Source organism: Hermetia illucens, chromosome 5 (assembly GCF_905115235.1).
Source record: "Hermetia illucens chromosome 5, iHerIll2.2.curated.20191125, whole genome shotgun sequence".
Lineage (NCBI taxonomy): Eukaryota > Metazoa > Arthropoda > Insecta > Diptera > Stratiomyidae > Hermetia > Hermetia illucens.
Window position 1 is genome coordinate 12,649 of NC_051853.1, and position 144,179 is coordinate 156,827.

Below are 144,179 nucleotides of genomic sequence, written 5' to 3' on the forward strand. Positions count from 1 at the left end.
TCCTCCATTTTCGTCATCATCAAATCACAGGCTATACACTTGCTCTGAGACGCTGATACCCTCAGATCTCAAGATCACAAATCAGGTTCCTTTTCATTATTTTGCAAGTACTTAACGAGAAATTAACATTTAAATCCTGGAAAAGTGATTTTTCAGCTTTTCCTCCGTTTGCGTCATCATGAAATCACAGGCTATACACTTGCTCTCAGACGCTGATACCCTCAGATCTCAAGATCACAAATCAGGTTCCTTTTCATTATTTTGCAAGTACTTAACGAGAAATTAACATTTAAATCCTGGAAAAGTGATTTTTCAGCTTTTCCTCCATTTTCGTCATCATCAAATCACAGGCTACACACTTGCTCTCAGACGCTGATACCCCCAGATCTCAAGATCACAAATCAGGTTCCTTTTCATTATTTTGCAAGTACTTAACGAGAAATTAACATTTAAATCCTTGAAAAGTGATTTTTCAGCTTTTCCTCCATTTTCGTCATCATCAAATCACAGGCTATACACTTGCTCTCAGACGCTGGTACCCTCAGATCTCAAGATCACAAATCAGGTTCCTTTTCATTATTTTGCAAGTACTTAACGAGAAATTAACATTTAAATCCTGGAAAAGTGATTTTTCAGCTTTTCCTCCATTTTCGTCATCATCAAATCACAGGCTATACACTTGCTCTCAGACGCTGGTACCCTCAGATCTCAAGATCACAAATCAGGTTCCTTTTCATTATTTTGCAAGTACTTAACGAGAAATTAACATTTAAATCCTGGAAAAGTGATTTTTCAGCGTTTCCTCCATTTTCGTCATCATCAAATCACAGGCTATACACTTGCTCTCAGACGCTGATACCCTCAGATCTCAAGATCACAAATTAGGTTCCTTTTTATTATTTTGCGAGTACTTAACGAGAAATTAACATTCAAATCCTCGAAAAGTGATTTTTCAGCTTTTCCTCCATTTTCGTCATCATCAAATCACAGGCTATACACTTGCTCTCAGACGCTGATACCCTCAGATCTCAAGATCACAAATCAGGTTCCTTTTCATTATTTTGCAAGTACTGAACGAGAAATTAATATTTAAATCCTGGAAAAGTGATTTTTCAGCTTTTCCTCCATTTTCGTCATCATCAAATCACAGGCTATACACTTGCTCTCAGACGCTGATACCCTCAGATCTCAAGATCACAAATCAGGTTCCTTTTCATTATTTTGTAAGTACTTAACGAGAAATTAACATTTAAATCCTCGAAAAGTGATTTTTCAGCTTTTGTCCCATTTTCGTCACATTCCAAACCCAGGCTATACACTTACCCTCAGACGCTGATACCCTCAGATCTCAAGATCACAAATCAGGTTCCTTTTCATTATTTTGTAAGTACTTAACGAGAAATTAACGTTTAAATCCTCGAAAAGGGATTTTTCAGCCTTTCTCCCATTTTCTTCACCTTCAAAACACTGGCTATACACTTGCCCTCAGACGCTGATACCCTCAGATCTCAAGATCACAAATCAGGTTCCTTTTCATTATTTTGCAAGTACTGAACGAGAAATTAATATTTAAATCCTCGAAAAGTGATTTTTCAGCTTTTCCTCCATTTTCGTCATCATCAAATCACAGGCTATACACTTGCTCTCAGACGCTGTTACCCTCAGATCTCAAGATGACAAATCAGGTTCCTTTTCATTATTTTGCAAGTACTGAACGAGAAATTAATATTTAAATCCTCGAAAAGTGATTTTTTGGCTTTTCCTCCACTTTCGTCATCATCAAATCACAGGCTATACACTTGCTCTCAGACGCTGATACCCTCAGATCTCAAGATGACAAATCAGGTTCCTTTTCATTATTTTGTAAATACTTAACGAGAAATTAACATTTAAATCCTGGAAAAGTGATTTTTCAGCTTTTGTCCCATTTTCGTCACATTCAAAACACAGGCTATACACTTGCCCTCAGACGCTGATACCCTCAGATCTCAAGATCACAAATCAGGTTCCTTTTCATTATTTTGTAAGTACTTAACGAGAAATTAGCGTTTAAATCCTCGAAAAGTGATTTTTCAGCTTTTGTCCCATTTTCGTCACATTCAAAACACAGGCTATACACTTGCCCTCAGACGCTGATACCCTCAGATCTCAAGATCACAAATCAAGTTCCTTTTCATTATTTTGTAAGTACTAAACGAGAAATTAACGTTTAAATCCGCGAAATGGGATTTTTCAGCTTTTCCCCCATTTTGGTCATCATCAAATCACCGGCTATACACTTGCTCTCAGACGCTGATACCCTCAGATCTCAAGATCACAAATCAGGTTCCTTTTCATTATTTTGTAAGTACTTAACGAGAAATTAACATTTAAATCCTCGAAAAGTGATTTTTCAGCTTCTCCTCCATTTTCGTCATCATCAAATCACAAGCTATACACTTGCCCTCAGACGCTAATACCCTCAGATCTCAAGATCACAAATCTGGTTCCTTTTCATTATTTTGCAAGTACTTAACGAGAAATTAACATTTAAATCCTCGAAAAGTGATTTTTCAGCTTTTCCTACATTTTCGTCATCATCAAATCACAGGCTATACACTTGCTCTCAGACGCTGATACCCTCAGATCTCAAGATCACAAATCAGGTTCCTTTTCATTATTTTGCAAGTACTTAACGAGAAATTAACATTTAAATCCTCGAAAAGTGATTTTTCAGCTTTTCCTCCATTTTCGTCATGATCAAATCACAGGCTATACACTTGCTCTCAGACGCTGATACCCTCAGATCTCAAGATCACAAATCAGGTTCCTTTTCATTATTTTGCAAGTACTTAACGAGAAATTAACATTTAAATCCTCGAAAAGTGATTTTTCAGCTTTTCCTACATTTTCGTCATCATCAAATCACAGGCTATACACTTGCTCTCAGACGCTGATACCCTCAGATCTCAAGATCACAAATCAGGTTCCTTTTCATTATTTTGCAAGTACTGAACGAGAAATTAATATTTAAATCCTCGAAAAGTGATTTTTTAGCTTTTCCTCCACTTTCGTCATCATCAAATCACAGGCTATACACTCGCTCTCAGACGCTGATACCCTCAGATCTCAAGATCACAAATCAGGTTCCTTTTCATTATTTTGTAAGTACTAAACGGGAAATTAACGTTTAAATCCTGGAAAAGGGATTTTTCAGCTTTCCCCCATTTTCGTCATCATCAAATCACAGCCTATTCACTTGCCCTCAGATCTCAAGATCGCAAATCAGGTTCCTTTTCATTATTTTGTAAGTACTAACGAGAAATTAACGTTTAAATCCTCGACAAAGGATTTTTCAGCTTTCCCCCATTTTCATCATCATCAAATCAGAGCCTATACACTTGTTCTCAGACGCTGATACCCTCAGATCTGAAGATCACAAATCGGGTTCCTTTCCATTATTTGGTAGGTAAACAATTCAAAGTTTCTGAATTTAGTGGGTACAAACTCCGTTGCTAAAATTAGTGGAATATCCAAACCTACTTACAGACAGATTACACGTAATATTCCTCAACGTACGGAAAATACTCAACTCAATGTTCAGTCAGCGAATTTTAGTGGTAATCTGTTCTCTGCACAAGAGCTTCTGGTTCTATCACGGGAGCTGCTGCAACAACTATCGAGTTGTGAAAATAAAAATGAACAATTCGATGTTTTAGTTAAATTGACTTTCAAATTCCTATACAATTAACAAATTTTCGAAATGTTTGATATGGAAGGCTAGAAGTTTAGCAAATAAGAAAACCGAATTTTTTGAGTTTTTATCGTCGAGCAATATTGATATTGCATTAGTTTCGGAAACTTGGTTAAAGAGTGACAGTGCTTTTACGGATCCAAATTTTTTTGTATATAGAAAAGATAGAAAGCAATCTAAAGGTGGTGGTGTTGCTTTTTTTATACGAAGAAATATTAAACATGAATTATTGCCTAACCTAGGAACAATAGCTATTGAATCTATTGGAGTAAGGGTTAAATTCATTGGGGCACAGAATTGAATATAATTGCAGCTTATTTTCCAGATGGTAATTCTAACGACATTAGCGAAAAATTATTTATCAGCGATATGGGGAAATTATATAACCTAAATGGAAATTTTCTAATTGGCGGTGATCTTAATTGCAGAAATACTATTTGGGGTTGCAAGAGGAACAACAAGGGGGGGAATATTCTATATGAATACATCCAAACTCGCCCCGTTTCAATGTTTTTCGCGGATGAACCAACGTATGTCCCATTTAACAAAAAAGTTTCGCCATCAAATCTAGATGTGGTACTGTGTAATGTCCAGAATATCTGTTCAGCACTAGATGTAGTTAACGAGCTGAACTCTGATCATTGGCCAGTTATCTTTAATTTATATAGTTCTGCAGAGCTATTGACCAAACAATTCTTTTATAATTTTAAGTCTGCTGACTGGTCAAGGTTTCAAAACAGTCTAAATACTGATATTGACTTCGCACAGGTTTCCAAATCAGATATTGCATCCAGCGACATAATTGACAAATGTCTCAGATCTTTTGAAAACTTGATACTTGATGGCTATAGATCGTAGTGTCCCGAAAACACCTGTTAAAAAATTCATTCACATTTCTTTTCCCCCTGAATTGAAAAAGCTCATTGCGCTCAGAAACGCCTATAGACGTGACTGGCAGAGACACAGAAAGGCCAACTCAAAATTTAGGTGGAAGCAAGTAAACTTACTGATTCAAGAGTTACTCATCATTGTTAGGAATAATCAGTGGAATAATATGCTGAGCAAACTTGAAAAAGGAGACAAACCATTTTGGAACATTGTTCGCATTTTAGAAAACAAAAATAAACATATTCCGACTTTAGAAGATTGTGGCCAAATTTATATAACTAAGAAAGAGAAGGCGAATCATTTAGCAAGTACATTTGCTAAAAATTTTGGCAAAAATGAGGAACTGCATGATGCAACAGAAGTCGAGGTTGAACGGACAATTAGAGAGTGGAACACACTTTTATCCGACCTCAAAACAACTTTATAACACATTATTGGCAATAAATTATATATATATATATATATATATAAATATTATAAATTAATTCTGTCTTTAGTTAGGAGTAAACTAAAATAATTTTTTCCAACTATTCTTCGGTTGAGTTCTAGGTATGGTAATGCTTTTAATGATTTGGCTGTACTCCAGCAGTTCGATGAGGTTGTCGTTACTTGTAAGACAATCTTAACATCGCATGTCAATCAGCTGATTGGTTGACAAGTGGCTGTAGTTCGTGATTTGTTCTGTGATGAGGAGCCTTTATTAACTTCTTATACGAAATTCATTCAGGTTTAAGCTTCTGCTAAGATGTCAGAGAAAAAGGGTGACGAGAATCCGTTTGCTGGGCTTTTCGACCAAGGAAGTGAGGTTTCAACGCATGGGGCAGCTAGTGACACTCGCTCAAACTCGCGATGTAGCTCCAACGAAGGCAATTTGGAACAGAAGATAAATTCCCTAATCGAGAAAGTATTTCTGATCACACTTAATAAAAAAGGCAATGCAAAACGGCAGCTGGTACTCATGGAAGAAATTACCAATCAAAGTGAACGCGACTGCATTGATTTGACTCTCCTGGAACAAGCGCTGTTCGAAAGGCTTCTGCTGCCAAACCCCAAGGACTTTTTAATTCCTAGCGATCGAATGGATGAGACGACACATCTGGTAACAGAAACAAAGGCAATAACCTATTTATACCGAGCATTTGAAGAAAATGAGAAGGATTTGTCTGAACACTTCGATCCTGACTTGGCCGAAGCGTATAAAAAAGTACGCGAATTAATAATATTAAATGCTAGTACAGCAATGAAGCAACCAGAATTATTTGAAGGCCAATCACTTTCCTTCCAGTGGCTTGGTATTCTACAAGAATGTCATTTAGACGTAAACTATCGAAGAGAATTCCTGTACGCTGTTACCAAAGATTTATTTGCAGACGACGCTAAATCGGCCCTGGGCTATCTGAAAATTATATTTTATCCTATGTTCAGCGAAATTCTGAAAACTGTCCGCAATGCTAACATGATAACTCTGGAGAAATGGGTGATACCAATTTTATTCCTTTTTGTAAGCGATAAATCTACACCTCAACTTGGGGAATTAGTATTGGATTTCTCCACTCCCAATCCGGATTCAGAAGGAGTTCGGTACGCTGAAACTTTGTTTGGTGAATTGTTAAGTCTATCTATTTTGCCAAAAAAGCAAAACGGTCGTTACGAATTTTATGAGAATCCGGTTGATCTGCTAAATGCAACTTTAAACGCTTCTCTCTGGGATTATTTCAAAAATCATCTGAACGCAATGTACGGGATATTTAAGGCTTTGTTGGTGCTGGACACTTCAGTGAAAAACAAAACATTGTCATGGATTGGAAACTGCTTACATGCCAACTTGCCTCGAGGGCAAATATGGAATACACACAATTTAGCGGCGCTCGGAGCCTTTACAAACGCTTCAGATGCTTTTATGATAGGCTTTTGCGGAATTTTGCTGCGATTGTGTGTGCCACTGCTCAAACCGAGTTTCAAAGTGATGCTCGTTGACCCGACATATTGCGCTGTAGATGAAGCGAGCCGCTTATCTAAAAACGTTCATATGAAAAAAGCTTCCGAGGAAACTTGCTTATTGCCAACGAACGAAAGTGAGACCAGGGTAACTGCAACCACGTATAATTTTATAACAGAGATATTTTTTATGACTCATAAGGCAATAGATTTAAGTAAGTTTCACTTTGGTAGAATTAGAGTTAATATTAATAGACGCACCTCTAGGTTATCGTGTTTGTATCGAAAAATACTTTCGAATGAGTCGTGAAATGCATCGCCTGCAAGGTGCTCTTCAAGATGCCATGTCACAAGGTCAAACAGAAGTTGCCCAAAATATGACACAAATATTGACAACGCAAACTCAACAGTTCATGTGCTTAAAAAGTACGCTTACTGAACCACATACCGACGGACTTTTACTAAATTACTACGAAGCGACGGCCATTTGGCTCACGGAAATCTCTTCAAAGTCAGCGGAAGTCTGCGAACAATTAAGTTCGTCGGGAAACTTTGCACCAAAAGAGCGATTGGATTTGCCCTTACCTCTCCCGCCGTATCTCCCAGTTTATCTTAAGTAATACTTTTCATTACACAGATTGTTTTCCATCATTTTGAATATATTTTTTTTAGATCAATTCCGGAATATATCCTAGAGAATGTCATCGGCTATCTGACTGTTATGCGACATTTCGGCCCACAAGCATTAGAATTGGATACAGACGCGCAAAGCGCTATATTTCGTATGATACTCATTTTCATGGGGTGTGTCGAACGGGTGAGAAATCCACATTTGCGAGCAAGGCTAGCTGAAGGACTCGAGTGTTTCGTTCCTAAAGAAGACAACTTTCGTTCACCGCTGAAAACTAATCTTTTCTTGCGCCACCAAGATCGCCTTCAAATAGTCCCAAACCTATTGAATGTCTTCGTAAGCATAGAAATGACGGGACAATCTGTGCAATTCGAGCAAAAGTTCAATTACAGGCGACCAATGTACTCTATCATGGAGTTCTTGTGGGACCTAGATGAACAAAAGAAATGCTTCAAGTAAATTATTCGTCTTACGTTTTTCGTGCATTTACCTGAATAACACTTTCTTTTTTTCTAGACATTTAGCTATAGAAGCACAGAAAAACATTGAAGCTGTCGATCCACCAATTTTCCTAAGATTTGTTAATTTGTTGATAAACGATGCAATTTTCTTATTGGATGAATCCCTTTCGAATTTACAGCAAATACGGACGTTACAATCGGCACAGGATAGTGGCGAGTGGAACTCATTGCCTTCGGGAGAACGCCAGCAAAATATTGCCAATTTACAGCATTTGGGAATGATGGCAAGATTTGACAACATTTTAGGACGCGATACAATTAACATCCTCAAACTCATAACAACGACAATTAAGGAAATTTTTTGTCATGTTTCGATGGTCGACCGGGTTGCTGCAATGCTTAATTACTTCCTATTAAATTTAGTAGGTCCGAAAAAAGGAAATTTCAAGGTAGCTCATGTCTACTTGTCTGTTTTAAAAATCAAACTATTTTGTTATTAGGTTAAAGATAAGAAGGAATTTGAATTCGACCCAGCACATACTGTTATGGACATTTGCCGCATTTATGTCAACTTAAGTGAGAGCGATGAGTTCTGCCTAGCTGTTTCACAAGATGGTCGCTCCTACAGTGATGAGTTATTCGACTATGCCGAGCAAGTTCTGGGTAAGATGTCATGCTTGCAAGTATCAGAATAATGCTAGGAACTTACTTATTACTCCCCGCAGCTCGTATTGGAGGAGGACAGTTAATCGCAGAAATTAATGAACTTTCCATGAAAATTAAGCGAATTGAACAACAACATAGACAAGACCAAGAAGCGCTAGCTGATGCGCCAGATATGTATTTAGATCCTATTATGTCGACCCTCATGTTAGATCCTGTAATCTTACCTAGTTCTCGTGTGACAGTGGATAGAAGTACAATTGCTCGCCATTTACTTAGCGATCAAACAGACCCCTTCAATCGGTCGCCGCTTACTATGGATCAGATTAAACCTAATGTCGAATTGAGAAAGGAAATTGGCATTTGGATGGAGAAGAAGAGGAAAGAATATGGTGAAAAACAGTTGCAATCAGAGAACTCCAGCGAATGATCACAACCAAAAATTCATTAGGGCAGTTGAGCTAGAAAATCAACTTCCCAATATCCACTCATTCCACATTACATTCATTGTATTTGCTCCCCGATTGGTGTTGTTCAGGCGAAATCCCAATAAAATCACACAAAAACCTTTTAACTAAACGCTTTACATCGACTTTTTTCTTCAAATTAACAGCTTTAAATCATTTATGGGCCATATGCGACAAATAGCTCGACTGTTTATCAAGCCCAGAGGCACTGGCCCATAATACCTAGAATCCGCACTGTTTGCAGCATTATCGCCTTCAATCCAGACATGACCTCGTGGAACAATAACTTCTCCTTTCGCTGATTGCATTACAGGAGCATTTTTCTCATGCAATGCACTCTGAACTTCTTCATCTAAAGATCGATTGGCAAATGATTTATCGGAATCCGCACCCCAAACTACGGCTGCCGGATCACTGTTTATAGGCTTAACAACTATTCGATCACCGGGTAAGCCGACGACACGCTTACAAACTTGGCTTTTCGGATCCGTGGGGCAGTGCGCAATTACAATGTCACCTCGCTGTACTTTATTCATTCTAGCCGTAATCCTTTCCGTAACTAGCACATTATTTGTATATAGGGTTGGCTCCATAGATGGCCCCGTGCACTGTTAATAGGGAAACGGGTTACTGAAATGTAAACATGGAATATAACCTACAAACTTACCACCACGAACTCGCCTAAGTATTCGAAAGTGCAATGTGTAATGCACGCATACTGAATTACATAGCCCGTGAACCCTAATGTTTTCGACAATAATCGATACATCCCGCTAGAAAATTAATCGACTTCTCTCATCCTGCACGAACCCTACAGCGCTTCAACAATCCGCCAGCTGAAGCAAAGTGTTGTCACTTTCTTGTCAAACATATCGATGTTACGTTAAATCATAGAATGCTTTCAAATGCGATGTTTATACACAACTGTGTCGATGAATATAATATATCAAGTTTATACCATGTAAATGCCATCTTTTGCTAGAAGATGAAAGTGCATAATGGAATCCTTTTAGTACATATTTGCGTGACAAACAAGGTACGTTTGAACTTAAGGAGAAGAAATTAAAGTATGGCCATGCTTGTTACGCTTTGTCTACATTTGGACTAAATATATATGGCGTCGATTGCTCTGTAGCCTTTATTAGAGGCGTTGTGTGACTTCTGTTAATATACAATTCCCAAGGGGCGGGAACATCGCTGAATTAAGTTTTTAAAAGAAGTTCACTATTGCCATTGATAATTGAAAGTCTAAAATGTGGCGGGCATTCAAGATGATCTGGAGTCGTGGAAGCCGATTTCCAAATGGTAGTTATACAGTGACATCAGTATATATAGCGAACGATTGTGCAATCAAGATGCGAATTTTATGACAGCACATCAACGGTAAGTCAGGTTTTAATTCTTCTTCTAGTCTAAGCTAATCTAAAGCGAGAATTTCTCTCTTCCACCCCCTTCCACTTTGATACTTCCAAACGCATCGGAAAGGATAGATCCCGGTCTTTACAACCAGCTCGACATTTTCGCTCAGGATCCCTTTGTTGCTCCATAAATTGGTGTCGACTTCCAGTCCCTTCCAAGCGGTGTTACTGGAAGCAGCAAATTTATGGTACCAAAAAAGACGAGGCAAAGGTACCAAATGTGCCTTATTGTAATTTTATGTGAGCGCACTTAGTTTCAAAGTAAAGCTGGCATTCATGAAAAACTCATAAAATAACTACACATCTTTTTTCGTAGTCATGTTAATACCCTCATTAGCTTTTAGCAGCACAGACATTGTATGTTAATTTATGACATCCAAAAAGTTAACAGAGAGGCACACGGCTTTATGTGGGCGTACTAAGGAATTTTATCACGACTAAATTGCCCTCGACAATAACTGAGTTTATTACCTTTGCTAACAAAAACATATTTAAGCTTCTAACCTCTTAAATCTAACACCCAATCATCTAATATTTCGCTGTATTATTCTCTTAGTAAACTATGATGAGGTTAACATCTGCAGGTTCGGACGTCGTCTATTCCCCTCTCTCCACGTAACTAATTTTAAAGAGCAATATGTTTCTTCTCACGTTTGTTTCCCCCAATCACATACGGGAAATGCCTGCTGAACCAACACCAACAGCTCTACTACCAAACCCTATCTCCACCTCCACGTGGTGACCGCTGGGAGCTCTTTCTTGACGAAAAGCTGCAGACGGAGAAGGATGAAGGCGAGTCTCCCGCGCCTAAAAACGGGACAAATTGTACCAACTGGCTCTCCAGGTTGGGGGTTGGGTAGGGCTGACAACCCTACACGGAAAACAACCTGTTACGAAGCCACAACAGGAGCCTCGGATAGGACGGATGTTAAAACGACGGACCCGGCAACGACAAAGGAACAACGATTTGCGCATTTTCTCATGGAACGTGCGCTCCCTGTACAGAGATGAAGCTGATAAGCAGCTAGCCGATACCCTGTCCCAATATAGGGCTGATGTAACAGCGTTGCAAGAGATGCGATGGACAGGGACCGGTTTCCTGGAGAAGAGCCACTACACCATATATTATAGCGGCCATCCAGTAAACCATGTGCTCGGAGTAGGTTTCTTAGTCAGCCAAAAAATGAAACCTGCTGTTATCGGCTTTGAAAGTATAAGCGAACGGCTATGCACTCTGCGCTTGCGAGGCAAGTTTAGAAATATAAGCCTCATAAACGTTCACGCCCCTACAGAGGAGACTGCAGAGTCGGAGAAGGATACCTTCTACGAGGCAGTAGAAAGAACCCTCGAAGCCTGTCCCAGATATGATATCAAAATCATACTTGGGGATTTTAACAGCCAAGTAGGGAAGGAGCCCGTATTCAGGCGATACGTTGGCTCCCATAGTTTACACGAAAAAACAAATGATAACGGACTGCGGACTATTCAATTAGCAGGGTCACACGAAATGGTTGTTGGAAGTACCTGGTTTGCGCGGAAAGCGGTCCACAAACATACGTGGGCCTCTCCAGACGGGACCACTTTCAACCAAATTGACCACGTGTTGATCGAACGCCGCCACCTCTCAGCCTTGATGAATGTCAGAACATATAGGGGGGCCAATATAGACTCGGATCACTATCTCGTTGGCATGGTGCTCCGAGCTCGAATAACAATACCACCTAGAATCCCCTCTGACAATCAGGTGAGAGTGAACACTGAAGCCATCCACAACACAACCCTCCGCGACACCTATAAGAGGGAAATGGATGCCGCAATAACCGCAGTCAATAGAGGACCTGGAGATGAAGCATCAACTAATGATCTTCACAACCACCTGAAGAACGTTATCATGGATACGGCCACAAATATACTTGGCCCCAGCCGCAAAAGGAGTCGGAACGGCTGGTTTGACGATGAATGTAAGCTAGCAACGGAACGGAAGAATGCCGCATACCGAGTAATGTTGCATTCTCAAAGAACGCGGGCACGCGCAGAGACTTATCACGAACTCCGTCGAGCGGAGAAGCGACTTCACAGACGGAAAAAGGAAGCCTGGGAGAACCAACAAGTCTGTGAACTAGAAAAGTACAGGGAGCAACCGCACCAGGCGCGGAAGTTTTACCAACAAGTCAGCAGGATGAAGCCTTATACACCTCGATGCTCATCCTGCCGAGACAAAGAGGGAAATCTGATTTCCGACAGAATGGGCATATTAGAGCGATGGGTTGAGTACTTTGATGAGCTACTGAACAACCAGAACATCGGCGAGTTGGAGGTCCCGCCAACTGAAGACGACGGACAAATACTGCCACCACCAAGTTTAGGAGAAACAGTCCGTGCAATTCATCGACTAAAAAATCATAAGTCGCCAGGAGCCGATGGAATTACAGCCGAATTGGTTAAATATGGAGGCGACCAGTTACACCAAGTGGTTCATCAACTTGTGCTCAAGGTATGGGACAGCGAATCAATGCCTGACGATTGGCAGCGAGGCATAATCTGTCTCATACATAAAAAGGGAGATATCACACAGTGCAGCAATTATAGAGGTATCACGTTGCTGAGTACCATCTATAAGATATTCTCCACTATCTTGCTAGGCCGGATAGCCCCATACGCCCAGAACATCATTGGCCCATACCAAAGAGGCTTCACTCCAGGCAAATCAGCAACAGATCAGATTTTCTCTCTGCGGCAGGCGATGGAAAAACTGTTGGAATATGGACAACAGTTGCACCATCTGTTCATCGACTTTAAAGCCGCCTATGATAGCATAGCCAGGGTAAAACTGTACACGGCCATGAGAGAATTCGGTATCCCGACGAAATTAATAAGACTGACTAGGCTGACCCTGACCAATGTGCGAGGCCAGATAAAAGCAGCAGGATCACTCTCAAGACCATTCGACATCAACAACGGTCTACGACAAGGGGATGCGCTATCATGCGTCCTCTTTAACCTGGCCCTCGAGAAAGTGATCCGTGACGCTGAGGTGAATGCAAGAGGTACGATCCTCTTCAAGTCCACCCAACTACTGGCCTATGCTGACGATATCGACATCATGGGAAGAACCACCCGAGACGTTCAAGCTGCCTTCATCCAGATCGAGCAGGCGGCGCGAGATCTTGGGCTGCACATCAATGAAGGCAAGACAAAATACATGGTGGCAACGTCAGCACCGAAGACGAATCAACCAACAACATCAAACCGCACTGGTCAAACACAAGCACGAACAAGAATAAGGATAGGGGAATACAACTTTGAGACCGTTGACAATTTCTCCTATCTAGGGTCGAAAATCACAACCGATAACAACTACGATGATGAAATCCGCGCACGGTTGTTGTCAGCCAACAGAGCCTACTTCAGCTTACAAAGACTGTTCCGCTCGAAACGTCTCACCATAGGGTCAAAGCTCTTACTGTACAAGACTATGATCTTGCCAGTCCTCATGTATTCCTCGGAAACTTGGGTTCTTAGCAAGAAAAATTGCGAACTCTTGGCCGCGTTCGAGAGAAGAATCCTCCGAGCGATACCATGACCGTCCGGTTGTGGATAAAATCCGGCTCAATAGGTTACGGTGGGCGGGTCACTTAATCCGTATGGATGAAGATGATCCCACCCGGAAAGTCTATAAGGGCAATATCTATGGTAGGAAAAGAAGACGAGGCAGACCCTGCCTAAGATGGAGCGATGGCGTGGGCCAGGACGCCAGACAGCTTTTAGGGATATCGAATTGGTGGACCTCGGCGCAAAACCGGGATGTCTGGAGTTCCTTATTAAGGCAGGCCTAGACCGGATACCGGTTGTTGCGCCGTTGATGATGATGATGATGATGAATCACATACGGGCCTGCTTCATTCAACCATTGCCAAGTTAATGTTCAACTCACAATTTTTTTTTTTTTTTGATGCATTAAGAAAATAGTAAGGACTATTGAGATTTTGCCAAATTTCGTTCACCTATTTCCCTGCTTTTTTAAATGCACTTGGAACCGCATTTAAAAGAATTGCTTATTTAATTACATTTGTATATTATTAAGCTTTTAAACAAACCGTCTGGACAGTTTAAAGAAATCGAAAACCAAAAGCTCGACCCTTCAGCTATGATTTGCATGTAACTTTTCTGAAACGCGACTAATGCCACATTTGCGATGCGCATAATGAGGAGTCACTTACCGTAAGGCGGTGCCACATAATATTTTACGTGTAGCGTTTACTACTGGCGTAAAAACCTAGAGTGCATTATGTTTGAAGCGGCGGGGAGTGAACATTTTGGTTGGGTGCCACTAAACGCAAACGTCGTGTAACGTAAAAGTTAGAACCTTACAAAGTTGTACAGTATGCAATGCGCATTGTTGTATGTTGTAAGAGTTGCCATACGCTAAACACTTAAAGTAGGCTTACATTAAGTGCAATGCGTTAAGTGACATCTTATTATGCCCATCGTAAATGCCGCATAAGAGCCCGTAATGTTCTTTGTTAAGAACCAAAGTCACCAAAAAGATTACATGAGAACTGGCAAGATCGTTGTCTGGTATACTGGGAACTCCCTGACCCTCTGGTGACGTTTCCAGTAGAACAGTTTTTGAAAACTGAAATAGGGTTTATTGATTGCCAACAACTATACGCATTATTACATTTTCCTATTTTGATGGTTTTTGTTTTGAATTAAATGCTGCTGTTTTAGTGTTCGATGCTGAGGTTGCCAGCACGGACTTGTTTTGCCTTCATTAATGTTCAGTCCAAATTGTTGGGTCTTCTTCAAAATCAAACAGGGGCCTGGATGATTGTGGTTCATTAACCTCTGCATGTTGCCGCCCTGTGAGTTGGGCTTAAGAAAACACTGAAAGTCTTCTCTGCTTCTCGTAAGAGGGACTTAAGAATACACTCAAAGTCTTCCCCGCTTCTCGTAAGAGGGGTTTAAGAATACACTCAAAGGGATAGAAATTTGTGGCCTAGCAACCTGCAAATTTTGAAATTTTTTTGCTACCGAAACTTCAACAACGCCTCGGATATGGACTAACTTCACGGCTACCACCCTTAGCTATCGAAAATGGGCCAAGATTAGTTTCTGGAATATAAGCACGCTCCTCGACAATGGTAGTACTCGCTTCCTCCAACTTGATCGGAATTTCCAACGATATAAGCTAGACATTCTGCGCTTAAGCGAAGTAAGACGGCGGGACTCTGGAGAATACTCTTCTCGTTCTTGCCACACTATTAGAACGGTGTTTTTGTACTTTGGAAAGTCAAGTGGTAGTAGACGCGAATCCGGTGTCGAGTTGCTCCTGACGCGGGCTCTATTGCCCTGAGGGCCGGTTCCTGACAGACTTCTAACTGCAAGTCCAGTTTGAGGAGCATAACAATTGTACAATGCTACGCACCAGCGGATACTTCTAATATAGTAGAGAAGGAGCATTGTGACATTGTGATCGGGATGGGTGCTCTGAATGCCAAGGTGGGATCTGATAACACCTTGTTCGGACATATGATGGGGAAACATGGGCTTGGCGACCGTAATTATAATGTTGACAGGTTCGTTGATTTCTGTAACTTCCACCGCCTCGTCATTGGTGGCACATTGTTCGAACACAGAGCCTGCCATAAGGTCAATTGGGTTTCAACTGATCGACACCGTACGAGCAACCAGATCGACCACTTCGCGATCAACAGTGGATTTAGGAGTTGTCTCCCGGATGTGCGCTGACATCGGTCGGGAAAGGAACCATTTGATGGTCCCTTATGTTAACTTGCGTGTTGCGTCCGCCACTTCACACAGTGTTGGAGAGCTGCGACTCACTAAGTTCAAAATCGCCGGCTTGTATGATCTAATTGTCGCTCGAGAGTGGGAGAGCTATCTTGTTAATAGGGTGGCAGATATACTGAGCAACTCGCCTGAAAATATCAGTGAGTATTAGGCCGCCATCACAAATGCTCTTTTGTCGAGTGCTACACAGATAGCCGGCCAAGTCCCGGAGGGACGTCATAAGATCTGGTTGACTGCGGAATTGTGGAAGCGGAGGGGGTTAAAGTCGTTTCGAGCGATGGCGGGCGTGACGCGCTCGCACTCTGATGCCGAGCGAAAGCCTGAGAAGTTCAGTGTAGTGTACGCCGTGACAAGAGAGAATTTGCTTTGATTTCACAAATGTATAACGCATCACGAAAGAGCTTGCATGTGGTGGGAAATATGTATTTCGATAGTCCTGTAAAAGACATTAGCGGTTGACTTCTCCTGAACTGAAGAGGTGGAAAGAATACTTCCCCATGGTTCTTAACCGTATCACATCCGGCAAGGTTCCCCTAAGCAGAAGAGAAATCATTTCGGCCATCAATGCACTCAAACGGAGTAAAGCTGCTGGGTTTGACGGTCTCACGGCAAAGTTATTTATCGCTGCATCTGCAATTACTGCAGACTTTCTGCTTCTACTCGTACGGAAATCTTGGGAATCCGAAAGCTTTTCCAGAGAGTGGAAGAAGGGGATGATTATTAAGATTCGAAAGAAGGGTGACAATTGGAAGGATATCTGCTTGCTTCCTGCCATCGCAAAGATAATAGGTAAACTAATTCTGGAACGCATCAAAGAACATCCGGAAGTTTGACCCACAGAGAGCAGGCTGATTTCCGCTCCTCTCCGATCAGGTCCTACTGCATTGATCACGGGTCAGTGCCCGGCGTTTAGATCTTCGCTAGACTTGCTCTTTATCGATTTCGAGAAAGCTTTTGATAACGTGAACAGGGAGTGTATCTGGAGTATTCTACGCAGGAGGGGCATTTCGGCGAAACTGGTAGCCATGATCAAAGCGAAATGCTACGTGCTGGAGAATGTCCAACTTATATCACTGGAATTCCCTTTCAAGTAAGCGCAAGCGGGCATTCTGGGAATCCTCGCCACCGTTATCGAGGAGCGTGCGCCTATTCTAGAAATCAATCGTAGTTCGATAACCAAAGGTCGTCGCTGTGAAGTCAGTCCCTATTCGAGGCGTTATTGACATTTCGGTGGCGGTAAAGTTCTCTTACGACAAGCAGGGAAGACTTGAAGGGTATTCTTAAGCCCCAACTCACATGACCTATACATAATCTGTGATATTAAATAAATGCCTGAGCTTAATATACTTACATAAAAATACTGTCTAAAGTACACTCATGACTATACGGATGAAAACTCCCTCTAAGTAAATTCTAGGAAGTTGATCTGCGAAACTGAATAAATAATAAATTTCTAATTTCTACGTTTAATCATTTGCTTTCCCTTTTATTTTGTAGAAAAGTCATATTCTGATTTCTTGAAGCAATTCAATATTTATCGAAGTTTGAGAAATAATTTCGGAGCTACAAATACACATATATGTATATTGAAATCGAATAATTTCTGTTAGAAAATTATATTATATCATCCTTCATGTTACTATATTAGGACTATTCGAAAATTAATTGAAACAACATGTATTTAGAATTTGTTACGACTTACCCGAAAACTTTACTTATGCCCGAAACGCATAACTTCCGGTTGCCCGGATGATTTTAACTGGAGAAGAGCACACTGGGCCTAATCCTGCGCACTGGCAGTTTAGCAATGAAAAAGAGAAACTCATGATTAAGAATAACTTAATTGACTTATGCTTGCGTTTCATCTAGTTCTTTACGACGTCAGATTAATAATCATTTAAGAAGTCAATGTTCGACTGGTTGGTCTGCTACGCACGAAGGTTCGTGGATTTGCCAGCCGCCGACGAAAGATATCGAAGCATAAGTGCAGTTTAGTGTACATTCAGTACTCGAGGCGTGTGGAACGAGTGTTGGGGGTGTTTATGCGGTTTCTTTTGTGATGGCAACTATACAATCAAACATATTCTGGGATAGGGAGGATTTGTGAATGATCTGAAATGATCGAAAAGTGGGCACGCGTGATCAGTTTGAAAATGAATGTATTATCGATTAGTAAAATACTGTCTTGCTGTGCGCACTTCCTCTTTGTTATAAATTTTATTCACTTGAATTCGATGCCAGATTAGAGACAATTTCATGCGGGTTGATCATCAGTTTGCTTAAAGTTGGACTGCTAACGAATTACAAATCGAATACATCTTGTGCAGTACAGACTCTTACTGAGACCACGGAACTGCAATGCAATATGCCCTGGTATTGTTTTCGATCGTCAAAGAAAAAAAAGAAATGTGAAAATAATCGAAATGTAAGTTAAATTTTCGTGATTCCTAGTGAATTGAAATCTCCAATTTTTCATTTATAAAGGATGGTAGCTTCTATCATCTTAACTGCTAACATATATGTTAAAATAATAGTGTCAGTGAAAACAATTTTGGGGGAAATGTTTACTTTGCTTTGAGTGCGCAATATAATAATTTAAGCAATATATTAATGGAACAAGTAATTTCTGCTCTCATCTAGTGGGTTCCGAAAAGAATCGATTGCGTAATACTAACAGTTCAGTTTTATTACTTACCAAACTGGATTAATAGTTATTATCAATCTCCTTTTGGCTTTGCAGCCCGTTAATAAAACTAAGGTAGAATGTGGTTCCACAATTGACACACCTTTCTTGTGGTTTTCGAAATATTCGAAATAGTTAATTTGAAAAAAAAATATATTTTGTATATCCTCGTACTCCGTCTGGAATGGAGTGTAGTCTTCTTCGCACACCCTGACAACGTAATCCGTTGGCATTTTATGCGATTCGTTCATAATTATGGTTTTTAGTTAATCGCTGTTGTTTGGATGTCTTTCAGCTACCTATTTTTTCAAATTAGCCCATAAATTTGATATGGAGTTCTGGAATCTGAATTTTGAGCAGGAGTGTCCAATACCTTGATACAATTATGAAGAAGCCACATCTTCGCCATATGCATTTCATGCTTTAGGCCGTTGCCCTGATAAAACTTAAATTTTAATTTATTATCACTTACGAACGCGAATTTCTTGGCATTATTTTGCAATTATTGATTTGTATCCGTGGTGTTTTCAATAAACGCCAACTCTTCTACATCTTTGCTAGGAATGCAACCCTACGTCACTAAAGAGAGTTTAAATAATTTCACGGTTGGAATAATGTTATGAATTTCCAGTGGTTTCAACGGCTTCCTTCATATTTTGCTTGGCCCAACGTTGTAGTACAGCATGATTTCATTTTCGTCACAATATGACGTCATCCCAAAATTAATTTGATGCAGAAATATGCATGGAAGCAAAAGATAGTTGTCTTTGAATATGCAACGCTGAAAGAAGTGTTTAGAGCAATTCTCGGTATGTATTTGTTCTTTTTTTAGTGCTTGTAATATTGACTGGTCTGGATGGCTCAAGTGGTTAGAGCCTTAGGCTGCCGTAAAGAAAGGTCGCGGTTCAAATCTCTCTGGTGGCAGAAGAAATTGTTATCGTGACTGGACGTCGGATACCAGTCGATTCAGGTTTGAATGAGTACCTGAGACAATTCAGGGTAATAATCTATAGTAGTAGTGTACCGTTACGGTGTTGAATGAAGTGCTCTAAGACACTTCAAGGCCCTGATTCAATATGGATTGTTACGCCATCGATTATTATTATTATTTCCGAGTTATCAGAATCTCGGCAGATGTCGGATTTGACCTAATACTAGCACAAAGTGTCAATCATTTAGGCTCGGGCGATCCTACCTAATTAAAAACTAAAGGGGCGCTGGTGGTGGCCGGTGGTAGTTCAATGGGGGAATCCGTCGAGAACTCCCCGCAACATCGAGCACGTCTGCAGAATGGGGTACTTCTGCATGGTTTGAACCAGACTGTGCGAAACTCCCAGGAGGGATTTAGGTACAATACCTGTAGCTGGTGATATTATGGGAACTACAACCACCCGCTCGAGACGCCAAATTTCTTTCATTTCCCGAGCCAGTGGCTCATAATTCACCTTCTCCTCTAGGCATTTCCGTTCGATATTGCAACATCAATTATATACGCGGAGCGACCCGTCTTGTCAACTGACAGTATGTCAGGCTTGGTATGTAGAGTATGGCGATCAGTCAGAACTTTCCGGTCTCAATACATGCCGCAAGCAGAACTACCAAGTACTGCTTGCGGCTCATATCGGTAAACCGGACATGTTCCCGTGATCAGCCCATGCTTGTATGCAAGGTTTTGATGGATAACCTTACAAACAACATTATGCGTGGTGATGTATTGCCCCGGTGCCATAATAGTACAGCCAGAAATGGGATGGTCCAACGTCTCTAACGCCGAACCACATATTCTGCACTGATCGTTCCCCACCCGTTCTTTCATGATGAGCTTTTTATAAGCTCGTGTGGCGAACACGCCGTCCTGAATGGCAAACATGAACTCCTCCGTCTCAGCAAAGAGCTCCCCAACACACAGTCATCTGTTCGACAAATGACTGCCAAAGACATTTCACGTGTTTACCGTGCATTGCCTTCGATTTCAATTCATCGATCCGCTCTTGGTTCGACTTCACCCCACTTAGAGGATTGAAAGATTGATCCTTCAAGTTAAGTGGAGTGAGCCCATAGTCTGCATGCAAGGGACTCGCCTGTTCTTTACTGTAGAAGTAAGCGCGCAGCGAGTCGACTTGGCGATGATGTTGTGCCGCCACGTCAACGACGCCCCCTGGTTCATCTGCTCCACGGCAGAATTTGGATGATGCCCTCGGAATTTGGAGATAGTTGTCCGTATTCGCCGCTGGACGTTGTTCAGTTCGGTCTTCGTCCACGGCAATATACCGAATGCATAAGCCAGTGAAAGGATAGCATATACATTCAATGCGTTTATTTTATTCTTCCCCCGAGAGATGAGATTTCAGTACCAGCTTTACACATCGCAGGAATTCGGACGGCAGAGCATCCTTCAGATCACCAACTCGAGCATGGGTTCCTTGCAGAATTCCCAGGTACTTGTAGAAGTCTGTCTCGGTCACAGTTTCGATATTGAGGTCACCAATGCTGTATCCGAGATGCGGCTCGTGATGACCTTTGCAGATGGCTTGGATTCGACACTTGTATAATCCAAACTCCATCCGAATATCACCGCTGAATATGTCTATTATTCGTAGCAGACTTCTAAGATGGCCGCCAGTACCAACATACAGCTTGATGCCATCCAAGTACATCAAGTGTTTCAGTTCGCACTTAGCACGTAGGCCATATTTTATTACAAAACCAATATTCAAAAGCAAAAATGAAAAATACTATATACTTGAGGTAGCACCATAAAAATGCATTATTCGCATCATCATAATGTCGACTTTTACAAGGTGAAGATATTTTTACAATTTCATCAGAAATGAAGTGTAAATTTGGTTAGCAGTTAATAATTCCATCTTATATGCTATGAGAACGGAAAGTGTTATATTTTTAGGCGCAGAAAGTTTAACCATTTTCATTAAAGTGCTGTCTGTGCTATATCATTAATATCAAAAACTAAAATCGATCCTTAACCTCTAGATGTACAACCCACTCCCGCTTCGATGTTTTCCGATTTTTTTTAGAATGATTAAATGAGCGAAAGGGGTGTCCTCGATGGTAATCATATTATAAGATTGAACATCTCGGGCCAACCTTATACCCCACGAACCCGATTTAAATGAGCTGACCCCGCTACCAAACTTAGCAGAAGCGAAAGAAAAAAGAGAAGATAAGCTGGTGTATAGCGAACTCGTTGGCTAGTATTTTATATTATTTTAAATGCAAATGCATTTACATCTTGATTCCTATGGCTATGAATGCTGATTAAGCTTCCTAGCAAGCATTCTAGCAGTTTAGTCGCACCACAGTACACATACTCATTTATGAATTATCCAGTCAGAAAAAATACGAATTTGATAACGAAAAAGATCCTTAATAAATTATTTCCATTCCACTTGAAGAAATATTTTGTGGAATGTACAAGTAGAAGTGGATTTCCTTTTATTTGCAGTGGTGCGCGTTTGTACTTTCTACGTGCGTATCTACTTCAATGGCAATAATTTCATATATACATTAGACAGTTCTTAAATACAGCAACAAAGCGCTTTCAATACGAAATCCAATTCTAACTGACGATCTTCCGACAAAAAACATATTGCCTGAACCATATGAAAGTATTCTATCTATAGAGAATACTCGAATTAGGTTAATGACCTTGCTACTTAATGTAATGGAGAAGATTTTGAATTTTGGTTCGATTTAGTTCAATAGTTTGAAATTATCGTTTGTTGGTCAGATAAATTTGAAAGTGCTTGATATAGGAAAACGGGAAGAGATGTTGTGTTAAATAGTATTTCAGTGCGATCATGATCAGAAAGCAGTATCATATCCGACAACATGCATATTTGCTGAAATTTTTCTTTCATCATATTTAGTCTTAAGAACCTATACAAATTCGTTCTAAAAATGTATAGTGAATTTTTATTTTCCCAATAAGGTTATATTTCAATCGTGTAAATCAGTGTAAATTTAAAACAATTTAGAATTTTCCTTTTAATTGAAAACGGCTTTCTTTTTCTCATCCCAAATATTCTTTTAATTAATATTTCGTCAACTGAGGATCTATTAGATATTGAGTAACAAAATCAGTCAGCTCATTAGTTCCAGTGGAAAGCACTTAAAAATGGATTGTGAATTTTTTCGATAAGGATTGAATAAATATTACTTAAAAAATTACTGCCTACTCATTGAATACAAAAGCTTCAGGGTAAAGATGGAATTGTTGGCAGGGGAGTTTGCGAACCACTAATTGATGTACAAATAATTGCGGTTAAAATGATGTACGAATGATAGGCGGGAATCCAAGGAAAGCGGGGGTTAATAATGGTATATTACCATATTTTAGAAATTTTCCAAAACTCCCACTTCATCCTAGAAGTACAGATCTTGACGTCAATATAACCGATAATACATAGATAATTCTGGAATGCTTGAAGGGAATCCAACCATTTTTACCAAAGTTATAGAAGTTTCGTATTTGATATGAATTGATTGCATTCTAAGTTGTGTATGATATCTTCATAAATTAATACATCAATACTACAATAAAGTGGGTTCATATGAACGGAGACCGCATTTATTTTTCCTATTTTTGTTTTTTTTTTGTTGTTGTTTGTACATCAGCATCAATTACTTGAAATCAACATATAGTATATGCATATATGTATATGCTATTGAGATTTGCGAGTAGTATCCAATTCAGATGGATATAACGTATTTATATGTACGTTATTTCAGCGGTATTCAATTTAGGAAGAAATGATACCATGCGAACTGGTTGCTAGCTTATACTACTGCGATGTTTAAACGCATTCTCGACAAACGTATTGACGACATCGTTGAAGTAATAGTAAATTAAACCGGAATTCCCAAGAACTGCGGAACTACTGATGCAATGCACGCTGCTACACGGTTACACGGGAGAGGCGATCTCGAGCAAGTTGTTCAAAAATGGAATGATCGCCTCATGTAACATGGTCTTAAACTGATGCCATTTTTTATGATCACGTCGATCAACGAACATCTCAAATTGAAAATCTACCCCCTGTCTCCCTCTATGGTTGTGAATGTTGGCCAACTGTAGAAAGGAATGAATGGCCTTTGCCAGAGAGAGTCGTCTTCATGTATTTCGCACTGACGAGAACATTGACTTGCCAAGATTGGTCTGAACATCAAAGAAGATGGGAAGCTACCAAAAGGCAGGGGGAAAAACGATGACTTGATAGACTGGATTGTCATATGAGAACTTCGCCACTCTATCCAGATCAGGCGTTTGACCAAGCAAAATGTCGAAACTGCTGAAAACAAACCGATTCTGCATCTGAACAGGACAAGGCCGAAGAAAAAGACCTTAACGGTCGCTATTTTTTCAGATGGTATGCTTAGTTTTCCATTTGCTAATTGAGAGATTGACCGTCTGTGTACTAGACAGTTCTGGCTCTGTACTCCTCATGTCGTGGTAAATAACATCCCTTACCATCATTTTCACCAACTTGTTTGTCTAAAAAGTTCAGTTTGGTAAGCTTCCTACAATTTTGGAGGGAATCAAAACTATAATTCTCATAGGTGGAGTACGCTCGATCGTGTAAGGTTTCTACTGCGACTGACTAAAGCCTTATATTATAATTGAAACTGCAGCCTACATAATCAGTATGGAGGAGTTTTTTATGAAAGCCTAGATACACTCCCAATATCATTGTATTACCTTGTATTAACTATGACGTTTCGCAATTACTCCACCCTATACAGCTTGGCTTCATGCCCGATTCGCTCACCAAAAATCGTGCATCCCGAAGGTACGTTTGGAATTGGCCGATACAAGATAAGCTGCCATGCAAAAATCGATGTTATTATGGCAATAAACCCAAATCTATAGGTTAACGAGTGCCCAAGGTATTATACAAACTGGCTGGTAAGAAGTGCGTGTTATAACGTAAACAAATTCCCGATGCCTATGATATCATACGTTGGCACAAGTGACTCACTATTCCCCACATTAAAGTTTTTAATTATTATGTTATAAATTCAGTCTCTAAAACAATACTATTTAAAAACTGAATACATGTAAATATAACGCTCATATATCTAAGTGCGATGTGCACAGATCGATTGTTTGTAAATGAATTGATCGCCGTTAAGAACTAGTTTTTGTCATTATCATTAATTTTAGCTTGTGGTGCGGCTTTAGTGGTTTCTCAACTGAGGTACAAAGATACCTTATAACTTCTCAGCGCTATTGATTTTCATTATTTGCCTTGGCTTGAGAAAATATTGTGCTCCTTGAGTGTTTTATGAAATTCTTCACTCACTCAACTGCTCCAATTTTAAGAGTAATTTAGTACAGACTTATCGCTACCTTACCAAGTTACCTTAGCAATGTGAAAAATAAAGGCGACAAGATATTGTCTATTATTAAATTTTAAGCCGAAATATCTTAATAATTGCCAATAAAAATGTTCAATCAGTTAGGATGATAATTTTAATTTGTGATAATATACTTTAACCAGATGTATTTATGTTTTTTTTTCAGCTGGATCACCAGGAGCATAATTCTCTATTATGTGCTGGACAAAATAATGACGTGACTGCAAACGAGGAAACATCAAGAAAAGGAGAACCTGTTCAAAGTATTCTGGTCAAGAATGGAAAAAGTAAAAAGCCTTTTTCTTGCTCATTTGAACGAACAAGGAAATATATCAGTGGAAAAACTATTTCGGGACTATCGACTTCAACTCTTCTCGAACAGTCAAACAACCAGGAGTTACTTAGCGAAAGTAATGAGAATAATGAAATTTTATCCCAACGGAATTATAAGGGTAAAATATGCTCCCAAAAATTAGACACGTCCAATATCCCTGCAATTGATGGCAATTCGAAGAAAAGAGTAATTGCTTCACATTCAAATAATGTGAGAAAAGAGGACAATTTACCGAGAAACTGTCGACAAGGGAGGTCTGACGAAACAAACAATTCGCTTAATAATCGAGAAGAAAATCCTAGCAACTATGATGAAATTCTTTTCAACGATTTTTCGGGAACTCTTCGAGCTAGTGAAAATGATGAAAATAGAAGCAAATTCACTTGTAACAACGACTTAGAATTAGAATCGATTGTATCTTCGCTTGGTCAAAACACTTCTTCCATCAATTCCCGTAGAACACGTAATGAAACATGGGCAGGAAACAATGAAAATTGTTTGAATTTTAACGAAAAAATGAAAGAAAGTAATTTCCGCAATGGTGAACCTCCAGAAAGGCGTTTCAAATTAACGGAACACAAATTCCGTCCGCAGCTGTTTTACGACGGAAAACGATGCCAATTATGTCACGATATACTTACTAAAGAAATCTCTGCATTCAAATGTCTGGATTGTGAGCTGACCTGCCATGGAATATGCTTGGAATTGCTGGTGAGTTTTTGTACTTTGGCTTTTTTATGATATTACATGTTGAGATAGACTATTTTACATAAAGTATTTTAGAAATACATTGAAATATGAAGCAAACTTCATCAAAGGATTATTGTATCAAAAGTAGAAAGTGCAATGGAGTATTAACATATATTAATCAAAAGTAAAGATAACTGAAAAACATATTTCTTGGACTACAAGTAAAAGTATGCACTGTGATTCAGAAATCGAATTTTGTTGTAAAAATTCGGCAATAAAGGAATACTTTCATTTCAATACGATTACTCTCAATCTTTTAGGAGAAATCTCCTGACTTTTCTTGAATGAAGTCGATTTATTGTGGTTCTATTACCACATCTGCCGTATCTAATTTCCTTAGAAACGTCTGAAAATTTTGCCGTAAAAGTATGAAGCACCAAGCATGGGGTGAACGATGCATGCACAAAATTAATATTGGCATTTTCTTTGAAGCACTTTGTATTATTACTTCGAATATCTGTTGAAGGGCGGCAAGTGACAGCTCTTCTTGCTGAAAGGCTTATGCACCGATATGTTGCTTTCAACAAGTGTTAGTCTGAATGTCAGTTTGTTCCTCGATAGAATCCTACATTCAGTACAATGGACGCCTATATTTTACCAATGAGGACGTGGTCAATTTGGTTGACGGTATATGCGTCTGGTGATTTCCGGCTCTCTACTGCTGGCGAAGTCAATTAATCGTTAGTTGTTATGATTGCACCCCTCATGAAGGCTGTGTCTTCCAGTAGTTTACCGATGCCAGCTCTCGTTTCCGATTTTCACATTCATATCCTCCAGTATATTGACATCGTTTGTTGGGAGTGAGTCAAATAGTGTCTTCGGGCGTGCATAGAACTCGTCCCTCTCTGCATCTTCCTTGGCTTCAGTCGGGGCGTGCACGGTGATGCGCCAGAGGTTGAAAAAACGATGCCTGATGCAAATCGTACATAGCCTTTCGTTGATAGGTTTGAAGTTGATGACGTGCGGTTTGAACTGTTTACTCACTATAAATGTAACTCCTAACTCCTTTTGACCCGATGGTTTGCCACTTTTGAAAATTGTGTGTGAATTCATATCACTTATTTCGTTACCAATCGAATCTGTTTTCTGGACTGCAATCATGCTCAATTTGTAAATCTCAATCTGTTGAAGGATGGTTTTCGCGGCCCCCTGGTTTGTTCAGGGAGCGTACATTCCACGTTTGCTTGGTCGTCGTCGTCTATCCGTCCAATTCCGAGGCAAATGTTCCAGGTTTCTTGACATGGAGTGGATGGGTTGCCAGACCATCGCAGTACCCGGTAAAAAATTGTGGAAATACACATGAATTGCTAGCTTAAGTATACTTACAATTAAATTAGGTTGTGGGAAGCTGCTAATTTCATCGAAATTGATATCGTAGATTTCATTGAATTTTTTCGTCTATGCTCCTTTTGATTGAAAAAAATTAATATTGTCCTATTATAATTTTTTTTTATTTGCCGCCCACAAAACTATGTACCGTATGTACTCGTAACTTTGTTTCCTTCGTACATTGACCAAAAAATTAGCTACAACTAAGATTGTGCAGATTGGCTTTTCCACAACTCGTACTAAAGTTCTGAAGATATCGAAATGCATATTGAATAATACACATATGTATGGGCCTAAATCAATTCTCTAATTTCCTCCAAAATGAGAAAGTATTTCATTCCACTCGTTCCCTTAAAAAACACATTCCGGTTCCGTCCCCATATTGACTTGGAATCGCGCTGATATCTATGATACTTGAGTATCCAAATCTGAACTCATTTATCGTCCACAGTTGATACCCAACTCTGTAATTGTTCTGCTTTTCCCGGGGTTCCTAACTTCAACCAGCGACGCCAGCCAACTTTCATATCGGTTTAAGCGTTAGTTTAGTTCATATTGACATGGTTTAAGTCGGTTTCAATTTCGACCGTGCCACCACAATTACCTGCTGTGAACGTATGTGATAGTGCTGTTAATAAAAAAGTGTAATGTGCTGTCGAAGAACCATCTATTATTGTTAACCAATCTTGCCGACAATCTTTTTTAATATGCAAAACTGTATCTAAGCTTTAGTAAAACATGGGGATCATTAATGCGTTCGCCTATGTATGGATTTACAGTTAAGAAATGGCAGTGATATAGGCTTTTGCTGTAATTTAGTTGACATTGCTAACATTACCATATGATGAAGTAGTATTGACATGCTTCATATATCGATGTACTCATTTAGATATGGCGTTGAACAATATCTATGTACATTTGCGATTGCGCTCTGAGTAAAAATAGAATCAGATAACCTGTCAGTTCTTAGCGCATGCGCGTAGGCTATAACAATGTATACATTTCTATATCCGCATCGTATTATATCTTTGCGTTTCAATTAATGGGAGCGTGTGACTATGTAAATGAGATATGTATGTATATGCAGTTGAAATTCTAGTGAATCCAAAAAATATAGACAAAGCATACTTTTTGCTTTATCCTGACGTTTTCACTTCAAAACAATCTACTATCCAATTGATTAGAATAAGCTATCTTGTTTGGAATTTGGAAAGCTTTCGAAGCGAAGAGTCTCGGCGAGTAATCGCAATGGTTTTTAAGCAGAGAAAATTAGCGTTAATGATTTTAGTAGAGTCAAGATCTAGATGAGCAATGCTCTATATTTTCACATCATTATTTCCCAATCGTGAAGCAAACACGAAGCACACTTCTATTCATGTAAAATATAGAAAGCAATAACTTGTCTGGTTGTTTGCTTACTTTAAGACATCTTCCATTTTTTTCATAAACAAACAAGAAAAGCCCTCTAGGCCCGCATTCCCCCAACTTCCGATTTCCAATTTGTTCTACCCACTTTAATTCACTTTATAGATATGTTGCAGCTCTTACATCACCAAGCTAATACATTTTAGCCCTTCTTTATTTAACATAATAAGGTGCCTGAATTGTTCTGCCCCTAAGAAAGCCTAAAGGATCAGATTTGTTAAAATCGACTAAATGAAGTCCTAAATTTGATCTATATCAGAGCCCCATAGCACGGGTCGATTCAGACGGGTTAAGATATTGGTGTGTTTACATTAAGTGACACGACATGGGAGGGAAATTTCGATAACGTAAAGTATTTTTCTCGAAAATTTTGTGATGACCGCCTACGCCGCTGTGAGAATAATTACCTTGCCCGAAGTGTTCCGTCAGGCAGCGGCTGGAGCAAAATATTCTCCTTGAAAATGTAATATCTTAAACACACATCGTGTCTGTCATGCTACGGCATACATAGGTAAGGTACATCCGCACATGCCGCCTACACAATGAAAACATCTGGGATAGTTATTCTTTCGGCTGATTGTAGGCAATTGCACCATCTTTATCTTTTATAAAATAATCCCTTATCCATGCGATGCGCGATGATATTCAAGATACCTGAGGAAATTGTTTGGCATGTATTGTGTCGAGACTGTGTCTATAATTTATCAAGGTCGGTTTAAGTTTCGTTGCTGAAAGGCCAGTTATGCAGCCTCAATATAAATATTATCGGACCAATGTATATATATATATATATATATTAGGTTGTTGCAAATGAAATGTCGGATATTTGAGTAAAATTTCAAAAAACTATAACTTTTATGAAAATTAATTTTATTAGTCAAAATAAGAACCAGCAGCTTCAATGCACTTCTCCCAACGAGATACAAGGGCATTTATTCCAGTTCCGTACAAGTCTGGGTTTCTAGAGCTAAGAAATTCTTCAAAGGCACTTTTGACAGCTACTTCATTGCTGAATTGTTTCCCCGCCAAAAAGTGATCCAAATGCTTAAAAAAGTGGTAGTCGGTTGGCGAGAGGTCGGGTGAATATGGTGGATGAGGAAGAGTCTCATATCGTAATTCATTTAATTTTTGGACCGTCATTCTGGAAACATGAGGTCGGGCGTTATCATTGAGCAGTATCACTCCATCTCTGTTGACCAATCTAGGCCGCTGAACACGTAATTTCTCGTGCATTTCATCAAGTTGGGCACAATATTTCTCTGCATTAATTGTTTCACCACGCTCCAAAAACGAATAATGAATAATTCCAGATGCAGACCACCAAACAGTTACCATTACCTTCTTCGGGTGAAGGCTCGGTTTTGGCATGTGTTGTGGAGGCTGATCGGCATCTAGCCATTGCGCTGATCTGCGACGGTTGTCGTACAATATCCACTTTTCATCGCATGTCACTATTCTGCGCAAAAAGGGATTGTTCCTGTTGCGGTTGAGTAGAGAACTGGATATTTCCATTCGCAGCGCCATGTTTTGCTCGTTGAGTTCATGCGGAACCCACTTAAGCTTCTTCACCTTTCCAAGCTGCTGTAAGTGCCGAGATACTGTCGAATAGTGTACGCCTATTTTCTCTGCAATGTCACGAATCGATGATCGGGGATCAGATTCCACTATCAAACGCAACTCGTCGTTGTCGATCGATGGTCCTGGGTGTCCACGAAGTTCACTTTGGAGGGTCATGTCGCCTGATCGGAATTTTTCGAACCACCGCTGTGTCGTTCGTTCGTTTGCTGCGTCAGCTCCAAATGCTCTGCAAATGTTTCTGGTTGCCTCCGCTGCGTTGTGACCAAGTTTAAATTCATATAGAAAAAGTAGACGTTTTTGACTCCCTTTCATGCTTTTTTCTTTGAGTTTTACTTGGAACTTCAATGACGATTGAAACTGAAATGACTCCTTGATCGAACAAACGACTATTTATACTCAATTATCCCATACCACCAGAGTCACCTTGCGGCAGTTTTAAACATTAAAATCATAACTAACTTCACTTCATTGAAAAATCCGACATTTCATTTGCAACAACCTAATATAACGCAGGTTTGAGGAGAGGGGAATAGAAAAGAAGTTTGACTAAAAAAAAGGATAATAGTCGAGCCGGCATAACATTCTCCTCAGACTCGTCCACCCCGGAATGGGGAAGAATACTGGCAGGAATAGCAAGAATACTCGTGATACAATACTATTGATAAGACCGCGAGTGAGAAGAAATCAGATGCAATAAACATGAATTAATTTTAGCAACTACACATTTGTTGACTTCATCTGTCAATTGACTGGCTTTGCTCAATATCCTGAAATATTATAGAAGGAATTTATATGCACTACTTACCACCATTTGTGTATGAGAAGAAAATTTTAAAAGGAGGATTCGAATCTAATCTTTAGCCTCGTATTATATTTGTTGAGCCAACTTATTTTTAGCTATACATTGCTAATCCGCAGGATGATGATCCGGTTCAACCTTCCTATTCAATGAAAGAAAAAATTGTTAGCGGTGCAATGGAAAAAATTGCTAGCGGTGTAATGGAAAAAATTCCTAGCAGCCATGATGGTTATGTTGTTTTCGCCTTTGTGCTTGTCTCCACTACTGAAGGCTTATCACTTGCACAACATCATGTGTGATGATAATGAAACTGAAGCGCACTCTCATTAAAAATAAAAAAATGTGGGCAAACCAGTAGTGTTGATGTGGTCCTGGATCCATTATATGGATGGTCTATACTGTAAAAAGAGGTGAACACTGACTGTGGACTGATTTCACTGCAGTTATAGTGACGAACTTATTGTGGTCGGCCGATAGAAACTCTATTTTATTCAGATTTAACCGCAGGTTGTGTTACTTGAGACAATCATTGCAAATTTAAACCAATTGTCAGAGAAATATTGTTGTACGAGGGTAGGAAAACATCTGCACAGAACACTGTGTAAAACGCTTAGCGTAGAATGCCACCCGTGAGAATAGCCCATGACGCGAAAGAAGAGGAGTGGCAGAAGGGCACTTCCAGGAGTCAGTGCCATATACCGCCATTTCGACCGTCGCGTTTATCCCGGAGGAAACCGGCTTCAAGGTTAGTTTCATTAAAGCTAATGGGTAATATCACACGTAGCAATTCACTTCGCCTGTTGGTTTTGGAATGTCAACAATGGGTAAGTCAGATGACTTGCCTCGTTGGTTTCGAAAGTGGCTGTTGTTGCTTATTTCTGAGCCTTACCATTCGATATACTATATCGTATTTCGAGCACAAAATGCGGTAGATGTCTTGGTCGATAAAGATGACATAGATGGGGACGATGCTTCTCCACAAGCAACGGTAGCGGCGTTGGTTGAGGTTTTTGGTTAGTCAATACATACCTTACCATTACAAGTGCCTAGTTTTTCGTAGAACTTCTTGTAGGGCGCAGCTCGACTAAAAGCGATTGCTTTCTTTACGTTCCACTTAGTATTCTTGCATATTTACCACTGGGCAGCGCTTTATCGGCGAAGCACTTATAATAGAGAGAATCCTTCCGAGGGCCTTTCTTTGGACATCGTTGTTCTACAGCCAAGCTTATAGTTGCATAGATGGTGATCTTGGCTCGATTCGATGTTTCTACAACACTCGTAATAGTCGGCAAGCGCTTGGACAAGTTCATTTCGTCTGTTTAATGAACTTGTAACGAGCTGGTGCGCATCTCAGGTTGTTTCACTGGGCAGCAATCGACGGTCGATGTTAAGGTGCATAGCGTACAATCTTTCTGTCGGTAGCGATGAGGAATGAGAGAAAGCAAGAGTTGAGTCGATCTGTGTCTTCTGTAGCAGCTATAAAATTTTGAATGCGGGGAACACATAATTGTTGGATCTGTTGACAAAAGTGGCGGAACATCAGTTAGAACACCAGACAGATTTCCTAATGAGTTTCCAATTTAATGCATTTCTCACATCTAGGGCAATTACAACTGCTGATACCACATCATTCGTGAGATGCATTTCCGGCTAGTTAGTGCAGTACGTTCTTAAATGCGAGCAGTAATAAAATTTTCGTTAATTTTATGATTCAGTTAAAAAACTCTCTCAAATGGCCTTTACGGATCGAATCATATGTACAATTGTGAAACTTTTCACGAATTTCAATGAGAAATTGTTTCACTCTAAAATAACATAGTATGAAAGGATTGTGCTGAAGTGGACGAAATATCGTACCAGGAGATTGTATACGAGTAGAATAAATATAACCAGTTTTGTGCATGTCTGGAGAAGATTTGCATGAACCGCCGCTTTATTTTCATTCTTGTTATGAAGGGTTACATATTGCATTCTTTCATAATACTAAGTTTAGGAGCGATAAATATTTAGTACCGAATTTGATGTGATTTGACTACTTTTATTAATTACCTCAACTATTGCTACCAATTCTTATCAAATTATCTTTCTGATCCCCCGCCTCCTCCTGGTCGCGATTGAGGTCAGGGAATTCTCAAAAACTGAATTTGTCATACTGAATAGACTATCAGCGGAACTGCTGCGGGTTATATTTTCAGACACGTGTAAAAGGCACAACCAACACCTGGCTTTCAACACCATGTGTGCAAATAGCACTAAAGATTTTATTCAAGAATGTAAAATTTTTGACCTATTCTAGAATAAATTGGGGACTTTCATGATAAATCTTTTATTGTATAAGTAATGTTTCACGATCGTCGCCAACGCCAAGATTTCTCCCCAGGAAAATCTTGCTGAATGAACAAACCAGTGATCATGATCAATAAATAAGTCACATACGTACGCTTTGTTGTGGGCGAGAGGCGCGCAGTTACTTGCATCCATGGTTGTATATTCCTAAAGTCTAAACAGATGCAGATGAGAAGCGATGCTGCTATGTGTTTTGTCAATTGTGTAGTTGTGTGTTAGATCATCGGCGGTGCGCGGGATGGCTGGAACTAATTTACAAGTTGTCGAGATAGTGTGATTGCTAATATTCTGTACAGTGTTTAAAGCTCAGCGACGTAACTACTAATTTGTAAGCCTCGCGAGATCTTTTTGCAAATTTTGTGTTTATATATGTATAAGCGTGAGTGTGGTCATATTGAGTTTACGCTTCGTTGCCAAATAACTCACGGTTGAATGTTAAATAAAATAATAGCTCACTCGCGAACCAACATTTACGCTTTATTTCCTGCTCACCGATGTTTTAAAAAAAGGGAAAACGGGTAAAGTGGAGTGCATATAATATATATGAATGTGAATGAAAACCTTCCAAAGGCTACGGTAAATATAAGAAAAAGTGCCATGGAAATAAGTGTTTAATTTTATTAATTGGACCAAACAGCTGTCAAAAATGTGTTTGCAGTCGATACCTGGATGTTTGGCGCTCGCTCGGTTCGCAGTGATAAGCTCATAACTTATATGAAATGGATTTACCAAAAGATTTTCTGGAATGTCGATATGGATCGGTAATAACTTATGAATACAACGCTTATTAAATACAATAACGGCTACAGCTGCAAAGTGGTAGACTTGCTTCAATTAAAAAATTTCTTACCACCAAAATGTTGGCTCTATATCAATCAAATTGCAATTCTATCAAATTAATAACTTTGTATTTCAATTGTTTTCTCGAATTAGGTCTTTAATTTAATATTCACTTATGTATGATAAATTAAGATCTTGCAAATCTCCGATAATTTTCAAGTAGTTATAATTGAACTGAAAGCAAGTTTGAATGTTGTTTGCTTGTAGTTTGAAGACAAATTGATAGACAGTAGTATTGTTTGAGCACCAATCTGCCCGCTTCTCGGGTTATCGAAGCTATCAGATGTTAGCCTGCAATTATCGAGTTATGTCGGTATTGTATTTAATGGGCTATCTATAACTAAATTTACTTTATGTAGGTTTCCAAACCACAGCGAATCACTTTATCTTTAGATGTTCTACTTAGGTCTAGTCGACACATCCACAGATGTGTATCTATGTACGTATAATCCTAATCTAGTATATGACCTTTAAGGCTGTTTTATATTATACTAAGCACACACGAGCAACCAGGTTGCCAACCATGCTGCAACATATTTGCCACAAACCATACAACCTAATTAGCAACTTTATAACATTCTAAAATCTTGAGGTGTAAAGTCCGCGTGATGAGTGATTGTTGTTGCTTTGCTATACTGTGGTTGCAAGCAAAACTGCAAACGACGCTACACATAGTACGATTTGCGACTTGGTTCCCAACCTGACGCCCCGCCCACAAATATAATTTGTTTTAGCGTTCTTGTAACCGTTGCTGAAACTTAAGCCAGCAACCACAATTTGCATTCAGATGTGCAATTTTTAAAATATTAAAATTGGTTCACTGCCTGCCTGTCTATCACAACGGGGTTCACCATATATGCAAAGGAGATGTAACCTGACGCCCCGCCCACAAATATAATTTCTTTTTAGCGTTCTTGTAACCGTTGCTGAAACTTAAGCCAGCAACTACAATTTGCCTTCGGACGTGCAATTTTTAAAACATTAAAATTGGTTCAGTGTCTGTCTGTCTATCACACATACTTTTCCCCAAAACGCATATAATGAGTGATATAAATTTACGCGGAGTTTAAAGGGGTTCACCATATATGCAAAGGGGATGTACAATTTTTTCCAACCAATGTACCCGTATGGGGTATCAATGAAAGTTCTCAATTCAATTTCCAAAATAGCTTTTAGTTTCGGCGCAAATTGCAGAATGGGTGGACGGGAGGTTAACATTTGCAAACTTAAATTGAGATAGGACTCATTTTCGGAAACTATCCAACCCAAAAATCTGAAAAAATGCGGGGCGATGTGCCTATATAAAATCTAGACCCCAAAATATATCTGGTTCCGAAATTTGCTCAAAAAACTTAATAACAGTATGGTACCAGCTTTTTCAAATTGACCATGAAACTCCCTTAAGTTCATCCTAGGAGTACGATGATAGAATCGTGCATAGTACTGGAAAATTTTGTGGCTATTAGTGTCAAAGTTAGAGCAGTTCAAAATTATCGATTTCGCGCGAGTTTACTGCATCTTAAGCCATGTAAATAAAATGTTGACGACTTAATTACCAAGAATAATTGACATACGAGTGATATTCTAAAGTCCCAGATAAAAGTAAGTTTTCGTATCTATTTTAGGTGAACTTCTTCGTAATTGCTAATAATGTTGCACTGTTAGTGTGAAGTTGACTATTATAAATTATGTTCTTTCTAGATAAATGGCTTTTTAGCAAAGAGTGGGCTATTGGGAACACAAAGCCCTTCATACCTATATCTGTTTTAGGTGAACTTCTTCGCATTTGCCATGCATATGAAGTTGACTAATATTAATACAGAAATTTCCGGATCAAGTTATTTACGTAAAGGGCTCTTTAAAAAATAGTGCGTAATTGAATTTCTAACTATGTACACTCGGAACTGTTATGTATTCAAAGTTCTTCACATAAAGAAATACGAAACCTTTCATACTTAAAGCGTCCAGCTTCTGGTTTCCCGACTTCTTTTGTTAAGGCCTTGTGTAATACGAAACCTTATTGAACACGATTTTTTAGACCGTTTTGCAACATAGAGCATGCTACAAATTTCTGGTACGGAAATCTCGATAATTTTTCGCCATCATTGGACACTAGTTGATAAAATACTCTTCGGGAACATGTTTTAGTTTCTTCTTATTATTCTGCTGATTTGATACAAGTACTCATTCGCGGCTGAATCGACTGAAGTTCGACTTCTAGTCACAAATCTCTCTGTGATTTGGGCCACGACTTATCATTGCGATAGCCTAGTGCTCTAACCATTAATCCATCCAGTCACTTGTTGTCTCTTAGCTTCTAATAGAAGAATTTAGTATATCCTCAATTTGTTTCTCAAAATTAATGTGTAAACAGTCTGTCCTATAACAAAGCATCAATGTTTGATTGCTCAACAGTTACATTCAAAGTTAGGGTTGGTATCTGGTGAGGACACCTAAAAAACAGTATGACAAAATGCGATTCACTTGATAGACGCGATTCCCTCACATCGTAATACGAATTTTTACGGAAGTTTACTCTTCCAAAAAGGAAAAGGGGATGAAGAAAAGGATATAACTAACACGGAAAGCGTTCTGCTTGTCCGCGCCTATCTATTTACAAAATTAACTTGCTGTATTCGTAGCTGGCTCGACGAGTCGTTATTAAATCGCAAATAAAAATCTATAAGTCGAATCTTTGAATTAGAAGTAAAATAACAGACTGACAGGGAAACGAACAGGGATCCACAAAACAAGGATTTGTACTCTATTAAAAAAAATCTTTGTTGTGGATGTGTGCTAACATCGATTGGAAATAACTATTTACTTAGCGACGGAGGTGGAAGTGGAAGGAGTGATGAGAAAATTTGAATAGCAATCTGCGAAAGTAATAAAAAGCTTAAAATAGTATAAATGTTTCTTCGGGGATTTCAAGTGGCAATTATAGTCACCTGCCATTTATCGCTCCCATATATGGCAGTCTGGGAGTTTTCGATCAAATGCAAAAAGGCGAACGAAAACATTGTCTTTTTTTCGGCAGCTTAATAACGTTCTATTTCAAATTGTTTAGAATCTAAGATTTGCTTCTTAGTAAGCACTCAAAAAACTTTATATTTACTCTATAATTTGCCCAAAGGATAATCGATGTGACCTACGGCGCAGTACAATCTAATTTGTATAAATACATGAATAAAGGAAATCAAACGAAATAAGGATAGTTTGGTGGTTTGGAAGCACGCATAGGGTTTACTGATGTTCCTTAATTTAATTTTTCTTTCAATTTTATAGCCTAACATTCGATATCAGGACATCTCATTTGTGATTTTTCGAAAATGGCTTGAAAGCCAAGAAAAATATTGCTTTCCTACATTGCACCGTTACCTTTGTCTAAAAAAATCGGATGAATTTTCTACTGAAAAATCACACAGCCTTACAGACAAAGATTGTACACACAGGAATAATGAAAGAAAAGATGAAAAGCAAGCTCCTGATAGTGGAAGATTACAGTCACATCTGATAAATAATGAAATGCAAAGTCAAAATAACAATGATAGAAACGGCTTAGAGAACCCTTTTATCAATGGAATCAATTTACGCATAAATGAATCGAATCGAAATAGTACCAACAGCAACCAAAGTTCTAAAAATGACGAAATGGAAGATCTCTCAACAAACATAATAGTAGACGTTCACCATCAATCTGACTGTGAAGTGCTTTTAAATAACAAGGATATTGAGTCAATATGGAATGATACCAAATATTGTGTACCTGATAAACTTGAAACTCAACCAAGAAATATATATGCTTGCGGTAAATTGGTAATTGAAGAAATTGACCAAACAGCATTGAAACAAACGGTAAGCGTTATTGATAATGGCAATTTTTCAATATTAAAGAAATTTAACCGGAAAAGTCAATTCCCCTTCTGGATTCACAAATTACGATAAGAATATGCATTTTGCTATTTATCTTCACTGAGTAGAAGGATTATCGGAAATTGCGAAATTGATATGATGAGCAAGAGCGTAGTTATAAAATGAGTAGCCCTTTTATTGATCTCCAAGAAAGGGGGACTTTTATATCTGCAACAAACTGAACATAAGGGGCATGACTGCGAAATGAAGCATAACATATTTCTACCCTTGCATCACCTCCCACTAGATTGAGGTGTTTGTGAAAGTTTATATTGTTATGTTTAATCATTTATTATTACCCAAACTCGATTTGCTCCTTTGACATATAAAACGGATGGAACTGATTTTGACGAGACGTATGTACATATTAAAGACGTAATTATCATGCTCACCATATGCAAACAGACAGTGTCCATCACCGTTTACTGGTGCGTACAGTACATATTGATAATATGCATCTGAATATTTATTCTTTACTCGGCGCGAAGGAGCCCTATATGTATGTAGGTAAATTGAATATCGCTGGGAAGAACTGTATTGTATAATCCACCTGAAAACTTCAATAATACGAGGGGACTAACAAAAGTTCCGTAAATTTATGTGAAAAAATAAACGAATGGTAATTCTTGTCCGTGTTTAAAAATGCTTATCAGTTTTTGAGTTTGTAGATCCACGTTTCAAAAGATTCCTTGGAAGCTTTTGAATTTCGGCTTTGGCTGGGTTTATAATTCCCTTATAGAACTAAAGACGCCTGCTTTTTTTCTGTATTTTTGGAAATAACCAGAAATCACACGATGCAAGAACAAGGGTAATATGAAGCTGGACGAATTTCATCGATGCCTGAACAAAGTTATTTATTTTACGTGCTAGGTACAAATTGAACAGATGTCCACTCATTTATTTTTTATATATGCACTAAACCTTTCATACCCGAAGCGTCCAGCTTCCGGTTTCCTGACTTGTTTTCACTTGAGTAGAATTAAATTTTTGAAAACTTGTCGTAAGCAAGTTTCTGCGTACCACTTTGCTATTACTGTTTGACCAATTACCAGAGGAGCCAGCAGCTATAATTTTAAACCTGGTGAAATACAGACAGTTGGAGTGGTTCTTTCTGGGCTCCATACTATGGGTTGCTGTTTGGCTTACGGACCGTACTTATAGAGCCATACTTCGTCACCTGTAATGATTTTGTCGAAGGTGATAGAGGTATCCTTTCAAATGTTGCAAGGGAATATTTAGCGAAATGAACGCGCGCTTCCTTTTGAAAGTCATTTAAAATGCATGGGACCTATCGAAGAGATTTTTTCGTGTATTCCAGATAATGATCAAATATTTGTGACACAGTCATGGGATTCAAGCTCAATTTATTAGCAACCATAGTTTAGATCAATCTTGGATCTTTATTTATTTTAGTTTTCACTAGGGCTACATGCAAAAGTCGAAGATTAGGGGCGACCTTCATACGGTTCGTCCTCCAAAGAAAAGTGTAGTCTGCCAAACTTCGCCCCATATGAATTTCGGTATTCATTAAAAATTTGCAGTGGTTTCAGATGGCGTTGCAAACCTTGGAAAAGAATGTATCGTATTTCTGGTCTTTGTTTTCAATATATATATATAATTAAACTGTGACAAATAGTTGCCCTGTGAGTTGGGGTTACGAATACACTCAAAGTCTACACTGCTTGTCGTCAGTGGCGACTAAAAGGGATAGAAATTTGTGGACTAGCAATCTGTAAAATTCTTGCTCGGACATGTAATGGGAAAACACGGTCTTGGAGACCGCAACGATATTGGTTGGAGGTTTTTGAATCTCTGCAACTTCCACCACCTCCTCATTGGTGGCACATTGTTCGAGCACCGAGCCTACCATAATTGAGTTTCAACTGGCCGACACCGTACGAGCAATGAGATCGATCACTTCGCGGTAATCAGTAGATTTAGGAGTTATCTCCTGGATGTACGTAACAGGAGAGGCGCTGACATTGGCCTCAAAAGGAATCATCATTCGATGGTCGCTTAGGTTCGTGTTGTGTATATCATTTCTCGCAGGGTTGGGGAGCTGCGAACCGCTAAGTTCAACATCGACCGCTTGTATGGTCCAGCTGTTGCTCGACAAAGGGGGCGCTACCTTGTTAATCGAACGGCAGATGTACTGAGTGACCCGCCTGAGAGTATCGATGTGCATTGAACTGCCATCAAAAATTCTCTTTTGTCCGGTGCTTTATAGGTCGTCGGTCAAGTCCCGAAGGGGCGTCATAAGATTTGGCTAACTGCGGAATTGTGGATATGGTCGAAAATCTGTCGATGTCGATAGTCACCGTAACATGCGGGTACGGATTGTTTCTTTAAGATAAATCGTTTCGGCCTTCATTGCACTCAAACGGAGTAAAGCCGAGACCTGCTGTTGCATCGCAAAAATAAACCTGGAACGCATCACAGAAAATCTCGAAACCTTGATCGACAGAAAGTTGGCTGGTTTCCGCTCCAGATACTTCTATATTGATCATATCAACATCCTACGGATCATTTTGGAAACGGAGTTTAGATTTTCGCTGTATCTGCTCTTCATCGATTTCGAGAAAGCTTTCGATAGCGTGAATAGGGAGTGTATTTGGAGTGCTCTACGCAGGAGGGGCGTAGCTATCATCAGAGCGACACATTATGGCACAAAATGTCACGTGCTGCATCGAAGCAAAATCTTAGATAAATTTTAGCTCCAAAGCGGAGCCTGCCAGGGTTGCATCCTGTCACCGTTTTTTTTTTTTTTTTTTACTATCGCTTTTTCTTGCAACCGCAGCGGGCTTAGAGATTTGCCGTGGGAGATGTCGCGCCTGATTAGTATCTCTCCTAATGTTTGTAAGGATACCGACAGCTTCATGCTTCAATTCTTCATTACTGTTCTTAGGAGAAGAACGACATTCGGGTTGATTTTCTACAATCGTAACACTGATAATAACCAGGCTGATTCATAATTGGTGTAGGTTGCTCAGATATTTCGTTTTTGATGGACAGTCTGCTTTACCATACCCATTATAAGCTGTTCTTTACAGCCTCCGGAACCTTTTGCCTTTTGCCTTTTTGTTCCTTAGCTATCAATTTATGAACATCAATATGTTTTGAGATGTTCGCGCAGAGAACTGAAATGAAAAACTTGTAGATGGTGGGAAGAAGAGCAAGAGGCGGAAAGTTATCCCCTTGGTGAAAAATATATAGTATATATTACTATATTATAACTCTGAGGATGGCACCATTAAATAAATTATCACTTCCCAGTCTCTGCACTCCCCGCCTTTCCAACAATTTTATAAGATAATACTGGCTTCGCAAAATACCAATCGAGACCTTTCATTTGGTACCGAACATGACTATATTCGGTGAAAAAAAATGTACACCCACCTTTTGCATGTATGATGACTTTCCCTTAAACTCAACGTAGAAAGGTGTAACTCACTGCCGATATGGGCGTTCACAGCTTCTACCTTTCCACCAAATTTCGAGTCAATCACTACAGCAATTTCTGAGAAAAGTGCGTGTGACACACGGGCAGGCAGGCAGACATTGAATCGAATTTAATTTGTAGAAACAAAACCTTCATAATGACAATGTGAATAAATTCTCACTTCGTTTCGAAAAAAATGATCATGGCTAAAAAATGAACCATTAGATGCCGTATGTTGGAGATGAGATATTTAAACAAACTAATTACGAAAGATTTTTGGATTACTTTGCTAAAATGCTCACTTATACACAATGTGAAAACATAAGACAGCTGTTAGAAACTGGAAAACTGACTGCAAATACTTGTTGAAAACAACTATATAATTTTATTTATGATGCTGCGATAATTATCCCAAGATGGCTGATGGTTGATTTCGTATGAGATGTAGTTTTCGGAATTCTTGGAATGTTTAAATGAGGTCACAGTTGTATATTAAAATTTCATTTTTCAATTTTGATCATTCTAAACTTTCAAATTTGTTACTATATACATAAAGTATATATTGTGCTGTTGATGCTTTTGAGTTTTATTTTTTCATTTTTTTTTATCAAAATCGCTTAGGTATCAGTTGGTCGATAGATCACAATTCATTTAATCGAAAACACGAAGATCCATTGTGATGAAAATTGAGACGTCTTCACGTTTCGGTTTGCCATTGTCACTCTTTTCATTTAACGGGGGTCCCGAACAGTTAATATCAATGTTTGCCTTTACTTTTGGTTAGCAACCTAGGTACTAGCACTGATGAAGGAAGCACATGGTCCCCGAAACAATTGTATGCGGAAGGAAAATAAAAATATTTACAGTATAAGGAACAATACCTAGTTCCTTTCTTAATTTATATATTGAGTGTAAAAAAACCATGAACATTCATTTCAACTTATTTTTCATCTCCAGTGAATCTTTGTAATTATTCTTAAACTTGGTGGTTTCTGCTTAATTCTGAACATACAATCCAGCTTTCAATGAGAATGTCAAAATCAAATAAAAAAAATGTTTAACTCATACGTATAATCATGGATCCTTTTGTATTAGCCCCGGGTACTATCTCCAGAATAAAGGAGCTGTTGAAAACGCACTTCTTTCGTTAAATATGACCAGTAAAAGTTAATATTATAAATTTACATAGGCCGCTCAGAATTTTATAATTTTTTTCTGCATTGCATTGTAGAAGCTCTCTCGGAATGAATTTTGTCGACTAAAGCAATGGTCACTAACAGGATTCAAATGTGTATAGAGATATAAAACGTGTTTCGCTTGAGCTGCAGTCGATGAAAAGTTCATTTGCTTAAGAAGTAATAAATCATAACAAAATAAAAATTACTCCTCCAAAAAATTTATTTAGAAACGGTTGTACGCATTGGCAGGAAATTTATTGAGAATATTGGAACTATGGATGGTCCCGATGAGTGTTTTCCGAAACAACTTTTAGTTTTAATTTGTTTGTTATCTACAAATCGACTACTTACCCATAACGGCCTATGCACGGTTCATCACATTTTTCGTTAAGAAAGGATGTACGCTTCTTTGGTGTTTGTTGCGCTTTCTTTTTTATCATGGATCCTATCATCTTGCTATCCTACCCGTTTTTCCTCCTTACAACTTACTCCTGTAGTTTTTAAGTTGTTATAATTTTAGTGGTGTAAAGACATGGTTTTTTAAAATGCCTGTGTGAGCTAAAGAGTTAAGAAATCAACAAAAAAAAAAATACTTAATACATGACATACCCAGTAGTTTCGAAACGCCCTCTATAATATCTTCGATTCGGATTCGATTGCAGGACATGTGAAATGCTAGATATATAATGAATGGAATTGTTTTACGCTAGGCTACAAAGCCCAGCCAACCGAAAAATATAGAGAAAAATAATGATGCCTAAAAAGTTTAGATCTCGAATTACAACTTATTCCAATTTCTAATTAAATAAAGTTCTCTTCTTATTTTTACCCTTTGTTCGGTTTGATAGTGGGGTGTTGGCTCGTGTTGATCTGGATCGCCATTTATCTTAGTCGTAAGTTTGATTCGGATGAGGAGAAGTTAATTTGCATGCAGCACAAAGCAAGCAACAGTTCCGAAAAGTCCAATACAATTCTTATTATTATTAAGAAAGGCAACAATGACGGAAAGTTTGGATGAAAGCTATATACATTCATACATTTTGCTGTAATGACCCTTTTAAGATTTTGTGTGAAACAAAACCTTGTTAGAATCGATTTGAAGTCTGTCTGTCTGTGACACCTGATTTACTCGGAAACTACTAAACCAATTGTCCCGAACGTAAATATGCTGAGAACGTGTGGTCTGTGAGTCCCTTTACATATAACGGGGGGCACATGGTAATCGGTATTAATCGAACCCTTTTATTTGATACTCTACGTGATCATATTCTGTGAAAAAAAATTTACATCGCCTTCCCTTTCACATGAATGGGGAGCAATTTATATAAGTATATGTGTATTACCAATGAAAAATCAGCAGATAATATATCGATTTTGGTATGAATGGCAATGAAAACAGGTTGAAGCTTCTTTGCCTGTTTCAGTCCTGCTAAATAGAGTGTATTTGCTTTATTTGATTAACATATTCAGACTATCATCTCCGGTTTTTTTTCCAACGATTAGAGTTCACAGAAATGTTTACGCCATAAATGTATTTTATAGGAATTATTGCACGTAGTACTAGTAAAGTAACCCGTCGGTGCCTGTAAACAGCACACGGAAGATATGACTGATTTGGTTTAGTATATCTTAGTCTAACTGTTCAGTAGAAAACGAAAAAAAGAGAACAATTCTTTTAACGTTATGGATTACAGACATTGGATTTATGTGAAAAGCCCATATTAGCAGAACTAGCTTGGTGCATTCAATAGTGGATGGAATATGTAACTTTAATGAGTGTAGTTATTTTATTCATGGATAACTTTGATTTCATTTTAATAAAGGAGTGAAGTTATTTGGACTTGAAGGACTTGGAAATTGAGGTCGGTTCGCTTCTGGCGTGGAGGTGTGGAGTTAAGATACAGTTTCTAACACTGATTAAAAAATGGTTTTCATTATATTCTTGTTTACACGTGGTTTTTTTGTAGACCAACTGGTCTAACACGATGTACATTGTTGGGTGATCCAAATTATTATAGTTATTTTTACCTCTATTATGCTTAGATGTAGAAAAAACCGCACTCTACGATGTCTGACTTGGTTCATGGTTATTGCCAGGTACATCAATTGGACAACTGCATCTATTGCAAGTGCGGCTTAAAAAATAAAATATCTAGAGTCCGAAACACTGTACGCAGAAACCAACAAGATATCTTATCTGTAATCGGCGTTAAGCGAATGCAACTTCTGTTGATTTCTGCTAATCGAAAACGATGAATGTGTGTCGGAACTCTAAGTGGACAGAATGAGCAAATTTTATAATTGTGCAGAAATTGCATCGAAGAAATTCGTGATATTATCACGTGAACATCAGTAAGTACATCTATTTCTCCACATCACTGTACGTGTATGTACTCCATATGCATGTATAACTGGACGACGTTCTGTAACACATCAGGAACGCTAGCAATGCCATTTCCAGCTCTAGTCTCAGACATATGTACGCAATAGCTTGCCTTTTTGCAGTTTCCTCAGTTCTGAGTCGCTTCTTTTAAGCTGATAGGACTGCTAAACGGCCCGACTACCTCGTTCGTTGTTTACCGCATTCAATCGTACCGTGGATAGCTTTCACGGAATATTGCTTTTAAGACGCACAATAAGCAAGCCTCTTGGCCTACGGTTAATTTCCGTGGAAAATGAACGTGAACAGCGTTGGGAGTGATGTGTAGCCCCAAGTTTGATGTCGAGTTGCTCCAAGCCCCCAACTTTTCAAGTTGTTTCGATAGTCTCTTATACGCCGTGTACGTGGTCATACTAAACTTTATAATTTTGTAGTTGTGTCGTTTTGCGATTTATTTTGATTGAAGCAACAATCCTCTAATAGCAACGTAGTGGCGGGTATAGCTTAGGGGAAACGTTCATCAACTTTGCTCTCATTTTGCACCGAAAAGGCAATCGCCTGTAACTTACAATCTTCAGCTGTTCCGTACTAATCTACCAGTTCACCGGCTTATTTTTAAAAATGACGTAGCCCACTCCGAACTTTTGACCGCGAATTGAATGTGAAAAAAAATTTTGCGAACAGTGAGCGAGATGTGCTTGTTTGTGAGCTTGAAGGGGAGATCTCTCTCCGTTTGAAAAAGTAAATGCTTTGAATAACTTGTTTGAATCAACGCAGAATTAAATTGCTAATTAAGGTGCCGCCGAATATAATATACTAACGTGGATTATTTGAATAAAACAGTGTTAAGTATGTGATGTCTGCATTTTTCTGTAGTTTCGGATCTAACGAATAACATACGTATGTAGATAGTTTCTCGCGCATAATTACTTTGTTTACGAGTGTCGGAGAAAGAATTGAACAAAGTTTTCACTGGCCTTTGAAAGCAGTGCGATAGAAGTCTTATTCGTGTTCAAGTTGGAGGTTGTGGAGCCATGATTCGAGTAAATTCGCAGTCCTTCAGTTTATCGAGTACCCTTGATAAGGTATACATTTTAAGCAGTTTTGCCTTTATCTATATTCATATACAGTTACTGACAAAATCATAAAGAAATCTTATCTTGTTGGATGTAAACAAACTAAGTTAATTTTTTCTCCATTTGGTGGCAGATCAGATAATATCTAAGTTTCATATATACAAAATTAAGCGTGCATTAGAAATTCGTGATTTTTTTTTAAATTAGATTGCACAATGACTGTGAATTGAGAGAATTTTGTAATTTTTTGGTAACTCCAAAAATAAACAACAAATTAACTCAGAAAGTAAACATATTTTCATGAGAGAGAATTTACTGTTCAGTTTTGCCATAAAGAAGAGACCATTATGTGTTTCTAAATTGCTGGGCGGATACATTCGACGGAGAAAATTATAAATAAGTGGCAAGACGAAGGGATCCTGGAGAAGACAGTACTATCTCAAGGCGATGAACGGTTGATTATTTGTAAAATAATTATAAATGCTAAAACAGGGGTTCGAAAGTTGATTTCTGAAGTATTTAAGTTAATTGAAAAGAAGTGATTTGTCATGTTTTATATAAAAATAATTTAAGTGAAAGAGACGTTTGGCAGAATTACATGCATGTATATTAACGATTCAGGAGAAACGTTTAGAGTTCGCAATGGCACCCCAACTTATCTCACAGCGTTTAGGTGAATATTATGTTTGCTGGTAAAACAAAAACGGGCTCATTTGTGCATAGTTTTTAGAAAACTTAACACGGATAAAAAAAGTTTGACTGACGACGAGACTATGGAGGGGATTTTGCTGCTATAGTGAAGTTTACCGGCTTAGCATGGGACGAATATTTCGAATTTATTGGAATAAATATGGGCAAAAGTAAAATATACTGATATCTTAAACAAGCCAAATCTACAAGGTTTTGTATTTTCTTCTGGCAGGAACCTAAAGTGCACGATAGTTCCACTGGTGCATAGTTAGGAATTCATTTGTCCACTAACTAATCCAACATAGAAGTTAGTGTGTCTACTTCTGTTTGTATTTTGTAAGGTGAGACTTCAGCATTATCTAGCAAAAATTCAAAAGTTTGTTGAAAACAGATGTAAATAAGTGGAAAGTCAGAAGCTCTGCGTTCTAGGTATGAAAGGTTTTGTGTATTTCCAACGTAAGGGTATTTGAGTGGACAATTGCCCCATTTGCATTTAGTCCATAATGCTTATGTATTTAGTATGTGATACTATTCACTTTACTGTGTCTTTGGCCTCCGTTGGATTATATGTGAGAGAAGAAAGGGGACGCCCCATAAAGCATGTTTTTAAAATTTTCACGGAAAAATCTGCAAAAATGAAGACTATATTTTTCATATAGTATACATTCTCAAAAATATGAAACAATGCCAAATTTTGTATTTCCAGCATGAGCTTAAGGGGGGCTATTCACTTTATTTATGCAGATATTGCAATGGGATGTATTTGAGGCCGAAATTTCGTTCCGATAAACCCCTGTGTTCTTTTTTCAGATTTGTCGTACCTGTTAAACGCGACATAAGAAATGGGATCAGCTGCTAAAAGTATTAATTGAGCCCTTTCATTTGATACCCCACATAATCATATTTTCTGTTGAAAAAAATGCACTCCTCTTTCACATGTATGGGGAGTCCCCCTTTAAACTTAACATAAAATGTCGGCACTTGCACTTTTCCTGTGAAAATCAAAGGGTTGCCTAAGCATAGTCTTCTTGACAATGAGGTATACGAGGTGTAATTAGAAAGTAAGGTGACTTTTGGCTGCACTATATTTTCATTTTTAAGGTTTTGTTTGTTTCGCAGAAACGGCTATACCGATTAATACGAAATTTGGTGAGATGGTGGGAATTGTGGACCCCCATACATGGAGTGAGTAATATCCTCCTACGTTGAGATTTAGGAGGGGTCGCCATACATGTAAAAGGGGCGTGTCAAATTTTTTTTTCACCAAATATACCAAAAAATCATAAAGCTGCCTCTATACAGTACCCAGGCCTCAAAATACTCTCCAGATCGATATCTGTTCAAATTAAGTTAATAATAGTATATTACCGTATTTTTGGGAAAATTGAGTAAAACCCCCCTTAAGTTTATGTCAGAGTTATAAAAGTCGGTAGTAGTATAAAATATAATATGAAGCATATTATTTCCAAGTTTGATCAAAATCATACTATTAGTAACAAAGTTACAGTAGCTCAAAGTTGCCTTAACGTGTAAATTTACAACTCGAAGTACTAAATCTGACATGCTAAATGCATATTCTTAACGGGCCACGTACAAATGGGATAGTTCTACACTCAAATTTACTCACACAAGAAACAAACAAAACCTTTCATACCTGAAGCGCCCAGCTTCGGGTTTCCCGACTTGTTTGTTTCTTAGCACACTCGCCCCGAATATATGCTGACAGTCTCAACTGCGATACATATATAGCATTTTTTGTTTGCGCATGAATGCCATAAAGGTTAGAAGAGTTTGGTTTGTGTGGCCATTTTCTGCTGTCGAAAATGCATCAAATTTTCTCTACTAAATTCCCCTTTTTTCTCCTTATGTAGTGTAAAGAATATTAAAGAGATTCATTAACAGAGCGAAAACAAGTTTCTTTTGGTGTCCGCATCTGCGGTTAAATTGAATACTAAAGGTATTTCAATATATTCTGCAATTCTTTCAACAAAAATGTATTTCAATACAAATGTGTATAAGTAGTTAAAAACGATAAATAAAATGTCTAGGTACGAATCTGTGAGATTTTGTATTGAGAGGAATCGATTTCCAGATGCTTTTAACTGTTTCTATAGTTTCATTTTACTTCTTATAGCATTAATATTCCGTCTACGCTTTTCATTTGACCATACAAATCCAAGTTATGTGGGAATCAGTCCAATACTTGAATATCAACTTTCTCTTAAAATTTCCTCACAATGCTTCCTTGGTGATAAGATAATACACCCTATCTTGTTGAAGGATTCACTCAATTTTTTTTTCTAAAGCGTCGCCTGATTATTCAATATTTCGATATAAGGAATCTCAACATGCATTCCATGATATGATCAGTTGAATTGACCATCGCGGTACGTATCTTTGTGTCTAAATATCGTATGAATGTGCTTCTACAAAAATAGAATATTTCTTACTGCGACACACATCCATATTTGCATGTTAATGAAGTTAATAATAGTATATTACTTATTCTAGATAGATGTTTTGCTACAAATACAAAATTTGGCATTAGTAAAAAGGATGATATGAGGCATAATTTGTTCAAGTTTGAAGGAAATCCAACTGTTTCTTTAGGTTGACCATAATATCTACGTCTGTAATATAGTATGTACGTATATCTTGTAGTTGGAAAAAATGCAGATATTACAAACTAACAAATATTTTTTACAAATTTGAAATTGTCAATTACACACCTTTAATTTCTGTGCAAAAGTCAGTTGAAATAGGCTTTTTTTCTGTGAAAAATGGTCGTTCTCTGCCGATAAAATTTTCGGTATTATCTTTGCGAATCAGGGAACACACAAATACCCTTCTAATTATTGGAATCAAGACGCGTGCCCTTCTTTAAAATGTTAACGATCTTTCTGGTCTTCAACTTATTGTGAAAATGATTCCCACGATTTGTAAATAAGTAGAAATAGAAGAAGCTGCAGGACCTGCTAGAAAGAAGTGCGCAGGGACACCGTGAAGGTCGACGGTTTCACTAAGCTTGCCTGCATTGACGGTAAAAATTGCCGCCGCTTGGAGGAGCAATTTGTGTCCACTCGCAACTGTAATTAGCCATAGCAGGGACCATGTGCAAATTCCTCTTCAATCGTCGCACTCGAGGCGGATGCCTTTTGGATTACACAGAGCTCTTGGGAGGGAGAGAAATTTTCTCCAGAGTTCTAACATCTAATTACATTTGACTCCAGAATATCCAATACAAAGCATATTTATATCAACTTTTCACAACAGAATCGTGACATCTTTCATATTTGTAGTTTTCATCTTAAAAGTGACATCGCAAATTTGAATACAGTCTTATTTCTTGTTATGCACATATACAAAGTATATTCACACAAAGCTTTCATAAAAATATCACGAACCCTTTCATATTTGAAACTTACAGCTTTCGGTTTTGAATTTGGTTGAATATCGTTGAATTCCTACTATAAGTTTCGTAGATAAAAAGTAATATATACGTATATACATAATATATATACTTTTGATTTGTGATGTCGCGACCTTGGCGATTGTATAATGCCAGCAATCACATTTACAAAAATATTTCCAAATCGAAAACACAATTTGATTCGATATGACTGTATTCTTCTAATCAGTTTCATAGATAAAATAAAATCTGTATATAATGCTCGTATATATAGAGTGGGGCAGAGGAATTTGTTGATTTGAAAATTCAATTAAAAAAATGCAAATATTAATTTAATTCTTTTTTGCATGATCAAGTATAACATTTAAAGTTTATTTAGCTATTTAGTTTGATAACAAATCAACAGATCAAATTTATCTATTTCCTGTGAATTTACTGTACACTAAGGTAGCATAGAATAGCAGTATCTCATTAACATGGTGAATAGTCTGACATATTAAATTCATATGCACTATGACCTATCAGGTACGTACAAGTGGAATCGCCGTGTAATGAAAGATTCTCACAGCTTCCGGTTTGCAGCTTGTTTAAGTATTTTTTGCAGCTAACAATATCTTCATCGTATTTACTGACTTAATTATAGCATTATGAAATCCGGTTTCAAGATAGTTCCAACATTTGCCTCTCGACACCATAGCTCTAACAATATTTTCAAGGTGTTTACTGAATCAATTATAGTGCTATACAAATCTGGTTTCAAGATAGCTCCAACACTCGTCGCTCGAGACCATAGACCTGACTAATTTTAATTTGTCAATTTTTATTGTTTCATTGTATGTATATATCACCTACTGGATTGCATTCATGTTCGCATATTCGATTTGTTTCCATATGCTGGTCAGAAAACCTTTTCAGCATATATCCGCATTTTGAAGGAATAATATATTGCGGCTTTTGAGACTTTCTACGACAGACGAATTTTATGATAAGTTATAGTTAGTTTCACTTTAATCCTATATATGTGTTCAATGTCACGATTTCCGGAGTTTACTAAAATAAAGTTTATAACAAAATCGTAGTTTTATTTCATTTGTATGTATGGTATTCGTATGTATCTGATGATAAACAAATAAATTATATTATTATATTTTGCAAAATTTAGATGAAAAAATAAAAACTGTTGACGTGGTGCTAGCCTCTTTAGCATAATCCAGAAATGCAATGTAGAGAAGGCGTTTGACTCTGTACCACTCATACTCATAGTATGTTCTGCGGCAACACCAAGTGCCAGTAGAACTGGCGCGCTGGGTTAAACTGCTCTACAACGACTCGAAAAGCAAAGTTTGTAGTGGGGCGGGCATATCAAAACCGCTTCGCGTCTCTGTCTGTGTTCATCAAGGAAGCACCCTCTCATCACTCCTGTTTGTTCTTGCTATGGACATCGTCACTGGAGACACTCAACGTCCAGCGCCCTATACAGTGCACTATGCAGATGATGTTTGGCATCTAATAGCAAAGCTGAGCTCGATTAACATGTTCAAAAATGGAATGATCGCCTCATGCAACACGATCTCAAACTAGATCTAAATGAAACAGTGTCTTGTTGGCCGATCCCAATGATTAATTGACCACCATTGTTAGCATTTAGAAAATTCGAACTTCTTGGGTAAATTTAATATGATGAACATTGATATTAATATTTCTTGCTGTTTTTGATCTAAAGATATCGTAGTCTTTTCTTGTTTCCTACTTGTCTGAAGCGAGGGTTATGACTTCTACTAAAGAAATGATTTTCAGTGTTTTATTCTTTCCCATTACTTAGGTATTGTAATTTTCATTTACTTCCTGTCTAATTTTTCATATTTTACTTACAGAAAAAACACAACGATTACGATGTGGGATTTGGACAACGTAAGAATGTTCCGAAATCACAGTCGGTGAGCTCATGATTATATAATTTTGATATTGATAATGAAATTACTTTAAACAAAAGCAGATAGTTCCAAACACATAAATATATTAAATTACATAGAGTCTTTCTATGAAATTCATCTAAATCACAATGAACGATTTAAATGTTAGTAGTGTATTTGTAACCGAAAAACATGTGGAAATATTTGGCGCATATGCATACATACATATATGCAAATGGAAAGCAGCGGCGGAGATTCATGTACTCCCGCCGCTGCTTGCAGAAAGTTGAATATCAATTTAGGTTCATATGTGGATATATATATCTATGTAGCCATGTAAGATAGTTGAAGAATCGGTATGGTTGTAGTTGCAATGAAATCCTTGCAGATGGAATTACCATCAATACCAGGATGTATTGTCAAGATTGCATTTATTGATATTGTTGTCACTTTTCGTCGAGTTGTCTTAGACTTTATTGTTAATATTTTCACTGGGACTGAGCCATTCTTGAACTTCATTGCGCTCTTCTTGAGAAAAACCGGTTTAATGTTTTTTTTCTAGTTTCAACATTTTGAGAGAAATGACCTTAATATTATTCTGCAATATCAGGACGATAGGTTGGAGCGTTTGAGTATAGAATTAGCAGATTCAGTTCGGTACCTCAATCGGTCGCGGATTGCTCGAGTTAGTTGAACTACTTTAAACGCAAAAATCAAGATATTTCGTAGTAAAGGTTTATACCGTTACTTCGAGATTTCACTGTTGATATGTACTTATCCCCAAAACAAGCTTTGAATAAAATATCTGCAGATGATTCTTTGAAAATTGATTGTTTGCTTCACTTTGGTGCTGAAATACATGCCGTTTAACATATTTATACTTTTCCGCCGATATTTTTCAAATGAGAGGAAGAATTTTGAATATAAACGTGTTTTATTACATCGGTAGTATAATTGCCTTTATATAAAGTACTATAGATATTGGTTTCCCTTGCAGTTTCCAATGGCATTTACATTACGCAATTCAGCCTCTGATAATTTACGTCTACATTATGTTACACAACGAATTTTGGCTTCTATTCTGCCGAATCGGTCACCGATTCAAGAGGATGTGAATGGAGAAATGAGAAATAAATTTGAAAAGGATGTGGTATCAATGTTAGATCAAAAACACGGAAAGGTATTTAGTGGCCTGATTAATACGAACTGGATTTAAATTTCAATTTTCAATTGCAGAATTATCGCATTTTCGATCTTGAATCATGTATTCCGATAATCACATTGGAAAGGATATGTGAGCTTTGTAAACACATTGACTCATGGCTAGAGGGTAACCCGGAAAAGGTTGTAGTCTTACAAGACCGGTAAGTTCAGGAAAAAATTAATATATATAATAATAAATATAATTTTAATTAATATGGTCTCCATAAAATGCTTTCGGATAATGTAGTGTACTTAGTAGCATCGATATAAAAATGTTAATTTTTCTCAAAGAGTTTCTGTGAAAAATAATGCCTTCTAAAATTGAGCTGCTGAAAGTAGCAGCACTTTTATTTAGTTGAAACCTTGCTATAATGAATAATGAACAAGCCGTTCCAGAATTAGATATCAAATTGAAAGGACTAACCCTTGAAAGTAAGTCGGCAGCTCGGAATAGCGTTATTGTAAAGAACAACATTCCAACCGTTAAGCTTTTTCGGATCTTAACTAGGTTCTTGTTATGCATCTTCCCTTGGTTTTTTCATCTTTTATGGTGTGATATGCATACTATTTCTAAACATTTTATAAACTTGGTTTTTATTTATAGAGAAGATCGGCAACGACTAGGAATCGCAATATCAGCTTATTTAGTATATTTGGATATTTGTTCATCTACCACTGCAGGCCGAAATAGACATTTGAATGATGATGCTTGTGTCCAAAGCACAATCGAAAAAAATTGGTTAGATTTGGATATTTTTTCGATGAAAAGGTTTCTTGAGGATTTTGTGGGCTCATTGAAGATACCATCCCATAAACGTTATTTAAAATACTTCGCTGGACTGTTATCCGGAAAGATTCGAATGAATTCCTCATCAATTCTTCTTAAACGTGTTATTATAGAGACACCACCAATGTGGTTTCAATACGATAAAGGATTATCAGCGCAATCGTCAGAATGGATTACATTTATAAAAATTTATGAAGGCTTACAATGTGCCTATACTTCCAGTGAGTATATGTTGAAGTTAATTATACTACTCAAGGATAATTGGGAGAAGCAATTATAAATAACACAACTGTGAAAAAAAATTTTTTCTGTACCTGAGTTTATGGTGCAACTTGTTTGCACTGATGAAGGGAACAAGTGGTTCCCGAAATATCGGTATTTGCAAGAATAAATACCCACACCAACGAAAAAGAAACAACAAGTTTTTATTACGTCAATTAATATTTCTCTGCTTCTATTTGACAGAAATTCATATTATTCCTGTGACTACCAGACAATTTGTGTTTGAAATCGGGAATTTACCATTGAGAGGTGATATCATGATAAGGTGCTACCAGATAATACCTCATACGAATGGCGATTGTGGTTACCTCCAAGGAACTCGAGAAATTTTGTATTCCTTGCAGTTTCACACTTGTGCAGTAACAGAGAAAGATATTTCTTTTGGACGCGAAGATTTGGATGTTATTCGTGATGGTAAATTATAAAAGATATAGAACAAAGTTGAATTTGTATATCTAACATGACCTTTTTTCCAATATAACCTAGATTTCCCAAGTGAATATCGAATCACGCTACAAACTAACTCCAATATTCCTGAGGATAATATTATGATGATCCAGAGTCCTCTTGTGAAGATCAAATCTTCTAATGAAATCACAAGATATGATAGTGTAGAACATTTTGATTTACGTAAGTATTTTTCTTTCAAATTTATATTATAGTATGTAGATAATTTCATCCATGTAGTGGTGATCAAGGAAACTACATACAGGAGGTTTTTGCCCATGCGCACCCAGGCAGTAAGTTAGCTACCTCGTGCCTAATCCGCATATACGTAATCACATTCAGTGCCGCTCAGAAACTAGATTTTCTCCTTATGTATGTAGTTTTTTAAGGTTTCGTATGGGAAAAATCTAATTAGAATCGATTCAATGTCTGTCTGTCCGTCTGTCAACGATATTTACAACCACTTTTTGTCACAAAATACGGTCATGTAGGGTATCAAACGAAAGGGTTTAGTTAGTACTTTTCGAAAATGATCTTTCTTCTTATATTGGATGAAAGGCAGGGGAACGAAGACCCAAAATGTGTGCCCCAAAAAGTGAAACAGGTCTCGTTCTCGGAACGTATCCAACCGAAATATTTTAAGCAAATCACATCAACGAATCAAAATCTAGGCCTCAAAATACACACCATTGCGATGTATTTTAGAAATTCAGCCGAAATCCTCCTTCATTCTTTTCAGAAGTACGAAATTTTGCATCAGTATATGTGACAATATAAAACGCAATTTAGGAAAGTTTGAAGGCAATCCAACTATTATTAACATTGGTTTTGACCCTACCATCTACTAATAGTGGGCCCTGCTAATTTGATTAGCAACTCGCCCCGCTCTGGTCTTCAGTAGATGGCGGGCTTCTCAGGTTTTGAATTAAACAAAAATAGAGCAAAATGCCACCTGTAGCCGGTTTCGGTCACGCTGCTCTTGAGGGTGGAGGCGAGAGGTAGCGTTTGATGAGATCGCCTCCACCCTGCGATCGAAACCGACCAGCCAAAAAATTTTTTGTACTTCTATATGTACATATGCATGCTTTGGCGCATGTAGTAAAGTGGAAATATTCAAATCCGTGCTATCACTCTAGATAGGTATGTGCATATATATTTATATATATGCAGACACCAATACGCGTTAATAGACAATATGTACATATATCTGAACATTTAGAAATACATATACGAAGGAATATTCTGAATTTGTAGTTATCTGCGAAAGGAAGAACGTTCACAGGAAGTTCCTCACTTAAGATGATCACAAAACCTTTATACCGGTATTCCAATTTGTTTCTAAGTTTGGTTCAATTCAGATCAACAGACAACTTTTGTTTTGTATTGAAAAATTGACTATTGCATTAAACGTATGTAAAGCAATGAAAGAATATTGTGTTCTCTTACATCTGGGCGCTTGTTTTGCCGAGAATTGTTATGCTTAGCTAATTGTAGAATTATGAACAATACCATAGTAAGAATCACGTACATGTACGAGATTGTTCAAAGCTAGAATATTCCGATGACACGTCACGTTGGCAGCTCTTGACGAAAGCTTGGTGCTTGTAAGCAACAGCTGCTTCTATATAGTAACAGAGAATAATCAAACCGAATAGACTAAATTTGATATTGGTGTTGAAGAACCTGCATTTCTAGATTTTAAACAAAGTACCAAAAGTCGATTCAGTGCTGTTAACACGTTGTGCGATATCCAGTTCAGTCCTCAGGTCATGCTTCTCCATCACATGGGCTGAGCCACATTCAGTTGTTCATAGAAAGCATCTATTCCATCTGTGTCGGAGGATATTATGATGATTCTGAATCTTAAACTTAAATAAAGTCGCTAGCATTAACCTGACATCAAATCCACATTTCCTACTAATACAAAATGCATCAAAGAACAAAAACACAATGCTCCACGACGGAAAGGAGTGGCTCACCAATATCCCACTATCAGGTCATAACCAACGATTCCGCGAAGATAAAGATAAATAGCGTGGATCAGAATTAAGATATTAACGTTAATATAGGTATTTCGTGGAGAAATGTGTAAGATTTTTTTGTTCCGTCGGCGAAGTTTCAGCACCATCTGATAACAACTCGACACTAACTGACTTCGTATGTCGTTGCTGTTTAGTGCTGATAATGCTGCCCGACTGTCGCAGATTCGAATGGTGCAACCCCTCCATTTTTTCCATAAACGTTTTTCTGCTGCTAATGAAATGGCATATATCTCCGTCTGAAATAAGGCCGTTATTTTCCCGAGAGGTCGGGCTAGTTCCTTAATCGAATTTCTCGAGAAAACTCTTGCGTCCGATATGTCTTCCATGACTTGATTCGTCGGTGATTACAACGGAATATGCGTTTTCGAAGACGAATCTGGAAACCATATAATCGGCAAGCATCCAAGCCACCTGAAGGAATTTGCAGAATGGACGCATGACCGTATGATTCGCCGGCGGCGTACTCCTCCTTACTCCAGTAATACTTAGACAACCGAGCCCCTGAATCTGTGTCAGCAGTTTCCTGTTAGCAAAGTTTAGTCTCGGTCAGCAGACGACGCATGCCTACATCAAAATAGGTTTTATTATGAAAGAATCCGTTTTGGTGAAAGTCCAATGTTCCTTAGAGCGTTTTGTGTACTGATTCCAGCCAGTGGTTGTATCAGACTTTAGATCGCGGTTGAGCATCCTTGTCGTTCCCTTTTGCTTCGCCAAATCCGATGATGTTGTGTCTCCAGGGCATCGTAACTCGGGCCCAGTTTGTCTTAGGTGGATTCCGAAATGGGGTGGTTCGAAGTCCATGCCCGTTACGAAATTGATGCGCCTCTGATCTGACAGCGAGATATCGTTTGATACTCTCCACTTTCCAACAAGAGCCACAATATCAGAGGATGCCACCGTGATGTCGACAACCTCGTGCCTGACCACGTTGAGGAAAGTGGGTTCATTACTCAAATTGAGGATCTGCAGTTCAGTTCCTACTAGATACCTCTAGCAGTCTAGATTCTCTCTCGTTGATGTTGGAACTTCTCCAGCATGTATGTATGGGGGTTAACATCACATCCTGCTTTATAACCATGCCTTTACTTTTGGCATATTGCTTACCTCTGATGAATGTTCCACTGGGAATTTCTTTTACGGCAAAAGGGAAGTTAGCAGAGCACCATAGAATCTCCTTACCTCCCTGTTAACTTTATATAGTCAGTTTAACCGTTGTGGTGCCGCCATCAAATATGTCGTTAACCAAAATAGCTTGGAAGTTTTTGAAACCAACATGCAATACTGTTTTAGCTACTCGTTCTTGCTTTATATGAAACCTCCTTTCATTCTTCTACTTTCGTATTGTTATTTTCCCCCTGTTTCATCTTCCATGAGACTATGCTTCAGTTTCATTATTATTACCCTTAATCAAATTGAAGTAGTACGATATTTTTTTCCATCTGCCAGTGTTTTTATTTCAGCTCTCTTCTAGAATGCTACACATCTTAGCAGTTAAGAAGGGAACAATTTGTTCCCAAAACTTAAATAAAAAGACTAATAAATTGAAAAAATCGGCCTGTTGTTTCAGTTTGATTTAGTTGCTAGAAATATTGTGAAAATACATTTACACCATTTACATGTTGTGAAACTGATGGCTTATAGCATCAGGACAGCCCGAAGGCGAACGTAAACATTGATGACGCAATGGGAATTCGAAACTTGGGAATCTGCATTACTGAAATATGAACCACTATAACAATAACAGCGAAAAGTATAGTTCTCTACTGCCTATTGTAAGCATTTTAGACCTAGAGACTGTAATTGGGAAATTTCTCCTCTGTCAAAAAGTCATCAGTAAATGCCATAATTTGTATGTAACATGTATCATAAATGAGCTTTTCAATGTGCGACTAACAGACTTTATTCTGGTTTATATTTAGAAATCGTCAATGGGGAGCTTGCCTATGATTTCAATATCTTCAATTTCGACCGTGGTGTTTCTGATTCACTTAGTTGTGTTAGTCAACCAACGCGATCTTATACTTTTCCAAGTTGTTATCAAAATGAACCTTTGAATATTTCCTTTTTTGCCAAGGGAATAATTTAATAAATTTTTTTTGAAGATATTCAATTTTCTGCGTTGGAAATTACGTGGAGTTATAGTTATCGCAAATCATATGGTGAATGTTTTTGGTGGCGCCAACTAAGTCTATTACGCGTGGAAAAAAAATATACAGATAGTTTATCGGACTTTTGCTGAAAAATAAGTTCCAGATAATTATATAATCAAAAAATTATAGAGAACCTCATGTAAAAAATATTATCTAGGCTTTAAAAGCTTTTGAAGCTAAAAGATAAAAATATTGTGTATTCTCGTTGGCCTGGAAAGTGAAGTGTGTATGTATGTACTTAGTAGCGTGAAAAGTGCGAGTTCATAAGAAGTGTATCATTCATAATATTCCAAGAATATGAAGGTACAAAGAAAGCTGGGTATAAATACTGTATACGTTATACAGATGGAGTTAAATCATATTCTTTAGGTATACTTGAATGTACTTCACTCATTTGCTTGCTGTATTTCTATTTAAGAAGGAAAAACATGTGAGATATCTGACACACCATACAGGTGAAAATTTTCAAATTGAGAAACTATTTTTAGAATTCTATAAATATGAAATGAAACTTTACATACATTCAGCAATCGGGTGGAAGATAAAATTTTAATTTCCATTATAAACAATAAATGTTATTGAAATTAGTATTGAAATCTTTGAGATATATGAGTATGTGTACTGTGTGATGTAAGTTTTTAAGATATTTGCACAGTCTAAAATAATCAGGTTCCTAATGTATTTGATGATTCAGAAGTGTAGCAAAGTATGTGTTGAATTGTGACTCAACAGTGAAAAGTTATTTATTGAATGCTATTAACTGAATACATGAACATGTCAGAACAGTGGTATCTATATTGTTGCAGATTCTTCATGTCATACACAAGGGCCCATTGATGGTTCGTTATATGCAACGATATCAAAAGCTACAAAGTCATCGCAGACACCTTATTCAGTTTCGACTTCTCCAAAGGAATCCTCTGTACAAGAAGAACTTTACGACCAGTGCTTATTATCTCCACCAGCTCAATTTAGTAGTCAAGAACGTCAATATAATCACGCCGCGTCGAATTTATTCGAGAAGTCATGTCCAACAGTTGACCCCTTAAACTGCGAAATAGTTGAGCAAAGAAAATGTTTACCTGAGACCAACAATAATAAGGATCTATGCAGCAGCAAACACAACTCTCGGTTATTTGATTCCTGCATTGAAATAAGAAGATCTGATTCACAGGGAGGTTATTCGGCCGCTAACAGCAAGTTTACTATACCAGTTAACCTAAATCCATCTGAAACTCGTGATATTACAATCGTTGAAACTTATAATAGCGTACAAAATGCATCTAGTAATGGAAATGATCAGCCAGGTAGTCATGAGTATGTGCAAAGCCCACTTACACTCTCTATGGATTCAGGAATTTCAAGCAGTGGTGCATTGAATAGTAAGTTGACTGTACGACTATGTGACATGCAGGATATGTAGAGAAACTCCGTTTTATTTGTTTTTACCATATTATGTTAACTATTGCAAAATCAGGCGTTTGGTTAGTGTTCGTTTATACTAAAAGAAAAAATATTCTTATTAATTACTAGGACTTTTATTAGGGGTATGAGTAGCGTTCTACCAACTCAGCTAAGACTCCAAAGCGAAGAAGTTTTTTACAAATTTTCGAATTTTTCGATATTTTTGACAATTGTTGCGTTTTTGGTGTTTACGGGGTAGAATGCATTATCTCCCTTGTTATAAATAAATTTTACACAAGCTTCTAAACGATTAATTGATAAAAAAGATAGAAACCAAAAATACTCAAAATATTTACCATTGACTTCACGGTATATTCAATATCCGAATATTCAATTAATCCCATATAATTGTTTTTTATTATTACCACTTATTTTGACAACATTCTAAAGTAAAAAGCCGGTACTCACTGTTAAACTAGAGCGGGAAGTGTGATTTGTTTCTTTGAGTTTCTACATTTGAACTTTGTTGAAACTTTAAGGGTTATATATGTTTGGAGCCATCAAAAAAAGCTTTTTTTGAAGATATATTTCTAAGCACATTTTTAATTGATAATCTCCAGTCAATATACCAATCCATTAAGCAACCTTTCAAGATCAAGAAAAAAAATTTGTTACTGAAATTTTTTTCGAAAATGGTGATTGTATAAATGGAACAAGATTTTTTAAAGGTGTTCCGCGGTTAGCAATAGAACTCCTTTGGATCAGCATCTGGAAGCACAGTTTTTTTATGGACTACGTAAGCTCAAATAGGGACGAACACACGATTATAATTTTAGAATTTCTTTTTTGCGGAATGGCGAGGTTAAGAAAAAAACTTACTTTTTGAAAGAAAACAATTTACCTAAATTTTTTATTAAAAAACTTCTGTCGTGTGTACTTCACTAAATAATCAAATGGAAAAGTTACGGTTAAATTGCCATTTCGATCGAATGAAAATTCTTTGAGTTCTCCGTTCATGATTTTGAAAAAAAAAAAACGCATTAAAAATAATGATAAATAATCCAAATTATTATAATATGGTTCATAGAATTTTTTTATATTCCAGTAACATCCTGCTATTCCAGTAACATAAAATTGCCCTTCCACAGTCATATTTTTTTTCTACTAGCCCTTTTCTGTTTGCTGTAATTCTGCGCCGAGTCTCTTTGCCGTACTGGAAAATGAGTGTTTAGTAGCTTGAATTAGAGTTTCTCCTTAGAAAGTGTTCCAGACAAATTAATTTTAAGATTATTTCTGAGTTGTTTTTATACAAGAACGTTATTGATTATAAATCTAGAGATGTTTTGTGGTATTTTAAGTCAATAAAAATAAGCAAAAAGGAAGTCCAAACAGATATAACCCTTTAAGTGGGATTTTTTAAAGTAAATAATACATGGATGCATTTCTACATATTAAGTAGGGGTTTTAATGAGTGAATGTGCCGTGTTCTTTGATTAACTTGTAGACTCTCAGTTAAGTACCAAACTTTTCTATATTTAGTTACCTATCACCTGCGAAACTCGATATTATATAGCTCCTATAAATTCTTGTTATTTTCATCATATCTCACATGGCGTGGATTTCATTCACCATTAATTATGAAAGCTAAATGTAAATGTTTACAGACATTGTCTTAAATTTCCATGTTGGACAGACTCAAACTTCAGATAAACATACAATGCTTTTTAAAACGATTCATTTTCAGGACCATATCGGGGATCAAGTATATCGCCGTCAAGCCTCCCTAGTCAGGCAAGCCCTCAAGGTAAGACATACTTTAAATTAACGTCTTTTACTTATCGATTTTCTATACATGCCTCTTAACAGGGGCAATAAAAAAAAATGAGACGACCAAAAACAGTGTTGAAAAATTATTTCACTTTGGTGTTGTGAAAAATGAATACGCAAATTATGAGTAGAATAGATTAATCAAATGCAATAGTGCGCCCATCGCTTTACTGTCAGTATTCAAACACTTGCCCCTGCCTCTTTTAAGGTTTTATGTAGAACAAAACCTTATTAAAATCGATTCACTGTCTGTCATACGCACTTCTTTCCATAACGGCTACACCGATCTGAATGAAATTTGGTGGACATATGGGAACTATGCATGCACTATGCACATAGTATATGCATATATTACATGTTACATACTAGTGAGACAAATGCACTCTCAAATATTTTTATAAAGGAAATGCACAAAACCTTCATTCCTGAAGCGTCCAGCTTCCGGTTTCCCTACTTGCTCTCACTATTGTTATGGATTTAGACATTGTTATTTGAATCTGTTGTAGGTTAACTTGTTCCATTTCCATTTGCTAATAATATTGACCTCCTAGTTTGAAGCATATGATGTTCACTATTATTAATGTAGTGCTTTCCAGATATAATTAGTTGTGTAAATGTTTTTTTAGTAAATAAAGGGCAATTGAATTTTTAACTATGTGCACACAGATCTGCCATGCACTGATCGTTCCTCACATAGGGAAGCACAAAACTTTCATACCTGAACCGTCTAGCTTCCGGTTTCCCGGTTTGTTTAGATTATTTCTTGTCCTCTTTCTAAATTTTACGAAATTTGGCGAGAGTATGTTTTCTGTGAAATCCTTTAGGTGAAGTGGGTGTTAAAATATATCTCATCCTGATATTTGCTCGAATAAAGTCTCCTATGCAGACCATAGCCCGTTAATCTCACCCAAGCATCATCACTGACGATTTAGCGCAATGTGCTTCAGCTCCTTTGGGACTTTTCTGCTTTCTTCTTCCATCCGTCCGCTGACTACTATTTCGCACGCTAACGAAACTCTTTTTGTCTTAGGCCAGATTTGAGATAGTTCATTTTGAGATTTTGGACATAACAGCAAAGGCGAATCTACCACTATCAATACATCGAGCGACATCAAGTTCGGTGCCATTGTCGGCAGTAATAACGATACCTAGAAATACAAATTGATCGACGTCTTCTATGCTGTGGCCATTCATGCGAATAGGAAGAGTTTGTTGGTGTTTATTTCCAATCCAACTGTTTTTGCCATCCCCAAATCCAGTCTCGTTTGATCAAGTTGCATAATTCCGTTAGGGTAAAGGAAATCATTAACGTTGTGGCTTACATTGTCCATTGAATTTCTTCATCGACTCCAGCCGAAGCATCGTGAAGAACGCCATCGATCCTCTTGAACTCCGCTTTTGACTGCAAATTGCTTTGAAATTGACCGCGATGTTGATGTAACATTTTGCTCCATCATATGTCGCTGTGATAATAGCTACCAGTTTCTCCGGAATACCCCTTCTGCGAAGAACACTCCAGATACATTCCCTGTTCATGCTATCGGAGGCCATTCCGAGGTCGATGAAGGGATATAAACTACATACACAGTTCCACAATGGTTTGGAGGATGTTTATGTGGTAGAGGATGAAGAGCAAATTCGCCTCCAATTGTCGCACTCAAAGCAATTAAATAAAGCATACACCAATGTTTTATTTAAAGATCAAAAACGTTCATTTTCATATTTTTGAATTTTAGAAACAGGGATAGGCAACCCATAATGTACCTTCAATGCTTCGCTACGAAACAAAATTTTATTAAAATTGCTTTATTATTTGTCTTTCTACCTGGTTGTTTATCACACCCAATATTCTTGAAAACAGCTATATCAACACTTTCTCCGTCGCTAGTACTAATTCGCCCCTTGTTCCGGAAATATCGATATATGTCGAATAAGAAATGACTACTAGCGACCGAGATGATGTTGAATTGTAATTCATAAGATCATGCCAGTTACCGCATGAGTGGGAGTTCCTAGTTTCCATATTTGCATCAGACGTCGTGTCAATAGGAGCAACCATTGGCTCTATGCCCGCGTAGAAATCCCTGTCAACCTAAATCCTTAAAAATGCTTTAAGAATTAGATTCATTTTTGTTTCTGTACAGTAAACAGAAAAAGCATCTAATATTGATAAATACATTCCGTTTACAAAATCTATAATTAAATTTTGTATAAACCATGTCTAGAGTGATAGCAAATTTCGCGCTTGTTTCTGATAGTATTTTTATCATATTTACAGAGGACCGCCATAGAGAACTTGATGACATTTTGTCTGACATGCTTATGACTGTCCAGGATATCCCAGATTTCAGCAGGCCAGGGAACAATCAGAATCAATATCGATCGCATCCTATGTTTCGTAGTCAAAGTGTAACACCATCATCGGGAAATTACGCGGTTCTCTCTCAAATCCAACCACAATCTCAGTATAACACTATACGACGATCCCAATCATATATAATTGAACAATCTCCTATCCAAAATTATTCTACATACGTTTCAAAGGAACGTCAGGACATTTACGATACATCGAGTACTGCAACTACGCTGACGCCTCCACCTAGCGAAAGTGGCCGGGATACCCCCATCGCAACATATAGCAACTCGAGTAGTGTCGGGAACTTTGCCGCATTGCAACATCAGAATTTTCAACGCGAAAAACGTGAAATAGTCGTAGCACCGATATCTGAGCGGGAATCGCAACATTTTCGCGGAGATCAACAGCATCCGATCATGAGTTTACCATCGCGCGGGCAGTCATCTCAGAAATCTTGTGAAGTTCGGTCGAACGTGGGTACCGCGCTTGTATCTGAGGAGGAAATCCCATATCACGCCCGGGAACATTCGCAACCTTTTTCGTACGGTAACGTGCCGCCAACTAGTTTTCATCCAGAAACGCATTCGGAAGATTGCACAATGATTAAAACACAATCAGGGCTATCAAGCCCTTCACTTGTACGGAGAACGCTCGGCCGGTCGCCTTCGCCGTCTCCTACACTCCGTAAAACTGCGCAGCGTGTCGACTTTGAAGAAATGCTTCGAGAACGTCGCGAAAAAGTCATGAACGAAAAATACTCTATAAGTGAGCGATCTGACCTAAATGTCCCTGACGTTAACTCACGATCTTTCGGTAGTGAGTGGGCCGCCAGTTCGCATTCCAATCGACTTCAGAATTCGTATCCTCAGAGCCAGCCTGAGCGGCAATCCTTCGAACCTATTCGACGTTCGAACACCATGGACGGAGGATTTCATCGCAGTAACAGCACAGATGGGTAAGTAAGAGCGCTCATAAGCATTTCACATTATTACTGTACTCTATATCTTAAAAAATACTAATGAGAAAAGAAGTCGGAGTCTGCTTGACGTAATTCTAGACGCCAACAAGTTTCCGCTTCGCGGATCATGTAATTTTGTGTTATTGAATAGAAGGTAGCGACCCGACAGCAATTGTTCGGGCGTGGGTCTTTCTGGAGGTTAGACTTATAAGGCAAGATCTGCTTCGACTTTATTACGTTAACAGCCCACGACCGATCAAGTAGTTTTGCGTCTGAGCGAACCTCGAAAGACTCGTTTTGCTTCACAGAAACTTTACCTTATGAGGTATGTGATTTCACATTGGAAAACGTTGGAAATGGAATTGATTCGCCTACTTGCTGATAAATTGCTTATTTGAAATTGTTCTAAAAATAGTTTATTTAGGAATGTACATCCACTGCTGTGGATATACATGCGTCCACGACTATGTGTAATTGTAAATTAAAAGCGTCGTTACGAGTGTATTTATTCCAATGAACAAATGTGTTCACAAATTGAATTGAATATGGAAATTATTTTCAAATTTAGTTCCTCCTCAATGAGCCAATGATAACTCAGTATATTATGAGGCGCTCATTGTTACAGTTTTTTATTTGCAATTTATCAAAATCAAAATCATCATCATATATCGTGAATATAGTGATTTTGTATAGCCCTTAGAAGGGAATTCTCTATACATGTGTATGAATAGGGTATATCATTCTCCTTGAAAATCGATCAATAAGGTATATTGATGACATCATGTCATAATGTATTTAGCGATTTTTATAACATATTTGAAATATTTGAGGCGTATAAGTAGCGCATAAACTTTAAATATATTGATTTACAAGATCTAAAGAACTAAAGAATTTGCCTACACTTGAAATGTTTCTGTTTCAATTTACAACGCAACTTTTAGCATACACCGGGAAATGGGTCTTTTATATTGAAAAATATGGAAAAATTGTTGGATTTTCGAAGAAATAAAGAAACTTTAAAATTTTAATTGCTGCTATCCAAGACGGACGATTCAAGTGGTTAGAGTGCTAGACGCAGAAGGATTTGTTATGGTGACTGGATGTCGGTTATCATTCGACTCAGCTGTGAATGAGTACCTGAGTCAAATCAGGGTACTAATCTCGGGCGAGCGCAATGTTGGCCACATTGCCTCCATTGAGCTATTCTGAGAAGAGTTCTGCTTAAACTCATAAATTATTGCCCTAAACCTACTCGTATGAATATGAATAACTTCGGCTTACGTCATTTCTTATCTAGGATGTGTTTCCTGGAGCTATTTAATGCCCCAATTCAAGGTGTTTGTTCATATGGAGCTCCTTGTTGAAAAAGTGAAGGTTTTGTGTGAAACAAAACCTAATTAAAATCGATTCAATGTTTGTCAGTCTATTACATCCAATTTATTGGGAAACGACTGAAGTTGTTGTCATGAAATTTGGTGCAAATATGTGGTCAGCGAAACTCTTTATATTCAACGTTTGTCTGTCACGCCCGATTTACTGGGAAACGGCTGAAGCTATTGTCATGGAATTTGGTGAGGGTAATATGGCCTGCGATTCTCTTTACATGCAATGAGTGGCATCATTTTACGTTGGGTTTAAAGAGCGAACTTCCCATATATGCAGAAATGGGTGTAATTTTTTCACAGAATAGTGGCCATGTATCAAATGAGTATCAAATGAAAAGGCTCAATTAATGCTTTTTGAACCTGATCTCGGGTATTGGGTGAGGCATAGGAGAAATAAGGGCTCAAAAAGGGAAACAGGCCTCATTTTCAGAACTTACCCAGCCGGAAAAGCCTAAAAAAATCATAATGGTGCTAGATGCAAAATGTTGGCCCCAAAATACATCCCATTTCGATATCGGCTAAACTAAAGTTAATAATAGCATATTACTATATTTAAAAAAATTAGCAGAAAACCCCCCTTAACACTTTACCGACCTATTAATAGGCTGTATTTTAAAAATTTACCAAACCAACTTTACCAAATTTACCCTTCTTAACACGCTACCGACCTAGCTTTTTAATAGGCACTTTGTCGTCAACGCTTATCGATCGGTCGCCTATTAATCGGCTTTTTATCACTAACGCTTATGTATCGACCTATTAATCGGTTGCCATGGCGATAAACAACTTGTTATTTTATTAAGAATAATTTGTTATTTAGTATCTGGTCAGCATTGCGCTCTAAATCTTCAAACTGCCCCAAAAATCAAGTCGTAATATCGGAAGCTCGACGCTTCATGTTTAAAGTTTTTGTATTCATTTTATGTGAGCAATTCTCCATGTACGTTTTTCCATTCGTACATAGCGACGAATGGAGAATATTTCCCCATTTACTGCCAAACAATATATGCATATGTAGATACATATTAAAGACATAAATATTGTGGTCATCCTAAAGAAGCAAACATTGCCTGTCACCATATACTGATGCGTACATATATATGTAAGCATCTTACATGACGCATTTTGACAGATTTCCACTTTACTCTATGCAGGAAAGCGTATATATCATATGTTCACACATGTCCATCTTATTGTGCACTCTCCGCAAACTTCATTAGCACGTACATATTATATTTGAGCATACACATGACTCTCTCCAGTAATTCATACTGATATTGAAATAGCTAAAAAACGCTGAAAAAAAAAACGAAAATGTCCCCTTGGACCCCGCCGCTCAGATAAATTCACTTTATATGATATTGACATCGTACAAGTGCCCGGAAATTAAAGTAAAGGTCGTAAAAAGAATAAAGCTACGAACTAGTGTTCAGTAGATAAGTATGTGGAATGACTTAACTAACTAGCACATGAGAGTTACTTCTGTAAACAATAAACTGGTAGTTATTATCAAATATTACTAGGTGTGACCCGCAAGTAATGACAACTGAATATTTACAGAGCCGCTAAAAATGCAAGAAAAAATGCGTGTCTATCTTCAGCCCTTAAAAGTTACATATTCAAAAATCAAATAAATGAGTCCTCGTTTCTATGAGCTACATTCATTTGAATAGTAATATTTGACTAGGGGCCAAGAACCAATAGATGGATTAGAAGCGACCAAGATTACCGATATTAAGAAAATTGTTGTTGTTCAAGAAGTTTGCATATGACATCCGTTATCTAGGGTTTACACGAGTCATCATGACTTATTACTTAGAAAAGGGGGTCACTGGCTTCACCGGCAGAGCAAATAAGGGAGAGGGAACTATGACGGAGAAAGGGACAATGAACTCGTTATAATTTCGTGATAATCATCGTCATCATCATCAACAGCGCTAAATTGGTGTCTGGTCTAGACCTTACTTAGTATTCCGGATACCGAATTTTCTCATAGCCGTGTATAGTGGGAGTTGATGAAAAGGTGATGCATCTGATGGCCATATTCCAACAGTTTTGCATCGCTTGCTGCAAAGACAAAATCTGTTGTTGATTTGCCTGAAGTAAAGTCTGTTTGATATTGGCCGATGATGTTCTGAACGTATGGGGCTTTCCGATCTAGCAGGAAATAACAAAATATCTTGTAAATGGTACTCAGTAACGTTATACTTGTATTACTGGTGGGGTGCTCAGAAGTGGCGATGAGGAAGACGGGGCGGCAACCCTGTCGACTGAACCAAAACCAAGTGGCCGAGGAGAACCTCCATAGTGGTGGCACCGGGAAACACTGTATCGCATTGGCTTGCCGGCTGTGATGCAGTAGGCGAATGCTCCAAAAGCCTAATAAGAGCGATTAGATCCGAGTCTGCACGGGGACTCATCTGAAATGGCAATTGGTCACGAATCCTTACCAGGGGTATACTGGTACCATGGGAACCGGGATAGCCCCTGGGCTCACATATTTCGGGAGAATTCCTGTTGTATATAAGTACAGCTCGGTTGATCCGTGTCTTAAGAAGACCGTGGGATTAAGTTCCCATGACAGGTACTCACGTAAAACCTCCTAGGACTGGCTGTATTACTGGTGTATTGTGTGATAGTCTTTTTTTTAAGATTTTATGTTAAATAAAACTATTAAAATCAATTCAATGCCGAAAAAGAACGGAGACGGCTGAACTTGTTGTCATGAAATGTGGTGAGAAGGTGTGGTCTGCGAATCCTTGTACATGTGCTCTAAGAGTTGTGGCTTAAGAGCACACTTAAAGTCTTTCCTGCTTGTTGTAAAAAGCGACTAAAAGGGTTAGAAGTTTGTGAATTAAGATTTAATAATAATAATAATCTTGGGCGCAACAATCCGTATTGGATCAGGGGGCTTGAACTGTGTTAGAGCAACGTGGTCATCATTGCACTTTATTACCGGCCGATTATTACCCTCATTTGACCTAGGTACTCATTCACAGCTGAGTCGACTGGTCTTCGACATCCATTGACGATAACAAATCCCTCTGCTATCAGTGAACGCGACCTTCCGCTACAACATCTCAGCGCTCTAACCATATGAGTGAATAATTTGGCTAGTTTATCGGAAAATATTTCTCCGACAGGACTGTCGTCTAATTACCCTATATAATCCTGCACAGTAGAAGGGGATAATATCGCTGTGTAAAAGTTACAAAGGCGCCTAACAAGCATTTTCACATATAAGCTTGTACATACATATGTATATGCAATAGATGCACAGCCTCGATGCTGCATATTTATCAGATTTTAGACGGGGAAATGACATGGTACCTATTTTAAATTATCAAACTACTTGATAGAAATAGTTTAACGCACTTGAACTGTCTTGTTTACTTATTTTTTTCTTTCTTTCGACAAGGAAAGGTTCTCTAAAATTCAGTCGATATGCGAATCTATATCTTTTTGCGCTTCAAGGATATGAAAAGAGAGAGTACATATATGACTATACATGTCTGTCTGATCAACTGTTGAGCTTGTTGTTATATGCTTCATTTTCTGTTGAATACTGATATAAAGAGTACCATTTTGACCAGTTTGTGCATTTTCGCTTCATTTTTGTTCGTGTCCCACAGAATTAATCTCTAAAAAGTTGCATTTAACTGAAAGTTTCATCAATCCGATGAATGTATTTCCTATTTAGGAAACTTGCCAAAACTTCTTTGATCAACTAGTTGTGAAATGTCTGGCTATATCAAAGGCAAACGATCGAAAAGACCCTTACGGATAAGCGGGTATCGTTGAATGATTTCTTCCTTGACATACTTATCATAAACGTTCAAAACCAGTTGTGTACATTTGAATCAAGCGCATATGAACTTATTTAGAATGTATAAATTGTGGGTAAAATAAATGATATAAGTAAAAAAACCACAAATGAATAGAGTTAGAGACTGAACAGATTGGATGGGGGATAGTGAAATGTTTTTTTTTTCTTAAATTACTTTGGAGTGTGATTTGATTATTTTATCAATGCTACTCTACTACAATTTCTTTTTGCTGTATTACTATTCAAAAGAAATTGAATTGAATGATTGGATTGAGTTCTTCTATGAATAGGTACTAACTGCAGCATTGACGCCCCTGAAGTTGTGATTTTAACATGTAGAAACGCTTCACGAAATGGATAAATACTATTTGCCGCTGTTTTCTTCAAGATTATTATTATTCTAGGATCCACATATTACACTCATTTTCAAGATTTTGCGATAAATCGTAATCGTTGATGATTTGCTGTATTCAGGTTAAGCTTGTTTAGGCATCCTATGATATGTTCCTACTGGGCAGAGTTAAAAGTATTCTTTACATTAAGAGTAATAACATGACAATATGTTTTTGTACCACTTTATTACTTTTTATTTGAAACTAACCTCAGCGTTGATGGCATTGGGCGTTGATCAAGCAGCAGAGACTCCGTACTGTTGCTTCCACAACCTCCTGTCTGCTATGTTATTGGGATCATACAATGCGCTAAGTTTTCCCAAGGTGTCCAACATGCAGATAGAACGGTTCACAAATGGCTCGTTAGATATAATAGTTTATCTATCTTTTTGAAGTAGCAGTAATAACTATGATAATTTTCCCATTGTTGTGAAGAAATTGCCCTCGTCGAAGCAATGGGCAGCTTATTTGTATAACATCACATAAGTAATATTACAATTCTATCATGCATATCCTACCTGGAAAATAATGCACGTTTACTATAGTATATATATCTGTTTTATGCTACGAGTGTAATCAGTGCATAGTACTAGAATGATAAACGTAAGTAATATTTGATATTATCGTTGCCGATTGTAATATACCATGCATTTGATGAGTTAAATAGAAGAAAGTTTTTTTTGAATTCACTTTATTTAAATTTGTTTTTATACAATATATGCACCGCGGCATCTCATTATCGACTGACTGTCTGGTCGGGGTCACTGAGTTACACCCTCATCCCACACGGCAATCCTACAAGTCATTGGACTCCAATGACCATGGTTTCATCAAATCTGCTGCCGTTGTCGTCTTTTGAGATGCTTCGCCTTTCTGATTTGCCTGACTTCGTATCGGTCCTTCGGGAAAACGTTAATAACTTTGTACTGCCACAAGAACTTAGACTTCAGCTTCATCCCCATGCCGAATTGCATTCTTTGTATTGCATTGTTCCTTGGAAGTTTTGTTGACTGATGGGCCGCTACTCTTGTTGAATTTCTATGATGTTACGCTTGGCACATTTCTCAGCTTGTCACGTTCGTTTTCGTATGCTGCTATCTTTTCGGCATCCAAGATTTCTTTCACATCGACGTTGATCTTTATATCACGCATCCTTGTCCCAAACATAATTTGAAAAGGTGTATGTGCGATTGAGCGTTGAAAGGTTCTGTTGATATATTGTTGTACAATTTGTCTGGCTGATGTGACAACTTCGATAGCGACGGTATTGTTACGGTATGAATTCTTTCTACTTGACCGTTTCCCCTTTGTACACCAGTGGTTATGACAATATGCTCTATGTTCTGTGTGTCGCAATACGTTTTAAAATCGTTAGAAGTGAACGCTGTTCCTTTGTCCGTGATTATTCTTAGAAAATTTTCGAACATTAATTGTTGTTAATAACTTATTCTATATTTCTGCTGCACTCGTAGATTTTGTTGGGTATATTCATATGAACTTGCTAAAGTCGTCTATGATTACTAGTAGATAGCCTTTATTCGTTGATGTCATCGGTCCGAGGGGGCTGATGTGAGTGGTACGTTGACAATGGTTTTTCTCTCTCAGAAATAGGATGTAAAACGATTTCCCTTTCTTCCGCTGGAAAACAATTGTCGATGTGATTTCGAATCTACTCTGTAATATTCCAAATGGAATAGTCTTTCTCGATTACATCACGCATTTTTTCACACCAGCATGTCCATTAATATGCGTTCGAGAAATTATGTCTTTCTCCATGCTTTTTGGTAATATGATAAGTTTCTTTCATCTGTCAGTTTCTTCAAAATTCCATTCCGTGAAACGAAAGTGTCGGTCTCTTGTGTGTTCAACGTCCCTTAATCGTTGGGATTAGCGCTTCTTCTATAATCACCATTGGATATTTTAAGACGATATCCAACCATGATCAACAGCATGTTTTATATGTTTCCCAGACCGATTTTCCAGGATGTAGTTGAATTCTTCTAAGTATAGCCCATTAGATTACTCGTTATGGTAAGCTGGCTATCTACATCGTTTGTTGAAACGCTACCCAACCCACAAGAATTCACTGAGGAAGGGGACAACTGGTCCTCGAAATACCGGTATATGATCATGTGTTTTGATAATGTCTTTTTTCCACTATCTTTCAAAAAATTTGCGATGTAGGTTACGCAAGTCAGCACACGTGCATATCGCCAAATGCACTGGACTTGCGTAATCGTAATCGTAATCATACTGTGCTTCTACCTTAACGTGCAATAACTATTAAATAATTTGCACGCTTGTGATTTTATATACAATAATTATTTGAATGTGAACCCAAAGATATCATATTTATTTTTGTAGATTCCTTGGACAAACATGGCTGCAAATGCAGCAGCAAAAGTTAAGAGCAAAGAAGGACCAACAACATCGCGATGATAGGCGCTATTTTGAAGAAATTATACATAGCGAGATACGAAGCCGTCCTATCAGGTACCTATCATATATTTACAAAATGAGAGAAATGATGTGACATTTTCTCCATCAGGTCTCGCGCAAATATGGTTCGTTATGATGGCTATTCGAGTGATACAGCTGCTTTTATGGATGAAGTGGATTTTCGCCAACCCTTACAAGTACAGACGCCTTACAATCGGGACAGGTAATTGGAATGCATAGAATGGAATATTTTTTGCTTGTTGCATTTTTCTAAGATGAAAAAATAGGTAGTAAATTGAGCGCCTCCTCGCATTTATTGTGAAAAGCGACTTAAATTAATTGAAAATTTCCTCTTAATATAAACGAATCAAAAACTTTTCAAATAGTTTTATCGCTGGGTAAAAACGCTAGTCTCAATATTTCTTTCTTGTATTTGTACAAATTTAATTATAATAGAGGGGTTTCTGGCTCAATGGATTTTCGGGGTATAATAGAAATTATTTGTGGATCATAATTGACGTGTGGGGTAATCTAAATGAAGAAATATGCTTCCTGCTCTGGCAAAATTCTATCAAGTTTTCAGGTGACCTATTTCTAGAAGTTCCATATTTCAGTGTGAGGTATTTTTTCGTAAATGTTATTGGCTGATAAAATGGTGTATGTTTTCTTGTTATTTTATCTGACGTTTACAATTATTTGAACTTCAATATTCTCACCTAAAGAAGAGCGAAACTCGCTCCCGAACTCCTTCATATGGATATATTGTAGAAAAAAATGAAAAGCTTTGTCAAGATCACTTAAATGGGAGGGTACTGGAGTTATTTGTAAAAGTTTTGTTTAACTTAAGAACTCAAAACCACTTTAAGCACAGAAATGTCTTTTTGATTAGGCTGCAAGATGAGATTTATAACAAAACAATAAGTACAACGAAATTAACGAAGGAGAGACCATTTGTTGCTGTGAAGCGTGCACACGAGGAAGCTAAACAGAAGGCAGTGTTGGTGAGTTTTTCTCTTTTCAAAATCAAGCATGTGTTTTTTTTTTGTTAATTTATCTGCCGCTAATAATTATCTGAATTTTATGCACTTCTTGAAATTATACATGTTAATTTTTGTTGCAATACCTTACCCATAGTCACCGCCATCATCACCACTAACTATGCTAGGTGCTGCTCCAAATGGGCATATTCCGCAATTATACCAGGAACAGAGCGGACTTTTGACGATGGGTAATAATCCATCCAATGGACATGTGCGATTGGTAGGTAACATTGACTTTATACAATTTTTCTAAAATAGGGGTCGTATTTTTTGGGGGATTGGAGATAGATGCAAATGCCGTGAACTGATTAGCGCGGAAACTCAAATGAAATAACCGAAATCTAGTTTCACATATTATAATATTTCGCATATCTGAAGAATGCCTATGATATATATAAATATTGGATTTGGTAATGAGGTATTTCGTGTACAGCGTTTGATCTCCTTTCTTAAAATTAATATTAGTTCACTTTTAAGAGTGCAAATTAGATGGGGATTTACCTTTCAATCATCAACTCGCCCGGACAAAGATTCAATTTTATCATCCAAACACGAACCCAGAGAAATGGAATATAATTATCATCACTACAAACGGTGTTTAATTTCATTTTGAAAGTACTGTTATGTAAAGAAATAGTAATCTGAGCTAATTTGGCTGCATGACATTATCGTACTGAGAAACCACTTTCCTCGTATTCATTGAAGTTTGTCTCCTTTGCGGTGATGTAAATTAATATCAGCTAAACTACACAATAAAAATTCACGTATCCACATGATTTCAAGAATAAATTAACCGAATTTTTTAACGATCGGAACATTAGCGTAGTTTAATATAAACTTTTCAACCTTCATTGCCGTATATACTACTTGTAGTTGCAGCTACAATTGAAACTAGAATAGTTTATATGTAGCGTCTAATCGATGATTTGAAGTCGGTATGACCCGACACGATGTAAGTGAGTAAGTTAATCTTTCATATGAAAAACACCGACTTGGAATTTTAAACGCTATTATTTCAGAGTCGTGTTTTTTAAAGTGCCTTCGCGGTGGACACGATTGCCCCGGCCGTAGTATTTTTAACTCGTCTCAAATATTGTTTTTTGAAGAAAAAAATTAAAAAATCAACATCTCGAAAAAGTAAACATTTTGCTAAAATAGATAGCCGCCATTTTTAAGGTTTTGTGTGAAAAAAAAAATCTTATTAAAATTGATTCAATGTCTGTCTGAAGGGCGGTTCTCCATAGGGGAATGCAAATTTTTTTTCACTAAACACGGTCATGTGGGGTATCAAATGAAAGGGCTCGATTAGTATTTTTGAAACTGATCTTGCTTCTCACATTAGGTGAAACATAAGAAAAATAGGGCACAAAATGTGTGACCCTAAAAGTGAAACAGGACTCATTCTCAAAACCTAACCAACCGAAAAATCTGAAAAAAAGTCTGTGATTCATCCCTTCAAAATCTAGGCCTCAAAATACATCAAGTTCCGATATGTCCACAATCAAAGTTAATAATAGTATATTACCCACTCCTGGGAAACAGCTATGAATCCGCCACTTTTGAATTTTTTTCTCGTAAAAAGATTTTTTTTCAAGTACCCCACCATATAGTATATTAATCGATGCTGCTACATAGTATTTTAATGTAAGGAAAAAATAAATAGCAGGTAAGTAGGCAGATGTCGTTAATGTTTCATTGTCACGTTCATTCAGTTCAGTAAATAATTCCTTACAAGATGCATGTAATTTTCATAAGCCTGTCTAAGACTTCTGTCATGAATTTTCTTCTTCTACAGTTACGCGAGGAATCGTTTTCATCATATCGATCAGAAACGGAACCTGACCATTCGACAGGAGAATCACCACGACCAGAAACTCCGGCGTTTCCTGTCACACCCCGTACACCGTATGGATTAAGTGGGAGCGGCAGCGTTAGTCCAGCTTTACCACCAAAAAGTCCAACTTCATTGCGGTAAAATATTGAACCAAATATTTTAATGAGTTTCCTAAGTAACATTCTTGCTATATAACGGCATTTCAACAAATGACATAATAGATTAATTGTTGGCGTTAACGTAAAAAAAATATTCAGTTAAGAGGTTAACTTCACTTGTTACGCAAGAAAAATAAAAACTACGAAAGTTAAAGTGCATACATTGAACAGTAATGTGGTCGTTGAAAAATGTATTTTTATATTTGTGTTTTGCGGTGACAAAAATTATGGCGAACTGGATCATATGAACAAGAAAGTGTAGATGAATTTAGTTAAAGAACAGTCAAAACTAGTGCTTGCGTGAAGGATTTAGAAAAACGTGCATTTTTCACAAAGTGGCAGACAGTCAAAATTAACGATTTTTCATCATCGAATGAAAAATCGATTAAAGACTACATTCTTATGTATTGAGCAAGTCTGCCAAGTTTCACAAAGATCGGTTCAGTTGTTTTCGAGTAATTTTGGTCACCGGCTGCAAATAGGTCATTTGTAGAAGAAACTTGTTTAAAGTTTCAACTTCAGGCCATTTACGGAACGGATTCTTCTCCTTCAACGATCGTATCTAAGTCAATTTTATTCGGAACGACCTGAAATTTTGAGGACGTATTCTCAGATAATTATACTTAAGAAAGGTGAAATAGAAAAATCGATTTTTTTAGTATTGATGACAAAAGAAGTTATTCAAATTTTTGATTACGAACATTTCTACTTTTTTCTGATAAAATTTCTGATATCTTTCAAAGGCCAGCAATTGATTAATTATCGCATGATTTTCATTTTAGTATTTCAAAATTGTACTCGTATCTTAAATAGTTCCAATTTAATAATGAACTTCATATAGTCCTATAGCCCTTCTTTATAATTTGTTGAATGATCTTCTTTTACTTTTCTGACATGACCCTTGTGCTTAGGCGATTATATAATTCAACGTGGTCGTTGAGGAGCCAAAAATCGTCAATTTCATCCTATGATATAAGGTTAGAATCAGAGAAAAGTGGCAACTATACTTTATTGTCTGTAAATTTTATATTGCACGCTGCACGAAATTAGTAACTAATGAATCGAACAAGAATCTTAATTATAATCTCGACCATTGGTTTTTTATCCAACATTTCCTTGTGTTTAGATGGTATAGTAAAAATATGTGCTGCTAGCCCATGTTCTCGATAACAATTTATTTATACTGCAGATATAAACCTTTCAAAACATTGATTATAAAAATGAGAGGATGGTTCGAGATTTCAGGGCGTTGCTGATATTTACTTATCTTAATCAACCCTTTACAGCAAACAGGTTCGAACGAACAATTGATGATCTTTTACGAAAAGAAGCACATGCAATAACATGTTCGCCGTGGGGATCAATTGTCTTAACGAATTTTGATAATCTTTTTCGTCACCGTTGTATTTACTTCGCATAAATTTAAATCGACGTGAATATTGTATTATTGTTTTGCTCCTTTTGTTGGTAATGTAGGAATGAATTTGTTAAAGTGTTCTGAAAAAAAATTGAGAATAGTTTTTAACTCTTTGTCATAATTACCATTTTTATTTCGAACTATTTAATGTACATGTATTGAGACACATCACAATCTATTAGAATTTTCTGCTCAACATTATGCACGTTTACATATGATAAATAAGTGAAAGATTCTCATGCTTTAGGACTAATTTAATAATTACCATTTCAGCAAGGATTTATATTCAGGACATCAGAAGGGACAGTTGCATGAGGTAGTTAATCAAAATGAAACTATCTCCTGCTATGCTTCTCGTCGGAATTCAAATGGATCAAATGCCAACAGCGAACCCCAGGAAGTGGCACCCCACCTTGTGAAGTATATTTAATTCAATTATGTGTGTGTTCGTGAATTGTATTTACTGTATTTCAGATTTGTTCGGGATTCCTCAAAATATTGGTATAAGCCAAATATTTCTCGTGAGGATGCAGTGGCATTATTGAGAAAAGCTGAGCCAGGAACTTTCATTGTTCGAGATTCAACGACGTATAAAAATGCTTTCGGTCTAGTGCTGCGTGTAGCTTATCCGCCGCCAGGAGTTGAATTAAGGAGTGCGACTGGTGACGAATTAGTTCGTCATTTCTTAGTAGAGCCTACTTCTCGTGGAGTTAGGTTAAAAGGGTGCAACAATGAGCCTGTTTTTTCATCACTGTCAGCATTAGTTTATCAGCATTCAATAATGCCTCTGGCACTACCATGTCGTTTAATTATTCCGGAACAGGTATATTAGTTAGACAAGTTTCAAAGTTTTGTGAATATAAATTACCTGGACTTTTTCTAGGATATTCAATCACAACAATTACATTCTCCAGCGCAACGCCATTTACTTGCTTTAGGTGCAGCATGCAATGTTCTATATTTGCTAACGTGTGATACGGAGTCGTTAACAGGGGAGGAAGCCATTCGTAAGGCTGTCTCCCAGTTATTTGCATGCAAACCCTTGCCTATTCCGACCGAAGTTCACTTCAAAGCAGCTCAACAAGGGATTACTTTAACTGATAATACAAGGCAAAAATTTTTCAGGTACATTGAGATTTGAAATCGGATACTATAACAGCAATAATAATAACTTTGCTCGTCTTTAGGAAACACTATCCTGCCAATAGTGTATCATTCTGTGGATTAGATCCAGAGAAACGGACTTGGAGTATACCAGCTCCTGGAAGTGAAGTTCCTGTCATAAATAAGTAAGTAAATATAAGTAAGTAGTCCATCAAGTTGACTCACTAACTATTTACAGAACGATTTTTGCCTTTGTCGCTCGGCGTACAACATCATCGAAGGATAATCAGTGTCACGTGTTTTGTGACTTACAATCCAATCAACCTGCCTTGGCCATTGCAGCATTTGTTAACAAGGTGTTACCGACGGATAAGCAAGTTAACCACAATATTTAGATGTGTTAAATCAAAATGTCCTTATATGCAATTGGCTGCTATTCACGAATCGCCATTTTCTTAAAGCTATTCACTTTTACTTATCAGCTTTAGATATGTGCCTTGAATATAGTGCTCCAGGTATTTCTGGCAGATTCACTTCTATTTCTTTTATATTTTATACGAAAATCACTTCAGAATCGAAACAAAATGGATTCAGAATTATAGAAAAAATAAAGATAAGGTAACGTGAGTCGTAATTGAAACTATTTATCTGTTTTATTTATGTAAAGCTGGTAAGCTTATCAATGAAAATGCAGCTTTTGTACAAATTATTTTTCGAATATGGAGCGAAGAAAGCTTACTTGATTGGGAGAATCATTCTGAATTTGGTTAATATCTAACATAATGTAAATAATTGCTGATTGAAATACCCTTTTGATATAATTGCAAATTTAATGAAACTTTGAAATGTGTGAATAGTAAGTATATTTACTTTATCGTAAAACTTAACGGTTTATTTATTTGCAAATTCATATAACACCCTAGGGATTGTATACTAGTCTCTTCTAAAGGAAGATATCGACGAATGCGAAATGAATTAAGATTTTACTAAACAATCAAATTAATGAAACGTTGTTATTTTATTGTGTATCCTTCTCCAAATAAAACTATCCATGTAATGCTTTGGGAAAATCTTATTTATTTATTTGCACTGGCGATTAAGTTTACTCTACGGATCGTTTTGCTTATTTTGATTGGAATTTATTTTCAAAGCCGAGTCATTTATCTGTGCATGGTTCCATGGTTGTACCTCAGCAGATCCAAGAATGATAAACATTAAATTGCAAACAAAGTAGAATCCTGCCGTTATGAAGAAAACCGTTCGCCATTCGCTTGAGTCTGCCTGAAAAATATCAACAATATGATTTTGGAAAATATCAAAATAATAATAATCGGTCACACAACCACCCAATCTGGATCTAGGCTTTGACACATTTTAGAGCACCGTAAAGGTCACTTGGGGGCAATGTGGTGAGCATTGCGTTTGTCCGCGATTACTACCCTGATTTGGCTCAGGCTGACTTCCATTCACAATGCAATTCCCTTTGCCACCAATGAGATTTGAACCGCAACCTTCCATTGCAACAACTTAGTGCTCTAAACACCAAACCACACAGAAATATTGGTTTTTATGAAATACACTTACTTCGTTTTCAACTATTCCACCCACAACCAGCGGTGCAAATATAGATAGTAAATTTGAAATTCCATTTGTAATACCCATCATGGTCCCAGCAAAGTTTGGAGACAAGTCCATATGATTAACTAAGTAGCCGACGTATGAAGCTGAATTTACCCCTACAGCTAACGTTAGTAGGGCGATGGCAAATTCGACGTTGTTCTTGTCCATATACCCAAGTCCAATGAGGCATAGCATTGGAACCCATTGTCCAATTGTGTTAAACAGTTTTCGACTGGTTGTGGCTGTCATGTAGCCACGGTTAATCAAGAAATCTGCCACAGGGCTCACAATGAGACACAAAATCCACATCACAAAGTAAGGAAGCGCAGAAAGTAGCCCATTCGATCCCATATGCATATCAAGAACACCGTCCATATATGTTGGCATTTCTGTAAGTAAAGTGTAGAATCCCCAAGTGAATCCGCTGTGTGCAAAAATCAAAGCAATGAACGGCCGCGAAGTGAACATATCTTTCCACGGTGTTTTTAATGTCTGAAATTGTAAGTTGTAAGTTTCATATAGTTTCGAATTTTATAAATATATTTATATATATTATATATTTGACATATATATAACATGTTGGTTAAAGAACACGTTATCAGTTGGATTAATTGTATAAGAAATTAAAATGGGTTATCGAGTAAAAGATTAGAATGACTTCGATTTTTGCATCAACGAGAGAGAAACTGTCTTTTGCTTCATAATCATATTGCGGTCAAGACTGCAGTACCTTCTACTAATTTAATACATTCTCGCATAGGGTATGCGAATGAGAAAAATTTAAAAAAACAAAAACAATTTTGCTATCAAATATAGGACAATCATGTTAGCGTGCTAGTTGATTGTGCTGTTAATGATGCAATGAGTCAATATCTATCAGAACAATTTTCTCCTCAAATTTAAATTTAATTTAATTATATTAGTGTTTTTCAAGTGTCGGATCAGTTACTATCTTCGTTAAATCGTGAAATAAGAAAAAGTCTTGTTGAGATTTGATGTATTTCCTTACCGTGATCATGCTGTTGCCAGTGAGCTTTTTTACGTAATCTCTTTCAGAGGCGGAGATAATATTCGAATGGTCGGGGGTTTCTGCCCCAAAGATCAGATATGCAATGGCCCAAATGAAGGCGACTCCTCCAGATATGTAGAATAGACTAGGCCATCCAATATAAGATGTCACTATCGGCCCACTTACAGCTAACATGATTACAGTTCCCAATTGAGCACCAGAATATGTTACACTTGAGAGAAATCCACGTTCCGTTCTTGGTACCCACTTAGCAAGTAAATTATGTACGCAAGGATATACAGAGCCTTGGAAGAATCCAACCAACACACGAATAATACATGTTGCTGTCCAATCACCAACACTCGCCGCCCATGGTATAGCTGCAGTAAGAATGGAGCAAACAATAGTTGACAAAGTCAACACGTTTTTTGCACCAAATCGTTGAGCACCCATTGCGGCAGGGAATTGCGCTAAAACGTATCCCCAGAAAAAGCTGCTGAGGATCGTGGATCGTGTGGATGAGTCCCAATCATATTTTTCAATATTTGGGTTTTCACTGGATTTAGTCATTGCCACAACTGCTATTGACATATTTACTCGTAGGAAGTAGCCGAAGACCATTGCTGCAAATAACCAACATGCTTGAATGTGCCGAACACCTAACCCATGCCCTAAAAACAAAAGAAATCATTAAATATATTTTCAAACTGAAATAATGGCAAACACTTGCAATGCTCTTTGTTCGCAATTAAAGGCGATGATTCATTCTTTTTTATATTTAACAGATTCCGTTTTAGTCCTCTTAAAATAGCCATCCTCAGCAGATGGTTTTATTGAAGGAAATATTTCACAAATTTAATGAACAAAAAGCAGTCAGAAATTCGCAGCTTCACTTGGATGACTATTGTAATCCGCAAAATATTAGCATCAGTGATCCACCGCTTGAAGAGCTTTTATGTGATTGCTTCAGACAAATATGAAATGTCTCATGTTAATGTACTTTGAAATGCTTGCTGCAGAAATGAATTTTTGTAATGGTGTACTTTAGAAATAAATACTCAACAAAAAAGTGGTGGATCACATTACTAAATTACACATCACCCGCGAAGCGTTAATCACATAGCCCGTTGCCATGGTGCAGTTTCTACATCTCTTACCTTTATTGATCATGTTGTATAAGATTGGTTTCCGAAGGCTAGCACTGAAATAATGCTAGATTTCCGCTAGTGCATTCGTACAAAGAGTAAATGACAAGGCTTAGATATAAACTTATCAATTTGACGACATTCACACAATTATCATCCGAGATTTAGATCTATTGGTACGATAAGCTGCAGGTATCAATAAGTCTTTTTGTTTTTATAATTAAATGATTGTAATCAAGGAAACTACACATCAAGTTTTTCTATTTTAGGATAGTGCAAAGGGTGTGGATAAGAGATAACACCTGTCGTGATTAAATTCCGATTTGTTAAAAGGCTAATCGATGAGATAACAGAATTGGCATATGATACCATAGAATTTAACAGTTAAGGATTTGTATTCTTACAAGGTACTCTGGTGGTAGTGACCGGTAGTATGTTAGGTGGAGAATCCATCGAGAACTTCCCCCAACATGGAGTAAATTTCAACCCGAATGGGTTGAATAAGATTTTATGAAAGCCCAATCTAGAGAAGCCGTGATATTGCTAGGGATTGCCGTCTTGTCAACCAACAGCAGGTCACGCTTGCTGTGCAGTATATGGCGGTCAATTAAAACTTGGCGGTCCCCGTACATACTGTAAGCAGAGTTATCCGGCATATTCTTGTGATCAGCTAATGCTTGTATATGGTACAAGGTTGTAATGAATCACCTTACATACAATATTATACCTTGTAGCGGCACCATAACAGCGCAGTCAGACAACAGATGGTTCAACGTCTTTAACGCCGAACCCAGTCGCCCTGTCATTATGGGGTTTTTATAACCGCAGGTGGCGTCCTGAATGCCACACATAAATCCCTCCGCCTCTGCAAACAGCTCTCCTACACCCACATTCATGGATTCGCTCTTGGTCTGACTTTACCTCATATAGGATTAAAAGATCGATCCTTCAAGTTTAGTGAAGTTAGCCCACGACCGAATACAAAGAAACACCTGTTCCTTGCTGTAAAACCAAGCGCGTAGCGTGCGTCGACTTTGCGGTGATGTGCCACAATATTAACTACACCCATGCTTCCAGCGTCACATGTCGGGTTCATCCGCTCCACGGCATTCGAAACTTGGATATAATAGTCTGTATTTTATTTTTCCCCCGAGAGCCCGAGAGATGCAATTCCAGCACCAGCTTCACACGTCATAAGAAGCCATAGCTTGCATGTGCTATATCCGGCACGCTGATCGTGACCTTTGCGAATGACTTGGATTCGACACTGGTCTAATCCAAATTCCAGTCGAATATCACGGTCTACTATGTGCAACAGATTTCTAAGATGGATAAGTACCAGCCTGCAACTTGATGTCATCTAAGTACATCAAATATGTCAGCCCGCACACATCATTTAGTAATCATAAAAGGGGTTCAGTGCCATACAAAAACCAAAGGGGAATCAATGAATCCTCCTGAAAGATACTTCTCCATATGCCGATGGGCTCCGAGGTGTTGATACCCTTGGATGAACGCACTGACAAGGTGACACGCCAGAAACTTTATTAATTTGGAATCAATACAAAGGTAGGATATGTATTAGCCAGGTGGGCAATACGTTCAAAAACTCGGCTGGCTCCTCGCACACGGTGCATTCTGAACACGTATCGAGTGAGTTTCGCCATACCGTCGCAACCGACAGAAAGTCCGGTGATCCGTCATAGGCCTCTTTTCTTAGATAAATTACTCCTTTGGTAAATCAGAATGGAATATAAAATAGATCAGTATTTAACTGATGAGAATGATTTGCTAATACCCTGCGAGTAGCAATAGGTATGATTGATGATGATGATGATTTTTTCCTTTTCTCAACTTTGTCATTTTTTTGTTGAGTAGAAATAACGAAAATGATAAAGTTCTTATCTGCATACCTCAGTTATTCGCCTCAAGATGTTAGTTATGGAGACAAAGAATCATGACCGCCGCAATTTAGATTATGGCGTTTTAGTATAGTATTCTCGGAAGCCAAGCGATCAAGTAAAATTCTATTAGCATCCCTCAAAAGTTTGGCAACCGAAATCAACTTTAGATTTTTTATCTTTGGTTTAGTCTTCGGAAGAACCTCAACGGAGAAACATCCGCCCGATGGTTCTTCCAAAGGTAGAGAGATAATAAAATACAAAATACAACAACAGAAGAGATGAAAATCTGTTATTTTTGCTTGAACCTAGGTAGGCTCATGTAAAGTACCATTTGCCACATTTGGCAATGCTATAATTTTCCTGCTTCCTTGTACCCTTCCTATTCCTATTGATGATTGTTGAGATGACTCAACATTTGTCGACGAACACAACGTCGATTGCTTGGGGACGGTTTACATATAAAAAGGTAATAAATAAAGAAACAACAAACTTACTTCCGTACAATATAAAAATTATATCCTATATTTTCTTGTTCCATTTCGTGTTTTATAATAAAAGTTTTAGATATTTAACTAGCCTTAATGATGAAAAGATTCAATTTCGATGATCCAAATAAATATTTCCTTACTTTAATATCTCGATTTTGTCCTAATATAGATGATTATACAAGATAGTAATTCCATTGAGCGAATATTTCTCTCTATGCGAGTAATTGTAAAATTATATTTTCGAAAGACAAATTGATTTCGTTTATAATCATTATGTAATTTGTTGGTGGACAATTCTTTCTCGCAAATTTAGACTATTTCTTATTGTAGCCCTTGCTAACTTTACTAACTAATTTGCACCTCATTATTCGTTTATTCTGATTCTTTTACTTAGATTACATGCAAATGTATATTCTGTCTGTCCATATTTTAAAATTAACAGTTGTCGACTTATACAGAACTTAATCTAAGGAGTAAGAAAGATATAAAAATTAATCGATAAATACAATGTTATAGCTGGTGATTGCATCAATTGATTGAAATCGTATTGTTTCGATTTCTCAAATAAAGTCACGATGTTTGATAGGATTATAAGTGCATTCGATCAGGGAGAGAAGAAAATAAAAAAATTCAATCTTAATACAACTAGTACACTTTTGAATTTTCCCAATATTCCCATAAAAAATATGAAAAGCATTTGTAGAGATGCTAAACTTCTGTACCGTCTTCACCTTCATCCTCAAATAATTGATTCGTACTACCAGGAACAGCAGATGTAGCGAGAGTTCTCTTTTTAGGTTTCGGCGGTGGTCTAGGAGGAATTTTCGATATCCTATCCATTGTTCCAGAAGTCGATATTCCGCTTGTATTACTTGGAACTATTTTTACTCCATAACCATTGCTTTTAGCAGTCCCATAGAAAGGATCAGTGTCCGATGTGATTGAAGAATTATTTACTTCCTGAATAGGCTCATATATTTTTGAAAGTGTCCCTGTGTTACCACTTGCACTTGAATTAAGATTGGGAGTAGCCGGGAGAGGTCTGTCCTTCATGGTGTATCTAGTAGTTGATGGTTGATGAGAAGAGCTTCCAATTTTCGTTAAATTTAGCATCGAATTTCCACTTGCTGATGTTCTCACGCCTAAATTGTCATATACTGGTTCCAAAGAATCATTTAAAGCTGATGGACCATCCTGCAAATGATTAACTGGTTGGAACTCTGAAAGAGTGGTATTACAGGATGGAGTCCAACTGGGAACACGCGGTTTCCGAGGAATCGTCATATATCCTTGCTTCATTATCACTGGCGGGTAAACAATCGGTGCTGGAACAAATGGTGAAGAACTATTATTCCGGACATTGTTCAATAAGGCCACGTTTTTATTTTTGGGGTGCTGCAAAGTTCGGAAAGCTACCGGATTTATACCATATATACCACTGTTATTGGTATTTCCTGGTGGCTGACTGATTACGTGTTGATAAACTGGACTTGACAGAGGAGATTTTCCGTAGAATCGATTGTCTGGAATATTAGACATGGAGCTTTGCATTGAAGGCGACTGAGGCATTTTCGCTTGAAATGATAATAAATCAGGAGGAAGATTTGCGCCGTGGCTGTCATCAACGAATGTTTGCCTAGAACGTGGGGTGGTTTCCGACAATGAAATGGAATTCGTTTCCTCATCATGATTTCCTGTGAAAATAAAACATAAAGTAATATATTCCCTCTTGATTATTAGTATCTGGATCAATAGGCGTTTAAAATATATGTGTCTATACAGTGTGGAGCAAACGTCCAGTTCGAAAGTGCATATGGGAAAGAAAAGTTTTTTCCACTACTACGAGCGGGGTCACATCGGAAACAAAGTTTTACATATTTCTTGAAAGTTTCGTAAGATAAAGTAACGACTTTTGCGACATGATGTATATATAGGTCCTATTTTGAGGAAATGATTTCTTTCTAAAACTTTTAGTTAAAGCTAAGATTCGTATATCAACAATTTACTTACGAAGAACTTTTCAGACAAGAGCCTATAAACAAATTTGCTTTTATTAAGTTCACCCAACTTATCAAGGTCGTTGGTAAAGTATACTGAAATAGTAATAAAGGTGGACTATTTGATTTTATGGAGGCACACAATTTCCTAGCAATAGTGTGATTCAAAGTATTCGTCAATATTTGCCAAACTTTGCCTAAGAGTCCGAAATGGGCCGGATTAGAGCTACTTTACGACAGAAAAAGAAGCTAAGTATAGGAAAAATAATTTGGAAACATTTAGCAATTTCATAAAAAGTAAGTAAGAATCAACGCCTGACGACTGACAAACAGGCACTATCTGTCTCATACAGAAAAAGGGAGATATCACACAGTGCAGCAATTATAGAGATATCACCTTGCTGAGTACCATCTATAAGATATTCTCCTCTATCTTGCTAGGCCGGATAGCCCCATACGCCCAGAACATCATTGGCCCATACCAAAAAGGCTTCACTCCAGGCAAATCAGCAACAGATCAGATTTTCTCTCTGCGGCAAGCGATGGAAAAACTGTTGGAATATGGACATCAGTTGCACCATCTCTTCGTCGACTTTAAAGCTGCCTATGATAGCATAGCCAGGGTAAAAATGTACACGGCCATGAGAGAATTCGGTATCCCGACGAAATTGATAAGACTGACTAGACTGACCCTGACCAATAAGAGCAGCAGGATCACTCTCAAGACCATTCGACATCAATAACGGTCTACGACAGGGGGATGCCCTATCATGCGTCGTCTTTAACCTGGCCCTCGAGAAAGTGATCCGTGATACTGAGGTAAATGGAAGAGGTACGATCGTCTTTAAGTCCACCCAACTACTGGCCTATGCTGAAAACGACCCGAGACGTACAAACTCCCTTCATCCAGATCGAGCAAACAGCGCGAGATCTTGGGCTGTACATCAATGAAGGCAAGGCAAAGTATATGGTGGCAATGTCAGCACCAAAAACCAACCAACCAACAACATCAAACCGCAATGGTCAAACGGGAAGAATAAAGATAGGAAACTACAACTTTGGGACCGTTGATAATTTCTCCTGTCTAGGGTCGAAAGTCACAACCGATAACAGCTACAATGATGAAATCCGCGCACAGTTGTTGGCAGCCAACAGAGCCTATTTCAGCTTACAAAAACTGTTCCGCTCGAAACATCTCACCATAGGGTCAAAGTTCTTACTGTACAAGACAATGATCTTGCCAGGCCTCATGTATTTCTTGGGGATTTGGGTTCTTAGCAAGAAGAATTGCCAACTCTTGGCCGCGTTCGAGAGAAGAATCCTCCGAAGAATTTTTGGCCCCTACATGAGGATGGACTATTCCGTAGCCTATATAACGACAAAATTTATGAGCGATACCATGACCGTCAGGTTGCGGATAAAATCCGGCTCAATAGGTTACGTTTGCCGGATCACTTAATCCGTAGGGATGAGAATGATCCAGCCCGGAAAGTCTATAGGGGCAATATCTATGGTAGAAAAAGAAGAGGAGGCAGACCCTGCCTAAGATGGAGCGATGGCGTAAGTCAGGATGCCAGACAGCTTCAGTGATATCGAATTGGTGGACCTCGGCGCAAAACCAGGATGTTTGGAGCTCCTTACTAAGGCAGGCCTAGACCGGATACCGGTTGTTGCGCCGTTGATGATGATGATGATGATTTCTAAGGGATCAATTTATATATCTAGGAAACGTGGTTTCTGCCACGGTAGCATTGAAATAATAGCCATAGATCCGCTTTCGTTGCCTTGTCTAAAATATGGAAATGCAATTATCTCAACACCAACATTAAAATACTGTTCTGTGCTAGTGTTCTCTCGGTGTTGCTGTATCGCACATATTGCGAACGCGGAAGAGGCAATGGGTAGATCACACATTAAGGACAACTGCATTGCTGGCTACGACCTTTGGATGTTGCCTTCAGTCCGTCCTTAGGTTGGTCGCCCCTCGGTCCGGTTGGGCTGAAAGAGGGTTCGTAAGCTTTTTTTTACTTTATATATATGCATTTCTCAGATCAATTTGATGGGCTTTCGTCAAATCTCTCATAATTTAGTATTAATTATCAGCTTCATCTGTGCAAATATCGAAATACGATACTTTTTGAGACTTTAGTTTTATATAAGGGTATCATTGTATTTTTTTTCCAAAATTTTTTGGTTGGATAGGTTCTCAGAGCGGGACTTGTTAAACTTGATGATGTGTACATATTAGATCTACCTCCTGATGCGTTCTGGGTTTAGTTGTTCCCGAATAGAGATAGACAAACGGAGAAAGGTATCTTGATTTGATTTTTATAAGATTTTATAATAATATGAGATATTAAGATTTTCATTTAAAAAATGTACATATGTATAAATAAATATACATATAATAAATATAAATTCATTCAGTCATTACGAAATAAAAGCATCAAAAGAATCATACTAGGAGTTGATATTCAAGACTAGAACATATATTGTACTTACCAAATGCAGTTTCATCAAGTAATGTCTTTTTTGTTTCATGTCCATCTTCGGTGTCTAACGATTCTAAATCAGTTGTCCTTCTTGGTGGCTTTTCCACGGGATTCACTGATGTAAGAAGACTTTTTTGTACTTCAGTAATGACAGATCCTTCCAACATTGAATTGTTAAGCTTCTTATCAAATCCTGGGGCTATTAGCCCATTTTCGCTCATTGTCGCATTTTTCGAAAAGCGCACTCTCCGACAATATAGGCAGAGGATCAAGATAATGGCCAATAATAATATTAGAAGAATAATCGCCACACTGCAAATGATCAGTAACAAATTGGATGACGAGTCTTCATTTCCTTCGTACACAAGGGGGTTAGTTGATATTCTTAGTTGTATTTCGGCTGAATCTTTTCCAGCGGTGTTTTCTGCTAAGCATCCATAAATGCCTTTATCCTGCGGTCGAACCTCTTTAATTGTTAACTCGGATGTGTAAATGTTCATGTCATCGCTTTGCGTTGGTTCAACACTACTAAATACACGGAACCTTCGATCACCATTATTTATCGAGCGTGTATTGTAAATCCACCCAATATTAGGTTGCTGAGAAGCACGAACACGACACGTGAAAGTCACGTTACCGTTGTTGGCATTTACTATCGAGATAAATGGATCTCCACCAATCTTCTTAGGTTCGATGATTTCCGGACGGCAGGTAAATTGCTCTGGAGGCACTTCATTCCACAATTTTCCTTTCAAATGTTTAGGGTTAAAACATGCGGTAGTCTGGGAGTGGTATCCATTTTCTACTGCAAATCTTTGAAATCCAAGTAGATGGCAGGTACAATTCCATGGATTCTCTTCTAAAGAAATTCCTACCAAGTTAGGTATATTTTGGAAGCTTACCACTTTCAGTGAAGTGAGATTATTAAAGGACAAATCGATAGTTTTTAAAGATGGCAAGTTAGAAAACGTATGTGGTCCGATTGTCGAAATACGATTGTGTTTCAATTCAATCCTACGGATTTCTTTCAGTTCGTTGAAAAGTCCGTCTTGTAAATACTCCAGCTCATTGTTATTAACTAACAATTTGCGTAATTTTCCTACTCCGGCAAATGTTCCAGGATGCAACTCGCGCAGTAGGTTATTCGACAAATCTAACTCAATGAGAATGTTGAGTCCTTGAAATGCATCACGATTCAATTCCATTAAAGTACAATTTTTTAAGAACAGTTTTTGCAAGTTTTGTAAGTTTGCTTCGGCGAATTCATTTTTCCGGATTTCAGCAATATTATTATTGGAGAAGTGTATAAATTGCAAATCGGGGCTGAGGTCCCTGGGAATCGCAGTTAACGACAAATTTTCACAGTTTGCTGTCTTACCAGTATGCCAAAAGCAATTACATAGGCCACAGAGCTGGGTAAATTCCAATTCATCGCTTACTGGGATAAAACATATAAGTTGAAATATAATTGTAGAGTAAATTATCGGTAATGCTGGCAGTCTCCCGGTGAATAAGATCTCCATTTTCATAAGAATTGTTTCTAATGAATAGAAACCGTGATTTTTGGCAGTTGCTGGATTGCCGTGTTTTTTATTTACATATTCCTCTTAATATGAATTTACTTTCAAAATATTCGTTGGCAACTAAGTTGATGTTTCAACAATAATAGTGCAGTGCAGTGTTCAATTAGTGATCCCTTGAATGAACTACTTCTTGCTCATTTGTTTCAAATTTACACCAACATGAGTTCTGCAATGAGAATTGAATGCATATAAGTAACCATATAAAATAGAAAAGTATCAAATATGTGAATGTTATATTTGGCAGATAATGATACAAATTATTTATTATTAAGAAAAAAGGTTAAGACTACTGGCTTGGCTTTGCTTTAATATATTCCGCTAGCATAAATACCATTAGAGGAATCATTACATAAACAAGTCGGAATACTGGAAGCTGGGCGTTTCAGGTATAAAGGTTTTATGTTTATCATATGTGAGGAACTTTATATTCATGTTCTCAAGTTTGTACGTTGCTAAGATATTCAGACATTTGTCTGACAGATGTGTGAGGCAGACATAGACATTTGTCCGCTGCTGAAAATTATATTTTCTGAGTCATTTGTCTGTCTGATGTCTGATACATGCGCAGACATTTGTGCGCGTGTGCGTTTGAGTTGAGGGAGAGGCTAAGCATCTAAGACCATTGTACTCGACTCTCCCATCTAACGGAATACCTCGGATTCATTTATGTATTGCAGGATTTCCGTTAGTGGATCTGATGCTACTTGTTACAGTTGTAGCACATCAGCACCAAAAATTTGATGTCTGATGCGTCCATAGGCGGGACACCCACATAGAAAATGTTCCGTGAATTCCGGTTCCTCACTACAGGATGAACACGTATCAGCAAGGAGAATTCCTATTCTGAACATATGCCCAGCTAGTGAATTAAGGCCAGTCAGAATGCCCAAAATACTTCTACAAATCGTCCCGCTTTTCGACAGGAAAAGTACTTCACGCTGCCAATGCGGTTTGACTATCGCTACAGATTGTAATGCGCCTGCCCTTCAACCGCTCATCAATCATCCAGGTTCCCGCACTTAGGACTGCATACACTTCAGCTTGAAAGACAGTTGTATATTGTCCCAAAGGAAAAGCCCACTTCTTGTTTTTATTCGAGAGGTAGTCTCCTGCTCTAGAACCCTGTTCCGTTTTCGAATCATCGATGTAGAAGACATCCGCATATCCTGACACGCATTCTTCTGGTTCGTCTCAATTTTCTCTTTGTTTTCAGATAACTTCATATCCTCTACCAAACAGAATCAAAATCAGAAAACATTGCGAACTGAATTCAGTTCTCCCAACAACTCTATCTTAATTGGATATTTCCCGCAAACTTTATTGGCATATGTAAATATACCTATACATATGTCTATCTTAAGTAATTGAAACTGATAAATAAAAACTAAGATGTTCCCTTTTGACCCGCCGCTCATATGAGTTCACTTTATATGATGATGACATCATACACGTCTTAGAATGCAAAAAGTTCACCTGAAATACCAAATACTTCAAACTTTCCAGAATGACATCTTATCTTATTACTTACACTGGTGCACTTCTAGGATGAACTTAAGAGGGTTTCCGCGCAAAATTCTAAAATATGGTAATGCTACTATTCACTTTATTTGAGCAGATATCGGAGATCGGCCCATAGATTTTATATAGAGGGATTATTGTGAGTTTTTTTGTAGATTTTTCGGACGAATAGGTTTTGAGAACAGGACTTGTCCCAATTTTTGGGGCTTACATTTTGAACCCTTACTCTCCTCTGTTCCGCCTATTATCAAAACTAGAACCAGTTTGGAGTACTAATTAAGCCCTTTTATGTGATACCATACACGGACAGCTCAGCCATTTCCTAGTAAATGGGGATTGACGAACAGACATTGATTCGATTTTAATAATATTTATTTCACACGAAACCTTAAGAACACTTTTTTGTTTTATTTTTTATTTGGAAGTACATGTTTTAATGGATCTTTTGTCGCTTACTCATAGCATTCTGAGCAATACAAGTGGTATATATGTATGAATAATTTTCAACTACGGAAAACCACCGTTATGGAAACGAAATAAAGGCAGATAAATCGAAGTATAAAACTTTTATTGGGCCCAAAACTGGTTGGAAAATTGTAGAGAGCTGAAGAACCGCAGAAATTTATATAGGAAAGAGCAATTAAGTGCCTCAATGAAAAATAAGCTAGCGATTCGTCTTTTCGCCTTACTGAAAAAAAGTTAAAGGTTACTTTTTTCTTGAATTTAGTTTCGACTTATTTAGCCGATATCTCTTATTTAGTTATAATTATTGTAAATAGAGATTGAGATGTAGTGAACTTTTTTTTACTTGGATGATTGGAAAAGATGCTGAAATTGCCAGAGTCAGTCTTTAATATTGAAAATGACACAATGTTCACATATTTTGGAACATCTGTGGATAATTTCAAGCAGATTGGTCAAGTAGTTTTGGAGAAAAAGAAACATTTTCGATACTTTTTATGGGCATAGTCGTATACTAACAATCCAAACTTTCTACACTAGATCATGTTGTAAGTAATGAAACTAGTTGTATTATTTCAATTTTGTAAAATTCAGTTTTGTGGTTCACCAGGGCTAAAAGTTTTACTTGGGAACTATCGCAAATTACAAAACATAGAAGTAGAGGTATGTGAATGCTTGGTGAAATACGAAAACCAACACCCTTTAAGAATACTACAGGAGATCTAGCAATATTCATGATACTGCAGGTATTGAAGATATTTAAAAGCCAATGCATATGCTACGAACAACTCATGATAATAGACGTTATGTATTCGTTATCTTGAAAATTGAACTGACATGTATGTGCTATCCTATTTATAACTGTTCATATTCCGCGACTATAATTCTGATACTTCTACGCAAATCCGGCTCGAAAGTATACTTTACACGGAGTAAGCACAAACATTTCTTCTACATTCGGAAAACGAAACACTCGCTGAATAGTTACAGACATTCCACTGACGAATTGCTTTCTGGATTTATACAACGATATTTATCAATATCAAATATGTACTATAATCCAGTGATGCACGTGGTATCTAAATTTGGGTTGTACTCTTAGATAGACCCATATTCGCCATATAAAGTTTTAATCAAGGTAACTCACAGTGATCTGAAAGGTATCTAAAGTGCTCCCGGGAGACAACCTTCCATATGAATTTCATAGCTCCAAGTGGGAGAAACTGCACGTCTCCCAAGAAGCATACCCAATGCCTTGTGCCTCTCCAATATCTGTCACTGACTCAAAAGGGCTCAAATTGAAGTGTAACATCATATACACATATGTAGATTTATCAGTTTGTATCTGATAAGCAATAAGTGTATTCAATTGGAGATTAAGACCAGCGACTGGGCGTAAAAAAGACAGGGTGTGGCTGTTGAATGAATAGAAATGGGTTGCTGATAAGAAAAAATATTAGGACATATCTATATATGAATTTAGGCTTTAAAATTCCTACACGAAGACGTCTTCACTACACAGTCATAAGTTTCAGATATTGATATTAAAAAAAAATATCTATAGAAAATCCTCAAAACATTCATGGAAAATTCAATTTTATGAATTTATCTTTGTTTGGTCACAACATGGCTAAATATTATAGTTACCATTATTAGTTTTTAGAAAAGAAAGGTAATGCGCTTGATGATAATGTCTGACCTAAGGACAAGAATTGAGTATCATTTGATAAACTAGAAACCGGAAGCTGGCGTTTCAGGTGTGAAAGGTTTCACAACTCTTTCATTTGTACGTAGCTTTCTGTATGGGCACAGTACTATTAGGACTTATTATTGCTTTGGAGGTTTTGTTGAAAATAAAATCGGCACACAAAAAATCAACAAAACCTTTCATACCTGAAGTGCCGAGCTTCCGATTTCCGATTTGATTGTAAACTGCAAAGAAACAATAGTAGGCAAATTGCAAGTACGATTACACTTCTATAAAAAGGCTCCAAGTAAGGCATAATTTGGTAACTCCCCCTGTACTAATACTACCTGAATTCTATGACTAGTTTTAGTGATGTCGTTAAAAAGTACTTAAAAAAGCATACAAACACCCTCTGAAAACAAATATTTTGAAATTCTCTCTGGCCTGGTTTTTGCATTAAGCTTCTTTGAAATTCATGAGAGATACCAATTCTGGATAAAATTCTGCTCAATAGGAGATGGGGTTGACAGAGATTTCGTTGAAAGACAACGAGCTAGAAGACATCGTTGTAGAAAAGGTAACACCAGTAATTAAACGAATAGCGCAGGTTTTCAATGTTCTTAGGCTGAAAAGAAAATTGCTACCAATTAACGATTAAGTATTGATAGAATGATGAAGTCACCTCGGTGATAACGAACAAACATAAATCAATCTCCAGAGTAGATATAAACAGCAATATACCGGCAAAGGAGAATGCTTCAAAAACTCTTCAACTCCAAGTAATAGGTATTTTCATAACAACTTATGACATAAAAAATGTGATTGGCAGCATTCAGGTAGAATCTTGGAAGAATTTGAAGTCCAGAGCGAGGTCCGCAACGGTTGCATTCAGTCACCGATGAATGGAAGAGGAAGCTTTTGTGTAGGATCGGGTTATTTTGCCCATACTGCAGCCTTTTTACTCATTGTATACTCTAAGGTTCATTTGGGTGGAAAGTCCTGGCTTGGTCGCTAGGCTGCTATATGTTCTCGATCGGCCCCTTCTTCGGGGCTTATTAAATAGTATGTCCCCATCACGAGAACGCCAAGCTATAAAATACGATGTGGGAGACTCCATCATCCGTGTGGTCTTTTAAGTACCAAAGACACTGAATTTAGTACATTTTGAAGTTCATCGGTACTTTTTAGCTAAAAACGTATGATACTTTCTAGCACTTTTTAACAGAATCCCAAACGAAGTAAATATTTTTCAATATCACGTTTTGCTGAATGACAAAATGACCGAGAAGTTCGTAAAATAGGTCAACATTCCGGTAAAATCGTGAAAACAAGTTAGCTGTTATGATGAATGAAATCCACCACATCATAAAGGACATAAATTGGGAGGAACCACTTCGGAAACTGGCAGTTCGAAAACAACGTAACATCATTCGCAATTTACACAAAAGCCCGCTTTTGGTACAAGATAGGAAGAAGATATTGCGAAACGAACAGGTGGATAGTTTAACATTTACAGAATACGAGGAGTATTATTGGTAGCGAAGTTTTACAATCACCTTGCCAGAAGAAAGGCGTTTATCTCCGAAAATAACTGAGAAAACAACCTGCAATGGCGAAAGAGCATGCTGTAAAAATTTTAACCAGAAAATATCAATTCAGTTTTGTTGTCTGCCAAAAAAAAGTTTGTTTTGTAGGTAAGCTAATACAGAACTTAAAACTCGTGACGTGGCGGAACCAATTAAATAGTGAGTAGATTGGTATTTAAGAGGAAGAACAGTTATTGTATTCTTCGCAAACTATGCCTTCCCAATCGGTAAACTTTAACTTCTGATCTATAAAGGGTACATCTCCTCAGGAAATGATTCCCGAAAGACATTGTAGGAAACTAAAAACAAAATTTCCACCGACGTGATTTAAAGCCTTTCCAGTTCGACGCATTGGTGGTTGGTTGGTTTTAACTAGTATCGGTTCATGTCACTTTTGTGCCAATACATTTGTTCCACAATTTCATTGCCTTCCATATGTTGTCTGTATTACGTAGGAATAAATGTCTTGGTCTTTTCATTGTATCATCACATACGTGTTGAGATGCACGCTCTTCAACCTTCTCTCTCCTAAAACAATTTTTCGCGGTGTATCAACAATATTACCTTTCTCGATATACATGGATATGTCACAAAATATAACAATAGAGGTGAAAATCTTTTCTTCTTGCTTGAACATGTGCGCTCCTGACATTTTCTATGCTGCCTTGCCTGGAGGAAGTGTAGAGGTTCAATAGACCATGGCATGTTTCCTTAAATACTTACGTACATAGCTGGTAGTGGTTATGCATTTAGTGTGGTACTAACATTAAACGTTATAGATAGCAGTAAATTTGCACAGAAAAAAAAACAACTTTAACCTATCATAGCTTTCTACCAACCACGCTCTCCATGTAACATATTTTTTATTATAGCCTATAATACTGCTTAATTTACGACGGAATTAAGGGAGGCTCGAGTCGATTTTGAAAAAAAAAAAAATGTAGTAATACACTATTATTAACTTATTTAGACAGATATCGGTATGGAGAGCTTTTGAAGCCTAGGCACCCTGTAGTGGTAGTTTCATGATTTTTTTTCACAAACTACTCAACTTTTTGAAAATGAGTTCGTCAAACAAATGATAAATTCCAGCTCCAGCACTCCGACCTTTTGGCTCAAATGTCAGAACTGATGCCAGCTTTGGGAAGCACTAATTAAGGCCTTTCATTTGATACCTTATATGATTACATTCAGTAAAAAAACCATTTACGCCTTCTCTTAAACTCAACATAGAACGATTTTTCTCATCGCGTTTACAATTCCCTGCTTTCCACACAATTCCGAACCAATAGGTGTAACCATTTCTGAGAAAATGCCTGTGACAGACAGACAGTAAACCGATTTTAATAAGGTTTTGTTTTACACAAAACCGCCTATACATATCAAATATTGAATATATAACCTAGACCCTGAATTTTTTCTATTAGAAATGAAAGCTCTCAATTACGAAATTAAGAACTTTATTTTCGATTTTCTGGAATAAAAATGATTGTCAATAGACCAATCATAAGTCTTTTCCATGACATTCCGAATGGTCAGTTCTAGTGGGGAACTAGGTAGAATTAGGAAAGTTTTTTATGATGACTATAAAAGTGAGCAAATGGACCGGATTATTCTGGTGTACATCAATGAAATGTTTTGCAGTTAGAGAATATTGAAAGGAAAGCAACTGTTCACTGTTCTTTATGAAAGTTGTTTCGCCGAATAGAATCTAGTTTAATGGAATGAACTAGTGAAAGGGCAAGTTCAGTCAATCGTACTAAAGAGTAGATGAATATTGAAAGGCATTCTTCGAAGGACCAGCCTAGTTTTGAGCCACCATACATTTATGATGATTCGGTAAGTTATCTTTCATATCTTTGAAAGGTAAAACTTGAGAATAAATTCGGGTTCTCTTTAAGCGGCAACTAGATCGAGTATTTTATTTAGCTGTTTATCCTATTTTCCTATGGTGTATTACTTAGTGTATTTCTTGTGCTAAAGTGAAGCAAATGTTTTGTTATACTAGGGTTTAAATGGGGGAAAATGTAGCAAATTAAATATAACTAGGCAAACCCGTAATGAATATATTGGAGAATCTCCACAACAGATACAACAGTAATTCACAATTAAATTTAGGAGTTTATGCAATAGTTTCATGAAAATTTGATTATTAAACTGATCAATTGGCGTCTTAGTTATGAAACGGAATAGTTATAAAATATCTTGAGGTAAAATCCTGTCAAACCGTCACATTAAAAGTTCGATTTTGTTTGTGTTTTCAATTGTCTGCAAGAACTAGTAAAAGGATATCCAAGACAAATAATTTCTCTATTTCCTAATCCTCATTACTCATTATTATAAATTCTATGAATAAATACATACGGGTAATTCATTTTATATGAAATTAAATCGCGGACTTTTATTATTTTTATATTATTGAAATTATAATAAATTGGAATTAGGCTAAACTTTTTTCTTTTAATTTTCAAAGGGCGACTGTATCACTTTTTTCAAACAGTGATCTGATATTACATTACCTATTAAGGTTATGTTCTGCACATCTCTAGTTGCGGCGAGTTTGCGCCTTCGAAAAGAGTAATTTGTAACCCGTTCAGTAATTTTAAATATAACAATACATGCACTTATGATGCTGAACGCCCTGGACGGCCGGTTGCCGGGGCATCGACCGGCGATGTATGCACGCGAATTTACTGCATCTTAGGTAATGCAAATAAGACGCTGGCATTATAATTAACGAAAATAATTGACAATCGAGTGAAATATTAAAGTTCTATTCTCCCAATCTACTTCTCATCCTTTTAAGGTTTTGTGTAAAACAAAACACTTGTTTGGAAAATCGCAGCAACGCATTTAAGCGGAACCTCTATCATCGTTGAAATTGCAGCATATGTGGTAACCTGTGTCTTCAATGAAGGTTCTTCGGTTTACTAACCTTCATGCATGAGAATCAATAGTGGACCAAACACCCATGAATGGACGCGATAAGTCGACCGTAGCTGGGAGCTGAAAAACTGGCTAAAGAAGGCACGATTCGTCATAGACTGGAGAGAAAAGATGCTTTAGTCATCATGGATGATAGCAACATCCTTTATGGACCTAGCATCGTGTGAGGTAAGTCGGTAAAACTTATAACTTAACATTATATTCTAAATTTTTCAGTGCTCAGAACGGGCAAATGTGAGGCAGCGTCTCATGAGTTGCCTCTGCCCTGGTACAAAACCGTAGCCGTTTTCATCTTTTACTTCAAAGCGTTTTTCCTACAACTCGCGTTTTTCATTTCAAAGTGTTTCCAGAAATAAAAAAAAAAAAAAACGCGCAGAGTTTAGACTTCAACTGCATTTAGTTCTTATCCATTTTGAGAAGGCTTTCCGTAACGTCAACAGCAAGTGTGTTTGGAGTCTTCTATGAATGAAGGCATGCTGAAGAAACTAATAGCTAACATCAGCTCGACCGACGAGACTCCAGTGTATTACTGACACTATTTTTTAATGTATTCGATACCGATTTCCCTTCTGTTGCAGGAGGAAGCAACGAGATTCGTTTATGTAAATACCAACGACACCAAGGTTCCCAGTGTGACGGGTTACCACACAATTCCTACTTGTCTTTTCCTGACTGTCAAAAAAGTAATCAAGAATACAATATTGTTGTCCTACCGAATCTCTTATGGTGAGAAGCTCCGCGGCTGGCCGGAAAAAAACGCATAGAATGTCGTCTTAATGTGGTAAAAAGGTGGTCCCGATACTGTCGAACGTAAGTAAACTAGTCTGAATCACACAAATCCCTGTTTGCACCCTCAATAATGATATTTGAACCGCAATCTTGTACAACAAAATTAGCCCAATTTTTAAGACATTAGTTAACATAATTTGAACGAAGGATGAACTTAGCAACAATTGAGATTGTTAAGTAAGAAGCATTTCTAACGCTACAGTCAAAAGTGAACGGGTTTTGTGATGCGAATAAAAAAAGATGAAGTGTTAGATGGTGAAAAATGCCGAGTCGCACGCAGGAATCTAATTATACCCTGGAAGTGCATTTTTCGAATGAATCGCTATTTTTCCAAACCTTGCTTTGTTTATGGATAGCACTTTATCACACAGCCAAATGGAGTTACAAAATGTCAAAATAATTTCTCTTCCTTCTAACACAACTGCCGCCTATCAACCCTTAGAATAAAGGATAATAAAAAATGTGAAAGTAAACTACTGATATATATATACATATTAAGGCACCTTCTTGCCAACTTTGAAGTCGGAATGTTAGCCAACGATCTAGCACGGACGTCACGGATAGATGCACAGGCGGACAGACAGATAGAGAATAAACCGATTTCAATAAGGTTTTGCTTTAGACAAAACTTAAAAAGAATCCAGTAATTCACAAAACGATTCCAACGATATCAGCGATAAAACAATTGCTCTCCTGGAACAGCCAAGTGATGATCCAAATTACAGAATGCTTATCTAACCATTTACGGCAATTTACGCTTCAGGTATGAACGTTTTGTGCATTTTTTTTTGTGTAAAAGTATTTTAGTGCTGCACAGTTGTTTCATTTGTACGTAACTAGTAATATATGTATTCCTATATACATTGAGTATGTCAGACTATTAAGTTTAGCATGATACTGGTATTATGTGTGTTAGGTTGCGTTAAATTTACGCGAAGCAACCAATTATAACTCTGTCAGAAATACTAGAATGTTAATCAAGCTTGACAGGACTATGCTGCATATTTCAGCTTACATTACTGATATTAGATAAACCTTTCTAGTCACTTTTCAAAAACAATAATATACTATTTTTAAATTTATTTAAGTATACATGGGTTTGGGGGATGTTTGAGGCCTAGACAACAAGAAAAGACGGTGTGGATGTCTTATGTTTCTTTAAGGAGTGAATAATATGAGTTTTCTACATTTTTTTTTTTTTTTAAATTTCGGGAAAAAACTCAATTTACGGTTTATCTTTCACACCCACTTCTCAAAAACAATGAAAAAGGGCATGACAGTGGGACCTGCCCTGGGTGCCGGTTGCTCTCCAGGCCTAGATTTTCTCCCTATAGTTCTGGATATCCCGCAGTACGAAATTTGTGTGTCTATTTAGAGTGGTTTTATCCAAAATACCTACATACACAATGTGCTAAAACAGGCAAGCCTGCTGTTTTCTCTTAGAACATATTTTATCTCCTATTTACGAAAATGATGGCAAAAGGTGTGGGAATACTAGTGAAAACATTAAAGAGAACGGAGCTTGCAAATGCCAAGCAGTTGATAAGGCTGTTTCCGAATGATTCAATTTAGTGAGAGGAAGCAATCTCCACCTATTTTAAACAATATTGTAAGAAGAAGTGTAAAGGACTCTCTTCAAATTGTGCTATAATTCGACTACTGAAGATATAAACGAAAACATTATTTTTCACAAGTCCTTACCAAACGGCACTTTAGTGCTAAACGAAAATAAATGCGTCGACCGAAAGCATAGCAAAGAAAGGCTGAGTTCGTTGATTGGAGTCAACATGGGTGGATCAAACAAGTTGAGATTTCATTAATATGGAGAAGTAACAGATGTATGAACACCCGGCACTGAAGAAGGAAACCAGTGGTTTCCGAAATATCGATATATGCTGAGTAACAATTACTTCTAGCGACGGAGACGGTGTTGAGTTTTAATTTCTTAAAAGGTTTCCAATCATATATGGAAGAACCAATACTCAACATTCTTCGAACAAGCAAGCACTCTTGTCGAAACAAAATAGATTAGCATACCATTGTCCCAATACTTTTATAGAATTAAATCTTTGCTAGGAAAATTTAATATAAAAGTGGTTCTGTTCTATCGAGCAGAGACGCAACACTTAAAGACGATTAGGAAGTGAAAAGGACCCATTAACGCGAGAAGAAAAAGATGGAGTTTACAAAATCAACTGAAATGATTGCGAGATGTTCTTCATTTCAAACAAAACGCCTCATCACGACGACGTTTCCAGGACACATAAAGGAAGTAGAGAAGGGGGAAAGACAACACGATGCGATCATCGGTAGCTATGCACGCCATTGAGGAGGGCCATTCTTTGAGTTCAGGATCACTGTTTTGATACATTAATATTATAGTATTAGACGAATACCTAATTTCTCGGCGATAACATGAAAATTTAAAATAACAACGTGCATATTCACATCCATATTCCCCCCACGAATAGCAAACCCCCCGCTCCGTAATAGACCCACGTCGTAACATTTCTCTCGCAGGGTTTTACTGTGCTTTTAGGATTTTTCCGGTTTGTGACAGGCTTTTTCCACGCTGTTCTGTCGCTGCAGAATACATTAAAGTGTTTGGGGTGGTGTACTCTTCCCCTAGCGAATCTATGCTAGAGAAGAGTATATCATAACAAAACGCTAGGTCTTCGCTTTACTTGATTGACTTCCTGAACGTAAGTTTTATCCCGTACAATACGTGATGTCATTACGATATTTTAACTCTGTCCAGATTTCAATTTTGCCTACGAAAATACAGTTTGCCTTGTAATTCACATTGTCTTCAACAGGCTGTACGTAAAAAACATACTACATAAAACTCCTTCCCCCCTTTCTGAACACTTTGTATTTCTTACAACGGTGTCTGGATTTCAATTATGCTCACTGTATGTGGATATAAATTATGCCTGCCAGACCAATAATACTTTTGGCTCTGTTTCTCTCAGGCTATCCACGTGCCGTAAATGCAGTTGAAGAGTGTCAGAAAAGGTTATTATTCAATCAATTTCTCGATATTCTCCAAGCAAGAAAGGATGAAATACGTCATCGATTCAAAAAGAAAAATAGCGTCCGTAACAAATTAGAATCTAATGAAGACAGATTTTAGCGTTGAAACGCCTTTGAATCAGCATTTTGCAGCACTGCAGATTTCAGTTTTTCCGATCTAGTTTGCGAAAAGTAGAGTTTGTCAGAAAAGAATCCTCAATATCCAATTCACATTAGAAGCTCTCCATAGTGATACATTGATGAATCAAAGTTAGGTTGACGGTATCAACTATTTAATTCCCTTGAGTATTGACTCCCAGCTTAGGAAGCCTTGCCAATAGTAAATAACACGAACTGACATCACCTTACCTAAATTTGGACTGAAACGAAAATTTATTTTAAAAAATCAGTTATCGACTACATCCGGCGAAAGGTAAGAATTCGACAGAGAAAAGTGATGCAGTTGTTGCTGACGTGCTTTCTTTAAACTTCACTTCTGGACCCTTCCAGCATCTCCCCAGTAATATAAAAACAATGCATATTAATGGGTATGGCTGGAAGTATGGGCAAAATAACTACTTAGCCAGCAGACTTACTCAATATATGTACATGTTCCCGGTCAAAAAACCGTCGTAGCCGTACTGTTCTATATAAGCTGACAATAAATTGTTGCATCAATTCGATCACTTCATTGGCCGTGCAGGCGGCGTCTGTTTATCGCACTTTTAACTCTTGGTAATCACATCTATGCATCACCCTTGACTCATGCAAGGCTTGTGTTCACTCACAATTCGACAACACTCAGCACTTCCTTGATATCACATCTTCCCGCATTAGCAAATATCGTACTTTAAACTTGTTATCAATCCATCTCCTATATTTCATCCTAAAATATTTCAAATAACTATTATGAAAACAACGCGAACATTATTTCACAGACTGCGAGTAACTCTAAGAACCCGACACAGCCGCACGAAAACCCACTGACGTTTGGTTTTCACTGTTCACCGAAGAAATGATTGGTAATAGAATTGAATGTTCCTATGAAATGTTAAAAGTTGGAACACATCATGTTCACTGCTCTCAATCAAACATCGAAACATTTCTTCTCTGATAGAGTATTTGTTGCACTTTGTATGTGTTTGTTGCTCAGACCAGAGTTGGACTAAACAGAGAGAGACTCTTTTAAAGCCAATAGAGGAAATCCAATTCCAACTGAAACAATACGGAAACGGTCCAAACGTCATTTTCATAGAGCGCTCTTGTTTGTAAGTCACTGTAGAAGTTTTCCTTCTTTCAATTCAGTGCTGCCAAATACGGTATTCCGTCACTTTTTAAGCAGTGGTTACACTAGGGCGGTATTATAAATTGCCTGGAATCAATTTCGAATAGTTGATTTACCACACTTGAGTATCTGCCCTGTTCCCGCTCATTGAGAAGTTTTCAACTAAATATGAATTATTTCTTTTGTGGAAACACATATCAGAACAAACTTTTCAAAGCATTCAAATTAAAACCGCCCTGCTTCAATACGCAATGTCAACACAAAATATTACCTTCGCTGATTTAAACTGATTTTAGCACTTGTAAAAATCATTTTTATCATTTTTATTAGAAAATTCCATATATTAGCAACAAGAACAAAAAAATTATCTTCCGAATGATATATACGTCCATAGATCTCCATGGTGGTCAAAGGGTAGTATAGGTCCCAGGGCGAAACGTGGATTAGTACCCACGATGGAGCATAAAACCCCGGAAATGCCTGCTGAACCAAACCCACAAGTGCTCTACTACCAAACCCTATCTCCACCTCCACGTGGTGACCGCTGGGAGCTCTTTCTTAACGAAAACCTGCAGACGGAGAAGGATGCAAGCGAGTCTCCCGCGCCTAAAAACGGGACAAATTGTACCAACTGGTCCTCCAGGTTGGGGGTTGGGTAGGGCTGACAACCCTACACGGAAAACAACTTGTTACGAAGCCACAACAGGAGCCTCGGATAGGACGGATTTTAAAACGACGGACCCGGCAACGACAACGGAATAACGATTTGCGCATTTTCTCATGGAACGTGCGCTCCCTGTACAGAAATGAAGCTGATGAGCAGCTAGCCGATACCCTGTCCCAATATAGGGTTGATATAACAGCGTTGCAAGAGATGCGATGGAGAGGGACCGGCTTCCTGGAGAAGAGCCACTACACCATATATTATAGCGGTCATCCAGTAAACCATGTGCTCGGAGTAGGTTTCTTAGTCAGCCAAAAAATGAAACCTGCTGTTATCGGCTTTGAAAGCATAAGCGAACGGCTATGCACTCTGCGCTTGCGAGGCAAGTTTAGAAATATAAGCCTCATAAACGTTCACGCCCCTACAGAGGAGACTGCAGAGTCGGAGAAGGATATCTTCTACGAGGCAGTAGAAAGAACCCTCGAAGCCTGTCCCAGATATGATATCAAAATCATACTTGGGGATTTTAACAGCCAAGTAGGGAAGGAGCCCGTATTCAGGCGATACGTTGGCTCCCATAGCTTACACGATAAAACAAATGATAACGGACTGCGGACTATTCAATTAGCAGGGTCACACGAAATGGTTGTTGGAAGTACCTGGTTTGCGCGGAAAGCGGTCCACAAACATACGTGGGCCTCTCCAGACGGGACCACTTTCAACCAAATTGACCACGTGTTGATCGAACGCCGCCACCTCTCAGCCTTGATGAATGTCAGAACATATAGAGGGGCCAATATAGACTCGGATCACTATCTCGTTGGCATGGTGCTCCGAGCTCGAATAACAATACCACCTAGAATCCCCTCTGACAATCAGGTGAGAGTGAACACTGAAGCCATCCACAACACAACCCTCCGCGACACCTATAAGAGGGAAATGGATGCCGCAATAACCGCAGTCAACAGAGGACGACCTGGAGATGAAGCATCAACAAATGATCTTCACAATCACCTGAAGAACGTTATCATGGATACGGCCACAAACATACTTGGCCCCAGCCGCAAAAGGAGTCGGAACGGCTGGTTTGACGATGAATGTAAGCTAGCAACGGAACGGAAGAATGCCGCATACTGAGTAATGTTGCATTCTCAAAGAACGCGGGCACGTGCAGAGACTTATCACGAACTCCGTCGAGTGGAGAAGCGACTTCACAGACGGAAAAAGGAAGCCTGGGAGAACCAACAAGTCTATGAACTAGAAAAGTACAGGGAGCAACCGCACCAGGCGCGGAGGTTTTACCAACAAGCCAGCAGGATGAAGCCTTATACACCTCGATGCTCATCCTGCCGAGACAAAGAGGGAAATCTGATTTCCGACAGAATGGGCATATTAGAGCGATGGGTTGAGTACTTTGATGAGCTACTGAACAACCAGAACATCGGCGAGTTGGAGGTCCCGCCAACTGAAAACGACGGACAAATACTGCCACCACCAAGTTTAGGAGCAACAGTCCGTGCAATTCATCGGCTAAAAAATCATAAGTCGCCAGGAGCCGATGGAATTACAGCCGAATTGGTTAAATATGGAGGCGACCAGTTACACCAACTTGTGCTCAAGGTATGGGACAGCGAACCAATGCCTGACGATTGGCAACGAGGCATTATCTGTCTCATACATAAAAAGGGAGATATCACACAGTGCAGCAATTATAGAGGTATCACGTTGCTGAGTACCATCTATAAGATATTCTCCACTATCTTACTAGGCCGGATAGCCCCATGCGCCCAGAACATCATTGGCCCATACCAAAGAGGCTTCACTCCAGGCAAATCAGCAACAGATCAGATTTTCTCTCTGCGGCAAGCGATGGAAAAACTGTTGGAACTTTAAAGCCGCCTATGATAGCATAGCCAGGGTAAAACTGTACACGGCCATGAGAGAATTCGGTATCCCGACGAAATTAATAAGACTGACTAGGCTGACCCTGACCAATGTGCGAGGCCAGATAAAAGCAGCAGGATCACTCTCAAGACCATTCGACATCAACAATGGTCTACGACAAGGGGATGCGCTATCATGCGTCCTCTTTAACCTGGCCCTCGAGAAAGTGATCCGTGATGCCGAGGTAAACGCAAGAGGTACGGTCCTTTTCAAGTCCACCCAACTACTGGCCTATGCTGACGATATCGACATCATGGAAAAAACGACCCGAGATGTACAAACTGCCTTCATCCAGATCGAGCAGGCGGCAATCGAGGCGAGATCTTGGGCTGCACATTAATGAAGGCAAGACAAAATATATGGTGGCAACGTCAGCACCGAAGACGAATCAACTAACAACATCAAACCGCACTGGTCAAACACAAACACGAAGAAGAATAAGGATAGGAGAATACAACTTTGAGACCGTTGACAATTTCTCCTCGAAAATCACAACCGATAACAACTACGATGATGAAATCCGCGCACGGTTGCTGTCAGCCAACAGAGCCTATTTCAGCTTACAAAGACTATTCCGCTCGAAACGTCTCACCATAGGGTCAAAGCTCTTACTGTACAAGACTATGATCTTGCCAGTCCTCATGTATTCCTCGGTTCTTAGCAAGGAAAATCGCGAACTCTTGGCCGTGTTCGAGAGAAGAATCCTCCGAAGAATTTTTGGCCCCCTACATGAGGATGGACGATTCCGTAGCCTACACAATGACGAAATCTATGAGCGATACCATGACCGTCCGGTTGGGGATAAAATCCGGCTCAATAGGTTATGGTGGGCGGGTCACTTAATCCGTATGGATGAGGATGATCCCGCCCGGAAAGTCTATAAGGGCAATATCTATGGTAGAAAAAGAAGACGAGGCAGACCCTGCCTAAGATGGAGCGATGGCGTGGGTCAGGACGCCAGACAGCTTTTAGGGATATCGAATTGGTGGACCCCGGCGCAAAATCGGGATGTCTGGAGTTCCTTATTAAGGCAGGCCTAGACCGGATACCGGTTGTTGCGCCGTTGATGATGATGATGATGATAGACCTTCATAGGAAAATATGGAAGTACTCGTATATTGTGAACGTGCCTAGTAGAACAGTTAGACAGTGAAAACTCCTCAAATAAGAAACAAAATCTTTTTAGACCTGTTATTCTTTATGGCAAAATTGTTATTTCAATCAATATGAATAATAACTTTAATTGATTAGCATTTTTATATATACTATATATACATATATATATATCCATAATAGAGTTCGTAAACCTTTTATGTGGGGCATAGCGCTAGAACCAAGCTTACACGCAATTATTGACGAGTTCTGCAAATGTGCTGCAGCGTGCCCTCCCTACTTTTCTATCTATTGCCACCACTACCTTCTGCACAACACGTCCACGTAGTAGTTTTAGGACGACTTGTCGGGCATTCCATTGACAGGCATAGCCAGAAGTTCCCTCAATATTTGATTCAACTAATGCTACTTTACTTCCTAATTAGCGCTATATACAGAAGGAGGAACTCCAGTGGCAAAGGGGCACGGAATCTCATTGTGAACTTACTAAAGTTTCTGACGGTTATAGGCCTGCTTGAAATACTATGATCAATAGGTACACTATGGTATAACTAGTAAAAGGGGCATAATAGTTCTTTAAGCACGCGGTGCGATTTTTCTTTAACAGAATAATAATAACACTACTTCATATAACCTAGGTTTTTCGTACTTCCATTTATTTATTTTTGTTTTGAAGGGGATATTTTTTAAACTCAAATGAGAAATAAAGCACTAGGCTATCTAAAATATGTTGGAGGTGAATAGTTTTAAATAAGTCTTATTTTCAAAATGCTTTTATCTGTTAGTTTTAGATATTTGTTATTTGTTTTCCTGCTTCTTTAATTTATCAGAGGTGTGTATTAAAAATAAATGATTATAATAAATAATAAGGAAAACTTACATGTAATTATTGCTGATATTTGACAGATTTTTTATTCCAAATAAATATGGGCTGGTAACTATTCGGTCAGCTGCGCCTACATTTTGTGCTGTGATCTTCGCGGTAGTTAGGTTCCAAAATGCACCAACTCAAAAACTGAAAAAATTACAAAGATGCCTTGAACCGGTGGAAAATGTAGACTTTAAAATACATCCCATTTGGAAATTTGCTCAAATAAAATTAATGATAGTGTATTACTATATTTTAGATATATCTCAAAAGAACCCCTTAAAGTTATTCTATGATAGAAGTACGAAATCCGTAAGGAGTATGGAGGATATTTTAGGATATAATATTGGAAAGTTTGGACGGGACTCTACTATTACAACAGAGTTATAATAGGCCATTTTTTTTATTTCGTATGAATTTACTGCCCGCTAAGACATCATACATAGAATATGTTATATACATATGTATAGTGATATATATCGATAACAAAGGAAAATGAACTGCCTGAGATATGAGAGATACGAATAGTCCATATATATACGAATGTCCCATGGGAGTAAATTACTTTTTTTCTTAGTTATATTTATAATTCACAGTTTCTCAAGCTACATATATATATAAGTACGAATTATCCGTGAATTATCTATTTCAGATGAATATATACGTGTTTTTAGTACGAGTGGTATTCACTTTCATGTACGAAGTAAAGCGTACGATAAATTTAGAAGCGTATAAAAATGTATGTATGTAAGCATAATAATTATCAGAGTGAAATTATGCGGTGTTTCCAACGATTAATTAATTGAAATAATAAAACTTGTTGTTTCTTTTTCGTTGGTGTGGGTATTTATTCTTGCAAATACCGATATTTCGGGAACCACTTGTTCCCTTCATCAGTGCAAACAAGTTGTTTGCACTGATGAAGGGAACAAGTGGTTCCCGAAATATCGGTATTTGCAAGAATAAATACCCACACCAACGAAAAAGAAACAACAAGTTTTATTATTTCAAATAATAATTATGTTTTTAATATATATATATATAAAGCTTGTATGGATTTCCTAAATAAATAATAAAGGAATATTTTGAATTTTTAGTTATGTAGGAATGGGAAAATGTATATTTAAAGTTCATCATATAAGGAAAAGACAAAACTTTTGATAAACGAAAGGTGCAGCCTCTGGTCTCCCAACTTGTTTTCTTTCAAATCTCCAAATGTGTAGTCCTTTTGAGTAAAAGCGAAAATGATATAATCGAAAGGAGTTTGGAATGCGGCGAAAGAGGTAAAATGAAGCTTAAAGTATAAGAAGACAAGAATTAATATGAGTACAAGGAACCGAATAACTGGTTGGGTGAGTGAATGGCTACACAACAGGCAGGTGGGCAGATAAAACTCATTTAGTTTCAAGTTATATACATACATATCTAGTTTCGTATTACTAGCTGCACGAAATTACCTTTGTAAAGCATTACAAAAAATTACATAGATGCCTGCTTTTTCTGCAAGTGGAAAAATAAATATAATTTAAACAAATTGTTCGAAGCGGTTCTAAGATATTCTAGGGTTTCCACCTATAAATCACCCAGCTAATAAATTACGCACTCTATAAGTTTCCTTGGCAGCTTATTTCTTTGCTGTCCTATTCACTGTTCTATGTTTTTTTTTTTGAGAATTCAGTTAAACTTTTATTATCTCTGGATAAAAGTGGATTCCACTTTAAAGCCAGTTGGTAAATAGAAGCTCACATCTTTTGTATTTGATGGCAATAAAAATGTCACTATGAGGGGGAAGAAAAGATGCGTACAGAGCAAGTGAGTTCTTAAAATTTCAATTGCTTTCAGGCAACATAAAGGTGGAAAGCACATATTCACTGGAAGCAGAGAATATGTATGGACATATACTCGTAATTTTGTGTGAAATAAAACCTTATTAAAATCGATTCAATGTCTCTGTACGTCTGCCTGATTTCTTGTTTGTCCATTCTGTCTATCATACCCTATTTACTCGCAAACGACTGAATATAATATTATGAAAATTGGTAAGCACGCGTGGTCTGTAAGTTCCTGTACATGCCATAATCGGCATGAATTTATGTTGCGTTTAAGGAGGCCCTAATACGTACATTTGAAGTGGGGTGTAAACATTTTTTACTAAAATGTAGTCATGTTGGGCATCGAATGAAAGGGCTCATTAAGTACTTTTCAGAACTCGCTTAATTTTCAGCTAAAAGATATGGGAATAAGGGCCCAAAACGTAAACACCATTAAGTGTAAAAAGTCTCGTTCTCAGAACATATCTAACCGAAAAGACGAAAATCTAGGCCTTAAAACACATCCCATTCTCGTGTCCGCTCAAATAAAGTAAATAATTGTATATCACATTTATTATGAACTAAGGGTGTAGTAACCCCTCAAACATTGATTGAAGGAGCATCATAAGTTCTAAAGAAGCTCACATCTAGAAAAAAAGGCTTTGAAAAGAAGAATTTTAAATTTGGGGGAATTTGAAGACCTGAAGTTTTCACCAGGAATGACGGAGTAATGCAGTTTGTAAAAATAATATATTTTTATGTATTAATTATCAAAAAAAATTCAAACGCGTTTTTCTTGAAACAACAACATCCGATTTGAAAAAACAAAAAAAAAGTCAATTTTTATATAAAATATTAGGAGATATATTTCTAAAAACATATATGCATAGAAATCCATCCTTTTTACAGGGTTAATTCACCTAAAGGGATAGCCGATTTTCCAACTCTTTTGCTCAAAAAGTGTCTAACCATTTAAACCGTGACTTTCGGAATACATCTCCTACCGTTGATATAGAGAGTTGAGAGTCATAAGAGAAATTTTCTTTATGTTCTTCAACACATGTATTATAATATCCAAAAGAAAGCTTTTCAATAAATATTATACATTCTTTTAAATAAAAAAAATGGATGGGTGCTTTCTTTTTAATTTAGAAAGCAAATGTCCCCTTAAAGTAGATGCAAAAACGACTGAAAAAAAAACAAGCTACTTTATTGACCGTTGAATTTTTTTAATGTTTTGTTTGTAAAACTAAACCAATGTCTGCATGTCTTTTCCCAGAAATGGCTATACCGATTAACACGAAATTTGGTGAGAAGGTGTAGTTGTATTCAATCTATAGAAGGTTCCGAATTTCACGTTATATTTTGTGGGTAATTTTTCAGAAGTCCGCTATGCACAATTCTGTCTTCACGTGAAAACTCATTGTTGGCCGCGAATCTTATCCATGGAAGAAGTTCTACTCTTAAAGAATTCTTTTAGAAGAAACTGTAAGATGCTTTAATGGCAATGATTACCATACTTATTGGAAAAAGATGATAAATCTACCACTAGCAGTTTCGAATTTTTTTCAAAGCAACGTCAATGAACAAATTACTTCTTACCTGCATAACCTGTGGTTTTTATTGAAGCCGATGCATGATTCGTTATTAATATATAAGTTGGTGGTCCATTTGATATCCTTTTCCTTGTTTGTGTTTTATTATTCAGTAGTCCAGTACTCCTCTTAACAAGTTTTGTGTAAAACAAACCTTTAATAAAATAAGTTCAATGTTTACCTCACTGTTTCTCACGTCCGAGTTACTACAACATATTACATATTCATTTTTTTGTTGATGCTGCCTGGATTAACGGGGCTATATCTTTTTCTCAAAAATTTGTTGGTATCTCCATGTGTTCGTAAAGCGAGAGACGGTAGCGGTAGGCTTCGTTGGTGAGCCTTGACGGTCTCCTTGCGGAAATTTTCAGTGCAGCTCCTGCAGTGTTGGGAATGAGAAAAGTTCTCCATGGGCGGAAGAAAGGGATTGTCATTAAGATTCCGAAGAAGGGAACCCATCTTGAGTGCGACAATTGAAACGGGGGGGTTGGTAATTACGTGTTTTTTTTGCTACTATATTACCTGAAATCATCTATCATTAGCATCGAAAGTTTGATCTAGATCTTCTTGTACCGACCAGATGGTGCTCAGAGGTGGCGGTGAGGAAGATGGGGCGGCAACCCTATCGGCCAAACCAAAGCCAAGTGGTCGAGGAGAACCTCCATAGTGGTGGCACCGGGAGACGCTGTAATTACTTTGGTTTGCCGGCCGTGATTCAGTAGGCGAATGCTCCAAAGACCTAATTAGGGCGATCAGACCCGAGTCTGCACGGGGACTCATCTGAAGTGGCAAATTGGTCACGAAACCTTACCAGGGGTATACTGGTACCATGGGAACCGGGAAAGCCCCTGGACTCACATACTTCGGGTGAACTCCTGTTGTATGTGAGGACAGCTCGGTTATTTGCGGTTGGCCCCCCTAGTGGGAGTTTCATGGTGGTTGTGGTTGTGCTCAAGCGAGAAGAGACCTTCGGGCCTCGACGTGGTGTTGCGTATCAACACGGGTGCCGTACTCCATAGTTCGGTAGAGATTTAGGTAATTCTTGCATCCACCAGTATGAATGCTAAGCCATGCACTTGGTATAGACTGGTACTGTTGTGACTTGTCTCAGCGGGGCTCTGATTGTGGTCACAAAATCAATTCGTGTCTGAAGAGGACCATAGGATTAAGTCTCACGACAGGTGCCTACGTAAAACACTATGGGCTTCACTGTACCGACCAGATTAAGACCCTTCGGATCATTGTGGAACAGTGTGCGGAGTTAAGTTCACTGCTCCATCTGCTCGAGAAGGCTTTTGACACCTTTACGCATCGGTATAAAATGTCACGTGCCCATCGAGGTAAAATCTGAGAAAAATTTAAAGTCCGCCAGGGTACATCTTGCCACCGTTATTTTTTTGTCATTATCGGTGGCGTTCTTCATGCTGCGTTGGCTGAAGGATGTGTAGGGGTTCAATGGACCTCAAACACCCCGACTACGCTGGACCTTGGCCAAATGGTTTCAGATCTGGAAAAAGTGCCAAACAGAGTTGGACTGAAGATAAACATTAACAAAACCAAGGTTTTCAGTATGACTAGTCATTGCACTCTTTCTATTTGCATCAATGCGTAGAACATCGAAGGCATTGAACGGTTATTTCTGCCGATCGGAAAACCGAACTGGATGTCACTCGACGCATTAACAAAGCTGCTTTCTCTATTCTGATTAAATTGTTGAAATGCAACTATCCAAACACTCGTATTATATAAGAGTAGTACATGGAAAGTGATCACCGCTGACTCTCAAAAGCTCCGAACTTTCATCAATCCATGTCAACATCGTATCATCGGGGTATTCTACCTTAAGACAATAACTAACATAAGCTTAGCCAGCATACGGATCAGCTACCCGTTGAAGTGTTAATGAGAAAGCACAAGTGGCAGTGAATAGGTCACACATTACCACAACAAAGTGAGCTGATATGGATGGGGGGTCGTAAAGAAACATTTTGTTTTAGCTTTTTAGTCATTTGAACATAACAGTTATGTCATCAGTATGTACATCATTGTACTTGAAAATACCCGAAGGAATATTTTGAATTTCTTGATATGCAAAAATGAAAAATGTGCATTGAAAATTCTTCACATAAGACAAACATAACTTTTCATACTTGATGCGTTCTACTTCCGGTTTCCGGATTTGCCCCTCACTATGATCGTGATTTCAGCTTGTATTGTGTAGTACAATTATATAATCGCTTCATAATTCAATCTTTCTGTATGCACTAATCCATATACATATATATATAGAACTTTGAGAGGACTTTCAATTTATTTTTAAATAAAATCATAAATTCAATTAGCAAGTTCACTCGCATTTACAGTAGAATGGAATCGGAGACCGCATTAAATCAAACAGCATGTTCCGAGTTATAATGCCTTTCTTGTGTTAATTTCTGATTTAATAGATATGGAAGTACATCTCTGACGGTCTATCAACCAGTTCCAAACAAGTATAATGAATTGAGGACACCGTCCTATCAGGCAACGTAACTTGGTTGGCGGTTTGGTAATGAGACATCTCAACAGTCGACGACAAACAGCTATAGACCAAAATATGTACATACATATTCTTGACTGACTTTCGGCATTTTCAGCAGCATCGAGCTCATTAGAAGAAATTTCCACTTGATTCCTACTCAAGTAGGGTGCCATCCTTGTTTTTGTGTCCTACGGCTTAGCATTCCCTGTAAAACACAACCAGTTTTGCTTCATTAGTACATGTCTTAGGGGGGGAGGGGGTGTTAAGAGATGAACTTATTCACGTTTTCTGCAGGGAGTTTTCGCGGTGGACGGCTGTTAAAACCAAATTACGATAAGAAACTAATTCAGTATGATGTTTTTCATTGTCTAGGTGCGTGGACTGTTAATATGATCCTGACTTGTTTTCATAGTATGTTTATATTATAGCTAAGAAGTGAAAATCTATTAAAAAATTCAAGTAGCGTCTAAGTTCTTAATTTTATGAACATGTCTTTGAAATGCGAGAAAGATATTTGATCAAGTAAAATTCCTGTGAACTCCGTCAGACCACACATATTTAAGGAATCTTTTTCAAATTTGTAGTATAAAAATAGTGTTTCGAAAAATGATAGTGAATAGCGGTTTGGCTTGTTGAACATTGACGATTCAGATATTAATTGGCTTCATTTAACTATCAGTGATGATAAACGATTAAGTTAGAAAGAAATTCCCTAGAATTCTTATTAAATGATTTTACTTTTATTTTCGTATCATCTGAATTACCTGCCATCGTTTGAAATTAGTTCCATCCAGTCGGAAATTGAATTATCTGTTTCGATTTACACCAGCATCTTCATTAATAAATCGTTCGTTCAAGCAAGGCTATATCCTAGGTAGAATATCATTCATGAGAATGTTAAGAAAATAATTCTCAGAAAAAACAGATATTGTATTCTACTCTTTGGGTCACGGCAAAGCAGTCTAACCTAATTGCTTGGTTAGACCTGTATTGAGGGTAACGCTTTTTTTTGGTCCCCGCTCGCCATTTGGAAGATTTGGAAGATTTCAACTCCGGTTGTTTTTACGATCTCACCCATTTGATTGCCTTTTCAATTTGTGTAGCACTGATAGGGAAAATTGCTTAAAACATCGATAGTACTTGTGGAAGTGCTAGAGGAGAAAATTTTTCCGTTGATATCTGCTTAAATATTGACTCCATCTGGCTGCAAAGTAGCTCTGAGAGTTGCATTGGCTGGTTTGGAGCAAATAACCTCACTTTGATATCAGGCTTTCAAAGTTTTATTGAAAACAAAATCTTATTAAAATCGGTTCACTGTCTGCCTGTTTACCACACGCACTGGAAAGTTTGGTGGAAATCCTACTATTACTAACAAAGTTGTAGTAGGCCAAAGTTTCCATCTTTCGTTAAATTACTACTTCCTAAGATATCAAATGTTAGTACCACCAAATCCAATTGAATATCGGGTATATTCAACGTATGTATGTACATTACAACTGTATATAAACGGAAGCAATTTTATTTGAATATTCTTACATAAAAAGAAACGTCCAGCTTCCGGTTTCCCCACTTGTTTTAACCTTAAATATGTAAGTATATATGCGACTGTTATTATGCAGTTTTCAAAATTTGAGCATATTGCATGGGAAAAAGTATAACCGTTTTTGAACGAACTGCATTTGACAGACATGCAAATGGAAAGAGAGATAACAAAATGATTTCGATAAAGTTTTGTTTTACACAAAACTCGGGATCTACCGAACCACATATTATACATACATATAATGATGCGACGTCATAAAATCGATTCCCGAGAAAAACTTTCTACCTTAGCGAGAAAAACTTTCTTTGTATATTAGCGGTGAACCCCAACCATACTTCTATGAATATTTCTGTATCAGCGATTCCAGAATTGCTTTCGCCCTGAAAGATTTGGTAACACAATACATATCATAGGGGAGCCTATAAAAATGTTATACCCAATTTCAAAGAGGGCGTAAAGGTTGACTTTTTCCTATTTTGATTTTCAGAGTCTTGCCGAGTATTTTCTTAGGCCTTTGCACCACACCCACCTGCTTACGATTAATAATATTTACCCTAAGGTATAGGAAAAAAGCTGAAAGTTTCTCGAGATCTTAGGTATAGGAGAAAATCAAATCGAATTCAACAACAAACAAAAGTCGGCACTTTGATGTTGGGCATTTTGCAGGACTCACTTTACCATCAAATTTTCGCATAACTTTGAATAAGAAAGTTGTAACGAAGTAGAATATTATAAATAAAAGTACGTGGAATTTTTGACATCAGAACATTAACGAAATTTGAAAAGCATGTAGCGATGTACATACGAGTAAGGAGGCAATGTGAATATGTATACAAGTTGTCATGTCTTATATGTAACGTGAAATATTACATGCGCTCACCGCTATTATATTTCGAAATTTGAACCACCTCAGCGTGGTTAACGGTAGCTTTAGCTTAACGAAATAAGCTTAAAAAATGTTCAGATATATAAACAAGATTAACTTGATGAACGGTAGCTTAGCGAAATAAACTTAAAAAATGTTCAGATATATGAACAAGTGAACACCACGTAAAGTACGAAAGGTATTGTTATTTTCTTATGGAAGAAATTTTGAGCTTTCTAATTGTATTGGGTTAAAAACAAATAATCTAATTTTAGTCTTTGATAAGAACAGACTTAGGTTATGATTTCCGTGTAATTCTCGTCAGAAGCATTGGTACTACATTTTCTAAGAGAAACGGAACGAAGTCCCAGGAATGCTTTCTCAAAGTTATGTTGCGATTAGGTAAGCATTAACAAAACCTTGCTTCAATATCTGATGGGGGTTACCATGGGGGGTCAGTAGGTTTCTGTAGCTTTTTTCGCCTCGGCATTGGTGTTACATTGTTTAAGCACAGAAAGCAGATTGATTGCAGCGCGATCAGGAGTTGTCCTTTGGATGTATGGAATAAAAGACGCCTAATACTCGCCTCTCGAAAGACGTAAACACTTGAAAATCGTTCAACTTTTATCTACTTGCTAGACTTCTAAGCTCAACACGAAATGATCATTGTTTGGCAGTGGCAAAATTATCTTGCTGCAAAGGTGATAGATATCTTGAAAGGGCCACTAGAAAACATTGATGAGCAATGGGCCCCCATGAAAAGACGATGGATGAATGTGCGAAACTGAGGGCTCTATTGATTGCTGCGAATGGGGATGTATTTGACGAAGAAAAATTTGGGGAGTGCATTGTAGTTTGTACCCTAACAAAACGGAATTTACCGTTGTATTGATCAGTGAAACAGATTTGATTCAAATAAGAATGATTCGGAATCGTACGACAAATCACGAACGAATTAGCAGGTTTCAGGTCATCAATGCGACAACAGTGAGATGGAAAGTGTTCTTGACTGCGATGACTGCGATTCTGGATCGTACATATTACACCTCCGAGAAAGTCCAGTCTCTTGTAGATGATCAGATTGCTCTTCCTAACCGATATGAAGTAATCTCCGTCATAAACACATTTAAATGCAGTAGAGTAATTTATTTGATCCTGTATTACTTCCACAGAATTATTGTACTATTTTTAATTATTTGAAAATCAGATCTTCACAGTAGAGTAGATGAGTGAAACTGCAGAAAATCGTAAGGCTTTCCATGGCTCTGCCAAGAACATTACCTATAAATTACACATATGAGGTGGATGGCAAGATAATAAATTCTATTTTTGCTTCGTTAAGATTCCGAAGAAAGGCCCTAGTCTTGAATGCAACAACTATCTGGTTTTCGCTCTGAATCCTCTTGTACTTTGGTTGAAGGACGTGTTGTCAATGGACTATGTCATCGTTCCTCAAATATCTGGACCCCGCTAATGAAATTTACTTTTTTTTGAGAAAATATATAAAAGAAGATATAACGGGCATGTATTCTGAACTATTTGATAAAAGCTACAACGTCGTAAAAGAGCAACTTCGAGATTTTTTCCCGACGATATATAGATCAAATTTTTAGAATGTCCATTTAGAACCGAAAACGTCAAAACCGAACCTGGGGGGTCCTGAAGGGCATTTCAGGTAAACGCGAACGATGGCGCGTTACTGTGGTTGTTATATGGTAATCATATAATACATATTGCAATTGTTATCAACCAATGTGGTAAAATATGATTTCAAATCCATTAAACTAAAATTTAAACTACCACAACAGTGAATGATTTTGAGACAATCTCAATAGAACTCTACACTACACTGAAATATATATGTAATACTTTCGTTACAGCCATCGATGAATTCTCAAAATTCGACTGAACTCACTACATAATGGATAGAAACCACGCATTTCTTATTGAGTGCCTTAAAGGGCATTTCGCAAGAATAGAAAATGATTTCAGCGTCTGGTTTTCCACTTTATGCAGAACCTCGTATACCAAAAGGAAAGATTACCAACTAGAAGGATAATACAACAAACTATATGAAATTGCAAGAAGTATCTTTCTACCATTAAATGTATAGTAAATGATGTACAGTGGAAGAAAATAGATCTTAACAGTGTCAGAACTAATTTGAAGAAAATTTATAAAATATAAGCCATATCAATAGTAAATTCCACGAAAGATGGTTCCAAGCCCTTTAGAGAAAGGAGGAGGAATGGAGTGACTAAGTTTAATTATGTAGCTGTGTACCACGACGCAGGGGGTAAGTGGAACCTTCAATAGTGTCCGTTATTAGTTTAATGGATGTTTACATCTTTGTCCGCTGGCAGTCTGCAAATTTCGAAGCTACCTTGTTAGTTAAAAGTTATCCATGCCCCCGGTTTGAACTGTCTTACGGGTAACGAGTTTTGGCTACCATATTAGGACATTAGGACGGACGGTGTCCGGATAGCTGGCGACAGTGGGATTTGTATCATGATTTGACGTTGGATACCAGTCGACTCAGCTGTGAATGAGTACCTGAGTCAAATCACGGTGATAATCGCGGGCGAGCGCAATGCTGACCACATTGCCTCCTATAGTATACTGTAGTATACCGTTACGGTCTTGAATGAAGTGCTCTAACACACTTCAAGGCCCTGATCCAATAAGGATTGTTGCGCCAACGATTATTATTATTATTATATTAGGACATGAGTTGGTTTTTGAATGTGCGTACTCTCCTCAGTACGGTAAAGAATATTCGCTTTCTTTGACTACAGGCAGGAAGTACGGGGGAATCCGGTGTTGGTATAAAGCTTAGCGCATTCGTAGGCGTACGTTCTACATTACGAGGTCCCCATACAGACAGAAGGGGAGTGCTATTTCACAGAATGTAATCATGCGATGTGTCAAATGAAAAGTTTCGGTTGGTACTTTTTCAGCTCTGACATTTCTTTAAAAAGGGTAGGCGTGGGGCTGAAAAGTGGTAATTTCTTTCACAGATCCATTTCCAGAAGGCGCCCAACCCAAAAATCTGAGAAAATATAATTGTGTCTAGGCTCTGAAATACACTTCACATCGATATCTGCTTAAGTAAAGTTAATAATATTATATATTATATATATCATATATTATACTACTATGTTTTTTGGAAATTGATTGGGAACCCCCTAAATTTATCCTAGAATCATGAAAGCATTGCAGTCAAATAGAATATAATATGAAGCCTGATACTACCAAGTTTGGTGGAAATCAGACTATTACTTGAATGTCAGTATCATGCTAAAGTGAATAGCCTACATAATATATGCTTATACATTACGAGCTACGTACGAATGGGACAATGTCCACTCAAATATTCTTATATAAAAAAAAATACCAGCCTTTGAAATCTAAAGCGTCAAGTTTCCGGTTTTCGACTTGTTTTTTTAGCATCCTCATTTCCAATTGAAAGCAAAAGAAAATTATAATTCTTTCAAACCATTTATTCCATCATATTAACCATTATCCATTCATTCAATGTCTTGGGTTGCAATAAATTTACACAAAACATAACCTACTATAGGTCGTTAGTAAAAGTAGGATTTTAATTAGAATTCGTAGTATCTCTTTCAGTTTCCAACAAATAATATAATATTATTAATTTTGTTTGTGCAGATATAGGTATGGGGGAATAGCCTATATTCGGTGCAATATCTACCTTTATGTAAATATAAATAGAAAGTCCAAAATATATATATATAAATATAAAATATTCCCCTCTCAATTTCCCATATTTCGTGTTCAATACATTAATAAATATAATTCTTCCAAAATTTCAGGTGTACGGATAATTTTTTCTCCGATTGCATAATGAATTAAAAGGGCGGGCAAGTTTATCTGGACGCTATTATTGGATAAGATTTTATGTATGTCAACAACTGATTTTTAATGACCATATGTTAATTTAGAGTTGTTTTACAATGAAATTTATTTATTAATTGTTTCATTAGAGTTGACTCATACAGTGGTAGCCATTATATTACATTATGCACTACACGTAAAGATACTGATTGTGTTCCGGAAAATGGCTTCTTCGTGCTTTCTATATGCGCTGCTACATACTCGAAGGCACGTTTAACCAATTTTACAGCCAAAAACGTGAAATGAAAAAGTTTCAGGAGAATGTATTTTCGCTTAAGCCTTTCCACATGAATTCGCTACCCAGAATCCACAATGAATATTTCCATCACGCATCCATTTTCAACTTCAGCTCAGAAGTGTTTTACTAGAGTATGAAACTTTCTCCTGGGCTTGGTATTTATGCGAATAAAGTAGACTGAAGTTCCTTTCCAAGGTGATAAATTGAACTAAATAATCGTGTTCGGCATATGAACTTGTTTTGCTTCCGAGAAATTCAATTTTTACGGAAACTTACTATAGTTTGGAAGAAGCATGTATTTAGTGTTAAACTTACATATTCCCCTTCATAAATCTGTGAACTTTGTTCTGATAATATCTCCTAATTTCGTCCAAAAAATCCATAGATGTTATATTAACAATTCAATATTTAAACAGTTCATAAGGTCTTATCTTGCGGGGAAAATTTCGATTCTTTCTCGTTGATTCTGACATTTCATGATGTTTTGACTTTCATGGCGTTACTCCTCCACAACATTTCATAGTTTCGATATATCTACGAAATTATGTGTCAATAAGAACAAACGTTTTTGAGAAGACATGTATGGTGTTTATGAGACATACAGACCTACAAAAAAATAGAGAGTAGATCGGCGGATACACAGACAGACAGATCGGTTCTGATTGCCAATAAAGTTCTCCTTGGACGGATTATCTCGGAAGGCAGGCCTCATTACAGGGATACTTCGAATATCCCACGTTCGTCTGATTGGTAAATATATACGGGTCAAAGGAAAGGGTGGACTGGGTTACATGCATATTACTCATAGGGCCCAGAGGTGGAAATTGCCATATCACGTGAACCCTACAGGAATCCTGGCGATAACGCTTGGGTCACAGACTCAACTGGTTGAAGATTGGAAGAAGCAGCAAGATATTGAATTTATGTGGGTGAAAATAAGCGGTCTTCATGGGCATAGCTTATAGTATACGCTTTATCAAAAATTGAATTTGAGTACTTGACAATCTTGTTTTACACACAAGAGGGCGGAGCCCAAAGATGATTGCTAGTGACTTAAATGCGTGTGTCGAGTGCGACACACGAGACACACGAGAGACGAAGACCCGCATACCTAAAATCAACACCAAGAAGGCCCTGACATGTCTCTAGATGAGCAAACCGTTTTGGAGGTATTTTCAGTTTCGAGTGGTAACTGCTTGTAACAAAGCATCCAACACGTTTACGAAAAAATGCCATGGTACATTGAAGTCCTCCGACCAGGGCAGCATGAAGAACGTCACGATAACGAAAAGTAAAGGTATCGGTGGAAGAATAGAATTTTGGGACCTATTTTTTCTCAGGGATTTTACTGCAATGTAACACGTCACATTTGGCATTATCATACTTCCCTCTATAATAATAATAATCGTTAGCACAACAATCCAATTGGATCAGGGCATTGGTACCCGACGTCAAATCACGATACAAATCCCAATGCCATCAATGAGAGAAGATGCCTTATCATGCGTCCTCTTTAGCCTGGCCCTCGAGAAAGTGATCCGTGTTGCCGAGGTAAATGCAAGAGGTACGATCCTCTTCAAGTCCACCCAACTACTGGCCTATGCTGACGATATCGACATCATGGGAAGAACGACCCGAGATGTACAAACTGCCTTCATCCAGATCGAGCAGGCGGCAATTGGCGCGAGATCTTGGGCTGCACATCAATGAAGGCAAGACAAAATATATGGTGGCAACGTCAGCACCGAAGACGAATCAACCAACAACATCAAACCGCACTGGTCAAACACAAACACGAAGAAGAATAAGGATAGGAGAATACAACTTTGAGACCGTTGACAATTTCTCCCATCTAGGGTCGAAAATCACAACCGATAACAACTACGATGATGAAATCCGCGCACGGTTGTTGTCAGCCAACAGAGCCTATTTCAGTTTACAAAGACTGTTCCGATCGAAACGTCTCACCATAGGGTCAAAGCTCTTACTGTACAAGACTATGATCTTGCCAGTCCTCATGTATTCCTTGGAAACTTGGGTTCTTAGCAAGAAAAATTGCGAACTCTTGGCCGCGTTCGAGAGAAGAATCTTCCGAAGAATTTTTGGCCCCCTACATGAGGATGGACGATTCTATGAGCGATACCATGACCGTTCGGTTGTGGATAAAATCCGCTCAATAGGTTACGCTGGGCGGGTCACTTAATCAGTATGGATGAGGATGATCCCGCCCGGAAAGTCTATAAGGGCAATATCTATGGTAGAAAAAGAAGACGAGGCAGACCCTGCCTAAGATGTAGCGATGGCGTGGGTCAGGACGCCAGACAGCTTTTAGGGATATCGAATTGGTGGACCTCGGCGCAAAACCGGGATGTCTGGAGTTCCTTATTAAGGCAGGCCTAGACCGGATACCGGTTGTTGCGCCGTTGATGATGATGATGATGATCAATGAGATTTGAACCGCGACCTTTCGTATGACAGCCTTGTGCTCTAACCACTCAACTATCCGGACTATAGCTATACTTCCCTCTATACTAGCAATTGATTTCTCCAAAAGTCCCCGCCTGCATAGAGCATTCCAAGTACATTCTCTGTTGACGTTGTCAAATTTGATGAAGAACAAATGGTGATCTGAATTTTGGACACTGCTCCACAATGATTTGAAGTATGTTGATATAGTCGGTATAAGAAACTCCAGATCAGGAACCCACTCGTTTTCTGCCTATTAACCTTTCGAGCTGTTCGCATATATTCTTCCGCTTCTTGCAAAGATTTCAGATTCTAAAGGTTTACGAATAAGTGGAAGTAGCAATTCTGCAGGGACTGCACAGAGAAGCTCCACACGGAGAAAGTCAAGGCCGGGGGTATTTCTCCGCTGAAGCGTTGATGGCAAATCCAATTTTGTTTTTTCGGAGAAGCATTGTTACACGGCAACATCAAGCATTCATTAACTTATGTTTTCCATCGAGGTACTTTAGCCTGAGACAATAACAAATGAAGAGATTCGCTGGGACAAGGGTCAGATGCTCGTGGGCGTGTTGAGCAGAACGTTTAGTTAATAGTGAGTGATAATTTCATTACGGGTTATGGCGATGCAATGGAACCCATTATCTCAGGATGGTCAATGTGTGGATCGCCCTAAATCTACATGGAGCGAAGCATTTGATTTTGATATTGCTGTTGACCGATGTAATATCTTAGGGTGGAGGAAGTTCTAAGTTTGGTATTTCATGCTTGTCCATTGCCCAGCTCCAGAAATATATATATATATATATATATTTATCGAATGATTGACATTCCATAGCGCATATACTCCTCTAAAATTTATGATAATAGCATCGTTTGTCTACTCGTACAATTTGGAGACATGCTATCTGACATGTAGATGGGAGTATAGCCGAACAATGATTGACATGGTCCTCATTAACCAGTAGTGGTTGATGTGCCAAATGCAAGAAAATTTTTTTATCGAGATTTTGTGCATCATTTTATGTAAAACAAAATTGACAATTTTATCAAATAGAAATGAAAAGAAATTGTTCGTTGACTAACAATAAAAAACGACAATGGCGGCTAACTATGTGTCCCTGACCAAGTAGTCTTTTCATCTTCCTTACCAGTATCCTTGTTCACGGGTAGTTGTTTCTCCATAGTTTATGGGCAAATTTGACTTTTATTTCCACTTTCATAACCGCACGAAACAAAAATCATTCGAATCTATTTGGATAGAATCCTGTAGAGAAATACAAAAATTTATGGTACATATGCTTCCAGTTTTTGTGCTTTATATCCCACTTACATATAATCGAGCCTTCCGGGTCATTTTCCCTAGTACATCTGTTACGATGACACAATTCTCTACAGAGGAGATACACAAAACATTGACTATTGTCGTAAACCCTTGCACATTTTAAATGTACCAAACATATGACCGTATTTATATTTTGTACGTGCCATATGTTATTATGTATTTGTCAAGAATAATTTAAACTTAGAATGAAGGATTCATTCAAAGCCATTTAATTATGAGTCGACATATGTATGTATGTATGTAGATATACATTAGGGTAAAATGTCACTCACACTGTTTTTGATAATTCTTTGGAAGAAACAGGTTATGAATGGAAATTTCCTACATTCAATGTTCAGTCGGAAATCTGCTGTCATTCCGGCATTTCCGTACTTCAACTCATGTCTCATCACCTCTTTAATGAGAAAGTCGACAGCTGTTCTGACGAGCGTCAGCTGGATATAAGTCCAACCCTGCGAGAGACGACGAACGCAATACACAAGTGAAGGCAAGCTTTTTATTGGTGATCCCTTTCGGGACCGATGTCAGTACTCCTCTTGTTGCGCACATCCAGAAAACCACTTCTCAATCTAGTGTTGATCGCGAACAGTTTGATTGCTGGTATGGTATCGGTTAGTTGAAACCCAACTGCCCTTATAGCAAGCTCTGTGCTCGAACAATGTGTCATCAATCACGAGGCGGTGAAGTTGGGGAGATTTGAACCGCGTATGACAGCCTTGCATATAGCATAAGTTAAAAAAATGGCGGCTTTTTTGAATCTTAATGTATAGTGCGGTTCTTATTATCAGTCTTGACAATATTCTGATGCACAGGCGATAGAGGGTTGTTTCTGATAAAAAAAACACTTACTTATAGTGCAATATTTTCAAATCAACAATCCCCTTCCCCTTTGGTGACATGGGATGATGATCTTCCACATTTCGACAGCTCTATTATGTATGTTGTCCTCCTTGACGACATGGGATTATCAATCTTTCGGTAGTTCAATTGTGCTTGTTGTGGTTTACAACAACTCTTGTTGGTAGATTCTATTTTTCCCCCAAACAGCAGCACAGATCCAATTCAATAAAAATCGCACCAACTTGATTTTCAAACTGAAGTAAATGAGTAAACCTACAAATACTACTATGACAATTGCTTACTGTGCAAATATTTTTTTTGGATGTAGCATTTGAAATTTTTGTTTTTATTCAGCTTGTAGAGGTTTTTACATAGTTACCTTCACTTTATTATCATACGGTTACTTTATGCTCATTAGATAATTCAAAAAATTAATTATACCTGTACGATTAATTTCTTTGTATATTTGTATATCGAATCTTTTAATCCAATTTCAAGAGGAAATTCAAGGGTATGCACATATTCGAGTACATATAAATACCATCAGTCCCACTTATCTTTTCACCAGAAAGTCAAGTCACGCGGTGTTCAGTAGCGTTCATTATGTTCTAAATTATATTTAGTAATATACCAGTACACCCTCTGGGATAGGCATTGATAAAAATTGTTTGTCGGTTCAGTTTTTATCTCTTTTCACTAAAACTTCGCGGTAGCTCCTCAATTGGAAGTTTTACAATTCTAATTGTAAGTTCCCTTATGTTTCTGGCAAGGTAAATCCCAAACCCGTAACCATGCTAAGGCAAACGGCGAGCAAATTCGCATCATCAATCAGCGTCAAATTTCCCCCCACAGATGACTTAAAGGAATTGATTTATTGATTTCCTACGACGACATCTTTTCATTATTTTCCTTGCCTTGTTCTTAGGAAACTTAGCAGGGAGACTGATTTATGGATATATATATTTCCTGTTATTAATTTGCATTTTATGGAAATTTTTAATATTTTGGTGGCATTATGTAGTTCTCATAGGGTATGTCTGTAAAAAGGAATAAATAACTTTTTCTAACGAGTTCTGCATTAATTATAGCAAGGTTAACAAGCGATGATAACGTATTTGTTTTCACTGTTAGGATCAATTTCAATTCTTATTGCTTGGATAATGAAAGCAAGCTGGATAGGGTATATAAGTGGAAATGAAAGGACTTATTATCAGAAACTACGAAAACGAAAAATTCATCTAGGCCTAGAATATCTTCCATCCCAATCTCTGCCCGAATAAAGTCAATAATAGGGTTCCGCTAAACTTTTGAATTGGAAATTCTAGATTGATTGGACACTAATACCAGTGGTACGGGTATATATTTGTATGTATTCTCTGACGCATGGAGTAAAACGGAAATATTCAGATCCGTGCAATCAGTTGAGATAAGTACAGTATACATATACAGTTATTCACAAAACTAAGTATGTACAATTCCTTTAAATGGTTCTTATAAGGCAAATCACACAAAAACATAAAAGTTGTATTAAGTGCTATATATCATGAATTTGGTTAAATATGAGCTAGTAAAAAAATAAAATATTGATAGTATTTGCTGCCCGGTTTGAAGCTACAACGTGATAATTGGAAAGTTACCTAAAAAACACCACAAGAGTTTGTAGCAATCCGTCAGTGCTTGACCAACCAACTATTTAAGGTAGAGTCCAACTGAAGCGTTTTATATTTTGAAAGCAAATTGCATGTTTTAGAGAGAGAAACAAGCTCATCAACATCCACAATGTCAAAACATGGCACCCGGTATCAAGAAGCTGTCTAGTGAATTCGAAGTACCGCCGAAAGAAGAAATCTTAGAGAGAAATTACAAAAATAATAAATAAAAGTCACTCTATTATGCAGAAAGTTACAGAATTGTAAATAAGTTCGAGCAAAACACAACAAAGGGCATAATTGCTCGATCAATTAAAAGTAATCCTTACGCCTGTGCTCCTAAAATATTAACAGAAGTGTCCCAATAAACTGGAAAGGAATGTGATGCTCAAACAATTCGACGTTTGGTATACAATGCTGGATTCCATGGTCGTAATGTGTGCGAGAAGCCCTTTGAAAATGCAAAGGGCATAAACTTTGCAAAAGGGTGAGAAAAAATTTGGCTATGACTTTTGGAAAACATTCATTTTCTCCAGATGATCGCGGAAAAGTGCGTAGAAAAATTACCAGTGAACTGCAAACAAAAAATATTCAAGGGTCTGTGAAGGATGTGTATTTTGCGAGTTTGAGGGTGCATGGCAGCGGAAGTGGGTATGTTATATTTTGTGATTTTGAGGGTGAATGGCAGCGGAAGAAGTTGAAACTATGCACATAATCGATGGTGTTATGGAATATTCATATTTAAATATTCCAAAGGGCATTTGCATCAAAGTGCCAGATCATTGGGAATCGAAGGACCTTCCAACTTTTAAGAAGATAATGACCACGACTGTACTGCAAAGCTTTTTTAAAAAATGGCTACTGCAGAATAGTGCGAAGAAACCGAAAACCAAATTAGAAACGATACGTTTCCAACGAAAACCGAAAGAATACTAACTTCGAAAAAAAAGTGGTCTAAAATATATAGGAAAGCTACCAAAAATCTGCCCTCGCCAGTGCCCACTAGGAGAAAGGCAGTTATAACGGCAAAAGGAAACCCTATTAAATACTAAATGCTATTTTATTTTTCCTATTTATTCATATTTAACTTTTTGCATACTTACTTTTGTGACATAAAAGTTGTGCCTTACCCTGTTTTCCTTCGATATTTTTTTAATTTATGATAAGTTTTTCTCTTGTTATTATTGAATTGGTATTCCTTACGTAAATAAACTGCATTTTTGTTTTGTGGCGAAAAATTGTTTCACTAGCATTTTCTTTAATAACAATCTATCGTGCTTTTGTGAGAAACTGTATATGTGAGCAAGTATGCGGTAATAGACAAAGCTTATTTGTTTGCGTGCATAGAACGCTCCTCATATATTATAAACACAAAATCTTTATACTCAAAAGCGTCCAGCCTCCGGTATGCCGACTTGTTTGTATCTCTTTAAGTGAATTTCTAATAGACTTCAAAGCCCTGCTCCAAATGGATTGTTGCGCCAACGATTATTATTATCATCCACGTTGCTACATTTCGCCATTAGCTGGCGCTGCGACAGATCAACTTCTACACCGTTTTCTCGATCATCATGAAAACCGAGGTAAAGATTGAATTTTCGACTCCATTTTCATAGGAGGTAAGGATGCTTCCGTTAATCTCAATGAAAGCTCGTCGCAGTCACCCTCCTTTAAAAATCATGGGCCTTCAAAAGTAATGGTGGTAATATTTTGATATGATTGATGATATCGGATAATGAAAGTATGCTGATTGGAGAAGAATGCCCTCCCCCTTAAATATCCTTCAATGATTGTAGCGGTCATTATCCGTTGAAAGGCTATGGCGCCCCGAAAAAGGGCTTTTCCCCTAACATTAATAAGCTTATTGGTAGGGCAATCATCACCGCAGTGTACAAGGGAGGTTACAGAGGGTGCAGAAAGGGGTGGAGGGACCAGGGTGAGTGCCCTACCAACAATCTTACTAATATTACGAAAATGCCCCCCTTCAGGCTACCGTAACTTTTCAAGAAGAAGTGACCTTTATGGGTTTTTTTTTTTGTGGAGGTAGAAAGGGGAGCTTTCTTATTCCTTCTCTTTTTACTTTCAATACTTAAGGTGGCGGGGCTGGCAAATCAAACTTTAGCATTATGATATCAAAATATTCCAAGATATATTGAAGCGCCTTATCATTTTAAGGAGAGTAATAACTGCGATTTTTCATCAGATTTGAGGAGAGAGCACATCCCCTTCCTCCACCATAAAGTTTCCACTCCATCCAAGAATGGGGTTGAAACGCCGAAAATTGTTGAAAATACCACGTAAAAATCGAAAATTAGAAGACCAACTAGGCATGCATCACAAGTGTCAACCAGAGAAGTTGCTGAAATATCTGAAGAACAAAACTCGCTACTGGAAACAAAATGAATAAAAGCCTCTATTTCAAGAGCTGCTGAAACATGAGAATAGCGAGGTGAATGATTTAACAATCTGCGATTTCGAGCTTTCACTTTAAAAGATGCCGAAATATCTCAACAACATGGTGTAACGACTATATTGAGCTTATATTGTCGCGATTTGTAGTTTCAGTAAGACATCCTTAGAATGTTGTATGTTATTTCACTAGGAAGATGAATTGGTCACCACTGCGTCTGGTATGGCGTTCGCGAGACTCGCAAAGCCCATGACAACGATCACGGTGAATAACGTTTCGTTTGCTTGCCAGCGTGTAACTGCCAAAACGGAATTTTGATAAGATAATTATTTAGAAAATAGCATATGTAATTGTATGTAATGTGACTGGGAAACTCTTTGTTTCTCAGCTGCTTTGACATTTCGTTTCAATGTTTTGAAGTAAAAACGCGAAATGCGTTCGAAAATTCACATAAGGAATAACACTCGCGACTAGACGCAAATCTCAAACGAAACACTTCGTGAGGCTCATAAATCATTTATTTATGATATTATAGTTTCCATAAGAGGTGGTAGTTAGGGGTTGAAACCTTACAATAAATAATAAATTATGTAAGAATTGATAACGAAAGGGTTGTTTCCTATGAATAAATTATTAAAACGTTTTTAGCTGTAAAATAGTATTTTTTATCAATTTTGTCAATATTACCAACTGGGCCTTCGTAATCTTCAAGGGTTCGAAAACAAATTCATTAACATTTTAGAGTAAATACAGCCTTTATTTACCGCATTCCAATTTAAAATTCAAAAATCACATTTTGAGCAAATATATATAACTCCCAAACTTTCACATAAATCCATGTTTGCCAGAAGATTCCGTAAGTCACATCCGATTTTCACCTTCAGTGACTGGACTAAAGTGAAAACTGTGGCATGAACACAAACCTGCTGCGTCTTAACCTGCGCTCGTCGAAAGTGAAAAATCTGACACACTAAATGCTTATACTTGTACATTGCGAACTATGTACAAATGGAGCAGCCGTGCACCTAAATATCATAGTATAAGAAATAAACAAAGCCCCGAACTTCCGGTTTGCAACTTGTTTTGCGTAAATGATAATTATTCGGAAAACCTTAATACCACCTCCTAACCAAAAAATATTTCTTCCTATCTTATATGGTATAGTGTCCGGACGGCTTAGATTGTCGCACCAACGATTATTGTTATTATATAGTATGGTGTGAAAGTTTATTTCGCAAAAATCTATTTTTCCATTTTAGGTAGAAAACTATATCTTACTTACAGTAAGAAGGATTCAAATGGGGAAACACGAAAAATCTCCTTCACAAGACAGGAGGTAGAAAGATGGAGATGTGCGAGGTAAACGAGCTGGAACATGTTTGACATCTTTGAAAGTATAATTATTTCATGTATAATTCTCTATCTCATTATTTTCATAGCGCTCTTCAACGAAGTCACAATGCAACATGCATGACAACAAGCGCCTGCTCATTACATAATATATGTACATAAAAGGACGCATTTCGCAAAAGTACAAAATACAGGATTTTTGCGATACCCTCACAAAGGTGAGCAACATCAGTCGATGCTATGTAAATTATGCATCATTATTTTAAAGAGCCCTGGCTGAGCCGAAAGAACATTTCTATACATCACAATTCACTTCGGAAGATCTCATACATATCCATGTAATCTGCAGATATGTTACTATATAAGTTCCACGGCGAGAGCCATTATGAGAAGTTTTCTATGTAAGATATGCCTACATTCATATGTATGAACTTGTTAACACTCAAATAATTGTATACTTGGTTTCCTGCATGTAAGTTTAAGGCCTTACAATTAGTCCCAAATAAGAATATAGTAGTCCTTATACAAAAGAAGAAGCGTTACTAACTTTTCGGTTAAAACTTCACCAAAAAGTTCAGAAAAATGTTCGGGGAAAAGAATATTATTGCTTTTATTCGTCGTTACCACCAATTTACAGGTTATAAATCAAACATGGCAGTAATAAAACTATGTTAACGATTTCATAAACGATATATTTGCCAGGTTTTCGGATCAAGCTTTGTTTGCGTTGCTTCCGCCATTCTAGGGCAAGTGAATTCTCGTTAGCGCGAATTATATGACCGTACCATCGAAGATGCCCCTCTCGTTTCATATCATCTGCATAAAGCTGTTGGACGTACGTTGAATGTCCTGTGTGACTGTGTCCATAACAAGAACAAAGAGGAGTGGTGAGAGGGGGCTTTCTTGATGGACACCGACAGAGACACGAAATGGTTTTGATATACCAGTCACACTTCGAAATTTATTTTTGGGTACTAGGTGCTGCCGCCGAGCATACCACATGAGTTCGTGTGGTACGCAATCAAACACTCTCTAGATATAGAAATGAAATATAAAAAGGGTAATGCTCACTGTGTTTCTCTATGAGTAACCGCCCAGCGTATAGTATATTGCGTCAGTAGTGCCGCAGTTGTTGATAAACTCCCTTTGATTCATGGTTATTCGAACCGCGATATCGTTGTCAAGAGAGTATTCAAAAATAATATAGGATAGTTCGGGTTATTTGAAGACTCTGCTGGACTATCTTTCTTTTCCATATTGGAATGGTTTTGCTTTCTTGTCAGTCAAAGCCACAGTGTTGGGTCTCAGCTTTTCGTTTTCTAGAGCTCAGATGCGATGTCGTCAGGTCCTATATTTCTGCCCAATTTCATTCATTTTATTGTTTTCTCGGCTTCAGTAACGCTAACAAGTGGAATTGCTCAAAATGTCGGCAGGAACGAAGTGGAGGATGTACAAATTCTTCCGTTGAAATCTACTGAAAATATTTCCGCCACCTATCCGTCGAGGTTCGTCCATCGATAAGTAGAGTATCGTTCTTGCCACTAAGACAAGAGTTGTGTTCAATATCCTGTGTGCATTGGTGTCGGCTTTTGACAAGTCGATACAGGTCTGTCTCATCGTCCCGAATATCCAATTTCCCGTAAAGATCTTTCTAATAGACCGCTCGGGTAACAGTGATCGTTTGTTTCCGGATTGGCATTCTTGCAAATTTGCCAATTGGCCAATGTTTTATCGTCGGGTGGTGGGTTCGTGCCCCACGTTGGGCGCCGGAGTGCTCGGATAGCTGAGTGATTAGAGCGTAAGGCTGTCGTACGGAAGATCGCAGTTCAAATCTCACTGGTGGCAGTGGAATTTGTATCGTGATTTGACATCGGATACCAGCCGATCACAGCTGAGTCAAATCAGGGTAATAATCTCGGACGAGCGCAACTCTGACCACATGGCCTCCTACAGGGTACTGTAATCCTGTAGTGTACCGATAAGGTCTTGAATGAAGTGCTTTAACACACTTCAAGTCACAGATCCAATATGGATTGTTGCGCCATCCTGTAGTGTACCGTTAGGGTCTTGAATGAAGTGCTCTAACACACTTCAAGGCCCAGATCTAATATGGATTGGTGCGCCAACGATTATTATTATCTATCGTCGGGAAACTTATGGTAGAGGCGTTTTTGGCATTTTCCACACTTTTTTCGCTTCCTATAGATTTTTAAATAAAACATAAAAATACAATATTTATGGCGTGAGTGATTTTGAGTCATTGACCAACTTAATAAAGTTTTGTTTCTCATAAACAAAAACAGATCTGATCTGGTTCGCCCCTGTTGGCTGTGCGAATGGAACAGTACATCCAAAATTTGTTACGTCTAGTCTAAGTTAAACCGATCGGCCACTGTGGTGAATGTATAAAGACGCCTCATTTTCATTGGTAACTGAAAGCGCCAGAGCTGAGAGGATGGCATTCTGTCGCATGACTATTTTGACAAGAATTATTATTGCACCAATTATGAATTGCTTCCGAGTTATTTCCGGTTCTTCTCCCAGATTCTTGAGTAAACCAGATTTCTCAGATGCTTTTCACGTTCTGCTATTCTGTTCCCCTTTTTCATTTTCGGTCGAGTGTAACTCTGCGATATTCAATCAGAGTATGATATATATTTATATGTAGTAAATGTAATTGTAGTTCACGGGGCATATCGGGTCCATTCTACCAATTTTGGGCAAATTCTATATTCCCTGTAATTAATTGATGGTGGAGTTTGCCGACAGTAAGCATATAGACTGGCATGGATTCGAATCTGATGACAGAAATTTAACGTATTTTCGACTTATGCAACGTGATGATAACTATAAAGGGTAATTTAAAATAAATCGTCAAAAAGCAATTAAATGAAAGAACATTGTTTTAAAGTTTTTTTCTTCTTTTTTGTCTTAGTTGGTTTTGGACAGTTTGTACCTAGTTAGATTTACCCAGCCCGACTTATTCGTATTCCGCCCAGCTAGTAAGGGGTATTTTTTTGTTTAGGATGCTAGGAGTCTACTTACTAATTACTTCCTCTCTTGTGGTCCACGGACTCCTTTTTTCGGTTAAACACCCAAGCTTTCAAAAAAAGATGACCGACGGTTTGGTCCAGGGCAGAGGCAACTCGTCAGACGCTACCTCACCTCTGCCGTGGGAACAGCGTGACCGAAAGTAAAGGCAAATGGTAATCGCTCCATTTTTATATAATCGCAAACACGTAATGAGTACGAATTATATTGAAGTTAAATCCCTCATAAGTTCAGACCTAAACCAGGCCGAAGTGGATTTTTTTGTTGAGGATGCTGGGAGTCCTTAGTCCGCACCCACTTGATGATGGACTGGACCAGTTAGGAAGCAACTAACTTCCTCTCTTGTGTTCCACGGACTCCTCTTTTTTTAGTTAAACCCTCAAATTTTCCAAAAAAGATGACTGAAGGTTTCGTCCAGGGCAGAGGTAACTCATCAGATGCTGCCTCACTGGTGTGTTTGCGATTATATAAAAAGAGTACCTATAGGAGGCAATGTGCTAAGCATTGTGTTTGTTCGTGATTATTACCCTGATTTGACTTAGGTACTTATTCACAGTTTAGTCAACTTATATCCCACTGCCTCCAATGAGATTTGAACCGCGACACTCCGAACGACAACCTAGTGCTTTAACCACTGAATCTATCCGGACATATTAATACAAATAAACATGTTCAAAACATGGGGCATTCTTTGTCCGGTTTGAAGGAATAAATTCTATCACCGACATGCCTGAGTAACATGTAGAATGAAGTAGAAAATATAACTTCATTTTTTCATAAGTATCTATTTATGAGAAAATTGTAGCCACTATGACAAAATTTTTGTTTCCATTATTTCCTCCAATAGGTAAAATTGTCAGCTTTTTCATTTCCAATAGGTAAGGAAATCCATTGATTAAATCAGATTAGCTGTGAGTAACCCTGTATAACCATTTTCTAATTTAAATTGGTCGGGATATAAAGTGATAAACTAAATTGAAATTTTAATATCATGACAGAGGATAGAATTGCGGCAAGTAAAACCAAAGAAGAAGAACCATAACCGCAAAGAAGAACGTGTAACGAAATTATTTCTGAAATAATTTTAGGTCGTTTGTCCAGAAAGTGAAAGCTGAAAAGATGCCGAGCGAAACAACAAAACAGCGAGCTCAGCGGGATATAAAGAGCAATGTTCTGTTAACACGCTAGTAAAAGGCTGCTTTAATTAACTTAATTATTTTTTAATTAACATTGCACAACAATTTGAAAGCTCACGGTTTTAGTAGGAGTTTTGTTCATCGGGTTAACGCAAGAGGTGAGCTTTGTACCAATCTTTGAGAATAAACGCTTTTCTGGGGTAAAATTCTCTGTACCAATCCTTCAGAATAAACATTTGTCCCGAATAAAATGCTTAAGTTCTATTTTGTAAATGAAAGAGAGAATTTCGTAGCTACCGATTATTTACCAAAAGATAGTAATCGTAATAATGAACAATAAGCAGATTATCTGCCTACAGAGCTCTGATAACAAGTTGAAGATATTAATGTGATTAACTGTAGACTAAAGACAGAGGATTTATGGGAATTCAAAGTTATGTTGGTGTTATTAACTGAAAACAAAAATTTTTGAGTTATGAGACTTTTATCGCAAGACCGTTATATATGTATTTCCGGGATTTCAAGAAGAAGGAAAAGTTTACTCTTTATCTGCAAGACCACCATGTTTCACTACGAGCCTACAGAAATAATTAAATCTTTCATAATAACGAGCTTGGGCCCTTCCAAGTCTGCAATGTGACCCTACAGTACTACTAGGCCGTTGTTTACATATATTTTAAGATACGCTGGTCCCAATTTCTAAAAAGGTATGACATCCGAATATATAACAAACGATGTCTGAAGATCCACTTTATACCCGCTTCACTTGGTGAAATTGGAGAAATTAATTGGAAGTTGATGGATATCATCCAGGCCACCAAGCAACCGTACTACTGACATTGCCAATAGGAATCCAAAAATTTCTTTGCCATGGAAAATTGATTACTGTTCCCATTAAAGTTTCAATAAATACTGAGGCTTAACAGATTGCCTTATACATCCCTCGTTGATACTTTGATGATAAAGTTTGTATTAAATTTGCAACTTTCCCGGAACAATTTGGTTGGTAGCACGGGAAGAAACAAGTATCAAGCTGTCATGATCCGCACAATGGGTAGATACATAGTGAATGGCTGAGGGTGAAACGGTTCATTTGGAAAGTTTATAATTGTAATTTAATGGCGTTAGCAAGCTGAAGTAAATTACAACTCAAATACATATGTATGTATGTATTTACGACTATACATAATGTTTATCCCTTCTTGCGTATTCTATAATATTCGTAGTAGTAATACAAATAGTGAGAAAATTATGAATTATTATATGTTGCAAAATTGGCAAACGTCAATTGTCAAAAATCTCAGCGCACCTTCTTAGTTGACCAGCTTCCCGGAATTTAATTTCCAACGAGGATGTTTCCTAAATTACTAATTCCTGCCAACACAAAGTATAAAGTGTGTAACATAAAAAAAACATTATTCAATATGAATATACAAAAAAGTGAACTTAATTAACGCAGCCGAAGGAAAATGAATAGAAAATCCAATTTCACAGTCAAAGAAAGTATAAATGATGAGATAATATGCGCTTAAAAACAGGACCAAAACAGTATTTAATACTTCGTGTATCCACCGTTGGCTTTAATTACGGTTAACAATGGACAGGGCATCGACTTCACCAGCGTTCGAATGTAATGTGTGGGAAGATTATTCCATTTTTCGGGGAGTCCCGTTCTCATTTCGTACAATTGATCGCGGTACAATTGGTCCCCGAGTTTTTTAATGGGATTAAGATCCGGTGATTGGGGAGGCGTGGCTAATACTTTAGGACAGGTATAAAGGAGCCGATTTCCCCAACAAATTGAAAAGCTTTGGAAAATTCTTCACTGATCTAGTCTCAAACTAGAACAGGACAGCAAGAGCCGACGCCGTCAAGGAAAATAACATCAGAGAATCATTAAGATGAGGGAATTGACATAAAAGTAATGGATCGTTGGAGCTGTTCCGGTGCACTGAATTGAAGGAAAGAATATTTCCATTCATTAAAAGCATGGTTTGACCTACTTACATTTGACATTTTAGTGGAGTATAATAACTTAGCTCAGCTCAATGTCTACTCTCGCCTGGAATCTGAATATCAGGATACATAAAGTACATATATGTGTATATGTCTATGGTAAAGTAAATATCAATAAGCTTAGTTTGCTTCTCTAAATTGTGAATATGATAAATTATTTAAAAGTAAGAACAGCCAGATATGTTGCAGTGATGATATTCGTAGTACAAAATTTCAAATATCAGCATATTACTTTATTAAAATGGACATGTGGAACTACCATCAACAACAGTCTGAATGAAGTACCTGCAATATTTTGTTGGAAATGGGCTAGTCGAAGCGCGGAGCATTCACTTGCCATTTGAATGCTTGTTGTGAATTGAATTGCCTTGAAAATGTTTGGAAAAGTCAAGAGCAGAGGTGGCCTACGATTTATAATTTACCCCAAGAGAAACTTCATGAATGGAGTTCTTTCAATAGCATCCATTCATCTGTTACATAAATTTCCTTCAACCATATCGCATCCGTCTTGAGCTGTCGCTCTAGACAAGAAAAATGTTTTAAATAGAACAGAATGCCTTTTAACTTACTTTAATGCCTGACAACAATGTGAAACGCTACGGTTTTATCTGCATAGCAACCTTAATGGTGCAATGGTGCTCGCGGGCTGTATGAAAGGAAGTAAATAGCAAAATTGTCATAAGCCAATACTATCGACAACCGGCAGTTTTTCTTTCTGGAAACAAAACTTTACTAAAATTAGTTTACTGTCGGTCTGCCGGTCTGTCTACGGCACCCGCCTTTTTTCGGAAACGGTTGTACTCGCAAGCAATATCTTATTCGGAAACAGTTTTACCATTTAATGGGAATTTAATATCAAATTTACAGGAAATACTAGACCTACGAGCCCCGTACATTCAAAAGAAGAGGCGGTTACATTCCATCAGGATATTTCTTTAAATAAAACAAATGATAATGTATTACTACATTTTACTGCTATCTTTAGTGCAACTGTTGTATATGACATCATATATGTATAATTCTTGTTAAAAGTAGAAAATTTTGTCGTAAGAGCAGTTTTTTTAAAATCGGTCCGAACCATTATCAAGTGGATGCAGAACCAGGACTCCCTCATTCTTTAAACAAAAAACTTAATTCTGCCTGGACTTATTAAGGGTTTTCGTCCTGATTTCACACACATGTCGAGTATATATATATTTAGGGCAACAGGTTACTGATCCCTAAACTGAATGTCCAATATTTATATCTTGGATATGTTCGTACATATGGTATATCTTGGAATAAGGAAATGAAGAAATATTTTGCATTTTGAGCTATATACAAATGGAAAGTCCCAAAGGTTGTGGGCGTTAACTATTGTCAGAGCGAAATATGGTAGTGCCACTCAAAGCTGTAACCGCGCTAAATTAGCGTTCACTATTTTGTTTAAAATTTGGAAGCCAGCATTCGAAGTTTTCCGAACTTCCTCGCGATGGCACACAGGTGAGGTTGACACGTTTATGCAATTGTATGTATACATGTGCATGTATATGTAAAGCTCTAAAGCCATCAGACTTGTTCGTAACATGTGCTCCGCTGCAAAACAAAGCAGCCAGCTTTATCGCCCTTAATTAACAAATGAATGGAACGGCTGGTTTGACGATGAATGTAAGCTAGCAACGGAACGGAAGAATGCCGCGTACCGAGTAATGTTGCCTTCTAAAAGAACGCGAAAAGTACAGGGAGCAACCGCACCAGGCGCGGAAGTTTTACCAACAAGTCAGCAGGATGAAGCCTTATACACCTCGATGCTCATCCTGCCGAGACAAAGAGGGAAATCTGATTTCCGACAGAATGGGCATATTAGAGCGATGGGTTGAGTATTTTGATGAGCTACTGAACAACCAGAACATCGGCGAGTTGGAGGTCCCGCCAACTGAAGACGACGGACAAATACTACCACCACCAAGTTTAGGAGAAACAGTCCGTGCAATTCATCGGTTAAAAAATCATAAGTCGCCAGGAGCCGATGGAATTACAGCCGAATTGGTTAAATATGGAGGCGACCAGTTACACCAAGTGGTTCATCAACTTGTGCTCAAGGTATGGGACAGCGAATCAATGCCTGACGATTGGCAACGAGGCATTATCTGTCTCATACATAAAAAGGGAGATATCACACAGTGCAGCAATTATAGAGGTATCACGTTGCTGAGTACCATCTATAAGATATTCTCCACTATCTTGCTAGGCCGGATAGCCCCATACGCCCAGAACATCATTGGCCTATACCAAAGAGGCTTCACTCCAGGCAAATCAGCAACAGATCAGATTTTCTCTCTGCGGCAAGCGATGGAAAAACTGCTGGAATATGGACAACAGTTGCACCATCTGTTCATCGACTTTAAAGCCGCCTATGATAGCATAGCCAGGGTAAAACTGTACACGGCCATGGGAGAATTCGGTATCCCGACGAAATTAATAAGACTGACTAGGCTGACCCTGACCAATGTGCGAGGCCAGATAAAAGCAGCAGGATCACTCTCAAGACCATTCGACATCAACAACGGTCCACGACAAAGGGATGCGCTATCATGCGTCCTCTTTAACCTGGCCCTCGAGAAAGTGATCCGTGATGCTGAGGTGAATGCAAGAGGTACGATCCTCTTCAAGTCCACCCAACTACTGGCCTATGCTGACGATGTCGACATCATGGGAAGAACCACCCGAGACGTACAAACTGCCTCCATCCAGATCGAGCAGGCGGCGCGAGATCTTGGGCTGCACATCAATGAAGGCAAGACAAAATATATGGTGGCAACGTCAGCACCGAAGACGAATCAACCAACAACATCAAACCGCACTGGTCAAACACAAAGAAGAATAAGGATAGGAGAATACAATTTTGAGACCGTTGACAATTTCTCCTATCTAGGGTCGAAAATCGCAACCGATAACAACTACGATGATGAAATCTGCGCACGGTTGTTGTTCCGCTCGAAACGTCTCACCATAGGGTCAAAGCTCTTACTGTACAAGACTATGATCTTGCCAGTCCTCATGTATTCCTCGGAAACTTGGGTTCTTAGCAAGCAAAAATTGCGAACTCTTGGCCGCGTTCGAGAGAAGAATCCTCCGAAGAATTTTTGGCCCCCTACATGAGGATGGACGAATCCGTAGCCTACACAATGACGAAATCTATGAGCGATACCATGACCGTCCGGTTGTGGATAAAATCCGGCTCAATAGGTTACGGTGGGCGGGTCACTTAATCCGAATGGATGAGGATGATCCCGCCTGGAAAGTCTATAAGGGCAATATCTATGGTAGAAAAAGAAGACGAGGCAGACCCTGCCTAAGATGGAGCGATGGCGTAGGTCAGGACGCCAGACAGCTTTTAGGGATATCGAATTGGTGGACCTCGGCGCAAAACCGGGATGTCTGGAGTTCCTTATTAAGGCAGGCCTAGACCGGATACCGGTTGTTGCGCCGTTGATGATGAATTAACAAATGAACTATCCACAGCACCTTATGATATCTAGCCATCTCCTCTGCATTTCGTAGTATGTTTTGATTTTTTCCAGCGCTTTCTTGAGAAGTCTACATTGATTGTTCTGCAGCATTTAACAGGCCCCCAAGGGAAGGCTGTCATGTATGGGCAAAGTATAGGCAGTAATAAAATTGCCAATATCTCTTCAAATATGTTAATGGAACTTTAGCAACAAAAAACAATCAATTTTGTGAGTGATTAAGGGGATCTGGCTACGAAATTAATTGCAAATCCGTCTCCTAAGAGATAACATTATTTCAGAACGTTTAAATCAATCAGTATTTGAATGTATATTATTTTCAAAAGAAAGTTAAAATTTGCGTACATGTGGTTCTTTCAATATTTTGTTGTTTTACTTACATACTGGCGAGGCAAAGTCAATCTAACCGCCATATCGGTAGAAACTTTTTCTCACCTTATATCACATAAAGCCAATTTGAAACACATATTGGCGTGCTGAAACTGTCAAATATAATTTTTGTCGTAGAAGATAATAAATGTCATTCTAGATGTTTTCTTTCTGAACAACAACTTAACTGGGAATGGCTGAGTAAATTCTCAGTGGATGTGTCTCTATTTTTCAAGTCCCCTTTTCTCTGGAAAATATGTTCACTGAAAAGTGAGCAGAAAATAAATCCTCGGAACTAAAGTTAAGGGATTCAGGGGAGGCACCCAAACAAGCTGGAAATGTGTTAGAAACTTGTCGAACCCTTGTCTTGTTTGGTGGTAATTAGATGACAGTAGGGTACTGTGGCGTGTGAAAATCATCAAGACATTGATAAGGAAACTAGCTACTAAAATGTTGCGTGAAATAAAGTCGAAGTAAGGATGTAAAGAGTATTTTTTCAGACGTAAATTTAAAAATAATACATTATGAACCCTACGCCCAATACGGAGTAAATGCAGGTTCAACGAAATTCGAAATTGTCTTTTATAAGAGAGTTTGGATTATTATTTCTGCTGAATAGAACATGAGTTTCAACACCAAGATATTTCATTGCCCTAGGAATGAGACATTGCCTTCGTATCGTTTTTTTTTCAGGCTTTACTTTGATATTCTAAATAGACTAAAGCCAGAGCGATAAGGTCAAAACAAATACAAGAAATCGAGAGAGTTTTGCCCAGCTCAAAAAAAGTCGGGAAATCGGATCTGAAGGTTTCAGGTATGAAAGGTTTTGTATATTCCTCATATAAAAATATTTGAATGTATATGCATACATAATGTCAGAATGTTCACTCTCACGTGCTATTGATGTTCAAAGTTTTAAAATTTGCACTGTTGGTAATAGTGTGATTTCCACCAATCTTGGCAGGACCATGCTTCAAATTATTGCTACAATTTCTTGACTCTAGGATGAATTTAATCGGAGTTTTGCAGTCAATTACTTACAATTATAGCAGTATTGTTTGCGTTTTTGAACTTCATTTGAAAAGATATCAATATAGTGCCTAGACACCGTATCGTGACAGCTTCTTGATTTGAAGTTGGAGAGGGGATGCTTCTTCGGGTTTTTGCTGTGGAGCAAAAGTGAGAAGCTGATGATCCGTGAATAAAGTGAATGGCCTGCCCTGGAGGGACAATGGAAGTATTTGATGCTCACATACGCGGCTAGTTTACGATCGCAGGCGCTATAGTTCCGTGGAGCCAGATTAACTTTTTTCGTGAAGAAATTCAGTGGGAACCAGCTTTGGCTCACCTTCCTTAGGAGAGCAGCGCCTACTACGAGGTGTGCATCGAGGAACAAGGCCTGAGGTAAAAACTGTGAAAGGAATGCCAGAACTTTGGCTTCAAATGCGTAAACGACTTCTAGAGACCACAGAAACTCGCCTATTGAAAGTCCTTCCGCTTAAAAGCGAGCCTCTGGGATGATGAAGAACGTACCTTCGAGAAGATTGTGAAGCAATTAATGTTGATGTGGTGCTGAATATCACTCTTAACTGGCTAGGAGATACTACATGCGGTAGTAATGTTGCGGCATTTTTGGAAGAGTGCGCGAATACGTGAATGAGCAGTCTCCCAAAATAATTAAAAAAGTATTGTCGTTCGAGCAGGTTGAAATTTTTCCTGCCAACCTAAGACAAGTTGAGGAGTCTATCAGAAACCTATGCTGCATATCTACCAAAAGCACACAATTACATAAGAAGTCTGCGCCTAACATGGATATGTTGATATTCGCTAAATGAAGCACTACAAGAAAGTCCTACGCAAGCTAAGAGTTACATCTACTTGGCTATAGCGGTAAGTGTTTATAGTCGTGAAGTTTGCTGCT

The 144,179-nt window shown here is 37.8% G+C and overlaps 5 protein-coding genes across 19 annotated transcripts; 2 read left to right on the plus strand and 3 right to left on the minus strand.

Annotated features, from left to right (window-relative positions):
• Nucleotides 1-5,269: 5,269 nt before the first annotated feature.
• Nucleotides 5,270-8,900, plus strand: LOC119658312 (ubiquitin conjugation factor E4 A). The gene is made up of 6 exons (XM_038065634.1): nucleotides 5,270-6,774; nucleotides 6,827-7,175; nucleotides 7,232-7,645; nucleotides 7,707-8,100; nucleotides 8,152-8,314; nucleotides 8,377-8,900. Exons 1-6 carry the CDS (start codon nucleotides 5,367-5,369, stop codon nucleotides 8,742-8,744), a joined length of 3,096 nt encoding a protein of 1,031 aa, XP_037921562.1. The 5' UTR covers nucleotides 5,270-5,366; the 3' UTR covers nucleotides 8,745-8,900.
• LOC119658314 (mitochondrial inner membrane protease subunit 1) lies at nucleotides 8,879-9,664 on the minus strand. The gene is made up of 2 exons (XM_038065638.1): nucleotides 9,449-9,664; nucleotides 8,879-9,389 (listed from the first exon to the last, which is right to left on the minus strand). Exons 1-2 carry the CDS (start codon nucleotides 9,548-9,550, stop codon nucleotides 8,916-8,918), a joined length of 576 nt encoding a protein of 191 aa, XP_037921566.1. The 5' UTR covers nucleotides 9,551-9,664; the 3' UTR covers nucleotides 8,879-8,915.
• Nucleotides 9,665-17,903: 8,239 nt separating this feature from the next.
• LOC119658310 (tensin) lies at nucleotides 17,904-80,160 on the plus strand. Of its 14 annotated transcripts, XM_038065624.1 has the most exons (24): nucleotides 17,904-17,990; nucleotides 25,235-25,478; nucleotides 25,545-26,113; nucleotides 37,755-38,324; nucleotides 52,428-52,490; nucleotides 53,464-53,646; nucleotides 53,703-53,830; nucleotides 54,274-54,677; nucleotides 54,922-55,152; nucleotides 55,225-55,368; nucleotides 60,184-60,759; nucleotides 62,526-62,585; nucleotides 64,887-65,919; nucleotides 73,890-74,018; nucleotides 74,074-74,187; nucleotides 74,854-74,965; nucleotides 75,099-75,224; nucleotides 76,800-76,975; nucleotides 77,908-77,973; nucleotides 78,687-78,833; nucleotides 78,888-79,236; nucleotides 79,297-79,538; nucleotides 79,601-79,702; nucleotides 79,756-80,160. In XM_038065624.1, exons 1-24 carry the CDS (start codon nucleotides 17,919-17,921, stop codon nucleotides 79,910-79,912), a joined length of 5,997 nt encoding a protein of 1,998 aa, XP_037921552.1. In that variant the 5' UTR covers nucleotides 17,904-17,918; the 3' UTR covers nucleotides 79,913-80,160. The 14 variants fall into 14 exon arrangements, with proteins under 14 accessions (XP_037921552.1, XP_037921547.1, XP_037921551.1 ...); XM_038065619.1 differs by having other exon boundaries at nucleotides 25,235-26,113; XM_038065621.1 differs by lacking the exon at nucleotides 17,904-17,990 and adding an exon at nucleotides 18,013-18,435 and having other exon boundaries at nucleotides 25,235-26,113.
• Nucleotides 80,161-80,571: 411 nt separating this feature from the next.
• On the minus strand, nucleotides 80,572-83,453 carry LOC119658313 (putative inorganic phosphate cotransporter). Of its 2 annotated transcripts, none has more exons than XM_038065637.1 (4): nucleotides 83,304-83,453; nucleotides 82,147-82,817; nucleotides 81,102-81,629; nucleotides 80,572-80,798 (listed from the first exon to the last, which is right to left on the minus strand). In XM_038065637.1, exons 1-4 carry the CDS (start codon nucleotides 83,314-83,316, stop codon nucleotides 80,625-80,627), a joined length of 1,386 nt encoding a protein of 461 aa, XP_037921565.1. In that variant the 5' UTR covers nucleotides 83,317-83,453; the 3' UTR covers nucleotides 80,572-80,624. The 2 variants fall into 2 exon arrangements, with proteins under 2 accessions (XP_037921565.1, XP_037921564.1); XM_038065636.1 differs by lacking the exon at nucleotides 83,304-83,453 and adding an exon at nucleotides 82,877-83,191.
• A 2,232-nt stretch (nucleotides 83,454-85,685) lies between these two features.
• Nucleotides 85,686-104,930, minus strand: LOC119657066 (leucine-rich repeat-containing protein 24). The gene is made up of 3 exons (XM_038063819.1): nucleotides 104,352-104,930; nucleotides 90,183-91,921; nucleotides 85,686-87,377 (listed from the first exon to the last, which is right to left on the minus strand). Exons 2-3 carry the CDS (start codon nucleotides 91,699-91,701, stop codon nucleotides 86,392-86,394), a joined length of 2,505 nt encoding a protein of 834 aa, XP_037919747.1. The 5' UTR covers nucleotides 91,702-91,921; nucleotides 104,352-104,930; the 3' UTR covers nucleotides 85,686-86,391.
• Nucleotides 104,931-144,179: the final 39,249 nt, after the last annotated feature.

Bases quoted from the DNA above. Each gene is read 5' to 3' on its own strand.
- LOC119658312 (XM_038065634.1), top strand. From the start codon at position 5,367: ATGTCAGAGAAAAAGGGTGACGAGAATCCGTTTGCTGGGCTTTTCGAC. The intron at 7,176-7,231 runs GTAATACTTTTC...TATTTTTTTTAG, and splicing joins TATCTCCCAGTTTATCTTAA to ATCAATTCCGGAATATATCC. The intron at 8,101-8,151 runs GTAGCTCATGTC...TTTTGTTATTAG, and splicing joins CGAAAAAAGGAAATTTCAAG to GTTAAAGATAAGAAGGAATT.
- LOC119658314 (XM_038065638.1), bottom strand. From the start codon at position 9,550: ATGTATCGATTATTGTCGAAAACATTAGGGTTCACGGGCTATGTAATT. The intron at 9,390-9,448 runs GTAAGTTTGTAG...CCCTATTAACAG, and splicing joins ACTTAGGCGAGTTCGTGGTG to TGCACGGGGCCATCTATGGA.
- LOC119658310 (XM_038065619.1), top strand. From the start codon at position 17,919: ATGTTCGACTGGTTGGTCTGCTACGCACGAAGGTTCGTGGATTTGCCA. The intron at 38,325-52,427 runs GTAAGCGTTATT...TTTTACTTACAG, and splicing joins AAACAGCATTGAAACAAACG to AAAAAACACAACGATTACGA. The intron at 55,369-60,183 runs GTAAGTATTTTT...ATATTGTTGCAG, and splicing joins TGTAGAACATTTTGATTTAC to ATTCTTCATGTCATACACAA.
- LOC119658313 (XM_038065636.1), bottom strand. From the start codon at position 82,961: ATGGCTATTTTAAGAGGACTAAAACGGAATCTGTTAAATATAAAAAAG. The intron at 82,818-82,876 runs GCAAGTGTTTGC...TTTTGTTTTTAG, and splicing joins AATTGCGAACAAAGAGCATT to GGCATGGGTTAGGTGTTCGG. The intron at 81,630-82,146 runs GTAAGGAAATAC...TTACAATTTCAG, and splicing joins CTGGCAACAGCATGATCACG to ACATTAAAAACACCGTGGAA.
- LOC119657066 (XM_038063819.1), bottom strand. From the start codon at position 91,701: ATGAAAATGGAGATCTTATTCACCGGGAGACTGCCAGCATTACCGATA. The intron at 87,378-90,182 runs GTAAGTACAATA...TTATTTTCACAG, and splicing joins ACTTGATGAAACTGCATTTG to GAAATCATGATGAGGAAACG.